Below are 144179 nucleotides of genomic sequence, written 5' to 3'. Positions count from 1 at the left end.
GAAAAGATCTCTGTTGTGCAGCGAATAATGCAATTAGCTAGGACACAGCTAAGTGTACTGTGGTCGTCAACCAGCGCTCGACTGTGTCTGCTGCTTGTCAAGAGGAAAGCGGAGCATACTGCATGCACTGGACATCGCTGTGTTTCAATCTTACACATGCAGTACTAGCTAATTACGTTATCCACTACACAACAGAGACGAAATAATAAAAATAATATTCGTATTGTCTCATTTATTATGTGCAGTTGCAACCGGGGAGATGGTTGGTTCGACCCCTCCAACCCTACTGTCGTTAGCTTCCATTATGTTAGTTTTCCGTGGTTTAACATTTTACACCAGGAAAAATGCTGCGTCGGGTTCGACTCCCAGCCAGGTTAGGGATTTTCCTTTTACCTGCACCTAAGGCTAGTTTGTAGTCTACACAGCCTACATCGGATAGTTCATGGCCGGTTCGATTTCCGATCAGATCAGGGATTTTTCTGAGTAGAGGTGCGTTCGATTCACACATCAGCTAACCGCGAAGTAGATTTCCAGGGTTTACCGCTTCCCGTCTATGCAAATGCCGGATTATACCTAACTTAACGCTGCAGCCTGCTACCTCTAGAGGCCTGGGCCATAGTGGTAGACCAAATAGACTTAACTCCTTAACGAACATGGCTACCATGCAGACATAGATAGTCGGAATCTTAAAGGACGGGGAGATGGAAAGAATCATGGAAAACTCCATATCGTATGATGATGATGATGACATGTAAGAGACCATCGGTAAATCATTTAGTGTTTTCCCGACAACATTAATAAACTCTGTTATAGATCGCCCTTCAGAAAATGAGTTTCTTTCCGAACCGACCACCTCTCTCGGGTGCAAGATCACAGCCGCACGCCCCTAACCGCACGGATACAACTAGAGAGAATGTCAGTACCTCGCACCCTAGGTGGTTCATACCTTTTATGCAGTACAGAGGGTATATAGGGGGATGGGAAACGGAAAACCACGTACCTATCTCCACTCATTAGACTATCCATAGCTGAGTAGTCGACGTCATTTGCAGTCTCTATCATGGCAGACCCTCCGGGCTTCTCCGGAGGTCGCATGGCATTATTATTATTATTATTATTATTATTATTATTATTATTATTTAGGAATTGCTTTACGTCGCACCGACACAGTAAGGTCTTATAGCGACGAAGGGATAGGAAATGACTAGGAGTGGGAAGGAAGAGGCCGTGGCCTTAATTAAGTTACAGCCCCAACATATGCCTTGTGTGAAAATGGGAAACCATAGAAAACCATCTTCAGGGCTGCCGACAGTGGCGTTCGAACTCACCATCTCCCGGAAGCAAGCTCTCAGCTGCACACCCGTATCCGCACGGCCGACTCGCCCGGTCATGTGTCTAACTATACAATCGCCACATAGGGCCAAGTTTTACGGTCAGACGTCCCTCCTGTCGCTATTTTGGAGGGATCTAACTACAAGGATCTAGTTTTATGGTCAGATGCCCCTCCCATCTCCATTTTGGAAGAGCCTAACTACACACTCGCCAACTTTGGCCCAGTTTTAGGGTCAGATGCGCCGCTCGCCACCATTTTAGAGGGGCCTAACTACACAGTCGCAATCTTGGTCCTAGTTTTACAGACAGATGCCCTTCCCATCACCATTTAGAGGGCCTAACTACACAGGGCCTAGTTTTACAAACAGGTGCCCCTCATGTCGCTATTCTGAGGGGCCTTCCTACACAGAGCATAGTTTTACGGTCAGATACCCCTCCCGTCGCCATTTTGAAGCGCCTAACGAAACAGGGCCTAATTCTACGGAAAGATTGCCCTCCCGTCCCCATTTTGGTGGGGCTTAACTACATGGGACCTAGTTTTAGAGATAGATGCGTCTCCCTTCACCGTTTTCACCATAACACTGTTCACTTTTCCCCTTATAGACTTTGTAGTTCTACAAGAAATGGAAATGTGTTATTACTTGCATTAACATGGCAATCAGCTCTACTTATGACAGATGGACAGTTGTTGTTATTGTCTGTTGCAGTGTAAAACTATACATCATATCTACCTAAGTGTGCACTATAGTAGTATAATAGGATGGTTCTGGCGCCACCGCCACCGCGGGCTCCCAGAGGCCACCTCCACCGCCACCGCACTGGGGGGCCTCCCAGATGCCTCCTCCACCGCCACCGCAGCCAGTGCCTCCCAGAGGTCTCCTCCACCACCCGCGGGAAATTTGAATTTGTAAACAAAGCCACGTGCTTTTTGACAGCTATCATAGACAACAACGCATCGATAACCTCAGTACTGCCATCTTGACGGGCCTAAACCTCAATAGTGCCAACTTAACCTAACTAGCGCGAGGTAAACAAAGCCACGTGTTTTTTGACAGCCACGTGCTTTTTGACAGACAACAACGCATCGCTAACCTCAGTACTGCCATCTTGACGGGCCTAAACCTCAGTAGTACCAACTTAACCTAACTTGCGCGAGATAAACAAAGCCACGTGCTTTTTGACAGCCACGTGCTTTTTTGACAGCTGTCATCCGCCATCCTTAAACTACAGAACACCGTGCTGCCCTCTTTATCACAGTAGCTACAAATTCGTCACCTGTCATCCGCATTGCTGCCATCTTAACGGGTCTAAACCTTAGTACTACCAACTTAACCTCACTAGCGTGAGATAAACAAATCTACGTGCAGCTGTCATCCGCCACCTTTAATCTATAGAGCACAGTGCTGCCCTCTTTAGCTACTTACCTTTGAAATGTGGTGGCGGATAATTTGAAAAATGCTTTTTGACAGCAGCCATCTTTAATCTAGAGAGCACCGTGCTGCCCTCTTTAGCTAGATACCTTTGAAATGTGGTGGCAGACAATTCCACGTGACAGCAGCCATCTTTGAGCACCGTGCTGCCCTCTTTGTGGTGGCGGCAATTTGAAAAATTCTACATGCTCTTGTTTGGAAACAAACTCACGCGCTTTTTTGACAGCCGTCATACGCCATCTTTAATCAACAGAGCACAGTGCTGCCCTCTTTAGCTAGATACCTTTGAAATGTGGTGGCAGCAAATTCCACGTGCTCTTGTTTGGAAACAAAGCCATGTGCTTTTTTGACAGCTGTCATCCGCCATCGTTAATCAACAGAGCACCGTGCTGCTATCATGTGGGCAATTTCGTCAGCTGTCATCCGCCATCTTTAATCCACAGAACACCGTGCTGCCCTCTTTATGGCTACTACCTTAAGCACGTAGTAGCGGGCAATTTGAAAAGTTCTGTTAGCTATCATCCGCCATATTTTATCAAGAGAGCACCGTGCTGCCATCTTTAGCTAGATACCTTTGAAATGTGGTGGCGGATAATTTGAAAAATGCTTTTTGACAGCAGCCATCTTTGAGCACCGCGCTACCCTCTATGTGGTGGCGGAAAATTCTACATGCTCTTGTTTGGAAACAAACCCACGCATCTTTAAGCAACAGAGTACAGTGCTGCCCTCTTTGTTGTGGCGGCAAATTCCACGTGCTCTTGTTTGGAAAGAAAGCCACATGCTCTTTTGACAGCTGTCACCGGCCATCTTTAACCAACAGAGCACTATGCTGCTATCATGCGGGCAATTTCGTTAGCTGTCATCCGACATCTTTAATGAACAGAGCACCGTGCTACCCTCATGCGGGGCAATTTCGTTAGCTGTCATCCGCCATCTTTTAATGAACAGAGCACCGTGCTGCCCTCATGCGGGGCAATTTCGTCAGCTGTCATCCGCCATCTTTAATCAAGAGAGCGCAGTGCCGCACTCTTTAGTTGAAATGTGGTGGCAGACAATTTGAAAAGCTGCTAAGAGAGCATCGTGTTAGCATCTTTTGCGGGGCAATTTCGTCAGCTGTCATCCGCCATCTTTAATCAAGAGAGCGCAGTGCCGCACTCTTTAGTTGAAATGTGGTGGCAGACAATTTGAAAAGCTGCTAAGAGAGCATCGTGTTAGCATCTTTATTCTTCGACATTTGGTGGTGGTAAATTCCACATCCGCCATCTGAGAGCACCGTGCTGCGCTCTTGATCGTAGTAGCGGACAATTTAAAAAGAACATGACAAGGAATACCTTTGTTCTAAAAGAAAACAAGACTACAGTTCTGAACGGCTTGCGTAAGATAGCGATTGTTATAACCTCCTTTTCCCTGCACTGTTAAGGCACAGCTTTATCGAATACTTGAAGATTATATTACAAAAGAAGTGATTAAGAATATAATCGATACAACATATGATCAGAACATTGAATGATGTGTTTGGAGTGCACCTTCGTTCTAAGAGAAACGAACCCGAGATTGCCGGGTGAGAGGCAAGCATACTAAACCAAACCGTAGGAGCCGGCAATTCTCTTTCTATATAATAATTTCGTGTGGCTATTTCTAGCTAAGTGCAGTCTAAAAAAATAAATCCTAGTCTTGTTACATCAGGAAGGGTAACTGGCTAAATCCAGGTCTTTCAGCGTCAGGAAGGGCAACCGGTCATACCGTGAAACAATAGTGTATGATGTAAGAGACTAGATACTGCTTTTTAAAATCTAAGAAGAGCATCTAGCTGTAAAACCCCGATTCTCGTGTTAGAAAGGGCAACTAGTTGTAAAACAGATTCGTAATCCCAGTTCTTTGACGTCAGGAAGGGCAACCGGTCGAAAACAATAGTGTATGATGTAAGAGGCTAGATACTGCCAGTTTTGCGTCAGGAAGGGCAACCAGTCGTAAAACATATTCTTGTGATTTAAAATCTCGCGTCAGGAAGGGCAACCGGCCATACCGTGAAACAATAGTGTATGATGTAAGAGGCTAGATACTGCTTTGAGCATCTAGCTGTAAAACCCCGATTCTCATGTTAAAAAGAGCAACTAGTTGTAAAACAGGTTCTTAATCCCAGTTCTTTGACGTCAGGAAGGGCAACCGGTCGAAAACAATAGTGTATGATGTAAGAGGCTAGATACTGCTATTTAAAATCCTAGAAGGGCATTCAGTTGTAAAACAGATTCTTGTGATTTAAAATATCACGTCAGGAAGGGCAATCGACCGTAAAACAATAGTGTATGATGTAAGAGGCTAGATACTGCTTTTTAAAATCCTAGAAGGGCATCCTGTTGTAAAACAGATTCTTGTGATTTAAAATCTCGCGTCAGGAAGGGCAACCGGCCGTAAAACAGATACTTGCGATTTAAAATCTCATGTTATGGAAGGGGGTACTCGGCTGTAAAACATATTTTTAATCCCGGTCCTGTTACGTTAGGAACTACATCTAGCTGTAAAACAGGAGCTCCAAACATTTACAGTGTTAAGCTTTAGAAGCACGCTATGGGTTACATTTTTTGTTCTACCGCATAGAACACTATCTTTGAAGTTGTATCGGCGCAGTCATTCAGAGCGAGGTGCTGAATGCATGTGTTGACTGAAATTGTACACGCATCTTCCGGCTGCACTAACCTTGAACGGGGACACTGCGTGCTGATAAGCCACTTGTAACTCACGGAACGTCTTCTTAGCTGTGTAGCATTTAGCTCGTGTAAGTTCCTAACATAAAATATTATGATTTTACGGAGAGGTTAAAACACAGTACCAGCATATAGCCTACCCCTATCGAAAGAGCCTGCACGGCGCCGGCATGTAGGCTTCTCCTGTTGAAGGAGCCTGTACAAGGTTTAACACCCGCCATCAACAGCCCTTACTTAATACTGGCTTTTTGCACACCCTCGAAACTGCCTAAGAATGTAATATACTACCGTAGGGAGAGGGTAAAACTCGGTGCCAGCACATAGCCTACTCCTACCGAAGAAGCCTGCACAAGGCTTAACGCCTCCATCCGACAGATGAATCTCCATCAACAACTTATACTCACAATCATTTTCGAAGGAGTCTACACAAGGTTTAACGTCCCCATCAACAGCCCTTACTTAATGTTGGCTTTTTTTGCACGCCCTCGAAACTACCTAAGAATGTAATATACTAGAGTAGGGAGAGGGTAAAACCCAGTGCCGGCACATAGCCTACTCCTACCGAAGAAGCGTACACAAGGCTTCTTGCCTCCATCCGACAGATGAATCACCATCAACGTCTTGTACTCACAATCAGTTTCGGGGAAGCCTGCACAAGGTTTAACGCCCCCTATCAACAGCCCTTACTTAATGCTGGCTTTTTTGCACACCCCGACTCTTAGATCATACACCATAGTTTTACGACCGGTCACCCTTCCTGACCAGGATTTTAAATCGCAGTATACGCGATAAATTTGTTATAGCGGGTTTTATAACTAGATATCCCGGTACCGGCACATAGCCTACTCCTACAGAAGAAGCCTACACAAGGCTTATTGCCTCCATCGGACAGATGAATCACCATCAACGTCTTGTACTCACAATCGTTTTCGAAGGAGTCTGCACAATGTTTAACGCCCCCTATCAACAGCCCTTACTTAATGCTGGCTTTTTTGCACACCCCGCCTCTTAGATCATACACCATAGTTTTACGACAGGTTACCCTTCCTGACTAGGATTTTAAATCGCAGTATACGCGACAAATCAGTTGTAGCAGGTTTTATAACTTGATGTCTCGGTACCGGCACATAGCCTACTCCTACCGAAGAAGCCTGCACAAGGCTTATCACCTCCATCCGACAAATGAATCACCCTCAACACTCTTGTACCCGTAATCATTCTCGCTACTTCGGAAGATAGCGGGTTCGAACTCCTACTGTTGGAAGCCGTAAAAAATAGCAAATGCTAGACGAGGGGCCTGCGCGATCGTCATAACGTGTAATTACATGATCTAGCTAAATGTAGTTTTAGCTCAATACTTTTAAGTGCCTACAGGTAAGGAATACCGCGGATGTAGCTTAGTACCCTCCCGTTTAAGTCCAGAGGTCGAGGATCGCGCGCTAACTTTCTAAGGCTCGATCCGCTGCAGAACTCTTAAATTCTGACACCTCGGCATCAACAGCAGGTTCGATTCCTGCTTAAATACGTCAGCCTTCAGAACTCAGCGTAAGACCCTCAGGAGAGCTCTTGTTGCATAAACATTTCGTTCCGACTGTACCGCAAACGTCTGCAATTCTTGATATCCGCTTGGTAACAAGGAGCATATTTATTCACTGCAGTCTGCGTGAAGCGCTCTCAGTTCTCTGTATGCCATTATTACGTACACATCTCCCGTCTAAGTACTGTCTGCTGTGAATATTATTCTTCAGCCTTTATCTTAAGGTAAGCTAGAACTGTTAGTTACTGTTTGCAAAGCAACTTTTACGCTAGGTAATAAACATCTACATTCATATATGTTTGTTCTTTTCTTTTTTAGGTACCGTTCGAGTAACAAGCTTGAAATTACGCATTTTATTCATCCGAGTAACAGTCTGCAGCGCGTGCATTTTTAAGGTATGTTTTCGAACTTTGAGTTGTAAAGATAGCTAGGCTAGCTGATGTACCCTACACTACATTCATATATTTGTTCTTTTCTTTTGAGGTACGACCAGAATATTATCATTCGAGTTACAGGCTTGAAAGTACGCATTTTATTCATCCGAGTAACAGTTTGCAGCGCGAAGATTTTAAGGTATGTCTGACCTCAACAGGCTGAAACTTGGTTTCATCTAAAACATCGCACTTCAGTCTATTGATAAATAGTCGTTCTCTTCAATCCCCATGCTATAGACGAGGTTAATTTTATAATTTCAAACTCACAGCAATGTCCGACCTGTATACGTTGAAACTTGGTTTCTTCCGAATATCGTAACTTTAGTCTATTGATAAATAGTCGTTCTCTTCAATCCTCATGCTATAGACGAGGTTAATTTTATAATTTCAAACACACACATAGCTATCTCTGTCCTCAACAGGCTGAAACTTGGTTTATTCTAAAACTTCGTAACTTTAGTCTATTGAGAAATAGTTATTTTCTTTAATCTGCATGTCATAGAAGAGGTTAATCATATAATTTCAAACTCACAGCAATGTCCGACTTCTATACGTTGAAACTTGGTTCCTTCCGAACATCGTAACTTTAAGCTAATCATAAATAGTTGTTCTCTTCAATCCTCATGCTATTGACGAGGTTAATCATATAATTTCAAACTCACAGCAATGTCCGACCTCTATACGTTGAAACTTGGTTTCTTCCGAACATCGTAACTTTAAGCTAATCATAAATAGTTGTTCTCTTCAATCCTCATGCTATAGACGAGGTTAGTCTTATAATTTCGAACTCACAGCCATGTCCGACCTCTATACGTTGAAACTTGGTTTCTTCCGAACATCGTAACTGTAGTCTATTGATAAATAGTTATTTTCTTTAATCTGCATGCCATAGAAGAGGTTAATCTTATAATTTCAAACTCTCAGCAATGTCTGACCTGTACAGGTTCAAACTTGGTTTCTTCCGAACATGGCAACTTTAGTATATTGATAAATAGTTGTTCTCTTCAATGTCTTATGCTGTAAAAGAGGTTAATCTTATAATTTCAAACTCAGATCAATGTCTGACCTGTACAGGTTCAAACTTGGTTTCTTCCGAACATAGCAACTTTAGTCTATTGTTAAATAGTTGTTCTCTTCAATCTTTCATGCTGTAGAAGAGGTTAATCTTATAATTTCAAACTTTCAGCAATGTCTGACCTCTATAGGTTGAAACTTGGTTTCTTCCGAACATAGCGACATTAGACTATTGATAAATAGTTATTTTCTTTAATCTGCATGCCATAGAAGAGGTTAATCTTATAATTTCAAACTTACACCAATGTCTAACCTCTATAGGTTGAAACTTGGTTTCTTCCGAACGTCCTAACATTAGTCTAATGATAAATAGTTGTTCTCTTCAATCCTCATGCTACAGAAGATGTTAATCTTATAATTTCAAACTTACAGCAATGTCTGACCTGTACTGGTTCAAACATGGTTTCTTCCGAACATCGTAACTTTCGTCTATTGATAAATAGTTATTTTCTTTAATTTGCATACCATAGAAGAGTTTAATCTTATAATTTCAAACTTACAGCAATGTCTAACCTCTATACGTTGAAACTTGGTTTCTTCCGAACGTTGTAACATTAGTCTAATGATAAATAGTTGTTCTCTTCAATCTTTCATGCTATAGAAGAGGTTAATCTTATAATTTCAAACTCACAGCTATGTCCGACCTCTATAGGTTGAAACTTGGTTTCTTCCGAACATCGTAACTTTAGTCTATTGATAAATCGATATTTTCTTTAATCTGTATGTCATAGAAGAGGTTAATCTTATAATTTCAAACTCACAGCAATGTCCGACCTGTACAGGTTCAAACTTGGTTTCTTCCGAGCATCCTAACTTTAGACTATTGATAAATAGTTGTTCTCTTCAATCCTCATGCTATAGACGAGGTTAATCTTATAATTTCAAACTCACAGCAATGTCCGACCTCTATACGTTGAAACTTGGTTCCTTCCGAACATCGTTACTTTATTCTATTGATAAATAGTTGTTCTCTTCAATCCTCATGCTATAGACGAGGTTAATCTTACAATTTCAAACTCACAGCAATGTCTAACCTCTATAGGTTGAAACTTGGTTTCTTCCGAACATTGTAACTTTAGTCTATTGATAAATAGTTATTTTCTTTAATCTGCATGCCATAGAAGAGGTTAATCTTATAATTTCAAACTCACAGCAATGTCTGACCTGTACAGGTTCAAACTTGGTTTCTTCCGAACATAGCAACATTAGTCTATTGATAAATAGTTGTTCTCTTCAATCTTTCATGCTGTAGAAGAGGTTAATCCTATAATTTCAAACTTTCAGCAATGTCTGACCTCTATAGGTTGAAACTTGGTTTCTTCCGAACATCGTAACACTAGGCTAGCACACTTACCCTTTTATATCCTATTATTACTATGTGTGATGCAAGTGCTAACGCTACATTTATGTATTTGTTCTTTTTAGAAAAACCATGGAGAAGATTAACCAGCTAGGTCATATTTCATCTCCAACTACCAAGCCGCTAACAAATCTACCGCTAAATGAGCAATTTAAAGTAATTTCACTACGAAGATTAAAAACGAAATTTGGAGAAAGGATTTTATGTGTCTGCAAAGACTTTCAAGTTTTTTTACCTAGTAGATTTAGCGTGCTAACTGATTTAGGAATAGAAGAACTATATCAATGTTCTATCTTCATTATATATCGCGGCATAGAGAACAAATCTTGTGTTATTAGTTTTACTGACGCGTAAAAGCATGTACATACAAGAATTACATCGAGAAAGCAAAAGTACGCAAACATCACTACAAGTAATATCATTCATGATAAAACTGGTACATACAAGATGTAAATAAATACTGTAGAATTGGCATATTCTTTTATTTTAGATTAGGTATTACCTTCTCCTCCTACTCCTTCCTCTCGAAGAAGAATAAGAGCAAGAAATAAGATGTTGATTAAATTCGTAAGTATGTTATTGTCTAGCACAGTAAGTATGTTGACAAGAGATTTTTTCCTAGACAGTGCTTGATTCTAGTCTTGCAATGTAGTGTACTACAACATCGCACTATAGTATGTGTATATATGTTTTTTTTGAACGGTAGTATGTATTCAAGTCTAAACTTGCACACTCTCGCTTTGCAATGCATGTTCGATAAAGATGTACCTTGGCAGAGTAAGTAAAGGAAGTTATACACATGAATTAATGTTCTGATCACATGTTAAAGTTAACAACATCGAGTGCAGTGTTCGATTCTAGTCTTGTTATGTTTCAATCTGATTTTCTTAGAACAAAGGTATCCCCTAACATGTTCTAAATACATGTTGTATCGAGTACAGTGTTCGAATCTAGTCTTGATCACTTATATAGTGTTTTGAACACATCAATTAATGTTCTGATCACATGTTAAGGTTAACAACATCGAGTGCAGTGTTCGAATCTAGTCTTGATCACTTATCTAGTGTTTTGAGCTCATCAATTAATGTTCTGATTACATGTTAAGGTTAACAACATCGAGTGCAGTGTTCGATTCTAGTCTTGCTATGTTTTAATCTCATTTCATGTTCTAATCACATGTTGAAGTTAACAACATCGAGTGCAGTGTTTGATTCAAGTCTTATTATGTTTTACAATCTTGTTTTTTGCAATGCATGTTCGATAGAGGTGTACCTTGAAAGAGTAGGAAGAGTTCGATTCTAGTCTTGCTATGTTTGAACCTGATTTAATGTTCTAATCACATGTTGAAGTTAACATCAAGTGCAGTGTTCGATTCTAGTCTTGTTATGTTTTACAATCTTGCTTTTGCAATGCACGTTCGATAGAGATATACCTTCACTGAGCAGGAAGAGCAGCTCAGTAAGTATGTTGAGAAGAGAATTTTTTGTTTTTCTAAACAGTGCTTGATTCTAGTCTCGCAATGCTGTGTTCTGCAACATCGAACTATAGTACGCGATTCTAGTTGTAATAGGTTTTTAACAGCAGTATGTGTTCAAGTCTAAAAATGCATCACTCCAGTTACGCGATATGTATAAAGGTATTCTTATACATGTCGTATCGTGTTCTATTCTAGTCTTGATCACTTATCTAGTGTTTTGAACACATGAAGTAATGTTCTGATCACATCTTAAGGTTAACAATATCGAATGCAGTGTTCGATTCCAGTATTGCTATGTTTTAATGTTCTAATCACATGTTGAAGCTAAGCAAACAATAGCTATTTTACGCAAGCTATTCAAAACTGTAGTCTTGTTTTCTCTTAGAAAAATCGATGTTCTGATCATATGTTGTATCGTGTACAGTGTTCGATTATATTCTTAATCGCTTCTTTTTAAATTGTCCGCTACTACGATCAAGAGCGCAGCACGGTGCTCTCAGATGGCGGATGTGGAATTTGCAGCCACCACTTGTCGAAGAATAAAGATGCTAACACGATGCTCTCTTGGCAGCTTTTCAAGTAAATGCTAATCGTTTCTGCAGAAAACACTAATGAATATGCACAGTGAATATGAACTTCCTATCTCTATTCTTTCGATGTGTTCTGTTTTTTTATGAACATAAGTGTATGGCTGAGATTAAATTAACAGAAATGATATCTAATGGTCCGGAAATAGACCGTCAGGGGCGTAGCCAGGGGTGAAGTGGTTACTGGGGGTTTTTAATGTTCTAATCACATGCTGAAGCTAAGCAAACAATAGCTATCTTACGCAAGCTATTCAAAACTGTAGTCTTGTTTTCTCTTAGAAACATCGATGTTCTGATCATATGTTGTATCGAGTATAGTGTTCGATTATATTCTTAATCGCTTCTTTTTATATTGTCCGCTACTACGATCAAGAGCGCAGCACGGTGCTCTCAGATGGCGGATGTGGAATTTGCCGCCACCACATGTCGAAGAATAAAGATGCTAACACGATGCTCTCTTTGCAGCTTTTCAAATTGTCTGCCACCACATTTCAACTAAAGAGTGCGGCACTGCGCTCTCTTGATTAAAGATGGCGGATGACAGCTGACGAAATTGCCCTGCATGAGGGCAGCACGGTGTTCTGTGCATTAAAAGATGGCGGATGACAGCTAACGAAATTGCCCCGCATGAGGGTAGCACGGTGCTTTGTTCATTAAAGATGGTGGATGACAGCTAACGAAATTGCCCCGCATGAGGGCAGCACGGTGCTCTGTTCATTAAAGATGTCGGATGACAGCTGACGAAATTGCCCGCATGATAGCAGCAGAGTGCTCTGTTGGTTAAAGATGGCGGGTGACAGCTGTCAAAAGAGCATGTGGCTTTGTTTCCAAATAAGAGCACGTGGAATTTGCCGCCACAACAAAGAGGGCAGCACTGTACTCTGTTGCTTAAAGATGGCGGATGATGGCTGTCAAAAAAGCGCGTGGGTTTGTTTCCAAACAAGAGCATGTAGAATTTGCCGCCACCACATAGAGGGTAGCAGGGTGCTCAAAGATGGCTGCTGTCAAAAAGCATTTTTCAAATTATCCGCCACCACATTTCAAAGGTATCTAGCTAAAGATGGCAGCACGGTGCTCTCTTGATTAAAGATGGCGGATGATAGCTAACAGAACTTTTCAAGTTGCCCGCTACTACGTGCTTCAGGTAGTAGCCATAAAGAGGGCAGCACGGTGTTCTGTTGATTAAAGATGGCTGCTGTCAAAAAGCATTTTTCAAATTATCCGCCACCACATTTCAAGGGTAAGTAGCTAAAGAGGGCAGCACTGTGCTCTATAGATTAAAGATGGCGGATGACAGCTGCACGTGGATTTGTTTATCTCACGCTAGTGAGGTTAAGTTGGTAGTACTAAGGTTTAGGCCCGTTAAGATGGCAGCAATGCGGATGACAGGTGACGAATTTGCAGCTACTGTGATAAAGAGGCAGCACGGTGCTCTGTAGTTTAAAGATGGCGGATGACAGCTGTCAAAAAAGCACATGGCTGTCAAAAAGCACGTGGCTTTGTTTATCTCGCGCTAGTTAGGTTAAGTTGGTACTACTGAGGTTTAGGCCCGTCAAGATGGCAGTACTGAGGTTAGCGATGCGTTGTTGTCTGTCAAAAAGCACGTGGCTGTCAAAAAACACGTGGCTTTGTTTACCTCGCGCTAGTTACGTTAAGTTGGCACTACTGAGGTTTAGGCCCGTCAAGATGGCAGTACTGATGTTAGCGATGCGTTGTTGTCGATGATAGCTGTCAAATAGCACGTGGCTTTGTTTACAAATTCAAATTTCCCGCGGGTGGTGGAGGAGACCTCTGGGAGGCCTCTGGCTGCGGTGGCGGTGGAGGAGGCATCTGGGAGGCCCCCCAGTGCGGTGGCGGTGGAGGTGGCCTCTGGGAGCCCGCGGTGGCGGTGGCGCCAGAACCATCCAATTATACTACTCACTATAATATTAAAACATCTATTATTTTTACGTATGATTTTTGTAGTGCGACTTTTTAAAGACGAGACAATTTTCAACGACATAAAACTGTAAAGAGTAACTTCGGAATATTTCCATGCAAACGATGTACTGCTACGTACAACAGGCGTGATAATCTCACACGACATGTGAACTCTAAACATATTTGTTTAAGTAATCTACCAGTAGAACGCTTAGAAACTTTGACTAAATGTCGAACGCGCAATAAAAAGAGGCGTGATCCAAACGATACGACATCGTCTCAGCCTACTACAAGTTCTGTAACTAACCTCACACCACCAGAAAGAGAAGCAAGGAGAGGAGATGCATAAGGAGGAAGAGGAAGAAGAACTCAACATTTGAGTCGTATGTGCGAACAAACGTCTATGTTACATTCCCTATATATTGGGAAAAATGGCGATAAAGATAACTGTTGATCGCGGGACATGGCTACGCGAGAGAATATAACATAGAACTTTGTTCCATAAACGAACAGGTTATAAGCGCACGCGCTCACTCATTCGTACATAATGTATGGATGCAGAGGAGAATGGTGTTATTTTAAAGTTTTAGCCTAATTATGATTTGGTACGTACATCTTTTCACTCACAAGAGTCACGTTTCCTTTTCCTGCATCTGTTTTTCGTCAACTTGTGTACACTGCTTGGGGACAATAGTACATCACTATGTTTACTATCGTCTGATTGCATGATTATGGTTTCGATGAGTAACAAACTCAATAATATAAGATTGAACAAACCAGAACAAACTCCGGACAAGAATGTGTTCATTACATTGCATTCAATTCGTGACATTGTCGAGCGCTCGCGCGGGAAGCGATGTAACATAGACTTTTGTTCCATTATTTTTCAAGTGCATTTGTCTTCACAATTTCCGGAATACTATGGCCATCTGTTGGGATATGCTCAAACTACCTGCAAATACATATCCAAGAAACATCATAGATGTTTATTCCGTAAAATCTCAACATACATACATTATCATTATAGACTGTTATTCCTTTCAGCGTTCAGTCTGCAAGCCTCTGTGAATTTACTAAACGTCGCAACAATCCTCGATTTGCAACTAGTGTTGTGGCCTCATTTAGTTCTATACCACTTATCTTTAAATCGTTAGAAACTGAGTCTAACCATCATCGTCTACTTCTCTTACCCTCCATAACAGAGTCCATTATTCTCCTAGGTAACCTATCCTCCTCCATTCGCCTCACATGACCGCACTACCGAACCCGCTTTTTGCGTACAGCTTCATCCATCGAGTTCATTCATAAATTAGCCTTTATCTCCTCATTCCGAGTACCCTCCTGCCATTGTTCCCACCTGTTTGTACCAGCAATAATTCTTGCTACTTTCATGTCTGTTGCTTCTAACTTATGCATAAGATATCCTGAGTCCACCCAGCTTTCGCTCCCGTAAAGCAAAGTTGGTCTGATAACAGACCGATGTAAAGATAGTTTCGTCTGGGAACTTCCTTCTTACAGAATACTGTTGATCGCAACTGCCAGCTCACTGCATTAGCTTCAATACACCTTGATTCAATCTCACTTACTATATTACCATCCTGGGAGAACACACAACCTAAATACTTGAAATTATCGACCTGTTCTAACTTTGTATCATCAATCTGACATTCAATTCTGTTGAATTTCTTACCTACTGACATCAATATAGTCTTTGAGAGGCTAACTTTCATACCATACTCATTGCACCTATTTTCAAGTTCCAAGATATTAGACTGCAGGCTTTCGGCACAATCTGCCATTAGGACCAAGTCGTCAGCATAGGCCACACTGCTTACTACATTTCCACCTAACTGAATCCCTCCCTGCCATTTCATACCTTTCAGCAGATGGTCCATGTAGACTACGAACAGCAAAGGTGAAAGATTACAGCCTTGTCTAACCCCTGTAAGTACTCTGAACCAAGAGCTCATTCTACCATCAATTCTCACTGCAGCCCAATTTTCAATATACATGCCTTTGATTGATTTTAATAATCTACCTTTAATTCCATACTCCCCCTGTATAGTCAACATCTTTTCCCTCGGTACTCTTCCATATGCTTTCTCTAGTTCAACGAAACATAAACACAACTGCCTATTCCTCTCGTAGCATTTTTCAATTACCTCGCACATACTGAAATTCTGATCCTTACAGACTCTCTGTGGAACATAGACGTTTGTTCGCGCATGCAACTCATTTCTTTACCATGTGATCTTCTTCATTCTACATTATTATAAGTCGACTACACGTTCTGTCGCTGTGCAAATATCTCCAGAAGAGAAGCAAGATGTGGTAATAGAAGATAAAGAAAAGGAAGAAGATTTCACCGCTTCGTTACAATCAAGCCATCTTAGGATTTTATCAACAGATGAGATTGCAGAACCACATACTACATCAAAACAAGTTCTTCCGTTCTCTATGCATCAACTGACTGCAGGTATTCTTAATGTTAACAGCATAAAACTCTATTCCCCTATGCAGATGTAAGATACTGTAAAGACCTTAACTTACTCGTTGAACGATTACAACTCCTAAGAGCTTATCAAAATGGTGGTTACAAAGTGTATGGACGAGAGATTCAAGAAACATAGGAAGAAGTACGCCGTAGGGGTATTATTGTGTAATTGCTCTTTAAAGATAAGACGCACATGGGTTACAACAACGAACTCATTGCACGTACCGTTGTAGACGGCGCCATCACTTGTAGAAATGGGATAAAACCGGAAGTAGCTTGTTTAATTTTGTAAATAATTACAATACTATTTTATTAATTAAAATTGTACTTATTGCATTCTCTTTGCCTCCGTTCACCTATCGTAAAGGCTTGAAATTACTAGAGAGTATCCTTTTCAACGAACAAGTCAAATCATGCATAATCATGTCGACGTGATCGCTACATGTTAAAAACAGAATGACTTTAATTTTACACATGCTCTGTCCCGTCGGACAGGGAATCTACCCATAAAACTGGGGGCCAGAAGATGAGAAGGGCATCTATCTCTCGGATTGAGACGTAAAGCCTTAAGCTGACCTCTCGAGAGCGTAGGTGCACAACAAAGTAGTCCATCGGGTGGAGACGTAAATCCTTGATATATGCCATACTGTGATGTCACAGTTCTAAAGGCCTGCACCAGTCCGCATTAAGATCATGTCGCCATGGTTATGCATGTTTGGACTTGTTCATCGCTGTCGAATGGAGAACGTAAAGGCTTGAGCTGACTTGCCAGCAGCTGGGTTCCAAGTTGGCGACTGCATAGTTAGGCCCCACCATAAGGGCGCCTATGAGGAGAGAAGGTTATCTGACCGTAAAACTGGACACAAGATGAAGACTGTGTAGTTATGCCCAACCAAAATAGTGCCTGTGATGAGGGAAGGACATCTAACGGTAAAACTGCGTCCAAGATGGCGACTGTGTTGATAGGCCCCTCTAAAACGGCGTCTGTGATGAGGTAAGTGTATCTGACCGTAAAACCTAGGTCCAAAATAGCAACTGTGCAGTTAGGCCCCAAAATGGTGGCGGGATGGATATCTGACCGTAAGACTGGGCTCAAGCTGGTAAATGTGTAGTTAGGCCCCTACAAATTGGCGCCTGTGGGGAAGGAAGGGTATCTAACTGTATAATTGCGTTCGAGATGGCGACTATGTTGTTAGGCCCCTCCAAAATGCCGCATGTGTGGGGGGGAGGACATCTAACCGTAAAACTGGGCCAAAGATGGCGACTGTGTAGTTAGCACGCTCCAAAATGGCACCTTTGAGGAGGGAAGAGTATCTGACTGTATAACTGGCCCAAGATTGCGACTGCCTAGTTAGGCCCGTCCAAAATGGCGCATGTGCGTAAGGACGGGCATCTAACCGTAAAAATGCACCCAGGATGGCAACTGTGTTGTTAGGCCCCTCCAAAATGACGTCGGGAATGACATCTGTCAAGATGGCCTCGGGAAGAGTATCTGGTCGTAAAACTAGGGCTCTGCGAGGTTAGGCCCCTCCATGATGGCATTGGGAATTGCATCTGGAAGGATGGCATCGGGAAGGGCATCTGTCGGTAAAAATAGGCCCTGCGAGGATAGACCGCACCGAGATGGCATCGGGAATGGCATCTGACAATATAGCGTCGGGAAGGGCAGTAGGCTGTAAAACTAGGCCTTGTGAATTTAGGCCCCTCCAAAATAGCGTCGGGAAGGGCATCTGACAAGATAGTGACGGAAGGGCATCTCACTGTTAAAGCGAGGTTAGTCCTGTCGAACATGGTATCTGTGAGAATAGGTTTGCTATTTTACGCAAAATCCGGCGGGGACAGTATGTATGTATGTATGCTAGAGGCCAATGAACTTCCCAGGGGTCAATGACCTTAGGTGCTGACTCAGCACAAAATATGCTGATGGTTGTTTGTTTTAGAACATACATAGCCCTACTACTACCAACACGAAATAATGATTACATCCCATCACTTAGGTTTGGCGCCGTGATGAGCATCGGATCGTAAAACAGAGTCAAATCAACATGGGAGACACATCTCACACCCACTGCTGTGGGAAAAGCGGTAGAATATAAGCGATCCATGCCATGGCTACACCTGACTGATTTTAAATTGTCGACAAGAAACACCACCAGTCTCAGAAAATTGTAAAGAGAATACACGATTATGTAACATGCGTCGCGCGCAGTTGGTGCGATCTCAAAACTGATCCTCTTCCTCTCTCCTTAGCAGGATGACGACGAAGTGTTGTGACTTTATATATTTTATAATTATTCAAGTTAGTTCACTTACGAAGGTTACTAAGTTAGCTACTGTTCATTGTACATTTGCTAGTTAAATATTTCATGAACTTTACATTTTATCGTTTTATTCAGTGAATTGGACTTAGCTAAGAAGCGTGGTTATGCTCCACCACGCAATCACGAAACACTGCTCTCTTGCATTCCGAGACGGAGCGCTGAGCGTCGATACAGTGCTGTGCCGCATCGAATGTTTCGAAACAGTCTACAAGTTTAACTGAAGGAGGTCACTTATTTATTAGAGCCAGTCCTATAATAGAGTAAGAATTACAAGAACGATGATACATATTACAGTGGTGCTGCCTAGTGCCAGACACTAGCTATAGTATCAGGTGGATATTCTTCTTTAAGTTTTCCTTGGACCTCCCAATTCTGTTTAAAGACTTCATGTCATCTAGGAATTCAAAACTTGACTATGAATAATGAAAGGATGAAAACGAATTTAAAACTGTCAGCAGATCCAGCACACAGTATTAAAATTTACAAATAATTACAAATCAATTCTCCGACTAGAATTTAAAATCACGAGGATGAACAATGATCAGGAACATAAAACAACCAGTGCATCCGATACGCAATGACCCACCTTCCCAGAAGCTAACTAAAAACAATGCTATATATTGACCAAGGGACTGCTTCCAAAGCACATCCCTGAATCGATGATGCGTTTTGTCCAAAGGGGTCCAAAATCCAGGTCAATGGCCCCTCATAAAGGTACACGTCGCTAGTAAAGCAGAAACATGGTATTTATCACGTAGCGGTACTGATCAAAAGTAACGTAGACTCACGGTGTTCCTCACATTGCGGAACTACTCACAGGTAATTTACGACGCACAGGTAACGCAGACCTATGGTGTTCCTCACATAAGGGCGCCACTCATAGGCAGCGCAAAACCATGGTTTTCCTAACGTAATAGATACTAATCAAAAGGACCCGTAATATCCCGTGGTGTAGTCCACATAGTGGGTACTAATCACAGGTAAACACCAGACCCGTGTTGTTCCTCGGAATGCAAACCCATGGTGTTCGTCACATAGTTGTACAAATCTCAGGGAACCGTACTATCCCGCGGTGTTCCTCACATAGTGGGTACTAATCACAGGTAAAAACCAGACCCGCCGTGTTCCTCGGAACGCAAACCCATGGTGTTCGTCACATAGTTGTACAAATCTCACGGACCGGTACATTCTGGTTGTGTTCCTCACATAGTGGGTACAAATGACAGGTAAAGTCCACACCCGTGGTGTTTCTCGCAACGTAAACCCATGGTGTTCCTCACATAGTGGTACTTATCACATGGACCCGTACTATCCCGTGGTGTTCATCACATAGTGGTACCAATGACAGTAAAGCCCAGACCCGTGGTGTTTCTCGGAATGCAAACCCATGGTGTTCTTTACATAGTGGTACTAATCACAGGGACCCGTACTATCCCGTCGTGTTCCTCACATGCCGGTACTAATCTCAGGAACTTACACTATCCCCTGGTGTTCCTCGGAACTCAGACCCGCGACGTCCACTACCGGATGCTGAAACATCCGAGCGAGGTTAGCCTCCTTTTGTCTCCCTGGGATTTTCCAACCGAATATGGGCAAACAGGTTGCGTCCGTCATGCTTCGCGATATTTACAAAATCATCATATGATTCAGGAAAAGGCTCTATATTCGGAATGTTGTCGTCCAGTGAAATGTATATTTCTCTCAATCAGCCTTCTTAAAATGATATTTACTTCTATAAGGAACTCAGATTATAATTATTTAAAGCAAGGACGTATAGAACTAAGACGATGCCGCAGAACTAGTTGCAAATAGAGGATTGTTGTGGCGTTTAGTAAATTCACAGAGGGTCGCAGACTGAACACTGAAAGGCATGAAGGTCTGTAATGAAGATGTATGTATGAAGAGGAACTGTCTTGCGGTGAGCTTGCAGCATATATCTGGCATTTAACAGGACGATGAAGGATTGCTTGCCCCACTGATTTCGATGATAACTGAGATGTGTCACAGATATTGTAAGTTAATATCTAGATTATATCCATGCCTCCAACTCGCATTGTTGAATGATGCTGGACCTTTGTTATCATGCAGTAGAATCAGAACACACGAATCTGCCCATTCTACCCAGCCTGTCCGCTTTTGTCGGCTGGGTAGCCACATGTTTTATTCTGCCTTTTGAAATCACCAACAACACACTTTACATGTTGATGCTGGATGGCTCCTCAAATCTAAATGCAGTGCCTGGTGGCTTATTAATTGAGATCTACTGTGAGAGGTTCAATGTCATCACGGAAAAGGTCCAACTCGTTGACTGAACGGTCAGCGTACTGGCCTTCGGTTCAGAGCGTCCCGGGTTCGATTCACGGCCGGGTCGGGTATTTTAACCTTAATTGGTTAATTCCAAAGGCACGGGGGCTCGGTATATGTGTTGTCTTTATCATCATTTCATTCTAATCACGACGCGCAGGCCGCCTATGGGAGTCAAATAGAAAGACCTGAACCTGGCCAGCAGAACCCGTGTTGGGATATCCCGACACTAAAAGCCATACGACATTTCATTTCATCACGGAAGAGGATCTGGATATTGGATTGAACTGAGGGTGTTGAAGCACTAAACGCATGCCCTTGATTTTTGGTCGGCGAAGATTCTAGTTTCGGTGAGTTTCCTGAATGTATTATATTAGCGTGAGGAGAAAATTGCACGGGTATATATTGTGTTTTCTTTCAGATTCTTAGAATAACGTCAACAATAGAAATAAAATAATCAAAATGCAAAATACTACTTTGCAAACATACATACAGAGTACGACGATGAGCAGAAAATGAGGGCTGATAAGAGATAAATGAAGTCTGTGTATTCCAGTAACTTCTAAAAGGTATTCTGGTGTATATTGCTATGTGTATGGCTGATTTCAACTTGTATTATTACAGTGGTAGTTTATCACATTTCAGCTATTAATTTTTGTGCTGAGAAGACACGAGGCGGAAATTACGGTGCTTGCGTGTGTTAAACGTGCCACTGTGTTATAACAGAAGTTTCGTCGTATTTTTCTTCAGAATAGGACATTCAATTTAGTGCGTTTCTCATCGAATTTGCTCAGATGTAATGAGGAATATGTTTGCAGTAGAACAGTCAAATTTAGAAGAGTTTTCAGTACGTTAATTAGCGAGATTTCATGACCACAGACGTAGAATCAGTTGTGTATTAAAATTGGAAAGTTTCGGTCATCTTGTAGTTTGTAAATGTCAATAATTATTATCTATTCATTTATACATTTTGCATATGGCTACATCACTGAAACAATTAATAATTACAATAATTATGTCATACAAATAACAATATTAACAATAGTAATTGATTTCGTCACGCTATTAAGTTGAAGTCAGCGGATGGTTCGATTATAATCCATCTCAGCAGTATAACTGAGGTATTTAACATTAGAGGTTGCCTCATGACTTTTTCTGGGAAGCTAGTTAATGATAAAATTCATATCAAATGTTTGGCCTTCACAAATGCCCTAGTTGTTCTATTCAACGATAGGTAAGAATGACTTTATTCCCTTAAAAAACTTCATGCAATTGCACCTAAAAGGAATTCAAATCACATACTAGAAAACTTGATAGTTACACAAACAAAATCTGGTAACTCAGTCTGGCAAAATTCCTCAGGTAAGTAATTTTCAATACTTGGAGATTTCATACAACGATCGGCATTAAATCGTGAAGAAAACAGAGAAAGACTTCCATATTAAAAGTGCGCCATAGAATTGCATGGAAAGTGTACAACAAAAATCAATATCCTGGAACGCAAAATTAAAATATTATAACACTGTAATTAAGCCTGAAACAATACACACGTCAAAAAGCTTAATCATTGGAGAAATATCACAATCTAAAATTATGGAAAACAAGAAAGAGAAGTCCTCAGTGAAATCTTTGGCCCACTATGCATAGAAGGAGTGTGGAGGAATAGGAGGTCTCAGGGATTATACCAACATACTGAGAAAATATCGGATACAATTGTGAAAAGGCGATTGAAATTTGCTGGCCACATTCAAAAATGGATAATGAAAAACTCACTAAAAAGATAATTGGATAATCGCGCTCCTCAGTTGCCACAACATTTGGAAATGATAAGAATTAATATTGGAATGAGTAATAGTTTCTATCCGTGTGGTATGCTTTGTTTGTGAAGAGTCAGTCAGCAATACATTTGTCAGGAGGTGATAGCACAGGGTTCGGTCTAATGAGGTTTGGGGTCGATGTGGAAGTCAGTGTCATATGCGTCTGGAGTATTGTATTTCCAAGTGAAGTGAGACACATCGTAACTGTTCATAAATGTCGGTGGTAAATATGTTCTAATTGTCCATGTAATTATGAAACCATGTGTCTCAATTAGTGAGATATGTTCCTAGTAGATACTCCTGAGGTAATAGTGTAGATAATGCCGAGAATTCTTTGTAAAAAAGCCAGAGGGATATCGTCAGGACAGAATGTTTTGGAATATGGTAAGGTCCATGGTTTGAACATTGAATAGGATCCTATATTCAGGGCTGCTGTCAAAAAGCATTTTTCAAATTATCCGCCACCACATTTCAAAGGTAAGTAGCTAAAGAGGGCAGCACTGTGCTCTATAGATTAAAGATGGCGGATGAAAGCTGTCAAAAAAAGCACGTGGATTTGTTTACCGATTCAAATCTCGCGCTAGTGAGGTTAAGTTGGTAGCACTAAGGTTTAGGCCCGCCAAAATGGCAGCACTGCCGATGACAGGTGACGAATTTGCAGCTACTGCGATAAAGAGGGCAGCACGGTGCTCTGTGGTTTAAAGATGGCGGATGACAACTGTCAAAAAGCATGTGGATTTGTTTATCTCGCGCTAGTTAGGTTAAGTTGGTACTACTGAGGTTTAGGCCCGTCAAGATGGCAGTACTGAGGTTAGCGATGCGTTGTTGTTGTCTGTCAAAAAGCACGTGGCTGTCAAGAAACACGTGGATTTGTTTACCTCGCGCTAGTTAGGTTAAGTTGGTACTACTGAGGTTTAGGCCCGTCAAGATGGCAGTACTGAGGTTGGCGATGCGTTGTTGTCGGATAGCTATCAAAAAGCACGTGGCTTTGTTTACAAATTCAAATTTCCCGCGGGTGGTGGAGGAGACCTCTGGGAGGCCTCTGGCTGTGGTGGTGGAGGAGGAGGCCTCTGGCTGTGGTGGTGGTGGAGGTGGCCTCTGGGAGCCTGCGGTGGCGGTGGCGCCCGAACCATCCAATTATACTACTACCCATGATTTACGTCCATGTTGTTCATAAAGGAGTTGTAATATTTTGTGCGTTTATATTTTAGTAGGACTATATAAGTGGATGTAGTTGAACTCCGTGACCAATAATATTTAAGGGTTCCCCATTATTCGAGTTTATTTTGGGGTTTGATTGAACGTTATAACTAAATGTTAACAGGATTTCTTGAATTTATTCCAAACACCGACTTCAACCTATTGTTTTGGTTCATGAATTTTCCTTCATTTAATATAAATGACGCTATGGTATGTTGTGTAATTTTACGCGAATTAACCGGCACTTTAAGTCCTCTTGTTTTGGAGGGCCAGTTTGGTCATCAGGCACGTTTCCTGAACCTCAAACTTTAATATAATGGGTGACCATGATAGCTCAGTGATGTGAATTTGAGGTTACTCAGATTCAATTGAGGGTCAAGGTAACTCGTCCTATGCTAATAGTCAGTTAGTCGACGGCCTAAATTGAAAAAAGTCTGGAGAACACTTCCTGATATATAGACGATCAAGAAATCTGAAGCATAACGCACAGTTGTTTATGGAGCCGAACAGATTGAATCTCATGTTGTTGTTTTCTAGTTAACCACAAAGTGGTTTTCTGTAAATAGCCCTTGAGGCTTTCTTTTGTGGTGATGTTAATTTCAACCTGAAATCGTCCAGCCGCAGCGTTATATTAATGTCACTGATCGCATTCCACTGTTTAGGGCCATAGTTGTAAACACACCCCTCATCACACTTCATTGCTTTTAATGAATACACACAGTCAGATTATGTAAGCTTTTAATTTATGTAGGCCTTCCTTGATACCAGAAAGTGATGCCTGGAGGTGACGAAGAGCCATTAACACCCTTTGAGACACAAGAGTTAACAATTCATGCTGAAGAATTGGAACGGGCAAATATCAGTTTGACATGAGGAAAAGGGTTCAGTACTCAGTATGTCTCTTCAACACATGTAGCGTTGGGATATAAGAGATTTTTAGTGACTTCCTTGTGGCTTCATTAGAGAAAAGAGAGAGACCAATTATCTGCCACCAAGTAAACAAAATGAAGATACTTAAGCGCAAGTATACTGCAGCTGTCGACATACGATTCCTTACCTAGACGCCCCCTCGAGAGCTACGTGAACTTCATGAATAGCAACGGGCACTGAAGTTGAAATTTCATTCTGCACTCAGAACCGGTTGACGGACACAATATTATCGTAGAAGTGCCGAGGGAGCATGTACAGTTTTGACCTACTGGTCTACTCATAATTAAGGGAACACACGGCATGTAGGAAAGCGGAGCACAGGCGTGCTCAGTTTTCAGCAAGAATATCTTCAAGTCATACCCTCTTATTACTTGATTAGGCACTTATGTATCCCTTGAATTGTTTATTCAAAAGATTGAATACTTCTTTCCTGCGCTTCTAGTCCTTTACCACTTGTCTTTGCTGTATGATTCTTCTGTGTTATCAGGATTACTTATCCTCGCATCTCGACAGCTCCCCTATGATTATTAATGAGCACACTTCTACTTTAGTCCGAAAAGACAAAAAGTGTAGTCCATGGTTGAGAACAAGCGGTTGTCATATATCTGTTATTGGTGAGGAGATAACACATTAAATGTCCTTCGCAATTTTCACAAACGGACCTGGCATTATGTTTCTTGAATATTTTCTCCCAGAGAAAATGACACAAAGGGAAGGACTGCTCTCTAGTGTACATCATGAGGTGTGCCGAGAAGGTGCCGTACTGGCTGAAGCACTTGATTACTTCTCTGCTGTATGTGAACGCATGTGCCTGGCTACAACTCCAGAATCAGAGGTCTTGTGGAACTCCGAACTCTTGTGCAGTAGTTAGTGGGACGTAAAGCAAAACAGCATTACTATTAAATCAGGTACGGATTCATCACGGCGGGACGTAACGCTCGTGCGCCGTTTCGCCCGTGTGCACCGACAGCGTGGGGCTGCATGCGAATGATTTTCCACAAAGCACGGAGCAGTGTGGCATCCCTCCAGTGTGGTTCACACGTGCATAGTTAAGTTTCATGATTCTCTGATCATTTTACCGCACTACTGAACATTCGTGTGTGTTTGGATCTGAACTGTTAGAATGAATATCTGGCTGAATATTTGCCACAGACATTACAGTAGTATGGCTTCTCACCTGTGTGAGTCCGCTTGTGAACTGCAAGGCAGGTTTTGATGCTGAAGAATTTTCCACAGATATTCCAGCTATAAGGCCCGTGTGAGTCAGCATTTGAACTGCCAGGCCAGCTTTCTGGATGAATGATTTGCCAAAGACACTCAGCAGTGTGGCTTATCGCTTGTGCGAGTACCCATGTTGTCTGTTAGATGGACTTTATGGCTGAAGGATTAACAACGGACCTTGCAACAATATGGCGTCGCATGGGCATAGCTTGGTAGGTTTTCGTGTTGAAGGATTAGGCATAGGGAGTGCACAAGTGTGGCATAATTCCTGTGTGAGTGAGATTGTGACCTGCTAGATGGACATTCTGGCTGAAGGATTTTCCATAGTCCGTACCTTAGTGCGCCTTTCGCTCGTGTGAATCCGCATGTGACCTACTAGATGGCCTTTCCGGCTGAAGGATTTCCCACAGACGTTGCACCAGTATGGCCTTTCACCCGTGTGAGTGGGCATTGGAACTGCTAAGTCGCATTTGTGAATGAATGATTTGTCACAGAGATTGCATTAGTGCAGCCTATCGCTTGTGTGAGTACGCACGTGATCTATTACACGGCCTTTATGACTGAAGGATTTCCCACAGACGTTACACCAGTATGGCCTCTCACCTATGTGAGTGCGCATGTGAACAGCTAAGTCGCATTTCTGAATAAACGATTTGCCACAGAGATGGCAGCAGTGTGGCTTGCCGTCTGTGTGAATACGCATGTGACTTGCTAGATAGAATTTCCTACCAAAGGATTTCCCACAGACGTTGCACGAGTGCGGCTTATCGCGTGTATGGGTACGCAAGTGATCCGTTACATGGCCTTTCTGACTGAACAATTTCCCACACACATTGCAAGAGAACGGCCTCTCTCCAGTGTGAGTCCGAATGTGATTAGTTAGAGCGCATTTCTGGCTGAATGATTTGCCACAGACATTGCAAAAGTACGGCTTCTCGCCTGTGTGAGTCCGCACATGATTAGTAAGAACGCCTTTACGGCTGAATGATTTGCCACAGATATTGCACCAGTGTGACTTCAAATCTGTATGACACCGCATGGAGTCGTTTAAATACAAGTTCATGGACTTTTTATGACATACTGAGCACTCATTTGCTAAACAATTTGTCTGCAACTGCATGTGCTCTGTCAGCATGTTTCTCTCTGCAAAGCATTTATTGCAAAATCCGCACACTCGAAGCGGATGGATCCTGAGGTATTCCGACAAGCTGCTTCTGCTGTCGAAGAGTTTCCCGCAGTGATCGCACTTGAAGGGACGGTCATCTTTGTCTCTTTTCAGATGTCGCAAGAGGCCCAACTTCCCAGGCAGGACTATACCACACACATTGCACCTATAACAGGGTGATCCACCATCCGGAGGTTGATGACCTCTATAGCTCACCTCGGGTCTCGACCTACAGTAACAAATTAAAACCATGAGACCAATAATTCAACAGCCTACTCCTCTGCATCTCTCACACAAAGGAATTGCTACCGGACATTCCAATCACTGATATACCGTGCAGAGAGCTCATTACTCATAAACATCACATTCCTGAGAGTAAGCATCTTCTGAGGTCAAATTCTGAGCATAGACTTAAATTTCAAAACCTCTTTCTTGATACGAGGATGTGTTGCGTCTTTTCTCTCGAATCACGACACCACGCGCAAGAAACTCGTGACGATTTAGGAATGTACGATTTAATAGACAACCAGAGGTCCAGCCTAAAAGGAGAAATGCAAGTTCTTTAATCCGGTATTGAAAACTGTATATGTCTGTTCTCCTACATAAAGGACGTCATGTGCTTTGCAGTTTTGATCTTGTTCAACCATTCTCCGTTTTGTGGCAGGCAAGTAATAATTTTTGCTAAAGCCCTTGTTGTTGAGGTTGTTTGAGAGAATCCCAGTGTTGTAGATATTAATAAAATGAGAACATCAGTTGCTGACGGTCAGCAGGATATGCTGAACCATGGCTAATCTTTCATGAATGTTATTCTGTCACACAAATATACATACTGTAACTGTACAATGTTATCATCTGAGTGTAGCATCCTATTATGTCACTGTGTGGTTATTCCTAAATATGTAGCTTTGATGAGCTATCAAACAGAGCCAACTTACATATAGAACGGTAAGCTTATACAAGGGCGTTCACACTTTCTACCATGTATTACATCAGTCTACGTCTTAATTGATGTCTTTAACACAAGCCGTATGTAACATGGAAACCACTCATCCTGATGAAATCGTGGAAAAGCTGAAATATAACAATTATATGACGGCTCTCTCCCTAACACTGATGCTGTCTTTCCTCCTCCAGTTACTGCTCTTATATACATTATAAAGGCAAGACAGATTATGGCTTTGGTGGTAGTGTTTTATTACAATGCTCTGATTTCCTGAATTTGAACCCAAACGCAAGCTATCATCCCCTTGAATATTCTTACAGGTATTCCTTTAACAATACGGCTAGAAGGAGCATGAAAATCAAGGCTTGAGCCAAAATTCGAGAAGACAAGACGTTGAATTGCACCGTAGTGGATATTGATGCTATGTAAAGGAAGGAATGAGATTCCATTTATTACAAAAGATCACGGAAAACGTGATTATTTTAGTGGATTGATAACATAAATGGATAGCATCAAATTCTGTGCCTGTGTCCCCATCGCAGATGGTTCTACATATTCTGGGAGAGAAGGGCGAGAAATACAATACGTGAGATCCGCTTACAACTGGCACATGGGAAAAGTCGATCACGCAGGCCAAAGTATACCGTAACATGACCTGGTACTTCTCAATTCATGCTGTGTGCACTGGATTCATATGGCCCAGTCGAATGCATGACTTCCTCACAAGGAAAGTAATGGAAGGCTCGACCACGTGTTATTAGTGCGCTCTTAGGAGAAAATAAGTGGACAAATGAAAGAGGGAGATTGATCCTAGATATGACAGACTCGACCTCTTGATCATCTCACATGATATTGATGTTGATACCACTAGGCAACAGGGGGCAGAAAATACGACACTGGATTGTATGTCATACGTTTTGTGGTATATCACACCAAGCAAACCGTGCAACAGTCTGTAACGGATCTTCTTTTACGTGATTGCGTGATTTTTGTGACAAGTGATTTATCAGGTTCACAATTCGTTTTTCAGTAAAATGGTATTTCATTTTGCATTGATAAATATTCTCCACGAACCAGCTATATTGTTGTAACACGTGGCACGTCTCAGGTGAAGGATACGGGTTCCCCACGGGCCTGCCGACGATCTTGAGCAAAATATAAAAGCTGTCGCGTACCAAACACGTACAAAATCTTTAATGGCAATTTTGGCGGAGATGGTGACGTTCGGTACGGAGCTGTTGACAGAAGACGTTTTCTACCAATCTGGAAGTTAATGCAGAAAAGAGCGTAGCGTTTCTTCTCTAGAGGAGCGGTTGCAAAAGGCGTCTGTTCCCCATGTCCTGAGCGGCGTAACTACCTGCTGTCAAGAGCTCTAAAATGCTTCAATACAAGTCGGCCGTAAATTAATACCGTCACATAATTACCGAAATATGCCTCATGGTATCGGAACCAAGGTTAGTGCGGCATTTGGAAGGAACGCGCGTTGGCAGGGCCAGTCAGCATGAAAGGTATGCAAGGGTTACCGTCGCACGGGCTGTGACGGCTAGGCAAGCAAGTACCCCCATTCTGAATCCCATCATAGAACTATGCCTGGATGAAGTAGCAAATAAGCCAAAGCACTTGAGAGAAGGCATATAAGAATCTGTGAGGTGCAGGAAAAAGAATGCAGTGGAGAAAAGTCATGGGAAAAAGGGTGCGGTTCCTAACTGATGTACAACGGAAGCCGAAGAACAGCTCGTGGTGTTGACATTGTCATATCAGCAAAATTTGACGGTGCAGCCTCCGAGGTGCAAAAAGTATGACAATCGCTTGATGTAACTCGTCCGCACTGGGGAGAGAAAGAACTACAAATTTTTCAGTGCAATGCTCCACAAACTGGCGTGCGCACCGAAACTAAAGATGCGTCCTTGGGCATTGCCTGACAAGAAGACCGCTGACTATCTCATCGCTGCCTATGATCTGAAAGGACGTGATGGACGGAGGAAAGAAGAACACACAGTCCATGGCGTTCATGGATATGGACAAAAGAACAACGACAGCCAACAAATTCCCGATAATGCAGAAACTGTTCAACGTGAATACACGGTTCAAAAAGAGTGATATTCATCTAGTCACGTACTACATGGCTCCCATCCAACTCACATTGACTACATCCTTGTGAGAGGAAGAAATCTCGAAGATGTTCTACAGACAATTGTACCTTATTAAATCGATGCGATGCAACACCTACCAGTCATCTGTAAGCTGCTGACAGTAAACAAGAGCCCAATACTTCGCAGGAAATGGACCAATTGGTATCAAAAGGTGGCGCCTGAAGAAGGAGACTAAGGTGGTTGCAAAAGTAACATAGCCACAAATCACCATCTTTGAATTGAGCCGGACTAAACTGAAGGACGCCGTACGCTCTATTCTTGGAACTAATCAGGGCGACGACAACGAACGATTAACCATGGCATATGGCTAAGGAATGAAGATGTTACATATGCAGTACGGTCGAAGAAACAACTGTACCACGAGGTTCTTGTTTGTTAGAATGCTTACAAAGCAGCCACTAGTAAAGCGAAAGAGGTCATTTCTGTACGAAAAGCAAACCGGTAGGCAGGTCTATATATTAAACTTGCGCGCGCGAAAACGAGTGGAATATTTAATGGCTAGTCAAATCGAGGCATCGCAAAACGGAACATGTCCAACGTTTTTACGGCATCAATGAGGAAAGAGATGATCTGTTACTCTACTGGCGGGAAGCGCGAGTACACTGGCGGAACCATCTTGACAAAATTTCAATCACGGAATTTCCGTATCTACCAATCCTAATCACCTCCGCTGTTGAAGGTCCACTATAGGAAAATGACGTCACCAAAGTCCAGGCCATGCATAAGGAAAAACCACGGAAAGCCATTTGTCATGATTATCTTCCGGCAGAGATTTTTCTCTAAATGGGGGGATGCAGCAGTGTGGCTAAAGCAAGTTTTAAACCAGTTCAGCAATGCAGGTCAAAAACAAACGGACTGGCGACGGAGTATCCATTAAAAAATAAGGGAAGCCCTGCCGATTTCCCTTATTAGCGCCCGATAGTACTGTACTTCTCAGCCACGCAATGACAGACTTAGAACAAATCTTCGACAAGAGGATTAGCGATTTAGCCAAACAAACAACAAGCCAATCTGGATTTGTGTAAGATTGTGGCGCAATGTCCGGCTCCATGGCTAAATGGTTAGCGTGCTGGCCTTTGGTCACAGGGGTCCCGGGTCCGATTCCCAGCAGGGTCGAGAATTTTAACCATCTTTGGTTAATTTCGCCGGCATGGGGACTGGGTGTATGTGTCACCTTCATCATCATTTCATCCTCATCACGACGCGCAGGTCGTCTAGGGCGTCAAATCAAAAGACCTGCACCTGGCGAGCCGAACATGTCATCGGACACTCCCGGCACTAAAAGCCATACGCCATTTCATTTTCATTTGTGGCGCAATGGGAGAAACCCACGCTGCAGGGCTGTTATTTGAGAGACAATCTGAACAGAATAAGAGGGTTCATCACGAAATTTTGGACCCTGAGAAGGCGTTTTATCGTGTACCTCATAACCCAATCAGCCAGCGCTACAAGTTCCTGGCATTCTAGAGCACATTGTTGAGAGGGTATAATTGCTCTACAAAGAACAAAGGAGTTATGTTCAACCTGCCGCAGGAGCGTCTGATGACTTCCGCATAACTGTAGGAGTCCACAAGGCCCTGCCTTATAAACACTGCTGTTCATTCTTGTAATGGACACCATTACATCAAACTTGCACAGTCCAATACCATGGACACTTCTCTAAGCAAATGATATCATTTTGGCTGAAGAGAATGAGCTTGACCTCCAGCGTCAAACAGAAGACTGGAACAATCGACTAGCGCAATAAGCCCCACGCCTCAACAAAAGCAAGACAGAATACATTGCATTACATCGTCGAGAAGTTGGAACCATGCATGTTGACGTTGAAGATATAGCACGAGCAGGGAAATTTAAGGATGTTGGCTCCACAATCCCTGATGATGGCAAACTTACTGATGAAGTCATTTTAAGGATATACAAAGCCTGGCTGAAGTTGAGAATAACAACAGGCGCCCTAATGACCATCGGATGAAGGACTACCTGAAATCTAAGATCTACCGAAGTGATAACTGTCCTGTCGTTTTCTACGGCAACGAATGCTGGCCAGCTCTAGAGGTAGAACGCCAACTAAGCATCATGGATACAAAGATGCTTAGGTTAGGTGCAAGGCCGGCATAACTAGACTAGATCTCATTTCAAATGATGTTATTAGAAAACGTTTTGGCATTGCACCGATCCAGAATTTTTTTAGGAAAGGCGTGTGCGCTGGTTTGGGCAAGTGCTGGGTGCAGACGACGATATATTGGGAAAGTCAGTGTATACACAGAAAGTCGGTGAAAAGAGGCGCAAGGGACGAACAAAACATCAGAGGACAGATAAAGTGCACAACAAACTGAAAGCAGTGAGACTACATATAGAAATGGCCCGAGACCGAACTAAGTGGAGACAATGAATCACAACACCGGACCCTGCCTCCAGGCAGAACTAACACTAAAGAAGCAGAATAACAAGAAGCAGACTGATGAATGTACTGTTACAAAAATGGGATGCAATGGATACTTTACACATCCTATCATTCAACTTAGTATGCTGTACGTTCAAATTCTCTCCCCTAAAGCCTATGTCCGATAGCTATAAAGACTAATTTTCACAAGATGGTGTTTGAATGGCAGAACGCTTTTGGATTTCGTGTTTGAGTTACTCCTATAAAGGCATTATAAAGAAAAATATATAACTCAACAAAATATTTTTTTAGGAGTATCTGTGTTAAATGGGAGGGACGGTTTGAATATCCGGTGAAATTCTATGAGTATCAACATGAGGGGAGTCCGTCGGTTCATTCTAGCCTGAGTGGAATTTTGCAATTCATATTTTTGCATACATACGTCATAGATAGCAGACGATCATAATAATCAGTTTGTTACCTTCACCCGTCTATAAATATGAAGACTATGGAGGAGTGGCACAAAGTGGTCATCTCAGGGCCATGTGACATTCGACACTCTAAAACTGAAAGGAAACCACATCACTAAGTGATTAGTTCAGGACCATGTGTCTCTACAAAAACGGAAGTTATTCTCATCACTAATTATTTAGCTCAGGACGATGTGTCTCTCCACAAATGGAAGGTAATCTCATCACAAATTGGTAAGCTCAGAAATACGTGTATTTCCACAAGTCAGCAATTAGGAAATTTTATGAATTTTAAAACCTGTTCTTATGTAATTCAGTACAAAACTGGCATGGGAAATATTTTTGAAATTTTAAAAGAAGTCATTTAAGTTGCTCCATGATATTTGTAGACTGCTGAAATGAGAGTCAGGATAAAATAGCGCCTGACACGAGACATAAAACAAAGTGGGAAGCAGTAGATAAGATCCGGTCGACTGAATCTTTCAGAAGCATTTAAAATCTATGATATACAATTGACTAAGCTATGTAGACAATGGACTGTCCCCTGCCCTATATACCAAAGAAAAAAGACACATCAGGTGCATGTCGCTTTGCTGGTCCGAGAGTGCCTCTGCACAAAATATGTTTAGGAAGTAGAAAGCTAATTTAGACTCCATCAAAAATAGAAATATGCATTTTGTGTGTGAACAGCATTCATAAGCAGCATTTTTACTGGTGGTCATCATACAAGATTGTTCTCTAACATAGCGCATTGTGTAAAATACACATGAATTACGAAGAAACAGCAGGAATTGAACCTCAAAGAGTTGACGTATTTGGGTGATCTTCAGTTGTGTCCATGGTTCTACTCAGACTAATGAGAGAGTGTAAGCTGGTTAGTGGGTAGTTAGAAGGAATAACATGAATATTTCTTGCCACTAGATGTGAATATACAGTAGGAACAAGTCAATGCATCGCATAAGAGTCAAGAAGACTCTAACCACCCACAAAATCAAATAAACCATTCAGAATTTGTAGTTTCCATCACTAACCTGGTTTGAAGTCAAACCTTAGGCTGTGACTAGCCATTGCATGACCTGCCAATACAAGGGCTTAGTTAAGAGCACCAATCCGAGACTATACAATTATTTCACATGGATTATCAAAGATCACTTCACACAGCAACCAACAAAGGTGTGACAGCAAAGAATTAATTACCAATGGCATACCTACAGTTCAAAAAACACTATGGGATTAAATGTTTGAAAACAGAATATTCATGTGTGCTACTTGGTAAGGTCGGTGACAATAATTACAATTCTGAAATAATATTATATCATTACATTGCTTACCTACATTTATGAGATAATAAATTCACTTGAATAATTCTGAATTTTTTGGTAACCTGCACAAATTTAAAACTCCACTTGTACCTGTCCATTTTATTAGTTTATACTAATTGTGTATGTTTGCAATCAACACACTAAAGGCACTTGACTGACAATGAACACTAAAATGGTTCAGCAATTGTGACCACAACACTGGAACAAACATAAATTCAATACCACAATTTTTTATACACTTACAACAACACAGAACTTTTATTTGAAAACTATGATATAGAAGATGTAGAACTACTGATCTGAATGTTTCATTTCTACAACACATAATCTGCTTTGGAATCCATAAAAGGAGGAATCTGACTTAACACACAAGAGAACAGAAATGATCATTTTAAAAGATCCAACCAAATAATTTTAAAATGACACACTTTGAGTTATTACATTATTGAACTCAGCCATTTTTAAACCGATTAATGAAACTGATTATGTTAGTCGAAATAATTGTATTGTTTACAATGTACATAAAACATAACAATGTTGAATTTGTAGGTTCAATTTATAATCTACAAACATCGCTTTTCTGGGTGTCACTGTTGGTATAAACGTACAAGAACGTACTAAGAATATCTGGAGGCAACAGTTCCAGATGGCATTTCAGACGATAAGAATGTGATGAACAAATGATGCAGAGAGAGTAAAAGAAAGAACACTTTTTCCATAGTTGCTTAAAGGTATTGTAAACAAATACACTTCAAAATATCCAGCTTTGCCAGAGATTCTTTTTGTAGTTATGTATTCAATAAAACTACATGATGGAACATTAAATATGAACTTAAAGTTCCTGAATATTTTAGGTAATTGTAACCAATATAATTTTAAGGTATTTGCGTTTAAATGTAACCTTGTAAAGACAGGATTAAACTGATGAAAATGGCCAGTTTTTGGAGATAAACCAACCACTACTGAACACATATTGCATAATGTGTAGGATTTGTAGTGTACGTACTTAGTTTCTTCTTTGATGTACGGCAAGAGCTGATCATCAGTATGTTCTTCTATGAATATTTCCTCCTTAAAATCTTCGGAAGGCTATAAGTAAGAAACAAGAAAATTAAATCAAAGAATAAAAATATATCGGGCTAAACAAGGAACAGCTGAGAAAATAAATTTCATAGTGGCACAATAAGAGTGTAATTAATTTATTTCCCATTTAAAAAATATATAATGGAAAGGAACAATCAAATCAAAATCGCTTTAAATGCAAGAGAAGTGTCTACCTTGTTGGCAAATGGTACACAAAAATACATTAACATCATGCATTAATTTTAAGAGAACAGATAAGACAATTTCCTAAAATACAGTATTATACAATTTAAGCTATTTTTTCTATTAAGCACACAGCTCATCCTTAGTAAATATATATAATTTACAAAATTTTACTCATAATATCTTCTGAATTTACAGACATAATCAACTCACATACAACTTGTGCAACTACTTCAAATAATACTATACAACTTCTACATTGCATTTATTTATTATATTTTTTACCACTTTTTGGAACCTAACTTGCATAATGACCTCCTGCGTTTTAACCCGAGTCCCTTTTCCCATTGCTTTTCTGACAACTGGTAAGATAGATTAGATTATGAAAAGGAACACGCTGTTGGAAGACAAGAGTACGGAGGGGAGATAATGCTACGCGCGTATGCAAAAATTCCTCGTACGACTTGAAGAGGATTGTCTCTAACAGGCAATATCCACAGTCCATTTGTTAAATAGCCGTAACTGCACACACGGTTAAAGAACACACTGTATTTAAGACACACATATTAATCAAGGAAAGCACTAAATTGTTTCTCTTCTCATCTGTTTGTCGCAGTAATATTCTATAATAATAAACTTTCTCGAAGATGCAAAGCTGCCACACCGCAATTGTGTATTCCTTTACTCACAACATTGTAAATTCAATGAAATAATACAGGAAGGAATCAATACGCCCAACGGTTTCATTACGGTAGATGTTCTATACGGCCCCCGCCTATTTTGGTGCATAGTTCACAATGGTGTAGTTGTGAGTGACCTTTTGACTCTGTCCGGGATGTGTAGTGTGTGGCGAACGAAAGCCTGAATTCTCGGCACAAGTATGTCTTCTCTTTCTATGGGGATCACATAGTAGTCAATTTGTGTAGAACTGTACACCGCCTACCGGAGCTCGGAGGCGACAATGCGAAATGAACGAGAAAATTGTGCATTCGCACCCAGCATTACCCATGCCTCCCATTTTTCACTTCCCATCCCTTCCCTATTCTGACGCACAGCAACGGGCAGCGGCTGACTCTCTGGTATAGCAAATACAGCAAATACTTCATTTCCTCAAAAAGAAACATTTCCCTGGCAATCCAACTGCACCATCATCCTCAACATTACACGAAGAGCATCCCTGTTTTCTGTGTCACTATAGCTTTGATACACCTTGTAAACAGGTAATTACAGTAAGTGCGCCTCGATTCAGCGACAGATTTCTTAGCCACACGTTCGGCAAAGACAATTCTTTCCCTGTGTCTGGAGTCTTTTTTGAAAGCCAATTTATATCAGCATGCCTTTGTCTTTTGCTACACCTCTTCTTGGGCTGGAATCATCCATAAGAACGTTTGATTTTCAATACAGTAGGGTCTAGGTTATGTCGTACCCGAGTTTACTGTGACGGTTGCAGTGAAAGATCTTTAGAATGTGTCCACATGTCAATTGAATTCAGATAAACGAGAGGAAAATTTATGCTGTCTGCCAGGCTCTGCTTCTAGTCTTCAAGCTTCCACCACTTGATCTTCTCGGGATCATTTCTCCCACCACCACTACGATGCATAGAGGCCCTTAAATCCGCTAAGCCTACCTTATGCAGTGGTGGCACTCAGTCAAATGACATGACATTCACATTCTTCGTTAGTCGGAGATCTCGGTGCTGAACAACGATAAGGTCAATTGGTTGCTGCAGTCACCACAAGTGAAACCTAAAATATGAGTTCCAACATCATATCAAATACCGAAGGTATTACCACAATGGAAGCTATGAAAAGTCTCAGTGTGACCAACATGCGCATTAAGATCACAGAGAAGTGGAAACTCATCTTCCGGACATGCTGCAACATGATCTCGTAGCTCCTGCCAATGCTATTCCTTATTCAGGTCATCACAGCCAGATTGTGACAGAGAAAACACAAGTTCGAGAGAATGCAATGTTGAGTGTCAATGACATAAGGCTGTCTGAATAGCGCTGAACCTCAGCAACTCAATCTTGCAGGCTTGCGCACACAATGAAGTAAACACCATTCCTGCTGGATGTAACCTGGTAGATAAGTTCACAGACATCTCTGATGTCATGAGATTTCTGGCCTTTCAAAAGCAAACAACTGACTATCTAATTAACATAGCTGCTCTTCAATTCTAAACCAGACTTTGAACCATGCTAATATAGCATGTTCATTGAGACATTGCATTGGCCTCGCCTCAATTCACTTAAGTGTTTCCATGTTTTTATCAGAGAGGGCAGCTCCCTCGGTCGTGAGCACGGGAGATCATTCTTTCGGCGAGAGAGTAGTTTTATCTCTTTGCAGCTCTTCGTTGCATTGTTACGTGTGTGAAATGTAAACATGGACCCCATGCACATTGGAGTGGCTTTTTTTGCCACAAATGGATCTTTAACAGATTTAAACTTGATCCGTACAACCTTTCTTCTTGATGTCTTGAGTACTGATATGGCAGGTACGGTAAATCTTGTATTTATATTATTATTTTGCATAAATTGTGCCCTTCGCCTTTTAGTAATGATGGCCGGTTGATATGCATCCTTGTGCTCTACTGTGGTTGATGTGATTGCGATGTATTAATAACTGGGTCTCTGATTGATTATTTTCGTGCAATTCATGGTATGCGTCTAGCCGTCAATGAATGCACACCCTGTGTGTCGACGCGAGATCCATTCCTTTTGTACGCAGCGCGTCAGATGATGCTTTTATGTGTGACTACTGAGTCTGTATTATCCTGCTGGTAATTGTGCGCGCCATTTACGCTGCTCTGTCTTACGCGAGACCCTGGTTTGTGACTGTGTGAGTCATACTACTAGTGATTGAGTTCGACTTATTTGTGAGAGCTAAAGCTCAGATTTTTTGCCGTTCCGGCGATGTCTGAATGTTTGGGAGTGTGCTTGTGAGTAGACGGGGAGAAGGGATGATATATCGATCTGCTTATTTTACATTTTGACCTTGTTTCTGTGCCTCATGTCTGTTTCCGGCACGATAATATTTCTTTTGCCTTGGTATTTATCGCGGCCATTGTTTGCCTAGGAGGCCGCAATTTTCTTTTCTTATTGAGACCATTCGCATGCCTGTGATGCTCTTTGAGCTTAAACTTTACTTCCGTGGTCCAGAGATTTTTGTCTATTGTTATGTCGCGATCTCTCGATTTTTTTCTGTACTCTTGCCCTCCATGCTGCGCGGAAGCTTTGATCTGTGTTGTAATTGTTGTGGATGTGGAAGTTAAATACATGGGTTCATAATGAATTTTATCAATCTCGCAGAAAGAATGACCGAAATAAGCCCTACGTATTGTATTTGCATTACCAGATTGTGCTGTGAGATTGAGAATATAATGGCGAACCCGTGTTATGAATAATTTGAGGTAGGTATTTGATAAGTTTGTGCTCACGCATTAGAGTCAGGACTTCAATTGGATGGGCTGTGTACATGTACGTATCATTTATTTATTTTATTTAATTGCTGGCTTCATTTCTTGTTTCCTCTTGATTTTTATTATTATAATAAACCCTACATTTTCTTGGTAGTTTATTGCTAGCAGCTTTGTGTTTTTCCTGTTATGATTTTGATATGAGCACCGTTTCCAGTTCAGGGCTGTGTTTGGCCTTTCCTAGTCGAGGTCCACGCCTCAAATCTCCGACGTGTGCGTTTTATGTGTAGGTGTGTTGTCGGTAAGGGTTGGGGTGTGGCTCAACTTACATTATCCTAATTACAACAGGTTAACAGAAAGAATAGAATTCTAGTAAGAACTAAATTTCGAAGGAGATATCTCCCCTACAATGAAAATATTAAGTAATAATAAAGCAAAAATGATATTTACTAATAAAATAACTATTCTACAATAATTCTAAGCCACATTTATATATATATATATATATATATATATATATATATATCCTAATTACAATAGTTTAACTGAAACAACAAATATTCCTAAACTATGGAACTTATGGGAAAGTAAAACTTCATTGACTATGTACATAACATTTAGTTTCCTTGGTTTATGAAAGAGACACAAAGGCGAAAAATTTGAATGTAATTATCAGTCAAAGAACAGTGGCCAGTTATAATCATAAATGTATGCCTTATTAATGAAAGTTAATTAAACATAACCTACGGCATATTGTTTATTTGATGGTTTCTACCACATCTCTTTCACACTGACACAGATAGGTCGTATGGCCATGATGAGCTACAAAATGGCTACGAGTGGGAAGGAAGCAACTGTGGCCTTAATTAAGGTACAGTCACAGCATTTGTTTGTTGTGAAAATGTGAAACCATTGAAAACATGCACTTCAGGGCTGTCGACAGTGGGTTCGAGCCCAGCATCTCCCAAAAGCAGGCCGATTGCTATACGGCCAGTGGCCCAGAAGCAATTGCTTGAATTCATCCTCTTCCAATACTTATTGTGAGAGTATCCTAATATGTACTTTCAAACAATACGTTAAAGAGTAAGTTTTCATTTTAAAACTCGGTGTTCAGAGTTCCCCAGATTTACATTCAAATTTGGACATAAGTTTTCTTATACATATCCAAAATTTTACGATACATGGGGTTACTTTGGAAAAGAAAAGGTAAAATAGAACCCAAAATGCACATCTTTCAAAATTCAATGCAGAGCATGCTTTCCCCCCTTGAAGTCAAGATGGGCTGCCTACCTACGCTCTTCGGGTATAGGATCGAGGTAGAACTTACTTCTTCGCAGATTCTCCGTATGTCTTTCACCAAGAATATTTTAAGAGATTTATCAAGCATATCGGCATTGTAATTACGATATACCGTGATTCCAAGTTTATGCTTGTATTCTTGCAGCACAGCCCGAAGTAAACCCACGAAAGCACCCTACTCAGAAAAACTGCCAAAGACATGATTCTTCAGGTGATCAAGCTAACGCAAGTTGATCCTAACAGAACTTCAGTTGGTGTAGAACACTCAAAAACAATTCACTTCAACTACCATTTGTTGACAATATGAACATTCAGTACAACATGATGAAACAAACGAATTCGCCCAAGGGACAGAGAAAAAGAAACAACAATTGAGAAATAGGTTTATCACTAGTCCTATGAAATGTACTGTCCTATATCAACACAGATCTATCCATTTTAAGAAACAAAGTGTACACTTGTTTGAAGACAAACTGACATCGAGAATTATCCCATGGAATATATGGAAGCTAATACTCAGAGAAATGTAAGAAAACACTAGTAAATTGCAGGGTAAATGCTGTAAAAGGGAATCATGGGTCAAGGTATCTGGGCATAGAGAAAAGCTCATGGGTCAATTTATCTCCAAAGGGAAGAGATTGGATTGGATGAAACACATTTCAATGACACTTGGGTTAATTATCAATTAACAAATAGTAAATTTAATGATTATCATTATTTTACTGTAAAACCAATTACAGTATTAAAATTAACAGCTAAAAGATAGCTGGGCATCTCATATTTGTTAACTACTAATAATGTAGGACGACACTGCATAAGCACTGTGCACTGTACAAGTCTATAGATAGCTTCACTCTAACGTTCTGTACAACAATTTATACTGAAAATGAGATGTTCACACCATATACAGGACTAGCAAATGTACCCGTGCTTCGCTACGGTACTCTACATTGTATACGGATATCGTAGTAAATTACTGCACATGAAGTGAATAAGATTTCTTAAATTGCATGTGTCTTGGCATTATCCGAGAAACAAAATTGTGAAATCCACAGACGTTGTTTCCAATGCAAGTGCGATTTGCGGAATTGCGATGATAACGGCAAGTCCACTTGTCTACTGCAATTCACAAAGAAGTTAGTAATTTTCATTTAACGGCAGGCCCCATTGCCTAGTGCGCGGCCAAACTGCCTGCCAAGTCGATGTGGGGAGGATTGGTTTCAATAGCAGTATTTAATAACAATGGCACACAAACCCTTTCTAGATCGCTACAAATCGACTTCAATGAATGAATATATATCGTCATATGGATGTTGACCTTCATTTACAGAATAACTGCTACTAAACGGTACATCATATCGAAAAACGAATTGTACGATCAGACGCGACTGGCCACATTTAGCGATCTAAATGGTTGGTCCTATGATATGTTCAAGTATCTCAACTATCTAAAGGTAAGATAGCTTTAGAAAAGTTGAACAGGGTGAAACTGGCGTAAGCTTTACACATATAGAATTACTTTTCAGATACTTATGTGACAGCTTAAAAGATAGAATACCGAGCTCGATAGTTGCAGTCGCTTAAGTGCGGCCAGTATCCAGTATTCGGGAGATAGTAGGTTCGAACCCCACTGTCAGCAGCCCTGAAGATGGTTTTCCGTGGTTTCTCACTTTCACACCAGGCAAATGCTGGGGCTGTACCTTAATTCAGGCCACGGCCGCTTCCTTCCCACTCCTAGCCCTTCCCTGTCCCATCGTCGCCATAAGACCTATCTGTGTCGGTGCGACGTAAAGCAACTAGCAAAAAAAACATAGAATTTGGCACTCGGTGGGCTAATATTCGTGTAGAATTTGATGATCCTATTTTTCCCATAATTGATTCAAACCATCAATTGCAAGGTGCAAAATTCAGGTACAATAAAGAAATAGACCTCAATAGAACGTGTAAGGGAGAGATATACGACAAAAAGTCATAGGACCAAAGTTGTAGAACACTAAAAATCGAACCAAGATTGTGCCATCCGTTTCGTGATACGACTTACCATTTAGCCAACAAATACCTCAAAAGGAATGTCTGCACAGTCATTAAAATTGCCTTCATATTTCGATATCTTTGCGGGTAAAAAATGAACTTTTCCCGTCGGATAGGAACTAAAAGCTATAATTTCTCCAAATTTCAATTTTCTACTTCGTTGGGCAGGTTGTGCCACCATCTTGATTTGGGGGGACGGGGATTAAAAATTGGGAAATTCCTGAACATTTTTAAGCCCACGAAACCTATAGGTTGTCGCTTTGGATAAATTATACGACTGCGTTCTTTTGCTGAGCCCAAAATTTGAGATCCCACAGCGTGCCTCCTTCAGGGAATTTAGGGAATTTTCGATTTTTCCAGGGATCCTGAGGTCATCAGCTTCTCCCGTACCAAGTTTCGAATTTCTGAGATTTCTGGAAGTGCCTCATTAATTCACGTCTATTTTCATTTTCAAATATTTATATATACAGACCGACTTGCTCTTATATATATTGATGACGGATAAGAATGAGCACGTTTAAAAGTGCAGACCTCCACTTCAAGATTCATAACTCCTAAACGGTGCACGATATTATTAAACGGTTTGCGCCGTCAGACGCCCCCTTTCATCGCTCTATATATTTATTTATTTCTAACCCATTTCCTCGTATCTCCCATATTTAGGTAGTAAATTGAGTGAAAAAATTGGAATGTGGTTAAATTTGGCTACATTTGTAACGCTTAACATTACTTTTTGCATACTAATGTATAAGCTAGAAGCATGAAATTTGGTCCACATATGGTCATTGATCGTGCCAATGTGCGCACCTAACTTGATGATCCTATCATTCCTATAAGTGTGTCAAACAATGAAATATACTGGTAAATATCACCAAAATTACGAACAATCCAGAAATACGGCCAAATCTAAAGTATTATTATTAAATCTCACTCTCCCCTCCCCCACCCTAAAGGGGACTAAACTTTGAGTTTCAAAAAATCGGAATGTTACTATTCATCTCAGCGACCCCGAAAATTATGGATTGGACATTGCTTTCGATGATTTGTATATCTCAGTCCCCTTGCCCCCCTCCGGCCCCTAAGGGTTCCTGGGGTGTTTTACCCCATTTGGTAAAACATTCGGAGTGTCACTATTCATCTCAGCGACCCCGAAAACTATGTATTCGACACTATTTTCTATTATTTCTATATATCACTCTCCCATCGCCCCCCCACCACGAAACGGGCTGAACTTGGAATTTAAAAAATTCCGGAGTGTCACTGTTCATCTCAGCGACCCCGAAAAGTATGGATTCGACGCTATTTTCGATGATTTTTATATCTCAGCCCCCTCGCCCCCCTGCCCCTAAGGGTTCCTGGACTGTCTTACCCCACGTGGTTTGTCTCCTGATACTAAAAATCCGGAGTGTACAATTCACCTCGGCGACCCCGAAAACTATGTATTCGACTCTATTTTCGTTTAATTTTATACATCACTCCCCCTCGCCCCCAGCCCACAGGGGGCTGAACTTGAACTTTTAAAAAATCCGGAGTGTCACTATTCATCTCGGCGACCCCAAAAAGTATGGATTCGACACTATTTTCGTTAATTTGTTTATCTGACCCACCTCGCCCCCCATGAGAAAGGGAGCTAAACTTTGACTTTTGAAAAATCGGGAGTGTCACTGTTCATCTCAGCGACCCCGAAAACTGTGGATTCGGCACTTTTTCGATTATTTTATACCCTGCCCCCCCTCCCTAAGGGAGCTACGGATGGCTTACCCCCACAGTGCTCGTTTCCAGATAGTAAGTCATAAGTGTACCAAGTTTGGATGAAATTGCTCCAGTGGTTTAGGAAGACATGTGTCATTTACACACACACATACATGCATACAACATCCATTTTTATATATAGTAAGAAGAAGGAGGAGATTATGCTTGCTTTATTATTACATGGAGAAATTTTATTTTGAACACTGCAGACATGTAAACTTAAACTGTATATCCGAAGAAATTATTCGAATCCGAGGAATGAATATTACTTCGCTCGCGACATGCCCAATCAGGAGAATGGCTTCAATAATATTAGTCATCAGTTTCAGAGTCGTGTTCACTGCAGAGGGCAGTATTCTTATTCTTAAGAAGGATAATTGGTGCCACAATCGTCCGCTCTAAGATGTTCGAGGGAACTCCAGGTGACTCCAAGTCTTTCGAAGCTCTGCCTTGTAGTCGATAGACTTGTAACTGTGTAGAACATCGGGTAATTCTTGTAAAAGTTGCTTGTTGAAAGAAATGAATGACATGATATATGATAGCAAGAATGAAGAGGATGAAACCCGCCGCCGGCGCATAGCCCACTGCTCTCGAATAGCTCAAGACTTAACGTCCCGAACCGACGAACGAATCATCATCAACACCGTCATATGCCCTCACATCATATAAGACCAAAAACAGCTTCCTACGTCCTGGACGTAAAATGGCTCCTTGAATATTGTGCTCTCTACCTATCTTATGTACGTTGCCTAGCGACAGCGACTCTATGCATTTAATCTTGGTGACAGCACGTTGGATTGTCATATCCCAATGCACGTTTTCCGATGGTTTTTCGTTCATAACTCACCAACGAAAGCGAAAATGAAAATTCCGGGTTCGAGGTGCATTCGGACCCCCTCCCATCTACCTCTGTTCAAAATTTCAGATCTCTGTGTGCTGTATAGTTTGCTGGGCATCGCGCGCAGACACACACACAGACAGACAAACACTTCCTTTTATAATTACAGAGATGACGGATAAGCATGAGCACGTTTAAAAGTGCAGACCTCCACTTCGAGATTCATAACTCCTGAAAGGTGCATGATATTAACAAACGGTTTGCACCGTCAGACGCCGCTTTTATCGCTCTATATATTTGCTTTTAATCCATTTCCTCGTATCTCCCATATTTAGGGGGTAAATTGAGTTTAAACATTTGAATGTGGTGATATTTGGCCACATTTGTAACGCTTAACATTGCTTTTTGCATACTTATGTATAAGCTAGAATAATGAAATTTGGTCCACATATGGCCTTTGATCGTGCCAATGTACGCACCTAACTTGATGATCCTATCATTCCTATAAGTGTGTCAAACAATGAAATATACTTGTAAAAATCACCAAAATTACGAACAATCCAGAAATACGGCCAAATCTAACGTATAAGGGAGAGAGATACGACAAAAAATCATAGGACCAAAACTGTAGATCACTCCAAATTGGACGGAGATTGTGCCAACCGTTTTGTGATACGACTTACCGTTTAGCCAACAAATACCTCAAAAGGAATGTCTGCACAGTCATTAACTGCCTTCATATTTCGATATATCTTTGCGGGTAAAAAGTGAAAAATTTGAACGTCCTGGAATTTTTCAGTCGGTTAGGGACTAAAAGCTATAAATTCTCCAAATTTTAATTTTCTACTTCGTCTGGAAGGTTGTGCCGCCATCTTGATTTGAGGGGACGGGGGATAAAAATTAGGAAATTCCTGTACATTTTTAAGCCCACGAAACCTATAGGTTGTCGCTTTGGATAAATTATACGACTGCGTTCTTTTGCTGAGCCCAAAATTTGAGATCCCACAGCGTGCCTCCTTCAGGGAATTTAGGGAATTTTCGATTTTTCCAGGGATCCTGAGGTCATCAGCTTCTTCCGTACCAAGTTTCAAATTTCTGAGATTTCTGGAAGTGCCTCATTAATTCACATCTATTTTCATATATATATATGCACGCTGGCAACAGGACGGCGATCAATTCTTGTCACGAATAATCGAAATCGATGAATTTTGGGCCAGGGCATACGAACCAGAACTGAAACGTCAGTCCGCGGAGTGGCGACATGCTGGATCACCAAGGAGGTAGAAGGTCTGTCAGAATCCTTTCCCAGTCAAACTGATGGTGATCACCGCGTATGACGTCAGGGGTGTCATTGTTTGCCACTTTGTTCCACATGGCAGAACAGTGACCGCACAGTACTACAGGGACTTCCAGGTGCGGCAGGTACGACGTGGCGTTCGAAAAAAACGTCCGGATCTTGTAGACAGTGCAATAATCCTGCACGACAATGCAAAACCACATAAAGCAGAGTGTGTATGGCAGCTACTGCAACGTTGGGGATGGGAAGAATTGGAGCACCCACCGTACTCACCCGACATTTCGCCCTGTGGCTTTGATTTCATTCGAAAGATTAAGGAACCACTACGTGGTAGGCAGTTTGCAACACGAGAGGACATTGCTAATGCTGTGCGCCAACAGGTGACCCGATTCACACACGGTGCGGCAAATGCTGAGGCAGATGGTATTCAGCGCCTCCCACATCGTTGGCAGCGTGTGGTGTCAGTAGCAGGGTCTTTAGGCCTAGGTTTGTCATGTCAACTTCATGTGTACTGTGTTGTCATACATTTGCACCGGGCAAGCCATACTGCCCTGTATACTACCGTAATAAATTAGTGTGTTACGATATTTCAGTGGTATTCCTTGTTCACACATGTAGTTAACACCCTGTTCTTTCGTCTGTATATGTCACATTTTCCAACCGGACTGGTATCTTCAAGGAAAAAACAAATTGCCATGACTTTTACTCCCACCCTCGGATTTCCCATTACTTTGTGTTGTTACAGATTCTTATCGCTTCTGATCTACTTATTGGTGTTGGTAAATTTTGTGAATGATTGAAATACACTTATGTTCATAAAACCTAGAACACCTTGAAAGACTAGAGATAAGATGTTCATATACACAGGACATGTGCACTAGTATGTTCTGAAGAAATGATTAGCATTTGAACCATATCGACTCTCAGGTTAAAGGTCCACATCGATATCTCTGCGCACCACCACCGACTGGTAAATTGTGCCTGCGGCTCCTGTTGTCGCTCTAAAGCGAAGGTAATGGATCAGTGTGACTTGAGCAGACGTGCAGGACGCCTCACAGACATACGTAAGAAAAGAACTGTCAAATGAGTGAGTTTGAAAGTGGGCGCATTATTGGCATGACAGAACGTGATGCACCCATCCGGGAAATTGCTGCTTGTGTGCGAAGAAGTGTGTCGGCAGTGCAAGGGGTGTGTAGAGAACATTCACAGAAGGCCGTGGAACACGACGAGATGGCTCTGGTCACACCACCCACACCACCCCACACCCCACCACACCCCGAGATAATCGACACCTCATCCGAATGGCATTGCAGCACAGATTTGACTCCTGCTCGGCTCTGGCATAACAGTGAAACAGTGTAACACATCGTACACTATAGGGAGCGTGCAGGGCCACTCTCAGCGCCTCTCGCGGAAGAAATCGGTAACGTTTCGGTGATCGTGTCTTGAGCGGTCAGTCCAGACTGTGTAACTGTGGGTGTGAAATTGTAGTAGTAGTTGTGGTGTATCAAAATGCCTAAATAAAATAGAAACCGTTGTGCAGTGAACTGCCACAGCACATAAAGAAACACGCATGGAAAAGGAATTACATTTCACACATTCCCTGGTCGTCCATGGGAATCGGACAGACGCAGGAAGTAGATTTCGGCTTGGGAAGAATCAAGTAAGTACAGTACCTTATATCATTTGTGATTTAAATCACACATTTCATATCGCACGTTTCAAACATACCAGGTATGCCAAGTCAAGAACACGTTCATTTAAGTACACTTTGAAAGAGTACATTTTATTTCAAGTATGCATTTCAGCAGGTTCGTATGTTTACAGTCATGTCCTTCCATGTGCACGTGTCTTGACTAGGCCGAATAATAATAATAATAATAATAATAATAATAATAATAATAATAATAATAATAATAATAATAATAATAATAATAATAACAATAATAAAAATAATAATAATAATAAATGTTTTCCAGCATTTCAGTGCAGATGGAACTCCATGGGAACCCACCAAATGCTCCGTCATTTGCAGTGAACATTTTGCTGGAGGAAAGACAAGTAATATTGAAAATCATCCATCATATATACTATCTGTGTTTCATGAGAGCTATAAGAAGAAACTGAAAAGAGAATGTGATGTATAGCGGTTTGAAAGAGCGAATAAACGAATGAAATGCTCAAATATACATACGTCTTCTAATCAGAAAACTCATGAATTTATTGTGAAAAATGAGTGTGAGAAACTACATCAGTCGGTGAAGCAGCATTTCAGATTGAAGCAACAACTTTCGAATTCACTTTTGTTTTTAGTGGGAATGATGTAGGCACACAGTGCAACCCAAACACAGTACATTCAAGTATTTCGGAGAAGGTGGATAAAAGTTATGGTTCCAACACCGCCCCCCCCCCCTGAACATATGCAGAGGATTTCATGGATACCAGATACAGTGAGGCACAGTTGAAGGATTTAACAAGTGTTTCATTTAAAACATTCAATTTTTTACTTTCTTTCTTTCTTTGTTTCTGAAGTGTCTATAAATATAAGTAATAACGATGTTTGTTTACTCTTTTTAATGAAAATGAAATTGGGTATAACTTTTGCTGCCTTGGCAGTCATATTTGGTGTACATCGGACTACTGCTGCGCGAATATTTTTACTGCTCTCGGAGTAGTCAAGAAACGCATTTCTAATTTTATTTTTTGGCCCAGCAAACTATCCGTGCAAAATACTTTGCCTTGCGCTTTTAAAACATTTTATTCTGACGCACGAGTTATAATAGATTGCACAGAAATGAAATCAGAAACGCCAGCAAATATAGATGAGAGATGTTACATGTATTCTTCGTACAAGTCAAGTTATACATTTAAATTTTTATTAGCTGTGGCCCCAAACGGAACTATTGTTTTTGTTTCCCCTTGTTATGGTGGAAGAACTACTGATACTTTTATTGTTAACAATTCAGGCTTCCTAAATCTTTTGAGTGAAGAGGACGTTATATTAGGCGACAAAGGATTGCCAGGCATTAAAACACAGTCACCTCATTCTTTACTTGTTATGCCGCCTTTTCTTCACAATGGGAGATTTACAGAAGATGAAGTGTTACAAACTCAGAGTGTAGCAAGTGTGCGAATTCATGCTGAAAGATGCATACTGAGGGTGAAAATTTTCAAAATCTTGAAAAATATTTCTAAAGACCTGTTTGCGTATATCAGCGACATTGTTTACGTAGCTTGTGTGCTAGCAAATTCCTTGCCACCAATAATAAAGAACGTAGAACTGTAACCCCTTCACATAATCCACTCGTATAAATCTCTCTTGTCAGAACTTCGCTCAGGAACATGATGTGTTATCTACTTATTCCAACTAAATTCCTGTTTATTTGCTTACTGGATGCTGCCTGTCAATAGCTTGTCAAGAGCACAGTCAATTTCACCGGAAATCTCACTCGCGAAATTTGAGTTTTCGCAGATTCATAGGTAGTTACAATAGGTAGTTACAATTGTTATTAATTTCGCCTATGACAATAATATCAGGTTTAAATGTACTTTTATATCTACGGTACCTGTTTAGGAACCTAAGTTATATTTAAAAAGTATGCATAGTATTTCCAATATGGTAGTAGGTCTACAGCAGGAACATGCTGACAGATAAGACATGATTTACAGGAGATTAACGCTTGTACATTTTAATCATAATTCACTATTTAATAAAAAGAGCATATAATAACTCTGTATGACTTTAATTCTTCACGTTTGATGTACTGATAATTCAACCATCATTTACTAACCTTAGGCTTTCATCTTCTGCTGCAATAAAGAGAGGAAGTGGCCAAAATAAAACCTTTCCAACAATGGAATGGATGTTTCAAGAAAGGAATAATCATACTTCACAGGGACAATAACAGAACCCAGAGGTGTATATGCATAACAATCCAGCTCCTGAATGTTTGTACAATATAACAATATCTGACACTGGCTGTAATAGATATGGCTCTTTTTCAGTCTCAAATTACCACCTGAGTCTCTTTGCAAGTACTTAACATTTATAGTGTCAGGAGGTTCAATTATTGGTCTATCATTGCACGAAATCGGACATTTAATTTCTAGAACCTTGGAAATATGTCCATCCTTTCCTAGAACCAACCCGTCCGGTGTAGAACAAAGCCAGGGTTGTTTACTGGGTATTACTACTCCCGAGGTTACACATTCCAATCCTGTTAAAGGGGAACACTCTTTCAGGGCAATGCCCTCAGCAGCCTTGCCATAAATAAGATTTCTATGAGAGACGGGAGTTTCCTCAAGGAATTGTTTTGCTAATTCATGAGGGTTTCGCGTCCTACAGGCCCGGTGGGCTCGACTTGAAAGGGAAATGCGTAGTGCCCGCACCTTCAACCATTCATCACCTGAACATGGAAACTGAGTTTTAAATGCTATATCAATTATTTTTTCTGTTGTTACCGTAATATGGGAAGTATAAAAATCGTCACTTAAAACAAACTCTCCGGAAGTGAACACAGTGGAATCGTCTTGAAGTTGAAGCAACTCGTTCATGAGTTTATTAAAATTTGTTCTTATGCCAATACTGACGCTATTGTTGCAAAACTCTTCACACAAACTTTTAGCTACTGATTAAGACTGTTTTCATCTCCGCTCTAATCATTTCAGTCCAAGGCGAATTATCTAGATCTGTTTTTCCTACTTCATCGATGGTAATAACAGCACCCTTGTCAGTTCTCGCCCTCTTCTTGAGAAATAGATCTTCAGCCTTCTTCCCTTTCGCATGTTTTACGGACCATAGAAGATATAAAATCTACACTGTATTAATCATATTGTGAGCACTTAAATTTATTACATAATTAACAGCGATAATACTACATACCAGCTGTTTTCAAATTTGGTTTCCCCCATTCTTGCGACAAATTTGTCTCACTAAATCCTGAATCAGAATTGCAGTACTGTATAATGGCACATACTTGTTTACAGCGCCCTCTGGCACCAGCCACACAGTCACAGTTTGATTCAACACAGTTTCGTTGAATGTCAAGCTGTAATAGAAATTCGAAGTATTACAAACTTCACTGAATCACATAAAATTAAAATATAATACTGTATGTTTAAAAATAATGAGCTAACGTAATTACCTCAATTGTAACCTTGTACGGGCTTTTGCTAACACTCGCCTGTCTTATGACAAAGCCAGTAAGTGTACAACTGGAAACAGTTCGTCTTTCTTCAACTTGTAACACACGACCACTGTCAACTAGTTTCTGCGCGTTATTCACTGTTGACTTGCGACTATTTTGGAAGTGTATGTACTCAAACCCATATTGTACTGTGATGCTTGTTGTTTAAAGCGGCCTAACATCGAAGGTTATCGGCCCCCATATTGAATTATAACATCCATAGCATTAGCTCATATCTTGACGACAAGATGCAAAGATAATTTTTACCGTAACTATGACGCAAGTCTTCACTTCAGCGGAACGCACTCTCACCGTATTAATTCTCGGAACTCCGCCAGAGCGCTCTGTTACTAGTACCGTGCACGCTCCCTATAAGGAATGACAGTCCATCCCTGTTTATTACGATCTGGTTAGCGGCGCATCGTCCACTTCTCCGCCTACGTTTGACTAACGTACATAAATATGCTAGACAGCAATGGTGTATGGAACGACGTCACTGGGGACAGGATTGTCAGCAGATAGTGTTTTCGGACGAAACCATGTTCTGTTTGCTTGAAAACGATGGCCGCATTTTGGTTCGCCGCAGGCATGGGGGGGGGGGGGGGCAGGGCACTGACTACATTTCGCACAAGACATACAGCGCCAACTCAAGCCTTTATGGTGTGGTGTGCTATTGAGTACAACCACACATCACAGTTGGTACATGCCCAGGTCACTGTTAGCAGTTTGACCTACATGAATGATATCCTGCGACCCGTTGCCATACCCTTTCTGCACGACACCCCAGACGACATATTTAAACACGACTGTACCGGGAGGTACACCTCAACCCCGCACATTTAAAAGAAGCGCCTTAAGGAACGCTATCTATCGAACAAATCTTGAAACGGCTAATGCTTAAAGTTGGGACATTAATCAGAAGATGTCACTACTAAATAACTGAGTAATACGTTATTTCGAAGTTTCCTAAACTGACTGGATGTCCTTGTATTGTTTTGGTGTACATCAAGAAGTTTGAAATTTTCTCCATAGATGCCTCAACAAAAAACTGAGGTCATGCACTGTGGTGCAAGGTGAAAGAATGAGTGGCTTAAAGAAGTTTTGTGTTTATAGGTTACCTCAACTAAATTAACTTTAATTTATTTTCGTACTTCAAGGTTTGCAACACTTCCTTCTCATCCCACCAGCCTTTGAATCTGGCCAATAACAAATTTTCTGTACTTATTTTTAGCCAATCATAGGCTTACTGTAGGTTTCTGGTTTAACCAATAAAAATTAGAGGTTGTGTCCGGATTTAGTCCAGAGCCTTCTCGAACCCTCCTCTCGGGTATATAAGCTGCGGCTTTTTCAAGTTATCTTGTCTTATTGATCGTCGAATTACTGAGTGTGTGTGTTAAGACAGGAGGCGGGCGCCTCATTCTTCGGCAGGCAGAACATCAGCCCAGGTCATGGCCACCAGTTTTATATCTCTGTAGCTATCTCCGAAAATTTACCCGAGTGGATGGTTCTAATTTTAACTACGTAACCTGCCGCTTCCTAAAAATGTAAACTACTTCTTGCTAATCTAGAATTTCATAAAGCCTTAAACTCTAAATCGGGGATAGAGATTTCGTTACCCTCTCGAGTTCCCCTTCAATTTATCTTGAGGTGACTACGATTTTGTAACCGTTTTTCTCCTGTAAATTAAAAGGCAACTTGTTCTTCTAGTCACCTTAGCAGTGTGGGATTAGCTACTATTTTTTTGCTATTTGCTTTACGTCGCACCGACACAGATAGGTCTTATGGCGACGCTGGGACAGGGAAGGGATAGGAGTGGGAAGGAAGCGGCCATGGTATTAATTAAGGTACAGCCCCAGCATTTGCCTGGTGTGAAAATGGGAAACCACGGAAAACCATCTTCAGAGCTGCCGACAGTGGGATTCGAACCTACTATCTCCCGAGTACTGGATACTGGCCGCACTTAAGCGACTGCAGCTATCGAGCTCGGTGTGGGATTACCCTCTGCATCATCGGGCCACTAGCCCAAGTAGGGTTTTTAAACTTGGTTTTCAAGGAGCGCAACTGTACGCCTCCATACATTTTTGAGTTGGGGCCAGTAATTTAACGTGATCTTTACTTCACGAAGGCCCAGTAGTATGGGTACTAGATACCCCTGTATTAAGTAGATTGTAAATTGTATTAATTAATTATTAATTCTCGCAACTCCGCCAGAGCGCTCTGTTACTAGTACCGTGCACGCTCCCTATAAGGAATGACAGTCCATCCCTGTTTATTACGATCTGGTTACCGGCTCATCGTCCACTTCTCCACCTACCTTTGACTAACGTGCATAAATATGCTAGACAGCAATGGTGTATGGAACGACGTCACTGGGGACAGGATTGGCAGCAGATAGTGTTTTGGAACGAAACCAGGTTGTGTTTGCTTGAAAACACTGGCCGCATTTTGGTTCGCCGCAGGCAGGGGGGGGGGGGACACTGACTACATTTCGCACAAGACATACAGCGCTAACTCAAGGCTTTATGGTTTGGTGTGCTATTGAGTACAACCACATATCACAGTTGGTGCATATCCAGGTCGCTGTTAACAATATGACCTACGTGAATGATATCCAGTGATCCGTACTCATACCTTTTCTGCACGATTCCCCAGACGACATATTTAAACATGACAATGCGCGATCACATGTTCCTTCTTGTTGTCACAGGATGTTAGAATGTTACACTGGCCCATCTGATCACCGGACTTGTCGCTAATAGAAAATGTCTGGGACATGGTGAAAGGATGGGTGCGGCGCTGTGATCCAATGCCAACCACCAAAGAGGAACTGTGGAACCAGGTGAATGAAGCAGGATGCCTTTCGCGCCTTATACGTGTCGATACCATCACACATGGAATAAGTAATCAGTGCCCCACGAGGACCCAGTGCCTACTAGGCAATAGGGCACATGCTGAAACTGGGTGATATAAATGCTAATTGTTTCTGCAGAACATACTAATGAACATGTCCTGTGAATATGAACTTCCTATCTCTAGTCTGTCATGTTGTTCTATTTTTTTGAATATGAAATTACATCTATCAGTTGAAATGTGCTCATATTATAAGTCTTCAATTATTTTAATTTCATTAACAGCGTAGTGCACTAACAATCAAGTGTTAAAAGTCATAGAACAATCTGTTTAACTTAGAACCTAAAACACTAACTGGGTTGGATATGATGCATTCCTCTGTGAATTTTTTATATACTATTATTATTATTATTATAATACTATGACACCTCAACTTGCATAATTTCACCAATGAAGTATAAATTGTCACCCAAATGTTTTTCATGTACATTAGGGTCTAAACTTTTGATATAAAATATGTTACGTTAAAATTAATGAACGCGGATGTAAGCCTTGTTAAGTGACAGAATGGGATGATAGCTCATATTTATGAAGAGCGAGGAAGTAGCAACTAATATTGCATTATGGAGAGTATATTATTGAGCACATGAGGCGACCAGCTCAGTTTAAGATGATCACTCTCTGTGCTCACTCAACAACACCAACCTTGTCTAATTAATGAAAGGTGTCTAATTAATGCAAAATTTAAACCATTATTAGGCAGTCTTCTATAATGTGTGTAGACAGATTGACAAATCGTCTTAATGTGCTAAAGTGATCATTCTTCTAGTTATTCGATCATGATTCTTACTAGAATGTTCATGAAGTTAAGGTTTTCAATAAATGATGAACATACGTAATGTAATAATCATGCCTAAAGAAAATGATTAACCTCACATGACCTAACTTTGGAGGGAGGAGGGATTTGAAAAGTAGGGCTTGGCCAAGAGTGTAAACTTAACCTAACATGCATGTATTCGACTCGAGGCCTTAAATCACAGGCCATGAATTCAACCCTAGGCTTACACTTACAAGGTCATTAGCTTTACAGACTCAAGTTTGATGTCCAAGAGTGCTGACTTAAGCTAACAGGCACGGATTTCCTGCCCGGCTTAACCTTACAAGGGCGTTACAGACTCGAGTTTGAGATTCAATCCCTGGTTTAACCTAACTAGACAAAATGAGACATGGTGCATGGGCTTTAGGAGCTGAGCCTGGAGATGGATGGCGGCCATACACATAATGTTAATAGGACTAGGGAGACGGTGTAAAGCTTAATACATGTGCTTTATTCATACGGGCATAACGCTGAAAGGTGACATGAGGTCATGGAGTTGAGTGACCGCAAAAGGCCAAAAGCGCAAAAGGCTAAAAATTAACACGGTAAATGGACAAATGTGCAAAAGTGTTAAATGGCTAAAGGACAAAATGAAAAAAGGCCAATTGGCAAAAGGGCTAAAAACTAAAGGGCAATAGAGAATGAGGTATGATGCAGGGATCAGAGCTGAACGTGGAACAATATGGTGGTATGGGACTATGGAGATCGTGAAAGGTTTAACACATGTGCATTGAGAATTACGCTAAATAAATGACTGCACGCTGAAAGTTTCCATTTAATTCAACACACCTGACGTTTGAGCTGCGAGAAATTAAAAATTCCCACACCGACTGGGAATATATCCCGGAAATCTTTCACTGATTTTGTGTTAAATTGAAAAACACCTAACCTTTGTGATACAAGAAATTAAAAAATCGCCGACCCAACTAGGATTCGAAACCGGGACTCATTTACTTGGGAAACAAAAATCATGCTAACTAAATGACTGTACATTAACAGCTTATGTGTTTCACTAAAACACCTGGCTTAGCGCTACAAGATTCAAAGGAAAAAATCACCAACAGAACTAGGATTTGAACACGGAGCTCGCTTGGATCCAAAGCTGAAGTGGTATTCAAATATCTAACACCAAAAATTCAAACTTCTAATTCTGAGTAAAGAAAATAATCGCTGTTTTGGGTTCGCAGACCTGGAGCTAACTTCAGCTCAAAACTGAACGTCTTATGTTCATAAGAATAAACAAATGTTAATAGTCCTCAACCCGACACGGAATCGATGACGAGCTTTTCTTTCACTGACGACTAAGTGTGAACGAGTAGCACAAACTATGTTAACTGAATGTGGAAAGAGAATGCAACAAATTTAGTATAGTGAGGTCGTGACATTTGTGCGTCTCAGCAAAAAAAGTGATTGTAGGAACATGCTGTTTAGACTTGGAAATATTTGCTGAGACATCAAATACAAAGTTCATTGTATTAGCAATTAGCCTAGTGTGCACATCTCAGCAAAAGAACATCGGCGGTACGAGCAAGTTGACTAGCTTATTTGCTAAGACAGGGAATACAAAGTTTATTGTTCGCGCATTGAGCTCAGGGCCGCATATTTGAACCCTGGAGACGTGTAATTGCCTTCTGTAATATTTATATAACTTGGTGACTAACATTAGAGCAGCGAGCAATTAAAAAAAAAAATCCCCAGGCCGCCTGGGAATCAAACTCGGCGCACTTCCCTTGGACTGCTATCATAATAGCTAAAGGATTCAAAACACACAACCTTCGAGCTAAAAGAAATTAAAAAATCACCGACCAGACCAGGAATCGAACCAGTGGCTTTTTACATGGGCAAGAAACGAGGAAGCTAACTAAATGACTGTACATTGAAAGCTTCTGTGTTTAATTGCAACACATCAAGTTCGACTTCCTTTCACGGGGGGAAATATAATAATTTCGCTTTACGACTTACTAACTACACTCGAACGTTTTAGAAGTTTACAATCATAATTTTGAAGATCCAAGCGGCTTTCATACTGAATACTCAACATTCATGCACAATAAGAAAGAAAAGGCCAGCACTTTAACCGCCTGAGCTACTCAGCTCGGCAATTAAACTATTAAGTACCAAAAAACACACTCTAATAATGATGATAACTGTACCGGGAGGTTCACCTCAACCCCGTGCATTTAAATGAAGCGCCCTGAAGAACGCTATCTATCACATAAAAATTAAAACAACTAGTGCAAGTTGGGACGTTGGTCAACAGATATCACTACTAAAGTTATAGAGTAATGTGTTTCTTTTAGGTATCCTAAACTGACTGGAATTTTTTTGGTGCATCACAGTTGGTAACAACTATTTCAAAAAGTTCGGACTTATCTCCATACATGTCTCTATAAAAAAACTGATGTCATGCACTCTGGTGCAAAGTGGAACTAGAAAATGTGTGTTTATTGGTTTTATGAACTGAACGGACTTTCTTTGTTTTTGATACTTCTAGGTTTTCAACACTTCTTACTCATCCCGCCAACTTTGGAGTCCGGCCAATCAAAAATGTTGTGTATTTATTTTTCTTCCAATCATAGGCTTCTTGTAACTTTTCGAACGTCCAATAAAAATGAGGGGGTGTGTCTGGTCTTAGTCGTGAGCCTTCTCGAAACTTCCTCTCGGGTATAAAAGCTGACCCTTTTCCGAATTAACTTGTCTTACTGATCATCGTGCTACTGAGTGTGTGCTAAGAGAGGAGGCGTGGCCTCATCCATCGGCGGGCAGAACATCACCTAAGGTAATGGCCACCATTTCTCTATCTCAGTAGTTATCCCCGCAAGCTGATTCGAGGGGAGGATTCCAATCTTTAACTATGTAACAGTCCATTTCCTAAAATGTAAACTTCTCTTTCTTCTCATGTAAAAGTTCGAGTAAATAAGTGTATTTAACTGAAATTCAGGAATAGAGAGTCTGACACCCTCTCGAGTTCCCTATCAACTTGTTTCTGAGGTGACTATGGTTTTGTGACCGTTTTCTATCTGTAGCCTTGTAATTTAAATTTCCTCCATCTAGTCACCTCAGTAGTGTGGGATTAGCCTCTGCATCGTCGGGCCAATACACCAAGTAGGGTTTCAATATTTCATTTCAAGGAGCGCAAGATTCTGCTTCCATTCTTTTGATTTTTGGGCCAGTAATTGATCCTGTAATTTTAAAAGAAGGTCTGGCAGAATGAGTACTCGATACACCTGTATACACTTAAAAATCAATTGATATGGCCTTGTTAAATTGTTGTGCCTACAGAGGCCAGAAAGTGTAAATTTGATTAAGCAACACGGTCTAATCACTAGTGTAAAAGTTAAAGGCTGTTAGGGTTTAGAAGCGTAGTCTCCTTGGTAGAATTGTAGAGCACTGAGGCTCATTTATTCAAATGTAAAATATATTTCTGTGATACTGAATGGTGCCTTTGGAGGGCCATAACTTGTAAACTTTGGAGAAAAATGCTCTTGAATATTGTGATTTTAAATTTCCTGCAAAACGAAGTGGGAGATTCGTCTCTTTGCCTATCTAACTAAACGCAACGGTAGTGACGTAGGGACCTTGTAAATAGGGAGCTGGAAGCTCGAATTTTGTAATTAATATTTTCTAGGCTTTCTGTTTTTTATTTTGTAAATAAACTACCTCTGTACCTGATATATTATTGTTTGTTAAAATTTAACATCTCAAAAGAAATATAAACTTTATTTTATAGTTTTAATTTAATCTTTGACTATCGTAGCACCTTCTTTCACCTCTCTGTGATCCATGAAAACTCGGTAACTGGCAGCAGAGCGTGGTTGAATAGGTCTAGATAAAGCCCCTTTTGACGGCTAAACGTAGAAATCGCTCCGAACTCTAAGAATGTCCTCGGTTGCTGGAAATTTTCTAAATTGTTTCATTCTTCTGTCAACATGTCGGGTCCTCGCGAAGTCCTCGCTCCCGGGTACTTGCACAAGGAGGAATTAATCTATGAGCTCCTAATTAAGAAGGTCCAATCTGGAGGCACGGTTGTGGTAGATATTGCCAAACTTAAGGAATCTCCAGAACTTCCTATTTGTATCTCGGTATTTTGGAGAAAAGGACATTGGTGAGGCTCTATCCACTATCACTGATAATACGACAGAACTAGCATTTGTAGTTAGTTTTTTTAATGAGTGACCCTTCTGCCAACCGAATTAAGAGAGTTCAAGCTAGACTGTTCCATTTTTACAATAGAGCTAGGGACCTATTGTCTCTAAAATTGAAGGACGATCATGCTAAGGAAGCCAGTAATCTATTAGAACACCTCTCTGATATGTCGAATAGGGTTAGTCAACTGTTGTCCGGGGTCGCTACTCCTAAAAGCGACCAATTCCCTACGATAAACTTGTCTACTGAGGAGGAATCTAGTATAGTGATTGAGAGTAGAACATATGTGGATACTCAAAAACATCTGCCCCATCGGAAACAGGGTCTGCTCATCCAAGACAACTTCCAACGTTATTTATGACTAATGCTGTGGTCGAACCTTCTTCACCTTCAATGCAGTCCCCTATTATATTGCCCGGTTTCAGCAGCTTACCATTTTCCGTTAATTCAACTAATAAAGTCATTTCTTTCTTAAGATTTTTAGTGGAATTTCAGGACCATGGTTTAGTGTCTGCTCTCTCTCACTCCCAAATATTTCAAATGATTTACCCTTATTCTGTAGACGTCCTCTCGGACAAAATAGTTAAAGTAATAGCTGATCGATCATCTACAGAAGACTTCCACGCCCACCTACTGGCTAACTTCATTCCGGCTAGAGCCATGTCTTCGTTAATCCAAAAGTACTACTTTAGAGTCTAGAGGTTGGATGAGAACCTGGCAGACTTTATTCAGGATATTAAGTTTTACACCAGGGTATTCGTTCTTCATTTCAATGAAGACCAAATTGTGCAGGCGATCGTTGATGGTATCTCTCCGCCCTGTAAGTAGTACATATGTTTTGCATATGGACCTAAAACCGTCCCTGAATTAGAGGCAATGGCTCTGTCGGCCGAAGGAGTAAGGTACACCGATACGTTACGAGTCTCCAAGGAGCCCCCTCCGTCTTCTAACATTTCTCAGCCACCACATCGCCGAACTTTTCCCACTCGCAAGTGTTAGCCATGTGGATCAAATGAACATCTTCGAAACAAATGCCCCTCGATAAAAGCTAGTGCGACTAGGAACGGAGCAGATCCATCTCAAGGTTGCTTTAAATGCGGCTCATTTGTTCACCTTGACGAGAATCGCACCAAGATTAACAGCACACCATCTTGTTCGACTTCTGGTGCCGCCTCCAAAAATCCAAGTGATGGGAAGTGACTAGCGTCCTTGGCGGTGTCACAATGTTCACCTTCTCGAGGCTCTGGCCCCGTGAAATCAAGTAATAATTCAGTTACGTGTGAAATTTCTTTTAATTTATCATTTGAAAGCCCTAGGGAATGCCTCAGAATTGCGGCAGAGATCCCAAGACTCGTGCCATTTCCAAATATTGAAGTAAATAATGAACCAGTCACGACTCTGTTAGACTCAGAAAGTGTGAGTTCATAAATTTCTGAAGAGTGGGATTCTAAATTAGAAACATGAATATTGTTCCAACTTCTGTTAAGTGTGTTTCCGCTAACTCCTCTCCATTAGAAATTTAAGGTTTCATTTTTGCTAAAGTTCGTATTCCAAAGTTTACCTGGAAAGTTAAGCTGTTTGTAGCTAAATAATTGTCTTGTCCTCTAATATTAGGGGCCGACTTCATGTCTAATACTTGTCTCGTGCTCGAGATTCAGAGTAAAGCGTGCATCTTCAAACTAGCTAGTAACTGCTATATTCCCCTATTGAAATATAATTCTGTATCATGTTCACCTATTCCGCCTATCTAGAGTGAGATGTCATTAGATCTTAGGAAGCTACCTGAGGAGCAGGCTGAAAGTATTAGAAGGTTGTGTCAGTCCTTTCCTGGTGTATTTTCTGATATCCATGGCGTTAGTGACCTTATTGAATATAAGACTGATCTAACAGATTCTGTTCCAGTTAGGTTTCCGCTTTATAGGCTGTCCCCACTCATCAGGAAATCATCGATCAGATGTTAAGGGACGGTATTATCAGACCTTCAAAGTCGGCGTATTCATTGCCCATTTTTCTTGAGCCGAAACCCCAAGCAAGCTTCAGGCCTCTTATTGATTACAGGATTTTTGAACCGTAAGGTGGTTTTACAATCTGTGCTCCTTCCTGATCTTCACTCTTGTTTTCCTGGTTTCGAAAGGCCACGTTCTTTACCATCCTTGATCTTAATCAGGTATATAACTAGATACATCCAGCAGAAAAATCAGAACATCTAACGGCTTTCGCTACGGATTGGAACTTGTATGAATATAACCGCGTGCCCTTCGGGCTCCACACGGATGCAGCTGTCCTTACTATACTGCTAGATAGGGTCTTCTCTGATACAAAATTCGAATATCTGTACCACTACCTCGATTATGTCGTCGTGTTTTCAGAGACCTTCGAAGAATAGTTAGATCATCTGAAGCAAGTCCTCAATCGCCTTCGGAAGGCTGAGTTGACTGTTAAACTATCTTAGGTAGCTTTTGCTAAGCCTTTGTATTGTTCTTAGGGCATATTGTGTCGCCCGATGGTGTTTCTATGGATCATTCCAGAACACACGCTATCGGTGATGTCAAGCCTCCTAAGGACATCAAAGGCATTGCCAGGTTCATAGGCAAGGTGAATTTTTTCAGAATGTTCAGTCCTAACTTCGCTAATAGGGCGGCGCCCCTGAAACTACTACGGAGGAAAGGCGTCAAATATGAATGGGGGCCGTCACAGCAAGCCGCTCTTGAAGACCTGATATTAGCTCCTTGTAACGCCCCTGTATTAGCCATGCCAGATTTCTCTAAGAAATTCATAGTCCAAACAGATGTCCCTTCATCTGCTGTTCCCGCTGTCCTTCTTCAGGAAGCGGAATTCGGAAGGCGGCCCATCGCCTATACGTCTAGGACCTTATCGGCTCCAGAAGCTAAATATTTTATCTATGAACTTGAGTGTTTGGCAGTATTGTTTGCCCTGGAGAAGTTCCGCCTTTATCTGGAACATGTCAGATTTGAATTACAGGCGGACAATCAAGCATAAAAATGCGTATTAGCTAGGTCTCGTCATACAGGACGTATTACCCGTTGGGCTATCAGGATTTCTGCATTCCAATTTGATGTAAGATACATTAGGGGGTCAGAGAATACAGATGCTGATGGACTAAGCCACATGTTTTCCAATGAGGTTGGAAGGGGTGAACGGGAAGATAGCTCTAGTCTTCCCACGCCCATACCTTCATGTATTAGTGCTATTCTGACTGATGCCCGTATGTTATTTCGGGATATTGAGAAGTATCAACGTGGAGATACAGTGCTGTCTCCCATTATGGAAACACTTTCTTCTGGGTAACAGGTTTGTCCCTTACATATTGAGGAACGGGCTTTTGTGTTGCCCTTCGAGGCACGATCACAAGATGAAAGTAGTATTTCCAGCCGTGCTTGTACCATGGTCTTCAAATATTATCATGAGACATTTAGGCTCCTTCAAAACTCGGGAAAAGATCAGAGAGATGTTTATTTGTAAGAGTATGGGCGGTGAAATTAGGGTAATGGTTAATGCTTGTAAATCTTGCTTGCTTAGCCAATAAGCTAGGGCTATTGTCATCGCATCAAGCAGCTCACCCCATAGAGCGTCTATATATAGACTACGTCGGAACGGAAGGGGAACGGAAATAAATTCGTTCTGGTGTGCGTAGATGGCTTCACTAGATTTTCATGGTTGTTTTCGACTATGATGGCAACCGCTCAGTCAACTATTTCTTGTCATAATATTATCTTTGCTTCTTTTGGTCCCTGTCAATATACTTTTTCCGATAATGCTAAGGCATTCACATCTAACTTATTCCAAAAAGTCTGTTTCGACCTGTCTATTTCACATGTAACAACTTCTGCTTTTTACCCTTAACCATCTCTGGCTGAGCGGGTCAATCGTAACCTTCGATCGGCATTGATCCCTTTTCATCATGAAGATCATTCCAGGTGGGACATTTTTCTGCATTGGTTAGCTTTTGCTTTAAATTCGGCTGTTCATGAGTCACACAAGTTTACCCCTGCCTCACACATGTTTCAATTTTTTCCCAACACGCCGCTTCAGGCAGCTTGTATACAGCACCTACTAAGCATTTCACAGTAGAGACTTGTACGTCTATGAACATGTACTCAGGTTTTTGCTCATACTGTTGAGGCGACTGACAGATAAATTGAGGTTACTAGCGCAAAGGGACAAAAGCACAGACCCCAACTCCCCCCTTTGCCAAGTCTGTCATTCCTCAGAAGACAGTAGCCAGATAATTCCAGATTTTTAGCCTGATGTTTGAATTTCCATCAACTTTCACTTCATAAGATTATATCAAAGGACAGTGGTATGAAAATTGCTTTTAGTTCATCTATACAAGTTTGAGAAACTAAACTCTTGGCACTAAGGTGACATAAGTGAAGTGTGCTTTTATGTCTACTTAGGGCTGACTGGAGAATGTGTGTTGTAGCTTCAAGGAGGGGGAGATTAGGGTGAATGGACTAGCAGGTAGACAGGTTGATGTGATGGGTGGGGAAGGGGAAGTGTAGCAAAGGAAAATATTACTAGGGTCAGAGGGATTACGGCTGTTTGTGGTATGCATTGCCAATTGCTAAATTGAAACTAACTAAAACACACCATGTGACTACATCCTATTAATGGTCAGCAATTAACATATTTTAGGTAATTAAATTGTCAGTAATAATAGTGATAACATGCAACAGCAGATTAGGCACACAGAATACTCAAGTAGGAGCTTATTCTATGTAGTGTTGACGTTAGAGCTATGTACACATAATATGGAGGCCTGACTTAAAAGAGAACCAGTTAGGAAAATTTCATTAAAGCGTAAGTACATCGACAGGTGGTAGGATAAGAAGACAGATTAAGTGAATAGATATTTAGATAGATAGATAAATAAATACGGTAAATGAATAGGTAGATAGATAGATAGACAAATTTACTTGAAAAAAAAAACGCTAGCTCCTCAGCTGTGACTTACAGTAAAGGATGGGAGTGGACTCACATTGTCGAGTGATCAAATAGCACTGCAAGAGAAGCTTATGCCATAGGAAGTTCCTTTAACTGGAACACTTTTAATTTCATCCCGTCAGCCTTCTTGATTATGATGCCTCCTGAGTCAATCCAAGTGTTTCTAAAACCAAAACACTGGATTGCTGTCATCATGATGGACATTCTGGTAGCTGTAAGATCTTCACAGATTGTTGTGGATGAGCCTTTCAGTTTCTTTTTCCTAGTGAAGACATTCTGCCGTGAGCAATAAGACACAAATTTGAATAGGATAGGTCTTGTTTTCCATGGTGATCAAGGAGCTAGTCTGTGACACCTCTCAATATCATTAAGTGTAACATATGCACCTATTGCTTTGCACATGCTGAGCACTAGTTCATCTCAGTTTTCATTCAAACATTCGGGGATACCAAAAATTCTTACATTATTTCTCCTGCTGTATTGCTCAAATGAATCACATTTTGAGTCCATATCCTCCTTCAGTTTGTGGATTTCCACCTCCTTCTTATCAAGTTTTTCAGTTAACTCTGAAAATGCTTTGATATTAAATTTTAAACGTTTTTCAAGTTCTCTTATAACCACTTCTGTTATGCAGGTCAAAATGGCCTGCACAATTTTTGCAAGGAAGCTGTCCGAGTAATAGAAGTCGTCCAGCGCGCACTTCACGAGGTGGTCTATGTTGGCATTAATGGTAGAGGCTGGGCTTCCAAGTCTGTAGTTTCGGCGGCCCATTTTCTTTACAATGCAAATTTGGAAGAAAAAGAACATCAATACCGACAAAATGTGTTGGTATATCGATTCATAAATACAAACGTAACACTTCCGCAAGTTTTTATCACTTCCACTGCTGTATAACACCCTCAAATCACTTGATTACTGAGGAGCCTCATTCATATCCATCACAAAACATTTCATCAGATAGGGTAGAAACGCAACATGGCGTGGTCCAAACGGTGTCACGATGCATTACACATTTTCACAAGGTTTACCTACAACAGCACATTTAATAATTGTAATAATAATAATAATCATCATAATAATAATAATCATAATAATAATAATAATAATAATAATAATAATAATAATAATAATAATAATAATAATAGCAATGAGCACTCGAATGAGTATTAAGTTCAAGTGATTTTCACACTTACCTGCATTCAGTCAGTGTTTTTTGTCCCTTTTTACATTTTACGAGGTAATGACACGTCATTACATAGTAAACAAACAGAGCCATCTGTTGGGTTGTGGAATTTTGTCTATATGCATATTTCATTGCAGAAACCATATATTTAAGCGATTAGAAAGCTGAAAACACAATATAGGCCTCTCCATTCACCAACAACACAGAATGTGCAATAGTAAGCAAATCAAAACATTGAAAATTGGATCAACTGATCATAGTGCTATAGGCTATCCATATAGCTACTGAAGCTATTGGTTACTTCACATTCAAGATCACACTTGGTTTTGTTAATGTTTATTCAGTTTTCTTTACAATTTATTCCTGGCATAAAAGACATACCCAAGATCAGTGTTATAAAAATTAAAATATGTGCTTCTATTAAGGGATAAATAAGGTATGTCCATTTTATCTGGCCGAAGAACGAATTTCCAGATTTTTTCTCAATTCCCTGACATTTCCCACTATTAATCGAATTCTCTGACATTCCCTGATTTGCGGTTTTCCATACAGGTGGACACCCTGTTAAAGCCATATTTGTACGGGGAGGCCACTCTCTTCTTATTTTTGTTGAAGTGAAAAAAGATTCATGACTGTGTGTTGCTGTGTATGTTTTTACTACGTGATGTGATAGCCTCCATTTTTCCAATTAGTCACATGGAGACGCTCGTGCTTGAAGTTGGCTACAGCTTCATTGTTGAAATCGACTATTGAGGGATGTGTAGTGAACAATCAGTAATGAGAGGAGGGTAGAACGATATTTAAGATCAGAGAAAAAGGGTTAAATTTTGTGAAAAACACTGTGTATACATTTACCTACACCGTCGACCATTCAGGTGTGAACTAGTTGCCTATGCAGCATCAGAACTAATGACACTTGCACTTCTTGTATTGTATCTGTGTGGTACTGAGGGAAGGAGGTGTGGTGGAGGAGAGGAGAAGGGCAGAGCATTGAGCTTATGCGCTGTTGGCTGTAGGCTGAACATTTACAGCGATATTGGCACAAACTTCTTTGGAGTAGGTAAAGAAATCAAGGCCTCTCTGTAAAACAACCCTCAGAAAACCAACTCTTCACACAACTGCAGGCATGGGACTAAGTTTCCTCCTTTTTTAACACGTGGTACTCTACGTAACACTTTGACTAGAGTAATCAGGATCGTGATTTTAATCCCTTAGGCATGAGATCACCGCTGAAAATGCACATGCAATGGATGAAAGATGTCCCCTTAAATTAGTATGATAAGATGAAATTCTTAATTTTAAGAACCCAATGTGTATTGAATACGAGTATTGCAATAAACTTTTGTAACCTCGTTGAATTAATGTACATTTCAATATGGACCAGTCATGAGATTTGTAACATATAATTATCAGAGAATGTTGTAAACAACCCACGGAGTGAAAATTAAAGTCCACCGTTTGTATCGGAGTTGAACCCTTTATACAAATATTATATTAATATTGTGCAGGAAACTAACAACTCATATAAAGACTATTAATCCAATCATAGATCAAGAAGGCCATCTTCTTGTCAGTGGATGACTGCGCAATACTCCAATACTAGTGGCTGGAAACATTAGAAATTCTGTATCACCTCACAAATATAATTATGATGGCAGAACACCTTGGACTACTTCATCCTGGCACTCAACACTCTGAGAGATAAGTTTAGGATCTCTTCAGAAAGGGGAACAGAAAGAAGCCACACTCATACACATCTCAGGTGTTACATCGTGTCATACTAATTTATGTTTCGCCCATTGCATACGCATCATCAGCCGTGATCTCACGCCTGGCGGAATAAAAATCAGGACAGTGATTACTCTAATCTAAGTGTTACACAGAGGAATAATTAATGAGAAATACACAAATGGTGCCTTTAAACCCGACATACCCATTCCTTAAAACTAGAACAGACTATGCTGGCCCAATTCTGATAAAAAAATTGTGTGAAATCGAACAAGACCAGACTGCTAGTTACCAAGGCTCTCTAATTAGACATGATATCTGATCTCACCACAACAACATTTCTCTCCGCACTTTATCAACTTAGTTCTCATAAAGGTCAACCCCTGAACATTTACAGCAATAATGGCACAAACTTCTACGGAGCAGCTACAGAAATGAAGGTCTTCCTGTAAAATAACTCTCAGAAAACCAACTCTTCGCACAACAGCAGGCATGGGACTGATGTGGCATTTCATCCCTCCTGCAACACCACACTTTGGTGGAATCTAGGAAGCAGCTGTCAAGAGTCTGATTTAACGCCCCAGACAAGTGATGAATTCTTATCACTTCACCAACAAAGAATGTACCATTCTTGAAACACATACATCCTCTCACCAAAGCTAAATGATGAACCTTTTGACACTTCTTACCTACCTACAACCTATTGCCTTAAAGGAGAGCCAATTACTACACTCTCTGCTCATGATTAAACTTCCTCTCTCATCAAAACCTTGCCCAAAGGGCTATATTTTCAGCAGCTAACCCAGAACTCCTGGATGAGATGGTGAAATGAATATCTCAATAAATGGGCAATGAAATACCCCATAGCAACATAGTCGTAGTGAAAGAAGATGACACGCATGCTGTGAAGTGGACAATGACAGTGATCATATGTGCATCCTGGTAATGATGAATTCATTCATGTAACGAATGTTCCGGTGAGTAATGATGAACTTACAAGGCCAATTCACAAACACTATCCCTTACGAAGTATGAAACAGATAGGCAAGATAACTCTTTAATGACTTATTTACTCATTGCATGTTTAAGTAATATTGTTCCGAGATTATCTGTGGAACTCAGAGAGGTGAAAGAAGGTGTCAGCATGAATGGGTCTATCTACGATATCAAATATTAATTTAAACTTTAAAACAAAGGTTATATTTCTTTTCAGATCTCAAATTTAACAAAATTCTTCACTAGGTCAAAGAACAAAATGTCTGGTACAAAATGGCAAACAAGAATAGAAATCCAAGGGTTGGAAATTACAAGTTTTGAGCTTCCAACTCCAATTTACAAGTTTACAACGTCACAAATGTTGTGTTTGTTTAGATAACGAGAGATATCTCCCAAGACACAGTTCAAGAGCACCTTGCTCCAAAGGTTACACATATGGCCTTCCAAAGGCCCCACTCAAAATTGCACCAATACCAGGCAAGAGTTTACATGCTCTTTAAATTCAACCAAGGAGGCTGTGCTCCCAGTTCCTTACAGTCTACTCAAGGAAACATTACACAAAACCTTACAATTTCTGGCATCTCTAGGCACAACCTACAATTCCTTTACACAGCGGAATCTAGTACCCATACTACTGGGCCTTCATGGACGAGAACAACAGGTTATGATACTGGTCCAAACTCAAAATGTATGCAATCGTAAACATGCAATCCTTGAAAATCAAGTTTTGAAACCCTACTTGGGCTTGTGGCCCGATGATGCAGAGGCTAATTCTACACAACTGAGGTGACTCGAAAGAGAAGTTAATGAGTGATTTACAGGAGAAAAAGATTACAAAATTGTAGTCAGCTCAAGATAAACTGAAGGGAAATTCGAAAGGGTAACACACTCTCTATCCCCAATTTACAGTTTAAGTCTGTATGAAATTTTACATTACCAGAATGAAAGCTTACATTTTGAAAACAGATGGTTGCATAGTTAAACATTAGAAGCTTCCCCTCCTGTAAGTTTGCGGGGATAGCTAGTGGCCATTACCTGGGCTAACGTTCAGCCTGCCAAAGAATTAGCCACCCCGCCTCCTGTCATAACACACACACTCAGAAATTTGATGAGAACAAGACAAGGTAACTAGAAAAATCCGTGGCTTTCATACTCTAGGGGAGGGTTCGAGAAGGCTCTGGGCAAACTCCGACCACACCCTCTCATTTTATTTGATACTCAAAAAGTTACAAGAAGCTTATGATTGCCTGAAAAATAAATACAGAAAATTTGTGATTGGCCAGACTTCATTTATTTTTTTTATTTTTTTTGCTATTTGCTTTACGTCGCACCGACACAGATAGGTCTTATGGCGATGATGGGACGGGAAAGGGCTAGGAGTGGGAAGGAAGCGGCCGTGGCCTTAATTAAGGTACAGCCCCAGCATTTGCCTGGTGTGAAAATGGGAAACCACGGAAAACCATTTTCAGGGCAGCCGACAGTGGGGTTCGAACCTACTATCTCCCGAATACTGGATACTGCCCGCACTTAAGCGACTGCAGCTATCGAGCTCGGTAGGCCAGACTTCAAAGCTGGCAGGATGAGAAGGAAGTGTTGCAAAACACTGAAGTATCAAAATAAATGAAAGTAAATTTAGTTGAAAACACTTAGAAACCCAAAACTTCTTTAAATCAGTAATTATTCCACCTTGCACCAGAGTGCATGACCGTAGCTTTTTGTGGGGACATCTATGGAGAAAAATTCAACCTTTTTGATGTACACCAAAACAAAACAAAGGAATCCAGTCAGTTTAGGAAACGTTAAAATAACATATTACTCAGTTATTCAGTAGTGACATCTTCTGATCAATGACCCAACTTTATGCATTAGCAGTTTCAAGTTTTGTTCGACAGATAGTGTTCCCTATGGCGTTTCTTTTCAATGCGCGGGTTGAGGTGCACCTCCCGGTACAAATATTATAAGTCACAATGGACTAGTACCATCACAGACCACATTAGGGAGAAAAAGAATATTTTTCACTTGTCACGAGATGGCTACAATGTGTGTAGTATACAAGTGAACAAACACAGTAAACAAGCATATCACCTGCAATTTGTATCAATAAATTACTGTATTATTTAGAAAACAATAATTAATATAATCAATAACATAACAAAGGTGTTTCATTTGGAAACAACTAGTAAAATATCCTGTAACAGTAACAAAAGAATGTATCTTTCAGCTACTTTTTGTTCAAACCTAATTAACGAATTGAAAAGTATTAGTAGGAATGATACCAGCCACCAAATGACATAGAGTAGAGGTCTTTGGAATAATCCTAACTGCTGCACAATTCATAACACAAGATAGTGGAAAAACTTGAAAGAAAAGTGAAAACTAGGTATGTAAACAGTCATCTCATAAGAAAGTATATTATCAGTAGGACTATCAATCATGTGCACTAAAAAGATGTAACAAACCCCGGTATCTGTTGAGCCATTAACGACCCATTTCCATTATCAGATGATGACTTATCAAATTATGTACATTACCTCAAGAGAGTTTTCCTGCGATGACTCTGGCTCGGTTAACTCTGATTTAACTTCTTCTTTCAGAGCTATCACTTCTGATACATGTTCAAAATTTTCCTGTGGAAAATAAGATATATTAGGTATGCTCATAACACACATCTACAATTAGTCACTAACAAATGAGCATGTTAATTCATTAATTTCCAGTATTACAGTTACTTTCAGAATTTCACTAATGTTTAAGGAAGATTTCTACCAGCAGAGGACTGTTATAACCAAAGGCTGTACTGAGAATGGTGTTACTATTCTTGCTCACTCCTTATGTCAGAGAAAGGATGAGACTGAGAACAAAATATAAAATGTGAAACATTATCTAGCCATACCAGAAGATATAATACCAGAGATGGAATTGGGGCTATCTCACACAGAATTTTGCAAGGAAGCAGCCATAGGCATAAACACTAAATTGTATGAACTGTTTTCATATGTTCAATCATATCAATCAAATCATAAAAGTTGTCTGAACCAATTAGAAGCGTTACATTTCTAAATGATTTTTTGTTCTCGGCATAGGGTTTGTTTATAGACAGATCAAAATTACTTGAAATAATGGAATCACATTCTCTACTATGGTTTTGCCGAGATCACAGGGGCTACATAAAACATTAATACAGTTCTGTTTCAAACAGCATTTTTCAATGCTTCCAAGTGTAAAATAAAAAACATATACATGAAAGAAGCAGACTTATCACAGTCATATAAAAGTGAAAGATGTGATGTAGCCCAAGGTCAAAGCAGCTAGAAATGAAATACTTTACTACTATAAGCATGTTATGTAGTGTTCTGTGAGGAGCTAAGGGGATGAGGACACCGTCAGTGGAAAATCAGCAATGTTGGAGTGTACATCTGCAGTTTCAGAAGATCTTTTATGATCTACTACGAGACATTTAAATTTCACTCTTGGATTCATAAAACCTTGTCAGCATTAAAGGGGGGAGGGACTGTGATTAAAAGCTTATATTCTAATGTAACTTAAGTAACTAATAAAAGTGAATTAAAGTATCAAGTTCTAGAATATACCAAATTATTACATTCAATACAGAAGAGAACAGTAGCTGAACTAAGGAATGGACGAAAAGGATGCACAAAATGGACAAGGAAATAATGACAAAGAGGAAAGAAAAAAATCTGTTTAATGTGCCTTAAGTCCTTAAAGTGTCAGAGCCCACTAAGAAAGGGCACAGAAAAGAAATTATTCTCAGAATTCATACATTCTAGAGCCCTTAGACATGGTTCTCTACTGTATATATCATAGAATCTGACCTGTATTTGAGGAATAAAATGAGCTAATCACTATTCTGTCTTTCTAGAATAATTCAACATCTGAGCATATTACTCATTTTGGGAGAACGTACATTCAGATTTTGAGCTATTTCATCCCTCGTATGCCATAGGCAAATCTGCTCGTTCCTTAAAAAACATAATATCTTTCAGCACATTGTGGATGTGAGGGTAAACCAGAATAAACACACCAGCGTTAACATTTCGTTTAGCAGACTGGTGTATCCAGGCTCAAAAACAGTACTGAAAATTAGTGTTTTAACTTCTACACTAATTATGGTAGGAGTAATAATTTTCAACATGTGATGCTAATGATGGTGCAGTAGTAGGGGGATATTAGTTTTTAAAAAGTAAGATCAGCCAACCATCATCTATTATAATCAAAGGGGAAAAATAAGGAAGGTGCAACACCTAAACCAAAGTAATTACAATACTGACAGTAAAAAGTACAGACTAATCCAAGCCTAACCTTAAGTTCCTAAGAGTTGGCAGCTTTGTGTAGCGCGTAGTGGTGTATTCCCAGACAAATAAGCAAAACAAAGTTGTACTACGCATAGATGCTCATTCAGCAATTGGTGACTGCTGGTGTTAATACTGAGGAAGCACATAGAAAATTATGCCCCTGCCAAACTTATTCAGCTATTAAGGGTTAATTCCTGACCTCTATAAAGTTATCTGGAATGAAACTTACAAGTGATGCAGTTGATTTTCCTTCAAACCAGGCTGGTTCCTCTTTGATCTTTGCTTCTAGGTCCATTTTGCACCGCAAACTGAAGTAGTTAGATGGTACTGCGAAGGTTGATTACTTCCACTGACCTTACACTGAAATATAAGCCAGAAAAATATATTACCTATGTCATTGATACTTATGGGGTTTGTTAACAGACTAAGCAACAAGCTTGTAATTTTACATGACCATCAATATTATGATAATACCAAAAAACCCAAAATTTTACATGACTGTTGATATTGTGATCATACCTATAGGACCTCAAGTTTTCTATGACTAATACTTCGATCATAGCGAAGGACCTGCAGTTTTGCATGATTTCTAAAACAGTGATCACTTCCATAATATAATTTAACTTATCTGTCGATATCAAGATCATAGTCATAGGACTCCTAGTATTACATGACACCTTATCCCATATTAATAGCTATACAGTTTTATATGGAACTGAAACCACAAGGTGACCTTTCTTGAAACTTCAGTGACTGTACGGTTTGCATACCACTCTGATCACCCAGTTCCATATACCGGAATCTTCCTACCACTTTTATCCTTTGCAATCAGCTTCAAAACTAACTGAACAAGTTCACAGTTCTTTGAGATATGTTCTATCAAAATTTTCCTTCCCAGGATCAAATTCTCTCAAATCATTCTTCTCTCATTAAGCTTATTCACTATCTCTTTATTTGAGACATGTTCTATCAATCTGATCTTCAAGAACTTTTGATAACACGGCATTTCAAAAGCTTCAACTCTGTTTCACTTGGCACCAGTTATTATCAGTGTTTAACTTCCATATGGTGTCATACTCCTTACTCAGTGTAAAGAATTTTAAAAGTTTTCAATCTGTTGAACCTAAAGAACATGATGGAGAACAGATGGGAATTTAAGCTGGATTCAGTGATGATATTTATCGATATTGAGAAGGCATATATCAGTGTACCATGGCAAGTGGTCTCAGACGCATTGATAAAAAAGAAGGCAGGGAGAGGTGAAGAACCAATTATAAAAGCCATGAACGAAAAGTGAGTAAGTAGTATGAATACTATGAAAGGACAAACAAACTGGTTCAAAGTAGAAACAGGACTTCAAAAAGGATGTGTTTTATCCCCTCCAATCTTCATTACAATCGTGGATGAAATCCATAAGAGTATACTACAAAAATGGGAACCAAGGAGGCAAAGGCCTCACTCTTTGCAGATAAGACAGTAATACGTGGAGAAGATGAAATGGAAGCACAAGAACAAGATAATGCAAGGAATCAGGAGATGGAGGAATATGGAATGAAAATACCTGTGGAAAAGGGTACGATAATAGTGGTGACAAGAGCTAATAGAGAAGGAAGTGGGAATATTGAAGTAATTGGAAGACCATTAGAAGTTGTGGAAAGCTTCAAGTATTCGGGGAGAATAATTGAAGATGATGGATAAATAAAATAAGAAATTGGATAGAGATTTGAACAAGCCAATGAGTTTTAACAATGTGTGAGATGTATAGTCTGTAACCGGGACGTCCAACGAATGCAAGAAAATTTTGCAACCAATGTATTACACACCAATTTTGACATATGAACCAGGCACATGGACAACAAAAAAGCATGATGAACACAGAATGCAAGAGGCCAAGATGAAATTCCTTAGAGAAATAATAGGGAGGGCATAAAGGGATAAAGTCAGAAACATAGAAATGAGGTAGTGAATTTGATTCCCTGAACTGAAAGGCAAGATAAAGACACATAAGCTGAAATGGTATGGACAAATGATGAGAATGGAAGAGGATAGAGTTCCACAGTAAGTATTTACAGAGAAAGTCATAGGAGAAAGACATCGGGGAATGCCCAGAAAGGGGTGAATGGCTACGGTAAGGAGAGTACAGAGAAGAGTGGAGTAAAGGTAGAAAAAAAAAATTGAGGACGGAAAGGAGTGGTGGAGAGAGTAAAACTGAGGAGGTTCTTGATTCACATTTCTACCCAGAAGACTGGAAATGGAAAACGAAGAAAATTCTCTTGAAATAAAGACAAAAATGTATACAACACTGCTATCAGCTCATTTCATTGAACAATGCCACCGACCTTTACTTAAGTGCCTTTTCTTTATTTTTCTATGCATGTCTTGTCTAATGACACAACCGAGTGATGTTTACCAGAGTGCCCCTTGTAGGGAGTTCCATGTCAAATGAGTGGTTTAAATGTTTAGCAGTTTTTATTGTTCCCCAGGTGGCACAAAAATTATCTATGTTGAATACCTCGAGTAGTGCCTATAGCAGTGTTCGCTGGTCACTTTGTTATATTTTACTCTAAATGTAAACATACTGCGCTAACAATGAATACAGTACTAAAATTTCTCCTACAGGTAATTTAAGCTTTGTTCCTGTAGCTAATTGAGTTGATTCTTATGCTTTGCCAGGGAACAGATTTCTATGTAAACACATATCTATTCACAAAACTATGATCAATTGTATTTTGTATATTTCACCGGAGGGGACAATACTTAAGAGTGCCGTGTTTACTTCTTCTGGCCATCACAGGTTATTCTAATAATATGTTACTGAATTTACTTTCAAGCAACTACCTTTTACAGTTTCCACAGCCAGAATTTATTCCTGAAGATTGTTCTTCCATTCCTGCTAGCAGTCTCATGTTGCACTAACAACTCCAAGGGAAAGGGATAAGATTAGGTATACAGCAGCGTTAATTAAGGTTAATTAATGATAAAATGGGGAAATCACGGAAACGTATTTCACGACTGCCGATCCTAGGACTCGACCCCATGCAAACTCACCGTCACTCACCCCTGAAAATCCTTTACACACTAATAAATCAGAGAGGAAGCCAACTGTTACCTAAATCATCACGAATAAATACCGGATATAGCTGCTGTGGGGTAACGATGTGATACAGAAGAATCTCCGTAACAACACTGATATAACAAGATACAGATAACCTAAATGGAAACCTTTCAAGGTTTTGAACCCTACTACCATATATCGTGGCATACAAAGTAAAGAACAACTCAACATTCATAGCATCACTATAAAATTGTACACAAAGGTAAATAACAGAGCAAAATAATAATTAAAATTACACCCTACATATCGCAGTTTCTTAATGAAACTACCATCTGCATTTCTTCATCTGCGTTGTTCTCCAGAAAAAATTCCTCATTCCACAAAATTTAGATATACGATATATTGCCACTACCAGAGTGCGAAATCTGAAAGAAGTGGTGTGGGGGGAGAAGGAACATAGGGCTTAAGTACCGGTACTAATTTTTCAGGCAGTACCTGGTGGGGAGGGGGGTTACAATTCCCCTGTATTTTAATTACCCTCTCCACCCAGAAAAATGTAAATTTGATATCTTTTTGTTTGAATTTTGGTGTTATAACGGGAATGATAAATATTAGAACGTTATTCCAATCAATTGAGAAGTTTAAGAGAGACTGTCGCTATCTTAGGAAAGGCCAGATGAGGTGCGAGTTTCCATGGTTTATTGCTTTTTTAATGGATCTTTCCTCTACCAGGGCTATGTGTTGACTGAACAAGTTTGTCAGTCTGTACCCTGCTCAAGTGAATATTGGCCTATTGATACCTATAGGAAACACACCCAATCCAAGAAGTACAGGAGTGGTGTAAACTCGAGCTACTTATAGCAATGACAAGGGAGGATGGACTTGCCAGCGTAAAACATCAACAATAGGCTGTAGGTGCGGAGTTGTCACTGCTGCGTTGTGTAACTGCTGAAGGTCTGGCAGTCATTTGAATTATTTCTGATGTTTTCATGAATATATGCCCAGTGAAAATCATTAATTTCAGTACTGGTAATAAATTATCAGTTCTACATTTGCCTGTTTATTTTATAATGAAAGGAACCCCCGGACAATTATACTGGGGGGGGGGACATCTAAGATAAAATCATCGGTGGGGGAGACATCCTTCTTCCCCCACCCCCCCCACGGATTTCGCACCCTGGCTAATAGCCTACACACAACTTGCAGGCACTTGCAACGCAAAGGCTGGGAGTTTTCTAAAAAACAAGCTAGTTATATGCGTATTCATTTTTCATGCTTAATTAGAAATAAAATTAAAGAAAATTGATAATATTAAATATTAAAAATATGTAGAATGCTGAAACTGAGAAAGATTAGTATTAACTTCTAATATTCCGAACTCACTTTATAAGCTGTAGAATTGGCTAACACGCGCCTTATATAACAACATACCAGCCACTTCGAAACACAACCAGGTAGAGATGGGGAATCTGATTCTTTTAGAAGAACCGATTCACTAAAATGATTCGTTCATTTGATTCGTTCATTTAATTCGTTCATTCCAATACCGCGTGACGGAGAGCCGAAAGCGAAACCATGGACTCAGATGAACCATTCCGTTATGTTCTTTATAACTGCTACTGCTTTACATGTTTACAGGTTACAAGAAGTGAAATGTTCAAGGTATAATAATAATAATTGATAGCATTTTAACAAGAGTAATATCCTTTTTAGAGGTTGCAGTTGAGAAATGCTACACAACTGTCTGACTAATCCTTTCCAAACTTAAGTAGCTACCATTCGAAACTATACGAGAATCGAATTTGAAATTTATAGTAGATATGAACATTTTTGTGGCCATGTTTCATACGTTACTTCACAAGAACAAGAACGTGAGCGGGAACCTTGAAGTAAACTTAACCTAACATTTCGCAACGAGCTGAAAGTTGAGTGTAGCTTAAAGTTCCGAGAAGTGTGTGACTTGAAACTACGTGATAATTTCTTATTTAAAAAAGTATATTTTTTCCTGTAAGGTTAGGTTAGAGTATTTGACTTGTGGACAGGACTTTTAGTTCAGGTTAAATAAAAAATAACAGAGTCGTTCTTCACAAGTAGTCATTGATTCAAAAATGGTGGATACCCGATTTGGCGATATGAATCAGAACGAACGAGGAACCAAGGAACGAGTTGCGGCTGCCATCTCTCGATTCAGATTTCGATTCACAAACGAGTCGATTCATTTCGCTCACTGAATCATGATTCAATCGTTCAGTGCAATGATTCGTTCATTTTGAATCACTCGTTCAGAATCTCCCCATCTCTACAACCAGGTATTGGAATGTTGTTTAATCACTTAAAACAAACTCTTGAAGAACAAATTTGATTTGTAACAGTCAGTAAAACAGGCTGAATTTAGGAAAGGATGTATTACTAGTGATAACTGCACAGTATGCGACACTTCTTTTCTTGAAATGTGAATGGGCTTGTAATATCACCCAGTTCCAATAATTGTAATAAATCACACTGTAACACGCATATACCGGTACACTAAAATACACAACTGTGGGGAGAGTTGTAGTTTAACATTCCCTATTGTCTTCAACTGTAGGATGGGACACTTACTGGAAAGAGCACTGGCAACACTGGGTGCAATGTTACGCTATGTCTGGCTCGAAGAGGATCTATAAGAGAGGAGTCTGCACGGGTGAAAAAAAAAAACAACAAAAAAAAAACTCGAAAGCAAGGCCATAGGTCTTAACGTACCGTGGACAGTCATGGAAGGAGGGGTCAACTGACTGAACTTTACGATCCAATTCTTCGTACACTAACGGAAATAAAATCTTACTGTTTTTATACATATATATATATGCATTATCATTATAGTGCGCTATGCCTTTCAGCGTTCAATCTGCAAGCCTCTGTGAGTTTACCAAAACGGCCCGTCGCGACAATCCTCTATTTGCAACTAGTGCCGTGGCCTCATTTAGTTCTATACCTCTTATCTTTAAATCGTTAGAATCTCAGTCAACCCACTGTCATCTTGGTCTCCATCTACTGCTCTTACCCTCCATAATATAGACTATTATTCTCCTAGGTAACCTATCCTCCTCCATTCGTCGCATATGTACCCACCACCGAAGATGGTTTACGCGTTCAGCTTCATCCCTCGAGTTCATTCTTAACTTAGAATTTATCTGCTTGTTCCGAGTACTCTCCTGCCATTGTTCTCACCTATTTGTAAAAGTAATGATTCTCGGTATTTTCATGTCTGTTACTTCTAACTCATGAATAAGTTATCCTGAGTCCACCCGGCTCCCGCTCTCGTGAAGAAAATATGGTCTGGAAATACACCGATGTAAAGGCAGTTTCGTCCGGGAGCTGACTTCCTTCTTCCAGAACACTCTTTATCGCAACTGCGAGCTCACTGCATTAGTTTTAATACACAAAATACAGTGGAGACGATACGCAACACTCTGCGAGATATCGAGGGACAGCGATTTGAGCTTCCTCTAGCGGGGTGACCTGAGAGTTACTGATTCTGTCATTAGAGCACGTGTATATGTTTCCGAAGTTTTTTGGCGTTATTTATGCGTTTGCATTAAGTTGACAACCCATATATGCACAACTTTTTTTTCCGTTTTGAATATCTTCCATCTTCACACCAAATGGTCAAATGGATGCAATGATGTTGTAAAAAATGAAAAATAAGTTGTTTCCTATTCCAGTCGTGAGGAAAGTGCCGCCCCATAAATGGGGCGGTGGACATGGGAGGGTACATATAAAGCAAATTACTTTCCCTTTCGACTAGAAGTTTACTACGTTCACACATTCAATTATATCACAAGAAATACAAATACAAAATATAAAACTCGTCAAATAAACAAACAATAGTGTTTCAAGTTAGAGAGATTGTTAAATTATTTCTATTTGTCACCATTATAAACGTAGACACAGAAGAACGTTTGATAGATGTCACTTGCTTTATGTCACTTTACAATGGAACTTCTCAAAGCAATTAGCATGGCAGCCCACATCACATTTTCTACATTTCTTAGTAGTGTTCTTATGGCATTCTGGGTTGGGTTTGATATTATTATATGTCCAACACCATCCAACCGCACTTCATCCTGCACGCGCCGTTTCACAGGTTTCAGAGGTCTACCAATTGCAGGACGATTGGTGTATTTTCCTAGGTTTCTAGTGTTCAGGTTTAGTGGGTATATCAACATGTTGGTGGCAATGTTTTCTTTTTTCGGGGAGGTGATAACATGTAGTTATCACTAGAAATAGCTCAAGATGCAGTCTGTTCATTGTGACTACCTGATGATGTTATTTGGTCAGCACGGCTAGTTGTATCATCCCGAATCTCAGGTACTCCCAATACCACTTCTTCAAATCCATTTTCAGTAACGAGAGTAGCTCGCAGCTCTCCCTCAGCTCAAAGTTTGTTCCCAGATAGATGATTGATGTTTCCATCTTCGTCACCACTTTCTTCATCACTATGAAGATGATTTTACGGGGGACAAGAGTGTATTGTAGCACTTGTAAATTTTTGGTCGTCACTCTCAAAAATCGCCAAGACTTCATCGATGGTCGACCTAAAATATTATAAGAAACACGTGAAAATATTTTAACGATATATCTACAGTAGGTAACAATACTGATATAATGCAGATGGTAGCCTACAATAATTTGTTCCGTTATTTTTACAACATTTTTGCTGGATTACTCGATGCATATTGTGTTTTATAACCAGTTAAGGCGTAGGATAGGGAATCTGTAACTCGTGTATATCTACATATCATACCACAAGGTATTTTGGTCAGTAGAACATATGCAGCCGTAAAGATTGTATCATAAAATACGGTGTACCCGCCCATGCCCATTGCCCCATTTTTGGGGCATTGAAAGAAATGACTAGAAACAGTACTCAAATTACAAATAACCAGGTAGGCTATATTCTATTACAGCAACATTAGGCAGGTTATATACCATAAGGAATCACACAAACATATTAATAATTATCAATAATAATTAAAATACTTACTTGCTCTGAGAGGTCATGTTGCATGTTCACAATGAGCCGTAGTCAACACCGAATAACTGTTCTGTTGAAGCAGTTGTGTGTTGGCAGGGACACAGGTCTTATCCACCAATGCCAACCCTCTTGAAATATAACAACAAACTTACCTCAAGAAGAAATTCCTTGAAATATAAAAATAAAATTCTAGCTGCCCCAAAAATGGGGCCGTGGGCATATATGGGATACGTAAATAGTAGCGTGTGTCATTCCTTTATATCTCCTCTCAATATGAGTGGAAAGATACAGTATCTGCAGTGTTTTGCTGCAATAACTATGAAGTGCAGAAGGATTCGCGGTCTTTCTTCCGTTTCCCTCGTGACAAGAAAATGTAAGTAAATATTGTGTTTGGATATATATTCTTCCAGTTACAAAGAGATTTTTATAGTACTTCCTAAACTTGTGACCTGCGTGACCCACATTTGAACTGGCTAAAAATATAATAAGCTTATTTTATTGTATAGTGTAGCAGTTAACCTTCAACACCGATGTGTTGTTGTAGGTGTGATCTGTGGGTTTGATTTAATCCAGGAAAATACATATGCATATGTGTGTGGCTAGTTGTGTTCCAAGTTACCCCATTTGGATGCCGTAATGCGTTGTTAAGCACTGAAGAAAATAGGGGTGATTTAAGAAATGTACATATTTTGTTGAAACAATACGATGACGCAAATTTGCTTTACCTTAATGAAATGGCATTGTGCCAAGTATTGCTTATGGGGAAAATTTGAATGTTTTTGAGGCTAAATTTATTGATTTTCTTTCTGTTACAAGGCTTCAAGTTAAAAGGAAAATTGTCCAGCTCTGAAATGTAAATTCAATGAATCATGTGTAAGGAATGTGCCGATATTTTTGATGACAAGCGTTTTAATGTGAACATACTATGCTTTTAAATGAGAAAAAAGACAAATCTAGCCGTGAACCTTCAGGCAAGAATGCTAAAGCTAAAAAAGTAATGCATAAATGAAAGATCAAGCCCTTTCATAGCAGTGCATTTCACATCTTGATTATATGTCTAATTTCAGTATTTAAATAATAACTTATTAAATAATTCTTCATTCATTTATCCAGAATTGCTTTAGCAACTTTGAAGTTAATATCTTAGTAACACTTTCTGTCAGGACGTAATTTATTTGTCCATTTCCGTTTATACATTTCCATTGATATTTGAATTCAGCGCGAATTTTCAGGTCACGCCACTAGGAGCGCCACTTGCGACTTGTCTCCCATTTAAACAAGGCTAAATCTGGAAGTGTCGCATATTGCCTCTGCTGTATTTGACTACTGCTTGATTCAATCTCACTTACTATATTACCATCCTGGGGAAATAATAATAACAATAAGTTAATTTATTAATATGACCATCTAATCAATACAATATGTCTTGTCTTTGTTGATATTCATTGACATGTAATCCTGGGAGAACACATAACAAAAATACTTAAACTTATCTACCTGTTCTAGCTTTGTATCACCAATCTGTCATTCAATTCTGTTGACTTTCTTACCTACTGACATCAATTTAATCTTGGATAGGCTAATTGTTATTCCATACTCATTGCACCTATTTTCAAGTTCCAAGACATTAGACTGCATGCTTTCGGCACAATCTGCCATTAAGATGAAGTCGTCAGCAGAGGCCAGACTGCTTACTACATTTCCACCTCACTGAATCACTTCTTGCCAAATTATACCTTTCATCAGATGATCCACGTAAACGACGAAGAGCATAGGTGAATGATTACAGCCTTGTCTAATCCATGTTAAGTATCCTGAACCAAGAACTAATTCTACCATCAATTCTCACTGCAGCCAAATTGTCATCATGAATGCCTTTGATTGATTTTAATAATCTACCCCAGTATGGTGAACATCATTTCCCTCGGTACTCTCTCATATGCTTTCTCTAGATCTACGAAACATAAACACAACTATCTATTCATATCGTAGCATTTTACATTTACCTGGTGCGTACTGAACATCGGATCTTGACAGCCCCTCCGGGCTCTGTAATCACACTGTTTTTCATTAAACTTCCTCTCAACCACTGATCGCACCCTCCCTTCCAAGATGCCAGTGAATATTTTGCTTGCTATGCTAGTGAATGAGATACCTCGATAGTCGTTGCAATCCTTCCTGTTCCCTTCTTTATAGATAGGTGCAATTACTGCTTTTATTCACTCTGAAGGTACCTTACCAACACGCCATTGTAATCTTACTATACTCTATGAAGCCATTTCTTCCCTGCCTTCCCACTATACTTCACCACTTTGGGTCTAATTTCATCTATTCCTGCTGCTTTATTTCAATGGAGTTTATTTACCATCCTTTCAACTTCCTCAAGCATAATGTCACCAACATCACTTTCTGCCTGCCCATTAGCTTGGTTGTGCGCGACACCACCAGGAAGATTTCCTTTTACGGTGAGAAGGTTTTCAAAATATTCCCTGCACCTCTCCAGTGATACCCTTGGATTTATTATGAGTTGACCTGAATTATCCTAAACACAGCCCATTTCCTTTTTCCTTTACTTCCTAAGATTCCTTTTTACTGCCCGTAAGGGTTTTAGCTGCTGTTTGGCATAGCCTTTCCAGGTTATTACCCAAATCTTCCCATGGTTTGTTCCATCAACTACGTAAAATTCCCTGTCTGCATCGGCCCTTGTTTAGAGCTATTTCTGATAAGCCTCCTTTTTACGTTAACAAGCTGCTGCCACTTAATCATTCCACCAAGATGTTCGCTTTTCCCCACCTTTACACACACCGTAGCCGTTCCTAGGCCTTCCCTTGCTCTTCCTACTACAGCATCCCTGTATGCCACCTATTCTCTTTCTATATCCTGAACCTGCTTACTGCCCACTGTCAAAACTTCTCACTATTCATATCCATGTACTTCTGTCTAATTTCATCGTTCTGGATATTTTCTACTCTTATCCTAGTCCTAGAGATACTTTGTTCACTACAGATAAGATAGTGGTTTGGATCTCCGAAAAATTCCCCGAAAAACTCATACATTCCTACCAGGCTTCCTGAATTTAAAGTCGGTTAAGTCATAGTCTATTTTATGGATCTGGTACCCCTAGCCCCCAATGTGAATAGAATGTATTCGTAACTGCGAAACACAAACCAGCACGGAAGTCCAACAAACGCTTCCCATTCCCCTTAGCTTACATGTATACCCCACATTTACCAATCACTTCAGTTCTATTTCCAACTCTCGCATTGATATCGCCCATTAGCACCCCCCTCATCCTTGCTGTTGACGCTGACTACGGTGTCACTCGATGTTTCATAAAACTTGTCAACTTCATCCTCATCTGCAACCCTCACATGGTGAATATATAGACAATTTTCGTCGTAATTCCTCCAACTGCCATATATACCCACTGCGTTCACTCATGTACGTCCCTAAAAGAAGCTATGCTGCGTACAGTAGTTTTCCACATAAAGAGTCATTCCACATACTCTGCCCTTCCCCTTCTAACACCCATCAAGTACCTTTTATCGTCTCCTGTCCCTTCGCCGTTATCTCTTCTTACCCGAATACCACTTACGGTACCTCCAGTACATCCGGATTTGTCCCGTTTGCTAAATCAGCCAGTTTTACATTCTTTCTTCCAGTAGCCCCATTAATACTGATAGTTCCCGATCGAATTCCATTTCGTTCGGCAGTTGTTTCAAAGGAGTCCTTCCCCTGTCAAATGAGAGTGGGACTCCATTACTCCCATAGGTCCGAGCTTTCCTTAAAACATTATGAACTCGGTAAATTCATGAAGCAGGATGCTATCCTACTTACACATAGTCACAGTGAGGATCTCTTCTTTAACGGGTTAGGGACAACCGGTGGAATTTTAGTCCTAGCCTCCTGAGCACAAGAAGGGTCATTGCACAGATTATGTCCCAGAACCCAATCCCGTTCCATAGCAATTGGTATCCCGACTCTCAGGACCACTTACTAGGCCACTCAGCCGTTGCCCATGGTCACGAACTAGAACGTGACTACACTAACACACACCATGAACCATTCATTATTATTATTATTATTATTATTATTATTATTATTATTATTATTATTATTATTATTATTATTATTCCGGAAATATCGTGTATCACAGAGGTGTAAGAAGGTGCTGGGCTGAATGGATGGACAAAAATTTGACAAGAGCACTAAATTTTGAAATAATATTCCTTCCTCCTTGTTTCTCTTATTAAAAAGTTGGTAAATAGAATAAACAATAACAATATAATAATGAGCTTGTTAGCTCCAACAACAACGACATAAAGTCCGAAATCAGGTAAAAAGTAGAGAGAATTATCAGCATGATAATATACGAGGGATGAGTATTTTTAGGTCTGAAACAAGTATACTATTTTATAAGAGCAGGTTTGGTCCATTAACTTCCATAGCCTAGGTGTCTGAGCTCCAAACTCTAATAGAGTCCAGTTCCTCAGAGTCATAAATTTCTTATAGCGCAGAAGGTTATAAAATGCTAATCTTCAAAATGAGGATTTTACAGTCACTTCTTGTCAGTTATTTTCATATTACTTTCCGGGAACATAAAGAGGGTTAATGAGTGCCCGTATTAAATGGCCATAATGTAAAATGGAAAAGTTTGATAATCATCGGCTAAAAAACAAACGCAGGTAGGCGAAAATCCTGCACATCTTCTAGAAAACTCTTAAAACATTAAGTGGGCTCATGGCTCCAAGGTACAGAGGTTGAGGTATTCCACGCTAGAGCGACTAAATGATAAACATTAAATACCAAAAACTGTTGATAATTTTGGACGCTAAGAAACTTTAGTCATCCCGTACCGAGTGGAATGGAAGTCAACAGAGGGTAATCATTCTTGTCCCCTTACATTACATATTTCCGAATAGGGAATAAAACAGAGCCCTTGGACTGGAGAAAATTTTACATTTAAACCACGGGGTTTAGAAATGAACACGAAATAAAAGCGTTTTGAAATATTCCCCTCATGCTATCTCCGAGAGCTATCACATGTTAAGAAATATGTGTCATTACCTTGAGTTGCTGGGCCTTCGGAACGCAAATCTGCGACCTCTGCCACTTTAGTTTGCGCCGCACATAATAAACTGGAGCAATGACAGTGACAATACCAGCCTTTATAGTATCTCAAGAGGAAGTTAGTGAACTCTTTACAGATAGGCTGGATGCTTGTACACACGCCAAATGTTATTTGGCTGGAGAAAATATTCACAAAACTTCGAATTGTTTGATAGATGCAAGAGATTGAGGGGGGAGGCAGATGTGTTGACAACCTTGCCACAAGAACAAAATAATTTTCAAAACTAAAATAAGCCACCTCTAAAATCTAGCTTTCTCTTAAGAATTAATTGTCCTTAATCCCGCCAGAGGGGGAAATTTGGCCGATGGTAGAGGCATCTGACAGTTGAAAATCCTAGTGCCTTGCATAATATTATGTCAAGTACAATTTCATAGACGGCCTTATAGAAGGTACGCAGTTCGACCGGACGGGGGAGGTGCACCCTCAGTACAGACCGCCACCCCCTAAGCTCTTACCACGGTATGAGCAGCCTTGAAATCTTGAATCTTGCCATGCATAATTTTTTAGAAAAATCACTTGATAGAGAGTCCTTTCTTGGATGTTTGTTTAAGTAGGGTAGTTCAGATAGTGTTTGCGAGGTAATAGAACTTCGGACTGTTGCGCCCAGAGTCTATGGCAAGAGCGGCTGCCACTGACGATGACTGGATGGGGCCGCGCGGACTCCCAAGGTATCTTGAGGTAACATTTTCCCGTATACCGTGGAGATCAACCAAGGCGATGGTCACAAAGTACCAAATAGCATTGTTGGGGCCAAGGATAGAGTGGGCTTTTGGAATCCAGCTTAAAAGGATTTCCCAAGGATGATAGTCCCAAAGAAGGCAGTTTAGACGGGGGTCTCGGAACAAGGCGGGCCCACACCCCGCGCCGGCATCTCTGGCAGGTTGACACGATGTGGCCTCAAGTGAATGTTGGGCACAGTAAAACTGAACTTTGGGGCAACAGTAACTCACAGACATTGTAACGTGTTGCGCAGGTAAGGTTGGCGACTTTGGACGACGAGTGTACGAATTTTCTGACACACGTTTGGAGGCACGGTCCTTAAGGGCAGAATGGTAATGAAATAATATTGAAGGGAAGATTTTCAAAAAAAGTATTTAAACAAAACATAATAAAAGTTAACTTAGGATATAACTTAAATACATAGATTATTTTACAACCCTCAGGGGCAGAAGGCCTCCTAATTCTAACTTGTGTGTATAAAACTTAAACTAATAAGATACTAAGGGAAGAAATATAATTAAATCAGTAACATCATCACTTGGAGGCATATACTCTAATGAGAAAGCGAAGGCCTTCACACAGGTTTTACATGAGACAGGTGGACCCCTACAATTCTTTCGTTTCTCGGGTTACTCACCAAAAGGGTGACAGGAGTAAGGAAAACCAAGTATAATGCAAGTTTCATGAAATCTTGGGGCGAGTTTGACCGCGGGATCTACATTTTTAACCATGACCTGATCTCCAATTTTCTAAATTGGTTGGTCTTTATCCACGGTCATATCCAATTTTTACTCTCTTATGAGAGGCCTTAAGGTTATTTCTAGCTTTTCTCAATAAATCCCGGATATTCTCTGGATCTATTGACTTTGGCAATAGCTCATTGATCGACTAAATATTTGACAAAGGCATATTTGGGGCAAACTTGACATAAGAGAAAGTGGAGAAAACTCGTGGGACTCATGAACGGCCCAGTTAAAGGCTTATGATAACCAGTGTAAGGAAGTGTCCTAACGAGAATGGTATTCGTGGTGGAAATCAGTGACGACAGTTCGGGGATTATGAATAACCCGCTGAGCTAGAGATGGCTGCGGGTGGTACGCAGACGTCGTGACATGTGAATAGAAAGATCGAAACAGAACTTACGAAATAAATTTGAGGGGAACTCATTAGCGTTATCAGAAACAATATATTGACAGAGTCCAAAAGATGGAAAAATAGTGTTTAGACAAGGAACTGTGGACTGATCAGTGTCAATCCTAGTCGCAAACAGCAATGAGAATCCACTGAAACCATCTACGCACACAAGAATGAATTTATTCTCATTCCCTTTAGACTGAGGGAAGGGTCCGATGTAATCGATGTACAATCGCTAATTAAACAAGACTTACATCCTTTAACCAGTTCACTAATCTCGCCATCCATACTCCTCCAGATAAACATATCCCATATCTTTTCTCTAATTTTGAAGACGCCTAGATGTCCATCTAATGGGGCCTCATGGTAATACTTGAAAATCATAGGCGCTAGAACAGCTGGAACAACAATTTGCATCTTCTGATCTTGCCTTGAAGGGCAACACAGAACCCCATTCATCAAAACATAATAGACAACATGTTTCCCAGAACGGAGGGTTTCCGTAATAGGAGCCAGCACTGGTCTTCAGGTTGGTATTTCGCTATATCATGAAATATCAAAGGGGCGTCAGTTAGAATGGCACCTATAATAGGAGGTGTTGAAATAGAACGCAAAGGGCTTTTCTTTGAGTCAACAACATCAGAATCGCCGGGAAACATTCGGCTTAATCCATCTGAGACAATGTCAAACTGAAACGCTCACATCCGATTCTCCCGGTAAGACGCGGCTAGCAAGAACTCACCTCAGAGAATGATTGTCAGTCTCTAATTGAAGTTGAACATTCTCAAGGTAAAGACGGAATATTTCTAAGGCGAATGGGACGGCCAGTCCTTCTAACTCGTACGTAGAGTGCTTGGCATCTTGGGGTGACAAGGTTCAGGACGCATGGGCGATTGGCCGCCATTCCAGTTCAGATTACTGAAGAAGAACCGCAGTGACCGCGGATGGAGAGGCGTCTGTGTGTACAATTAACTCCTTGGAGAAATCTGGCATAGCCAAGACCGGGGCGTTTCACAGAGCTATTCCTAAAGAAATCTAGCAACCCCCTTAGCATCCTTGCCAGGCCTGAAGTTACGGATTGCATGCGTTCTGGAATGATCGACTGAAACTCCATCAGGTGAAACTATATGCCAAAGTAGGTCATAGATGGTTAATCAAAAGATACATTTTACAACTTGAGCGTCAATCCAGTTTTACGAAGGCGTTTTAGAGCGTCATCTAGATGAGCAAAGTGTTCTTCAAAGGTTTCAATAAAATTAACATCATCATCTAGATAATGGTACAGATATTAAAATTTAATATAGCAGCCTAGTAAGAATAGCCGTGCCCGTGGGGAGGCCGAAAGGTAAGCGGTTGTATTCATACAGATTCCATTCTGTAGCCAAGGTAGTCCGATGTTTTGATTCTTCCACCAGACGTATCTCATTACAGACTTGGTTGAGATTCACGATGGTGAAGAACTTAGACTCCCGAAACTAAGAGAAACATGAATGCAAGTCAGGAAGGGGTACTGGTTGTAGAATAATCTTACGCCCAATAATCAATTACCGACCTGAAGCCACCTCGAGGTTTCGACACCAGAAAAAGGGTTAAGAATACGCCGTCTTCGAGGCTCGAATGATACCATCCCTCAGCATTTGGTCGATGATGTCATTGAGGGCCTTCATTTTCGGCGGAGATAACCTGTAGGGGGGGGAGGAATATTACGGGGTTCGAATCCGTAACCTCAATTTTGTATTCAGTTAAGTCAGTCACACTTAGATTTTCCGAAAACACGTCGGGAAATGACTGACATAGAGTTAGCCGAAACACATTTTATAGAAGAAGAAACATATTCAGGATATTTACATCAGTACTTCAGGTTGTAATACCATTCTACCGAAATGGTGGACACAATACTTCCTGAATCTAAAAGGGCCGTGACCAGTGCGATATCTCAATTTTGAGGAAGGGCACGAAGCCTGGAGTATACGAGGCACATTTGAGGCCGAAGATGGTCTTCCTTCTTGGTTATGTGACGTAGTACCCTCAGGTAATGAGCCTTCAGATGCAGATATGGGTGAGGACGCAGCGAAGCACACTAGTTATAGTAATCGCCAATTTAGGCCCTACACTAAAAGGTATATATCACCACCCTGTTCTCTTTTCTTAAGGCGCATCGTTCCTGCCAACATGACTAGTTACATATTAAAATCACCAGACATAACAATATCAAACTATCCTCAATATATACATCCATAATGAACGTTCTCTTACAGCAGTAAATGATACAATTTATGATGAAATAAATCAAGATATTAATAATTAAGCCCGTTCCCATGCTCAATGAGGAATTAAGAAAATAAACTCACTTTCTCACTCAAATTAATGTTAAATATTTCTGCCTTTAATTTGAGACGCATTACAATAACCATATCCTTGAAAAGAGGGGTATCTTAAACGATTTAATAAGTCTTTGCAGTGTGATTTTCGAAAGTTCCAGAAATTACTCAGTACCTTTGCTTTCTTTTGCACGTACGTCAATCAATCACTACTGATCTGCATTAAGGCAGTCGCCCAGGTGGCAAATTCCCTACCTGTTATTCTCCTTGTTTTCTTAAATGATTATTAAGCAATTGGAAATATATTGAACATCTCCCTTGGTAAGTTATTCCAATCCCTGACTCCCCTACCTATAAGCGAAAATTTGCTCCAATTTGTCCTCTTGAATTCCAGCCTTATCTCCATATTTTAATCTTTCCTACTTTTTAGAGACACCACTCAAACTTGTTTGTCTATTGATGTCACTCCACGCCATCTCCCCACTGACAGCTCGGAACATACCACTTAGTCGAGCGGCTCGTCTCCTTTATCCCAAGTCTTCCCAGCCCAAACTTTGCCACATTCTTGTAACGCTATTCTTTTGCCGGATATCACGAAGAACAATTCAAGCTGCTTTTCTTTCGACATTTTCAGTTTCTTTCTCCCTTCAAATACAAGTAAAGGAGAGAGATTATTGAACATATTATCAGTTTGATTATATCTGGTTATAACTTCAAGCTTATCCAGGAAACATAGAGGAGAACTAATGTGCTCAGCTATGTGAACAGAAATGAGGTCGCTTTCAAGCTCACTGCTGAATTGAGAATAATAATGTTATTATTTATACTAACTACTTCTATGGCTTCCATAATCGCCGAGGAGCGAGAATTTCGTCCCGCAAGAATTCTTTTACGTACCGGTAGGTCTGCGGACATGAGACTGGCGTATTTGAGCACCCTCAAAAACCGCCGGACTCGAACCCGCCAACCCGAGCTAGTCATACATTCTCTCCTTCACCAGCTTAAATTAAATTTAAATGCCTTTATTTTGGTGTAACCGTATTCTCAAAGGGAGGGCGGAGGAAGGAGAAAGAGAGAGAGATCTAGTTTGTATATTTTATTGCAATTTCCGTAAGTTCAAGGGCATACCACGTAGGACTTATCTGTCCTTCCTTTTGCTTGGATGCTACTTTAGTCTTCTTCTTTCTTCAATAAGCAGTACGGGACGGGGGATCATTTTAAACATATTTTTAGCTTGCAAGTTGGTGTATCTCAAGCTTTCCACATTAGGGAAACCCAGAAAATCTACAGGGGCACTACTGAGTCAATCAAAATTACCAGATTTTTATATATATTGGCTTAAATCACACTGATTGAAGACAGGTTGTAAGGCAAGAATGGCATAGGAAAGAGGGCCGGGACTTAAATGAAAGAAAGCGGTCTTTGCCTTAATAAAGGTACAGCCACAGAATTTGCCAATAGTGATAGCGGGGGAACCACAAAGAAACAAAAAGAACTTCAGATCTACCGACTGAGGGTTTCGAATCAACCACCCGCCGAAAGCAATCTCACATCAATGTGTTCGAACTGCAGAGCCAATTCACTCAGTTTCTTGTGACGCGCAATACCGCATGGGCTTACTCTCTCCCAAATTACCATTTATACCTGTATATGGATCTTCAGTTCTTCAATTATACATGTAAGTAAGAACATATCGTACTGTAATGAAAGATACTTCCCTTGTCTGTAGTCGGATTGGTGCAGGTATAATAAACCTGATGATGCTTTTTGTTTTAAGCGGCTTAATATCTAGGTCATCAGTCCCTAATGTTATGAAATTAGACGAAATGTAATGACAATTCAAAAGTTCAAAATCATCCACTGACCAGAATAAAAAGCGTGATGATGAAGAATAAATGGGTGGATATGCATTTAAATCAATCGGTGGATCCGACCCAGAAACTATTATAAACGATAATATTACTGACCAAGGGACTGCTTCTAAAGTACAATTCTGAATCGAGGATGCTTGTTGTCTAAAGGGGTCCAATAATCTGGTCAACGACCCCTATTAAGTACACTTATGGCTAGTAAAGTAGAATCATAGTACTTGTCATCTTGCTGTACTAATCAAAAATAGCGTAGACTCACGGTGTTCCACACATTATGGTACTACACACAAGTATTTTAATAATAATAAAATTGAAACCAAATGAAGGCGTTTCTTAACTTACGCAAGTCCGATAAACAATACTAAAATGAATGTCTAACATGTGATAATCTCAATTTGGGTGTATAATCGCGTGCATTTAAATCTAAGAAGGTTTATTATTCTACCAGTGAACATTTAGGAAATTGTTCAGTTGTGTGTGTGTGTGTACTACAAAGTAACGAAATCTTTGAACAGTTGATACATATGAACTTGCGAGACTTGTTTATTGGAATTATACTTAGCAAATGATCTGGAGCATGAGTGTCCCCATTTACCTAGAACATTAACAGATTTACCTGCGACTTGCGTGTAGCACCCCTTTAATGCATGGGACTTCTTAATGATTGAAAGTAACTGGACAGCTAGTGTCATTTAAATGCACTCAATTGTTTTTTACTCAATTCATATATGTTTTGGTTCCTAATTGACTATTGGATTCATCTTGCTGGTGGTGCATAAACTGGGACATGTGATCGGTGGTCATTTTCTTATTCGGACTATTCCATCAAAACTCAGCTTGTATCCAGACCACTACCTTATGAAAGTCATTATATGTTGTATATGTGGAGCTTCGGGGAGGGAGACTATTACCGGATTAAGAATTTATACCTCTCTGTGAATACTTTAGTGCTGGCTGCATGGCCATTGAAATTCGTGTCCTTAATGTGGTTTGCCGCTGCGTTATTCATCAAGTGATTCATGGTCACAGATACCATGGTTTTCAATATTTATAAACATTAACTTCCACCGGCTTTAAAGTTATTAATGTGCCCATCTGTGGTGTATGGCCAGACAGTGACTTTTCCAGTATTCTCCTGCATTCTAGTGTCGTCGGTATGAACCATCTCGCCACTCTCCCCCTCCACCGAGCGAGTATGCGCACGAAAACATTGCGACTGTGGTCTGACATGTAGGCTTCTGGCCAGTCGCCATTAAGGATTTGCTAGTGCGCTGTGATGGAAGGACGGCGTGCTTCTCCGCTTGGCGGGATGGATAGAGCGATTATCATGGACCCAGGGTGACGTTCGCTTGATACGGCTTATGCACTCTTGAACTGTGAAAGTTAATTTTAAATTCTATTACCATTTAATGTACCTCGCCTGGAATTTTGGAGTGCACTCTAAGGATTACCTTTACCATACGTAAGTAAGGATATGACGCTGAAGCGAACTCACGACTATGGCAAGATACACTGTAAGTGCTTTTTCAACTCATCTTTAATATGTTCCAACTGGTGAACTGAATATTTCAAAATGTGAAGTGCGTACCACGACAGGATGTAACTTTGCATCAACTTAACTCTACGTTTTAGCCCTGCGGTGTTTGAACATTATTCGAGTCAAAAAACTTATATGTAAACTACTTTTGTTTACCAGGGACTTGCACCTGCTGTGAATTAATATTAATTCTCATTCTTGGAAATTGTAAATTTAATACTCAATGTTTCGTAGCGGCTTTCTAGCCCTAATAAGTAGGGGTTAATGCAATGTTTTGGCAGGGTTATTAACCAAGCGAGTTGCTGCAAGGATGTGGAACAAACGTTCGTTTTCCATCTTAATTTTCCTACTTCTGGGTTATATTATTAAATTAATTTGTTTGGTATTTTCGTGATTTTTCGACGTCCTGTTTTTCTTTTATCTCTTAATATGTACATGCCTATTGTTTGGTGGCCTATGATTGGCCATTTTCCTTAACTACCTAGCGTGTTTTCGTTGCCATGGGAATATTATGTTAATAGATGGTGATGCTGATTGTTGTTGGATGCTGGTGGAAATGAATTGATTTCCCTGTTATGAATTTAGTATTATGAGTTGTTTAACCTGTTTTTCTTTTATTCAATTTTGGCATTTTTGTCTCCCTGTTGGCATATTTTCCTACCCTGTTTCGTGGACGTTATTATTATTATTTTGGGGTAAACTAATTGTTGGAAAATTGATCGTAATATTCCACCCTTCCTTGTGGGAGCTCCTTGGAATATACCCCGAATAACGTTTCAGTATCAAGAAAATCACTATTTAAGTACAACTATATTACCATTCTCTAAAAGAGGGGGTGTTTCACTGACATGGACATGACATATATGAAAAAGATTTCAAAGTCTTTTACGACTTACTGGAATCAAAAATGATAACCTCCCTAAAACCAGTAGCTAATAATAATGAAACTGAAGCAATGATTTATTTAAATCAAGAGAATTGGTCAGACAGGCAAAGATCTGCCTTCCAAAAATTAAAATTACCAAGTTTCAACAGAGACATAATGTTGTGACTATACTTCAAGGGCAATTTTTGAAATAAGATCACTAGAAATTAAGGCCTAACTGGAATCAAAAGTTTCAAAATATCACCTTGTCCCTGAAAGTTTAGACAAAGAAAACCCTAGAAAAACATTGCCATGATTGAACCAAATATAATCATACTGTAGAACTTAATTCATAACCACTATCACTGCCCTAAGCTGATTGCATTGGAGTATGCGAAGCACATCTTTGAATGTATAAATAAGCTCTAGCCCACTTGTAGCATTATAATGAAGTTAGACATTATTATCAGCATCCTGACATGTTCATTAAGGCTCGTCTCTACCCCCATTTAATCCTTCTAATCTGAATGTGTTGCATCGACCCAGATTTAATATTCAATTGCTTGTAACTGACAAAATATGAACTGTATATGCCAAAAAACTTGTGTATTTGTTCATCTCCTTTAGTAGGTATTGACATGATTTAAAAATATTTTTCAGTTGCTGACTACTCTACCAGTTCAAAAAACTACATATATGATGAATGGATCAAATGGACATATCCATTAATATCAATGCTGCCCTACCTGCTGGTCACTACACAAACATTGTTGGACTACCTCCACGACTAGGGAGTGCTGCATTGTTTCTGTGATCAAATATGGCTGGTCATCAGCGGTTAATGAGAAATCTATATGAAATATATTTTACGAAATTAGTGAGAGTATACATGAAGAGGAAGCTGATGATGCATTGGCTGATCCTGAATTTGTGTTTTCCAAAAAACTGATGACGATCACGTTTCTCTGGAGGGAGAAGAAAATGACGAGCTCCAAGTATCTGGTTATAAACTACAAGATGAGACTGACTCTGTACAAAAAGAAGTGTACATATCTCGAAATGGGGCAGAATGGAGAAAACAACCATATTGACAATCAGGTGTAAGGTACGTTCCACATTCAGCAGAACCCCTATTTAACGTTTTTACAGGGACCTGAATTTTTATTGTTAAATGGGGGTTAACATATATTGTGCCATCATATGTTATTTACACAATGACAGCAATAAAAGATGGAGATATCTACATTATACACTGTACTGAAGTTACAGTTTGTGCTTCATTTTGACAATTTTCTGTTGGTGAATGCAAATCTCTTCAGTTTAAGGTTTTTTCTTATAAGGTTATGCATGATTTTTCATAAAAGGCAGGAAAGATACTGAACTCACACAAACCCATTAAAATTACTACAGAACAGCAATCAGTTTGTTTAAACATTATTGCGGATGTTTTCCAAGCAGCAGCCGACTCATTAGCATGTATTTTCTAATTCCAATAGACTGAACACCCATATTACATTTCCTTCTTAAGAATTGCAATAGCATCAGTCCAGAGGATTGTCGCAAACATTGCTAGTTTCCCATTTCAAGCGGCATCACCTAACCTAGGTTTCAATTGCAAGAAATCAGCTTCATTTCCCGTATCAAATCCTATTTACAAAGAAACAGTAACAGTAAAAATGTCCACCTATTTGATACTTATATTTGCATTAAGCAAATCAATTAATCACACACAGTACATGTTTCATTCCATTTTGAAACATCTTCAGCTGTATTACATTGCTTAGGTGAAAACATTAAGTATTTATCAGTTTAAGAACATCTCAAACAGGTACCTTGTTTTTCTTAAAATCTACATAAATTTAAAATTTGAAATAAATTAAAATCAATGTGGATGGTTGAATGGGGTGGTGAAATGAGAGGGAAATGGATCTGCTTATGGTTAGCCTATTTTAAAAACCTATTCACTTGAACAGATGTTGTAAAAAATGTTTCCAGCACTTTAATCACCAAAATATTCTGCTTGTCTTCTAATAAAAAGTTTTTTTGAAAATATAACTTTCCTTTGTCACCGCCCTGAATATTACAAGGTGTTCTCTTCATTTGCTCCTTCAAAGTTGATTGCTATTTGTTTTAAATTTACAAAAATATCTATTGAATTTGGTTAGTTCAAAATCCCTGAAGCTGATTGCTGTTTTACTATTAATAAAAGAGCTTCCCCATAGTCTTGTTGCTAAAATCTACTATGTCCTTGGAGGAGCACAGCTAATGCAGCCTTCGACCCCATTCAACCATCCACATTCATTTTAATTTATTGCAAATTTTAAATTTACGTAGATTTTAAGAAAAACAAGGTACCTGTTTGAGATATTCTTCAAAAGATAAATACTTAGTGTTTTCACCTAAGCAATGTAATACAGCTGAAGATGTTCCAAAATGGAATGAAACATGTACTGTGTATGATTAATTGATTTGCTTAATGCAAATATACACATCAAATAGGTGGAAATTTTTACTGTTATTGTTTCTTTGTAACATAGGTTTACCGTGCACATTTTATAAAAATAAATTTCAAGCTCCCTGTAGAATAATAACAATTTTACTATAAACATACAAGGGAACAGCCATTCTGAAATTTAACAAGATGCGCAAGTACATAACCTAACCTCTGAAATTAGTTATGCACACCACTGTATCTTGAGAAGTATCACATTCTTATTTAATTTCAGAACATAGTAAATTAAGGAATCTTTTACTTCAGCTTTTATTTCTAAGAGTTAACAAGTACTGTCATTGCACTTATTGCAAAAATATGTTATCCCGATGTTTAATACACCAGTCTGTGTTGTGAGAAGACCTCAGACTCACTCAAGATCAATTCACTCATGCGTAGCAATGAATCAACACAGAAGACAATTGATCACATTCAATATAAACCCTGGAGTAGAGTGTATGAATATTGGTAATGGATGAAAACTAACATGCCTGAATTTGCCTGTGATAATGGATGAAACGGTAAAAGGATTCTCATTGTATTGTAACTAAAGGATATTGCACAGATTAATACAGGAATTTTCATAGATTATAAAAACATTGTCATTAAAACGGGGGTTTTGTTCTACTACATCGGCCGCGAACAGATGTCAATCAGAGTCAGACATCTCATTTTATCTCTAAGTGCCCATACTCCAAATTCCTCTTCTGCCTTGAATCATCCTTAGCAAGCTTATGATGTCTTTTGCAGTGGTTCTTAATGTCCCATAACCAAAATATGGGAAAATTTTAACATTTCCTTAACGCTAAATGCGAGTTTTGCCCTACAGTATTTTGAATTTTGATTTATGTAAAATTGAATATGGTGCTAAATCGAGGTCACACAAAACTGGGGTTGCACTTTAATATGAACAATGCTATTGCTTCATTTACATCATGGACCTATAACTATAGGCCTATATGCTCTTCAGTATTTTAGTTGTTTATATTAATAATACTTCAGAGAAACGTAAATTTCAATTATGCGTATTCCAAATTGAGTAACATAATGAGAATTTCACCTGGACCCACGAGATATGCTCTTCAGAGGACAGGTGATCCCAGATGTTGGCAATGAAGTTATTCATCATTTATAAAATTTTGGAAACCACTTTATGGGAAACAAATTTTGAAATGAAGAGGGTTTTTGCAGATAAAAGGAAAGCTACAAGCCCATTTCTTTGATAGAGTTTGAAACATTTCTAGATATGTACGGTTTACACAATTTGGAAACAATAGCAGTTTCTGTCTTTTGTTAACTGCTAATAATCACAATCAACAATAACATGCAGTTATCTATATTTGCAGGCTTGATTTTGCTGGAGTCTACAAATTAGTGGGCAAATCACTTCGAGAAGTATGGAATGAAGCAGACGGTCACCCTATCCTTCGAGCTACAATATCTCTTCAATGGTCCCAAATGATAACCCAGTTTTGAGCTTCGATAATAAGGAAGAGAGACCAGCCCATAGATGTAATGGCAAGTTAACAGCAAGAAGAGATGTTCATGACATGTTCGTTTCACAACTACCTAAAGTGTTTGTTCCATTTGAAAATAATACTGTGGATGAACATCTGGCTTCCTTCAGGGAAAATGCCCCTTTAAGCAGTATTTATCTACCAAACCAAGAGGAAAATATGGAACAAAATTATGCCTCCTCTCGGATTTGGACACGGTTTATGTGTGCGCCTCTGCAGTTGACAATGCTACATCAGTAAACAGAGAGAGAGAAGTGAACAATGGAAGGAATGTGGTATTGAGACTTGTCAAAGATATTGATAGATAGATAGATAGATATGATTTATTTTAACTGGCAAAGTTAGGGACACGTGTCCCTGTCTTACACTTAACCAGTGAAATACATAATTAACATAAAAATATATAACATACTGAATAAATGAAAAAAAAGAGACTGAAACAAATTACTACGGTACTGTGCTATCCTGCTGTACATAAAAATAACTATTATAATACACAATATAAATTAACATTTTGCTTCGTACGAAGAAATTAACATACAACAAAGAACGAATTACAATTTCAATAATAATAATAATAATAATAATAATAATAATAATAATAATAATAATAATAATAATAATAATAATAATATTAATAATAATATAGATAAACCTACTAATATTTACAATTAATTTGTCCAATTCCAGAAGTATATCACATTGACGAATGTTCAGTTTTCATGTGTTTACTGTGGGTGAAAAACATTGCCAAATGGGGATAGGGATAAGGATAACTATGCAGGAAACCACAGCTGAGTACTTTCTAACACTATTGATGAATAATAATAATAATAATAATAATAATAATAATAATAATAGTCTAATAATGATAATAAGAAGAGGAAGAAAAAGGACCATGGAGAGAAGAATGACCATGAGAAGAAGAAGAAGAAGAAGAATGACCATAAGAAGAAGAAGAAGATGAAGAATGACCATGATAAGAAGAAGGAAAATAATAATAAGAAGAAGACTGTCGCACTACGAGCTCGTTTCATAGAGACATTTTGAACACATACTTTTAAATCTTCCGTGGTTTGATATCCCTCTGACCTCCTGCGGAAGGAAGTTCCATTCACGGCTGGCCACAACAGTGAAGGAATTGTTGTAGATTGAGGATTTATGCTTAGGAATAGCGAGCAATGTCGAGTTCAGCGCTCTGGTGTTTTTATCATGGTGTTCAGAAAGGCTATGAAATCGTTCATACAGGTAAGATGGGGATTGTAAGGTAAGGATTCGGTGCAATGAAGTCAGGGTATGCAGCTTGCGTCTGTCTTCAAGGCGTAGCCATCCGAGGTCGACGTAAGACTGGGTAACATGATCTGAAAATTTCAGATTACATATAAATCTTACACAGGCATTCTGTGCACGTTGTAGTTTATCTCGAAGCTCGGTTTTCACATCTTTGTAAACTACGTCACAATAATCGAATATTGGAAGAACGAGGGTTTCAACTAGTTTCTTCTTTAAACTGAACGGAAAAGTAAATTTGAAATTGTTTAATGTGTGCAACGTAGCAAAAACTCGTCTACTCACAGATATTATCTGATCCGTCCACGAGAGGTGCTGGTCAATGGTTACTCCGAGATTTTTTACGCTCTTGCAAAAGGGCAACACTTGATTTTGAAGTTGTACGTCGGGGATGGACATGCGGAAATTGTCGGAAATAAGTCTTGGGTGGGCAATTACTATAGTTTGGGTCTTTTTCGGGTTCAAAATAGGTCCATGCTGGTAAGACCATTTACTTATGGCCTCTAGATCCATGTTAATTTTCTCGATTGCTGTCAAAACGTCTGTTGGTTTTGCATGGATGTAAAATTGTACGTCGTCAGCATAGATGTGACGTTTACAATGCGTCAGCTGTTTAGCTAGGTCGTTGATATAGACAGAAAATAGCAAAGGAGCAAGGGTTGACCCTTGTGGGACACCTCTTTTTACATATTGCCATGAAGAAAATGCACCTTGATTGGTGACACGTTGTTGACGTTCGTGTAAATAAGCTCCCAACCATCTCAGAGTACTGTAGGAGAACCCTAGGTGATAAAGTTTGGATAGGAGCAACTCATGGTCTACAGAGTCAAATGCTTTGCTGAAGTCCAATAATACTAGGATAGTCAGTTTTTGCTCATCAATAGCCTGTCTTATATCGTCAGTCACGCTTAGTAAGGCAGTACATGTACTGTGGTTGCGTCGGAAACCTGACTGGTGTGGGTCTAATATGTCGTGGTCGTTCAGATAGTCGGTGATTTGATTATGCACAATGTATTCGAGTCCCTTGGCTACTATTGACAGTATGTTTATAGGTCTGTAGTCACTTTTTAGTCTAGGAGATTTTATCTTTGGTAAAGGATGCACCAGGGCCTTTTTCCAGACAGTTGGAAATACACTATTTTGAAGGGAGAAATTGTATATGAATGTCAATACTGGAATAATAGCGTCGATAATTTTCTTTAGCATTATAATACATATATTGTCCACCCCTGTGGATTTGGTTTTGATTCGCATGATAGCCGCTTTCACTTCAAGGGGTGAGACATAACTAAAATAAAATTTGTCTCTGCCTACGGGTGGTGTGTTGTAATTTGCACACAAAAGGTTTTCTTTTGCTTCTTCGTTTAATTGTATATGGGAGGATACGAAGTGATTATTCAATTCATCAAGAGAAACTTCCAAATCGTCAACCTTGTCCGGTTTATTTAGTCCAAAATGGCGGATTGACTTCCATAAAGTAGCGGGTCTTACGTCAGGTTTTATAAGGTCATGGGCGTACCGTAGTCGAGCGTTTCTTACTGTCTGAGTCGTTTTATTACGTAGTCGTTTGTAATAGATAAAGTTTTCCTCTGTCGGGTAATGTTTATATTTCCTATGAGCTGCATCACGCTTAGCCATCATTGCTCTAATATCATCATTTAGCCACGGGGAGAGTCTTTTACAGACGCGTGCTGTTCGTATAGGGGCATGTTTGTCAAAAATATGTATTATCATGTTATTGAAAGTGGTGATCATGTCGTCAATATTAGTTTTATGAGTTATCTCCTGCCACGGCGTCGAAAAAGCGTCTTCTAATAATTTTTCGTTGTTAATACGGCTATAGTCTCGGTAAGTCACGTACTTAGGTTTATGTTTAGGGCATTGCAGTGCGTAAGACATAAAGATGATGTCATGGGCTGACAGTCCGGGAGCAGATGTCTGGCCGTGATGTAATACTCTGTCAGGGTTGTTCGTTACTATTAGGTCCAGTAGTGTGTGTGAAGTTTTAGTGTGGTGAGTGGGAGAAAGTGGGAGGACCGCCAAGCTGCATGCCTGAAACGTATTCAATAGATGGGTGGCTTCGAAAGTATCTGGATTTAGAAGGTTTGTATTAAAATCTCCCATCATTATAAAATGTTCGTACATAGGTAACAGTCTGTTAATATCAGTCTCTAAGTCATTCAGACGGCGAGCTTTAGGCGGTTTGTATACTACACCTACCAAGCATTTAACAGTAGCGACCTGTATCTCTATGAACATGTACTCAGGTTTACGCTCGTACTGTTGAGGCGACTGACAGATAATTTGAGGTTTCAAGCGCGAAGAGACAAAAGCACAGACCCCACCTCCCCCTTTGCCAAGTCTGTCATTCCTCAGAAGGCAGTAGCCAGGTAATTCCAGATTCTTAGCTTGATGTTTGACTTTCAACCAACTTTCACTGCATAAGATGATATCAAAGGACAGGGGAATGAAAATCGCTTTGAGTTCATCTATACGAGTTTAAGAAACTAAACTCTGGGCATTAAGGTGACATATGTGAAGTGCGCTTTTATGTCTATTTAGGGCTGACTGGAGAATGTGTGTTGTAGCTTCAAGGGGTGGGGTTCGGGTCAATGGACTAGCAGGTAGACAGGTTGAAGGGATGGGTGGGGAAGGGGAAGTGTGACAAGGAAAAGTATTGCTATGGTCAGAAGGATTACTGCTGTTAGTGGTATGCATTGCCAATTGCTAAAATGAAAACTAACTAGAAGTAGAACACAGCATGCGAATACATCCAATGAATAATCAGCAATTTACGTATTTTAGATAGCTAAATTGTCTATAATAATAATAATAATAATAATAATAATAATAATAATAATAATAACGTGCAACAGCAGATTACGCGTACAGAATAACTCGAGTAGGAGCTTATTCTCCGTAGTGTAGATGTTAGATCTATGTAGACGTAAATACGGGGACCTGATTTAAATTAGAACCAGTTAGGAAAGTGATTAAAGAGTAAGTCAATCGACAGATGGTAGGATAATAAGACAGATAAGCTAATCGATATTTAGATCAATTAATACGGTAAATGGATAGATAGGTAGATAGATTTTCTTAAACTAAATTGAAAGATAGCTTCTCGGCTGTGACTTACGGTAAAGGATGGGAAGTAGACTCACATTATCAAGTGATAAAGCAGCACTGCAACAGAACCTTATGCCATAGGAAGTTCCTTTAACTGGCAAACTCTTAATTTCATCCCGTCCGCCTTCTTGATTATGATGTCTCCTGAATCAGTCCAAGTGTTTGTAAGCCCAAAACGCTGGATTGCTGTCTTCAAGATGGACATTCTGACAGCCGTAAGGTCTTCACGGATTGTTGTAGATGATTCTTTCAGTTTCCTTTTCTTCGTGAAGACGTCCTGCCGTGAGCGATAAGACACAAATTTCACTAGGATAGGTCGTGCTTTTCCTGGAGATCGAGGTCCTACTCTGTGACACCTATCGATGTCATTAAGTCTCACATCTGCCCCTACTGCTTTGCACACGTTGAGCACTAGTTCATCGCAGTTTTCGTTCGAACTTTCAGGAATGCCGAAAATTCTTACATTATTTCTCCGGCTATATTGCTCCAATGAATCACACTTAGCGTCCATATCCTCCTTCAGTTTGCGAATTTCCGCCTCCTTCTTATCAAGTTTTTCAGTTAACTCTGACAACGCTTCGATATTAAATTTTAAACTTTTTTCAAGTTCTTTTATGACCACTTCTGTTATGCGGGTCGAAATGGCCTGCACAATTTTTTCAAGGAAGCTGTCCGAGTTAATGAAGTCGTCCAGCGCGCACTTCACGAGGCGGTCTACGTTGGCAGCACTGGTAATGGCTGGGCTTCCAACTTCGTTGTTTCGGCGACCCATTTTCTTTACAATGCTAATTTGGAATTAAAAGAAGATCAATACCAACAAAACGTGTGTGTATATTGATTGGTAAATACAAATGTAACACTTCCGCAAATTTTTGTCACTTTCACTGCTGTATAACACCTTCAAATCACTTGATTACTGTGGAGCCTCACTCACTCACGTCCGTCACCAAGCATTCAACAGAGGGAACAGGGAGACACGTCACTACAGACAATTTCATCACCGACTTTACCCTGGCTAGTGAGCTTCTGAAAAAGAACCACAATTTCAACAATGCCAATTTCCTACTGGAACATTCCTAGAGACTTAACACTTGCTGATCCCATTTTGCATACTCCTCAAATGGACCTATTCATAAGAACTCAAATTTTCATACACCATTTAATAATGTATCAGCAAACTCATAAAAACTAACCAGTTCTCCAAAACACAAAATTGAGATGAATCTCTGATGGACAGGTTAGTACAATTACTTACGAAAGATAAAAGGTGAACATCAAAGAGACATATGCACGTGTTGGCCAAGAAAGGTTATACTATGGATTGTACACAGGGGTAAGATATAAATAATGCACAAGCAGTCAGGAAAATACAAGGACACTAGTGCATGAACAAGAACTGGCTACTTCAGATATACTGCCACGTGCCGTCCAAAGAGAAACCCGCTGACTTAGTGTCTCTATAGAAAAAATATAAGAACAGGTGACTGAATAAAAGATCAGCATTTTCAATTACAAAATCTGGGCATACAGTAAGAATTGAAATGACTAGAAAATATGAGCAAAGCAAGTTCAAGATAAGACTATTATGCAGTTCAGGAATGTAAACAAATTTTTAATTCCAGGATTTTTGAGAGAATTGACACACAGAAAGTTCATTTTCACATAAATTCCAAAAGCATTCCAAATAAAGGAATTACACATGCAGCTGCACCTTTATGGATATGGGACTAATGACCTGTTATGTTCACAATAAATAAATAAATAAATAAATAAATAAATAAATAAATAAATAAATAAATAAATAATCAATGATTACCACTCAAGTGTCTTGATGATGATGATGATGATGATGATGACGATGCTTGTTGTTTAAAGGGGCCTAACATCTACGGTCATCGGCTCACTCGAGAATCAAGAGCAGTTTACAATACCTTATGGTCAAGAATAAGTCCCATACCAGTGTGAAAATTTACACCAGCATAAGACTAAGATTTTGCCCTCTGTCCAACAGCCAAGGAGTGCATCAAGGTAACAGGTAAAGACGACATGAAAAGGGGAGGTAGAGGAAAAGCAATGACACATGGCACTAGAAACGCAGAAAAGATCCATAAAGAGTGTAGAGTGTACAATCTAAAACCGATGATGCCATCCATGTTTGATGCAGGTAATCGGCTGACTGCAGTCCCGTAACTGCAGCAGTGTGCACATGTCAAATGCCAGGAAGAAAGCAGTGGTAAATGACGAATGCGGCCGAGGTGAGTTGACAAGATAAAACCTATGCCTCATCAATCTCTACTCGTATGCAACCTACAAAACAAAATTCACTATTTTGGATAACATAAGAGAACAACACCAATGGAAAAACAGCATGAAGCAAACTTCCAGCAACACATGATGACAGACACGTCAGTTAGATACACTGGATAACTCCCTGTGAAGAAATGCTTTAAAACTTGGTTGATCTAAACAAATGGAAATTAAGCATGTCCTGTCCCTGGAAAGAAACGTCTGAAAAATAAGAAGTTTTGCCAGGAATATATTAAATTCATGATAGAATTCAAATCACTTGATAACATGAGAGGAATGTAAAAACTTGCAGGAAGAAAACACTATTAAATTCCACATTACCCTGTCATAAATCATTCAAGTAAAACAGCAAAAACACTTGTTAATATCAACGCTTCAGTCAAGACTGACAATGGCATTAGTCTCAACTACATACACCATTAAGGGTCATCCACTCAAGAACATCTCTTCTCTATAATAATCTGACTGCGGGCTCAACAAATAGCATTTACGTGTGAATGTCAGATTGTTTAGCAATCAAATGTTGCTCTGTGTAAAATGCAAGGCAGCAAAGCTTTAAAAAAATTGTTTTTCATAACTCTCCCTTCAAAGTCTGAGATTTGCGGAGCCTTTCTCTTGACAAGACTATTCAAAGAAAACATTAAAGGCTCCCAGTTTGAAGTAGCTAAAGATACAAATGAGTGGCACCATGTGCCGTCCAAAGAGAAAACCGCTGACTTAGTGTCCAGACGACCACAAATGAAAACAATTGTCAAGAATACAGTTTGTTGGCATAGTTCTGGATGGATGAATCAAGATCCTATGAGTAGGAATAAATGAAAACGTGATGTTCGAATTAATCTCCCAGTTCAAAAACTGAAGATTAAAAGTTTCAAGATTAAAAAATGTACAGAGAGTAGCTGCATATTGTTTTTGATTTATCTCAGATTGTTATAAACAAGAGTGAAATTCATGTCCACTGTTCATATCGGAGTTGAACCTTCCACTCAAATGTTGCATTAATGTTCTGTAGAATATATTAAATCATATTGATTATAACCATAATCATAGATAAAGAAGCCATCTCCTTGTTGGCAGAAGACTGCACAATACCTTAATTCTAGTGGGGAGGAAATATTAGATCATTCTGTATATATATCATCATCTCACTAATCTAATTATCATTGCGGAACAACTTCGACTACTTCTTCATGGCACTCAACCCTTAATCACATCTCTGAGAGGCAAGTTTCGGATCCCATCAGCAAGGGGGGCGGTAAAGAAGCAACATTTATGCACGTCTCAAGGGTCGTAAGTTGAATGCAGATACTTCTGAACAATTAACGCGAAATACACAAAGTGTGCGTGTACCCATTTCTTAACACTAGAATAGACTATGCTGGCTCAATTCTCATAAACATTGGCGTGAGATGGAACAAGACCAGACTGCCTAGCTACCAAGCCTCTCTACATAGACATGATACCTGATCTCACAACAACTACATTGCTCGCCTCTCTTTGTTCACTTATTTTCACAGAGGTCACCCCCTGAACATTTACAGTGATAATGGCACAAACTTCTTCAGAGCAGCTGAGGAAATCAAGGCCTTTCTGAAAAACGATCCTGAGAAAAACCAGCTCTTCCCTGCAACTGCAGGCATGGGACTGATACAGCATTCCATCCCTCCTGCAGCACTACACTTTGATAGAAAACGAGAAGCAGCTGTCAACAGTCTGATATATCACCTTAGAAGAGTGATGAATTCTTATTTCTTGACCAACAAAGAATGGACCACTCTTACAACACATACTCACATCTCCTCACTAAAGTTAAATGACGACCCTTTTGACACTTCTTACCTAACTACATCCAATTTCCTTTGTAGGAGAGAAAAATACTACACTCCCTGATCATGATTATACTTCCTCTCTCATTATCCAGATGGCTGTATATTGAGCAGCCAACCCAGAATTCCTGAAAGAGATTGTCAATTAAATATCCCAATAAATAGCCCATAACAACACAGTGGACAATGGCAGTGATCCTAATGTTCAGGTGAGTAATGGGAAACATACAAAGCCTGTCCTTTACCACACATGAAACAGAAAGGCAAGATCACTCTTGGAGGGCTCATTTATTCATTGAAAGTTTAAGTAATATTATAAGTCACCATAGACTAGTATCATCACAGACCACATTAGGAAGGATAAGAATGTTTTCTACTTGTAAGTGAATTCTGACAGTAAGCAAGCAATCACCTGCAACTTGTATCTACAAATAATTGTATTATCTAGAAGTCAATATAATCAACAAGATTACAACGGTGTTTCATTTGGGACAACTAGTAAAATACCCAGGAACAGTAACAAAAAAGTGCTCCTTATAGCAACTCCGTGTTTGAAAATATTCACTAAGTCAAAAATATTAGTAGCAATGATACCACCTCCCAAATGATATACAGTAGAGGTCTTTGGATCTATCCCAACTGCTGCATGATACATAATGCAAGATCTTAAACAACATGAAGGAAACGTGAAAATTAGGTAAGTAAACAGTCAATCTCATAAAAAAGTGTATCAATCATATGTATTGAAATGAAGGGTTAACCACTGATATCTGTTCAGCAATTTTCTATTTTCAGTACCTAACAATGGCTTATCAAATTATGTACATTACCTCAAGTGGGTTTTCCTGCATTGGCCTTGGCTCTGTTAACTCTGATTTGGCTTCTTTTTTCAGTGGTATAATTCCTGATACATTTTCAATATTTTCCTGTGGAAAATATGATACATAAGTTATGCACGTAACACACATTTTCAAATACTGTCACCAACAAGTGAGCATGATAATTTACTACTTCCAAGTATTACAGTTACTTTCAAAATTTTACTACTGTTTAAGAGAGATTTCTACCAGGAGAGGATTTCAAAACCTAAGGCTGCACTGAGAATGGTGTTATCATCCTTGTTCAAACCTAATGTCAGAGAAAGCATGAGACTGAGAACCAAATATAAAGTGAGAAGCATTTTCTAGCCATATCAGAAGATATCCTACCAGAGATGGAATTGGGACCATCTCGCACAAAATTTTGGAAGGAATCTGCCACAGACATAAACACTAAATTATATTAATTGATTTTATGTATCCAATTACGTCTATCAAATCACTGAGGTTGTTTGAATCACATCCATGTATTAAAACTGTCCTAAATCTTTTGCCATACAGTGAGAAATATTAATACTATGCTCTTAACATACATTTTGTTTAGACAGACAGATCAAAATCCCTTGAAACATTTTAATCACTTTCTATAATCTGGTTTTGCCAAGCTCACAGGGGATAAACACTGCATTGAGACAGTTCTGTTCATCCAAGTGTAAAAATAAAAAACAAACATGAAAGAAGCAGCCTCATCACAGTCATGGACCAGGGAAAGATGTGATGCAGGTCAAACATAAAGCAACTACAAATGAAATGTTTTACTACTACAAGGATGTTATGCAGTGTTCTGTGAAGAACTGTGCGGATGAGAACACCATCAGTGTTGGAGTGTACATCTGCAGTTTCAGAAGCTCTTTCATGATCTACGAAGGTCATCCAATAAATAAGTTTCCCAATTTTTTCTCTGCAAACCACATGTTTTAGAATTAAATTGGTACTGTAGGAACTTCCACTGGCGTATGGCTGGGGTAAGGTGATCTTCAACTGCACGTGCTTGCTCTGTGTTCACCAGTATGGCGCTACCTGCCATGGAGCTACCAATGGAAAGCGTGTCCACTTGTGAACTCTGTTCTGTTATTCGCTTTTCCACGGCAAAAAATGAAGTGGCTACCAATATTCATTGTCATTTGGTTTGAGTTTATAGTGAAAAATGCATGCTGGCATTCATGGTTCCTGGAACGACAGCACGATGTACATGATGACAAGCGCAGCGCCAGCCCCAATATAGCCACTGTTGCAGGTCGGAATGTGGTGGACGAAGATTAACGCGTCAGCACTGATGAGTTGATGAATCTACTGCCTCCCGGCACGGAAACTGGGCAGTCCTTTATTGCAATGATATTGTTGAATGTCTTGCAGTATTGAAAGGTCTGTGCAAGATGGGTCCCAAGTTTTCTTACTGACGCTCACAAGCAATAACAGAACGAGGTAGCCTGAGCTTTCCTGCAAATGCTTCAAAGAGAGGGAGATCAAATGTCTTCCCGCATTGTTACTGGAGATGAAAGCAGGGAGCATTATTCAACTCTAAAAACAAAACCACAAAGCATGCTATGGAAGAAACTTGGCAAACATGCTCATAAAAGGGGCCAAGACCTCAGACTCTTTTTTACAATTTACTTTACATCGCACTTACAAAAATAGGTCTTATGTTGACGATTGGAGAGGAAGAGCCTACGAGTGGGAAGGAAGCAGCTGTGGCGTTAATTAACGTACATCCCCAATACTTACCTGGTATGAAAATGGGAAACCACGGAAATCCATCTTCAGGGCTGCCGACAGTGGGGTTCGAACACACTATCTCCCAGATGCAAGCTCACAGCTGCGCGGCCTTAACCGCATGGCCAACTTGCCCGGTTAGACCTCAGCCTCTGTAGGCATAGTTTTGGCTACTGCCTTTTGGGACTGTAATGATGTTGTATTGGTTGACTGACTGCCCCAATGCACTGTGGTCACACATGAGAGGTCCTGCACGGTCCTTACGAAGCTCAGAGTTGAAATCCAACGAAAACGTTCTGGTCTTGTCTCAGAAAATATTGCCCATTCAGCTCAAAGGACGCAGGATTTGCTGCAGAACTTCAAAAGGGACCTTTTTCCCCATCCACCTTATTCTGCGGAACTTGCCCCGAGTGATTTCCATCTCTATCCACAACTCAAGTTGCACCTTGGAGGTAAGCGGTTTGCAACTGATGAAGAGGTGGAAGAGGAAGTGCACCGCTGTCTACAGAGATGGGACCCGACCCGGTATGATGAAGGTATCAAGAAACTGCTGCCAAGATAACAAAATGTTTGGACTGAAATAGTGACTCTGTGGAAAAGTAGTGTACGAGTTGTAGAATGAAAATTAAATATTTCTCAAAGGTAAATAAAACCAAGCACCATGGGGCAACAGCCCCCGTAGGGCCATGGCTTACCAAGTGACCACTGCTCAGCCCAAAGGCCTACAGATTACGAGGTGTCATGTGGTGAGCACGAACAATCCTCTCCGTCGTTATTCTAGACTTCCTAGAACAGGGCCACCATCTCACTGTCAGATAGCTCCTCAATTTTAATCACATAGGCTGAGTAGACCTCCAACCAGCTCACAGATGCAGGTAAAAGTCCCTGACCTGAACAGGAATTGAACCCAGGGCCTCTGGGTAAGAGGCAGGCATGCTACCCCGACACTGCAGGGCCAGCACAAGTGTAAATAGCCTGCTTGTATTTTTTTGTAAAATAGGGAAACCTATTTATCGGATGGCCCTCGTATACTACGAGACCTTTAAATCTTTCACTTGGATTCATGAAACATTTTGACACTACAGGGGTGCAGGAGGGACTGTGATCAAAAGCTTACATTCTATTACAAGTTAGTTTACTAATAAAAGCGTATTAAAGTATAAAATTCCAGAATATACTCACTTATCCCTTTTAATACAGAAGAAATCGAACAGTAGCTGAACTAATGAAAGGAAGATAAAATAACGCACAAAATGGAGAGTTTGTTAAAGATGAAGCCATACTTTCCACTGTAGACTTAGTTAAATGTAACAAAAAAACTTTCTCGTTTGTCAAACATACAATTTTAACATAAATTATAACACTATAAATATACCCGTAAAAAATAAACACTCTATTATACAAAGAATGACATGTTTCATTCTGCAAGAACATCCTCAGATTCTATGAAATCACACAAAATATGCATATATGTACAGCATTGTTTACGTTGCATAAACCTGTCAATGATAGAGAGTTCAGTGATAATATGAGCCAGTACTGACAAATAAGAAATTTACAAGTATTAATATATCAAGAAAACTCCTGAACTTATCTAGACTGCGAATGCCAACTTTGTTGTCACCAAATACTATTTCGGGACTGTGGTCATGGAGAGGTAAATGGAAAGTTTTGAGTATAGCACAAACCTTACGGAGAGGGGAAGGGAAGCATGAGAGGGGAGTGCCGAACATTGTGGGTCCCTCCTACTGGATGTTAAAATCTAGTACACTGTACCATGGAGAGGAGAGGGGGAAGTAGGATGGAACGAGTGGAGCACTGTGGAATACTCTTTCCACACTGGAGAGGGGAGAGAAGGTTATTAACCTACTTCATGTTATAATGCACTTTTATGTAAGATGGATGTATGCAACTGAATGATTTTAGATGAATAATGTATGGAATTGAAATAGAGAATATCTATAGGATATTATTGTGATAAATGCCAATTTAATGAGTAAGTATGGTCCAGATCGAGTAGAGCGATGTGCGGGGAATTTTTTAAGTGTGTATGGTCATTTAAGTTGGTTACGTTAGCACTTTTTGCGATTTAGTTCTCGATTGCTTCCCTCATATTCGAAGATTTGATTTTATTTTCAATGTGTAAAATTTTTAGATCTGTGTTGATGTCTGTGAAATAGTGTGAACTGTCGTACATGTGCTCCCCAAAGGCTGAATGCTGATTATATCTGATCGTTTTTGTGTTCTTTGAATCTTGTGTGGAAATTTTGTTTTGTCTGACCTATATAGGTGGCATTGCAGTTAAGTTCTTGGCACTTGAGTTCATAGACTCGTGACTTTGAGAAAGGGTCTTTTTTGTTTAGGTGCACTTGTTGATGTGTCTCTGCAGTGTGTTGTTCATCCTAAAGGTTAATTAAAACCCTGTTTCCAAAAGATATAACCTACTTTTTATGTGTTATATTCAATGTAGTTGAGAACCAAGTGTGGTGGTTTTCCAGGGACTTTTCTTTTGTTTGTTTAATATTTTATCTACTGTGCCTGGAGGGTGGTTGTCTTCTTTCATGATTTGTTTAACAATTCGTGCCTCTTCATTGAAATCCATTGTGCTCATTGGTATGGAAACAACTCTGTGTATCATTGTATTCAATCCTGCTATTTTTAGTGTGTATGCATGGTTAGACTTGTCAATAGCATGCAACACCTGATTGGGCTTGCTGTACACTTTGTAAGACAGGTTGCCATTATTCCTGCTGATTGTGGTGTTATTTTCTTATCAGATTCTTGCTCCATTGTGAAGCTGGTGGAATTTTGTAAATAATTTAGTGTGTTTAATAACAGGTGTGCATTAGTGAAGTCATTATCATATGCACATGATGTCACCTACATACCTGCTCCAGTATAATATTCCTTTTGAATGCTGATACGTTCAGAAGATGTTTTCAAAGTTATTCAAAAGAATGTTTGCTATTATACCTTATAATGGTGAGCCCACGGCTAACCCTTCTTTGTGGCAATACATCTTGTCAGTGAATGCAAAGCTATTTTGGTGTAGCATTGTTCTAATAAGGCTAATTATTTCTTTGGTTTCCTGCAGTGAAGTATTTTCTTTATGAAGATTTTCGATAATTTTAATGGATTCATCTACTGTTACGTTGGTGTACATGTTAGTGATGTCAAAGGGTATCTTTAACCCTTTACCACCCACATTTTTTCTCCGCTTATCCCCAGGTTTCAACCTATTAATTAGGAAACATTCAAACAGAGCACACCGTTTCAGAAAAGGTTAAATATTATAAAAAATATTGATCACAATGTATTCACATTTTCAATAATATTAGAAAATATGCCATCATTTACAACATTTAACATACCATCATGTCCATTTCTCTATTCATTGAGTCATAAGTTTGTCGGTTTAAACCCCCACCCATGCTGGAGATACTCAGCACTGAGGTAGGCTGTATTTGTCACATTCACACGTTGTCTAAATCCCCCTAAGAAAATAAAGATGAGATTCTGGAAGTGTAATGGTGACCTTGTATATCAACTTTCATTTCCTCTAGCAAGTGTCTTCCCATTCTGTTTCTATTTTACTGAAATGCACCTGTTTGATTGCTGCATTAATATATACGCAATCAGTAATGTCAATGAATAGATTGTCTCCGCCTAACATATGTAAAAATATAACCTATTTCTCATTACTCTCTTTTGAAATTATTGATAGGTTCAACATCATCCGTATAATCGTTGAATAATGAAACAAAATATTTGTGTTATCTGAATTGCAGCCGCATCATCATCAGGTCCGAATTCTAGATATCAGTTTTCACTTATACCACAGTTATCAGTAAAATTATCTTTGTTGATATGTTATTTACTCACTAAAAATTTACCTCAACCCCTGCTCAACAATTCTGTGTCATTTCTTATGCCGTTATTCAGCTCAGTCTCAATACCCGCAGTATTCAATCCCGTCATATTTACGAACTAAACAGCTGACCAGCACTCGCGGAAGTTCAAGACCGTTGCCTAGACAACTTCAAGACAAATTCTCACTCTTCTTTTATTTCCTACGGCTAGTATATTGTACTGCATGTTCATCAATGCCTAATAAACAATTCACCACCAAAAAATACAAAACTATTGCATAGATTGCACACGTATGCAGATAATGCAGCTGGGTGTTTTCGGGCAATAAGGACCGTAAGGCAAAGTGAACAGTCGGGCGCTTTCGGGCGGGAAGGGGTTGATTAGTTCTAGGCTGCTTTTAATTTATCTGTCTTCTTAATGTGAGACTTTCTCTTTTAGGATTTTTTCAGTTGTTAGCTTAAATTGTAACTTGGCACATCATAATTTACTATTGGTCTAATGGGACATGAGCTTTTGTGTATTTTGGGGATGGCTCTTACTGTGGGGAGTTTGGGATGTTTTGATGGTGAGGCTTTCTTTTTCTTGTTCTGTGAGAATGAAGTCTGTTTGCTGGATAGCTTGTTTTATTTTGTTTTGAAATTTATTTGTAGGATCACATTGTAGTTCTTGAATTCCGTTGTTGTTGATGACAGCTATTGTTTTTTTTCTATATACCCAAGAATAGAACATAACAAGAAGTGTCAAGAGTATAGATCTTGAATAGCAGTGCACTCCCATCTCAGATATGTTCAGACACCGTTCTCTTCTGTAGTGTCTGTAATTTAGAACTCAACCAGCACACATTTATTCAGAGAACAGTGTGCATAAGCTGCATAATTTCACCTTTGAGCAACTCCTGGATAATATCACATCTATAAATTAGCAGTTCACAGTGTTGGGAGTAGATTTTTGCTGTCGAGTCACAATTATTCATTGAATATCCCTCTTCCAACTCTCAAGGTTTTCAAAGACTCTGACGTGCAAGAATGATGTGCAGGAATTCACTTTTATGCCAGTATAACTACAGACGTGTGCTGGGATATTCAGCTTCATAAAATACCTCTAGAATGGACCCAAATTACACTCGCCAACATGAAAGTAGAATGTTATCACATCACCATGTAAGCTATCAGATGAAGAGAGACTGAACTGTAAGCCACATATTCAGAAGATTACAATTTACTGTGTTTACAGTAGCAACAGACAGAGCAAGGAAAGATGATGATAATAAGTCGCATCTTCTCCAAAATTATTTCACAGCTTCTCCGCCTAGGCAGAGTTTTACTATGAGATCACCCAACATTAGTAACATTGTAAAGAAGTTTAAATGATGCAAATCTTACCTGGAATTTCTTTTGGAGGAAAAATATGTTCACTATGAGATTCAAAGACCTACTGGCCACAACCGAATTAAATCCATCACCCACAATTGTCCTTCAGTTTAGCAGCTACTAGCACTAAAATTGGATAATGTATGATAGGAGATGATGTCAATCCCACAACGATACCATTACCAAACTATGGAGAATAAAAACATAACCATACAACCTACAGAAATCCATGTCAATAAATGCCAGAGGTAATCAATAAACAATAAACAGTCATTTGATGGGTACTTAACTCATGAAATGTCCTGATGCCTTGATCTTGAAACGCTGCCTGTCACAACTTCATTGGTAGCTGGACATAACCAAGGTTCCTTCACTATCAAGTCCACAACTTTAATTCAGCTTTTTGCCACTATCAAACATAGCATGCACTGCCATCTCCCTAGTAAATGCTAGAGGCCAATTGTCCACTTGGCGACCATAATCTGGGGGCATGTGCCACCAGAATCCCTTTCCTTGCCCCATGAACAAATTTTCTGTCACTAGTTGGACCTATAGATGTATATAAATACTGTTGTTTGTACTTCCTAAGAGTTGGCTGCCTTGCGTAGCACATTATCACATACTCCCAGACAAAGAAACAAAAGAGAGACATACTTTTCCTAGATGACCATGTAGAAAATGGCGACTGCTGGGGTTAATATTTGGGAAGCACATAGTAAATTATGCCCCTGCCAAACTTATTCAGCTACTAAGGGTTAAATTCTGATCTCTATAAAGTTATTTGCCATGAGATTCACATGTGATGCACTTGTTGTTCTTTCAAGCCAGGCTGGTTCCTCTTTGATTTTTACTTGCAGGTCCATTTCACACTGCAACTGAAGTAGTTAGAAGGTACTGGGGTTCTTGATTACTTCCAATGATTTTACACTGAAACATAGCCCAGAGAAATATATTACCTTATTGCAGTCATTGCTACTTAGGTTATCTGTCAACAGACTAAGCATTATGCTTGAAATTTTACATGACCGTCAATATTATGAACATACCAAAAAGACTCAAAATTTTACATGACTGTTAATATTGTGATCATACCTATTGGACCTCAAGTTTTCTATGACTGATACTATGCAGAAGAATCTCCATAACAACACTGATAACCATAACAAGAATTCTACATATGATATCCTAAACGGAAACTTCTCAAAATTTCGAACCCTACTACCATATGTCGCAGCCTACAATGTAAAGAACAACTCAACATTCACAGCGTCACTATTAAATTGCAAACATAGGTAAATAACACAGCAACACAATAATTAAAATTATGCACTACATATTGTAATTTCTTTCTGAAACTAATATCCGCAATTCTTCACCTGCGTAGCCCTTCAGAAAAATTCTTCACTCCAAAAAATTTTGATAGGTAAGGTAAGTTACGTTATATTGCTACAACACACGAGGAACAGATTTGCCGGCACTTGTGACACAAAGGCCAGGAGTTTTCAAAAAGAATGCCAGTTATATGTGTATACAGTTTTAATGCTTAAGTAGAAATAAAATTTAAGAAAATTAAAAATATTTTCGCAAAATTAAATTATAGAACTTGAACCTTACCGACAATAGAGATTGTGGACACAGTGTAAATGATGGAAATCACAATTTCTCAATGAAGAAAATCTGTAGCACAATAAATTACGGAATAGGCTGTACAAATGGCTAATACGCGTCTTATGTAACACATACCTCACACCTAGAGACAAAACCTGATATTTTAATTCTGTGTAATCACTTAAAACAAACACTTAAATAACGGATTTGATTTGTATCAGTCAGTAGAACGGGCTGAATTTAGGAAAGGATGAATTACCAGTGAGAACTCCAGAGTACACGACACTTCTTGAAAACAGCACTGGGTGCAATGTCCCGTTATATTTGTAACTATCAACTATCAATACAGTCCTGTTCTAGTTGGCTTTACACGTGGTCGAAGAGAATGAGTAAGGGATGACTCTCAACGTTATTTTTCACTTCTGAATGCAACGGCTGCGCAAGGATCGCTAGAAATTGCACACCAGCGCCTCTAGTGTAAACAGGGCGGAACTAAAATTACCGGGCGGGTGATTTAAATCGTTTAGCGTGCGGAGGGTCCCCAGGTTCTCGTCCCCCCTCCACTCTTAAATATTATATTAAATATTTTTTTCTTTCTCTTCTATTTTTCTTTCATTTGCTTTTCTTTCTTTCCTTCTTTCTTTTACCTTTTTCTGAAATACTGCATTCTGAACAACAATACACCTGGAGGTGGGGCTGTGCTTTATTATTATTAATAATATTTTTTTGCTGGAGAAAAGAAGCTTACCAGCTTGTGCTGCTTATTATAATAATTTCAATTATGGAGCTATATTTTATTTTTACTCAGTCACAAAGCCTTGAAGGATCGGAGTGACTGGCCTTGCCTGTGCTGCTTTTGTTTGTTTCTGCTGAGGAAAAAGGAAGCTAACTCACAAAGGGAGGAAGGAAGTGACCTGAAGGTGAGTGGGATTGGCAATCCTTATCTCAGATTAAGACCTATGACAGAAATAGACACTAACATCCCCTCGTACATCAGTCCTCTTTAACACTACTTAAGCCAACTGTAACAGTCAATAGTATCAAGATATGCCACTTATGCAGGAAATAAAATATAAATACAATGTAAGAAAGAAAACCATATACAGGAACCAAAATGATGAAAGGAAACTCATATGCTAAGGAGGGAGTTTGTAGGATTCAAAGGTAAATTGAAATGAAACATGATCTTTTGATTTATGGAGCTATATTCTACCTCCTATCCACAGTGTTACAGGTATAAAATTGTGTAGAAATTATATTCAGCAGTGTTAATCATCAATTAATATTCATCAGCCAGAAAACTATTCAATACAACACAAATACAAGATCATTCATTTATGAAAGAAAGACTGGAACTGACAAGGTACAACATAATACTTTTCTCTCTTATTGCAGTTTAACGTTGCACTGACATTGCAAAAGTTTTCAGCAACACCATTTGTATTTTCCCAAGGAACTTACTATATGATACATCTTTCAGTCTGTCAAAAGAGGCACCTTGGGTCACACACTGAAAAATATTGAGATTTGTACTTCTTTTGCATCTACTAGAGGATGCCAAATCTCTGGCAGAGTAGTGTTTGAAGAAACCAAGATATGATAGCACATACTCTGTTCCTACATACTGCACCAAACACAACATATCATTCAGTCAGTCATCTGCACTTAGATGATAAACAATGTCAAGCTACAAAATTGTATGCATCCCTTGTATTCATTGATCTACACTATTTACAATAAAAAATGTTCTATTTTATGTGACAATAGGATATATCAAAAATTTTCTGCTACATGGAAAAGGATGGAATCATGAATATATTTGAGGGTTTAAAAGACAAGAGAGAGCTTACAGATTCTGTGATTGCTCACTCTTACAACATGCAGGAGGTACAAATAATGCGTCCTTTCAGTCCATCCGCAGGAGAGGAGTTCTAATAAATTTACAGAAATATGTAGCATCAGGATCTACATACAATAATATGGCAGCTGATCCAGCACAAAACGATCCCATGCCAAGCCACAACATAGCTCCACCTATTAAGAGCTATGTCCAAGGAATTGCTTGCTAATTTAGTACAGTATTATGAACAATATGCTGCTACTTCCACAACATTACGGTGTGCAAGGGACTTTGCACTGACCTAGACGAAATGCCAGTTGAGGACAGATGAAACTCACTTCAGACAGTGCCATTTGTACCTACTGTATATCGAAAGCAGAAATCTATGTTGGTGGTTGCAGAGTAGGCTGATCTGTGGTCTGACAGCATGCACTCCAACTGGCCAACCAAGCAGAGGAGGGGTGGCTATGTTTCCACCGTGTTTCTACACCTCTGCATTTGGGACACAGAAACGGGCTGTTCCCCTACCACTGGCTGTCCTGAGATTGGTTTTTCCTTTCGCCTGCAGTAAGGCGAATGATGGGACAGTTCCTAGTAGATGTCATGGCCAACAAATATCTTGCCCTCACCATAAATCTCCTTGCTTAAGTTGATGATGCCTGTTGATTAAAACGGCCTAAAATCTAGTTCATTGTTTTAAGAGAAAGTACAACTAGGCAACCACCCCCTATATATATTAGTAATCGGAGAGAAGAAAAGGAAGGGGGCTGACACTAGGAAAAATGATGGTATCAGCTAAGAAGGACCATGCGCTTTGAGGAAAATAAGACTCCCTAGGCCTCCATACATAATACAATCGGGGACAAAAAAGAACAGGTCGTGATCGAGGTAGATCAGATAGGATAGATGAAAGTGGGGAGCCTGGCACAAGTAAGCGGAAGCAGTGCCAAAATTCAATTAAGGGCTCCGCGGTCGCCTACCCAAGCTCCCAAGTACAGAGCCCACATGGGACCCCTTTTAGTCGTCTCTTACAGCAGGCAGAGGATGTTGTGGCTGTTATTCTACTGCCCCTACCCACAGGGGGACAACTATGATAAGGCTAGTTGCTTTACGTTGCACCGACACAGATAGGTCTTATGACGATGATGGGACAGGAAAGGCCTAGGAATGGGAAGGAAGCAGCCGTGGCCTTAATTAAGGTACAGCACCAGCCAGCATTTGCCTTCTGTGAAAATGGGAAACCACAGAAAACCATTTTCCGGGCTGCCGATAGTGGGGTTCGAACCTATCTCCCGAATACTGGATACTGGCCGCACTTATGTTTCAAATTATCCGAAATTAATTTGCCTTGGTGTGGTATGTTTTCATGTTCTGGCCTCAGGAGATTAGTAAAACAAGAACAGTAATGATGCTTACCTCAAATATCTTGTACTTTTTCTTCAAACACGCAAACGAATATAACAGATATACGCATACAAATCAAAGTAAAGCAAAATGTCACAAACGTCAAAAACGTGGTCGTCCCACGTGGTTAGAGTTGTCAAACTCAAATCGACCAAAAGCAATCGGGAGATGTTTCTACCAATAGGAGTTGCCGTATTCGTCACGTGGGCTTAGGGTGAGTGACGTGGTGTACAACAGCGCGCCCACGCGAGTGGAGGGCAAAAGTATTCAGTCTGAGCCGGGCCCTCGCAAGGGTAGGACCTATGCCGCTGTCAAACCCTTGCACGTGGTAGTGGTGGGGGTAAGGTTCGGCAGTACGGTTCACTGCCGTCTTAATCCTACATATATAGATTGAGACGGCGGTGGTTCGGTTATTGATGGGGAGGAAGGGGCGTTATAGTTGAAGGAGGGATTGGATATGGGTGAGTTATAGTAGCCATTACTGAATGAAAACAGATCATTTGCGAGCTTTAATCTGAAAATGCAACAACCCGACAACATTATCGAGATCATTTTGCAGTTGCTCACAATCTTGTAACTTATTTATTACTCTGTACAGAATAACATCATCTGCGAAAAGCCTTATCTCTGATTCCACTTCTTTACACATATCATTGATATATATAAGAAAACTTAAAGGTCCAATAATACTGCCTTGAGGAATTCCCCTCTTAATTTTTACTGGGCCAGATAAAGCTTCACCTACTATAATTCTCTGAGTTCTATATTCTAAAAACAGAGCCACCCATTCAGTCACTCTTTTATCTAGTCCAATTGCACTCATTTTTGCCAGTAGTCTCCCATGATCAACCCTATCAAATGCCTTAGACAGGTCAGTCGCGATACAGTCAAATTGACCTCCTGAATATAGGATATCTGCTATATCTTGCTGGAATCCTACAAGTTGTGCTTCAGTGGAATAAACTTTGTAACAGTATGGCTTCACTTCTGTGTGTGTCCGCATATGAACAGTTAGGGCAGACTGCCTTTCTTTGTGAATGATTTGCCACAGACATTGCGGCTGTTTGGCTTCTCGCCTGTATGGGTCCGCATATGTTCGGTTAGTTTACCTCTCTGTGTGAATGATTTGCCACAGACATTGCATTTGTAAGGCTTCTCGCCTGTATGGATTGGCATATGTTCGGCTAGTTTACCTCTCTGTATGAATGATTTGCCACAGACACTAGAGCTGTAAGGCTTCTCGCGTGTATGGGTCCGCATATGACGTGTTAGAATGCCTTTCTTAATGAATGATTTGCTACAGACATTGCAGCTGTAAGGCTTCTCGCCTGTATGGGTCCGCATATGATTGGACAGATCACCTCTCCGTATGAATGATATGCCACAGATATTGCACCTGTATGGCTTCTCGCCTGTATGGGTCCACATATGATAAGTCAGACTGCCTTTCGTTGTGGATGATTTGCCACAAACATTGCACGTGTAAGGCTTCTCGCCTGTATGGGTCCGCATATGTTCGGTTACATTACCTCTCCGTGTGAATGATTTGCCACAGACATTGCATATGTAAGGCTTCACGCCTGTATGGGTCCGCATATGTTCGGTTAGTTTACCTTTCTGTGTGAATGATTTGCCACAGTCACTACAGCTGTAAGGCTTCTCGCCTGTATGGGTCCGCATATGACGGGTTAGAATGCCTTTATTAATGAATGATTTGCTACAGACGTTGCAGCTGTAAGGCTTCTCGCCTGTATGGGTCCGCATATGTTCGGTTAGTTTAGATCTCTGTGTGAATGATTTGCCACAGACATTGCAGATGTTAGGCTTCTCGCCTGTATGGGTCGGCATATGTTCGGTTAGTTTACCTTTCTGTGTGAATGATTTGCCACAGTCACTACAGCTGTAAGGCTTCTCGCCTGTATGGGTCCGCATATGACGGGTTAATTTGCCTTTGTTAATGAATGATTTGCTACAGACATTGCAAATGTGAGGATTCTCGCCTGTATGCGTCCGCAAATGTTCGGTTATTTTACCTCTCTGTATGAATGATTTGCCACAGACATTACAGCTGTAAGGTTTCTCGCCCGTATGGGTCCGCATATGATTGGACAGATCACCTCTCTGTATGAATGATATGCCACAGATATTGCACCTGTATGGCTTCTCGCCTGTATGGGTCCGCATATGATAAGTCAGACTGCCTTTCGTAGTGGATGATTTGCCACAAACATTGCACGTGTAAGGCTTCACGCCTGTATGGGTCCGCATATGTTCGGTTAGTGTACCTCTCCGTATGAATGATTTGCCACAGACATTGCACCTGTTTTGCTTCTCTCCTGTGTGAGTCAGCTTGTGATAAGATAAACTGCTTTTCTTGACAAATGATTTGCAGCATACAGTGCAAAAGTAAGGCTTGTTGCCTGTGTGAATACACACGTGACTTGCTAGTTTTTTCCAGCTGAAGGAGTTTCCACAGACGTTGCAGCAGTATCGGTTCTCGCCCGTGTGAGACGGCATAACGTCCGGCCTTTTCCTGAAATTTTTATGAGATACTGAGCATTCGATTATAATCCCACTTTTATGCAATCGCGTGTCACCAGTCAGCATTTTCCTCTTTGTAAAGCATTTATCAGAAAATCCGCACACTTGGAGCCGGTGGATCCTGAGGTGCTTCGACAAGCTGCTTCGGCTACATAACACCTTTCCGCAGTGATCGCACTTGAAGGGTCGATCTTCCTTGTGTCTCTTCAGATGTCGCAAGAGGTCCAACTTCCTAGCCAGGACTTCACTGCACACACTACACCTAAAACTAGATGATCCGCCGTCCGGAGGTTGATGATCTCTATAGCTCACCTCGGGTCTCGATCTACAGTGACAAATTAAAACCATGTGACCAATAGATCAACAGCCAAATCCACTACAACTCTCACACAGAGGATTTGCTACTGGACATTCCAATCACTAATATCCAATGTAGAGAGCTCGTTACTCATAAACATTACATTCCTGAGAGTAAACATCATCTGAGATTAAATTTCAAAAGCTCTCACTTGTTACGAGAATATGTTGCGTCTTTTCTTAATCACGATATCAGGCGCAAGAAACTTGTCACGGTTGAGAAATGTACGAGTTAATAGACAACCTCATTTGAAGAAAGCATGAGAAGTGTTACAGCCTAAAAGGGTAAATACTCATACAAGCTCTTTAATCCAGCACATATTATTCTATCGAAATCCGTAGTCTGTTCTCCTACATAAAGAACGGCATAAGCTTTGGAGTTTTGATCTTGTTGAAGCACTCTGCGCTTTGTTGCAGGGAAGTAATAATTTTTGTAAAGGACCTTGTTCTTGAGGTTGTTTGAGAGAATGTCTGTGCTGTAGATATTAATAAAGTTGAGAACGTTTGCCGACATTCAGCAAGATCTGTTGAAACACGGCTAATCTTTTATGAATGTTATTTTGTCACACAAATATACATATTGTATTTGTGCATTGTTATATCACTATAGAATTTTATTATGTCACTGTGTCGCTTTTCCGAAATATGTATCTTTGATGTGCAATCAAACATAGCCAACCTATATATAGGACGGTAGGTTTGTACAAGGACGTTCATACTTACTACCATGTACTACATCAGTCTACGTCTTAATTCCTGTATTTAACACGGTAGCCACTAATCCTGATGAAATCCTGGCAAAGCTGAAATATAACAAGTATACGACGGCTCTCTCCCTAGCATTGATACTGTCTTTTCTCCTCAAGACACTGCTGTTAAAGACATTATGAAGGCAACACAGAATATGGCATTGGAGGTAGCGTTTTATTACAATGTCCTAGTATCCTAATTTTGAAACCAAACGCAACCTATCATGCCCTTGAATATTCTTACAAGTATTACTTTAACAATACGGATAGAAGGAGCTTAAAAATCAAGGCTTGAGCCAAAATTCGAGATGACAAGACGTTGAATTGCACCGTAGTGGATATTGCTGCTATGTAAAAGAAGGAAAATTATTCTATTTATTTCAAAAGATCACGGGCAACGTGATTATTTTTAGTGGATTCATAACATAGTTGGATAGCATCCAATTCTGAGCCTGTCTCCCCACCACAGTGTAGTTCTACATATTCTACAGAAGAAGGGCGGGAAATGCAAATTTCTTGGTTAAAGGTGAGATCCACTTACAACTGCGACATGGGAAAATGGATCACGCAGGCTAAAATATATCGTAACATGGACTGATACATTCCAATTCATGCTGTATGAACAGAATTCTGAATTCACATGGCCCAGTCGAATGCATGACTGGCTCACAAGCAAAGTAATGGGAGGCTCGACCATGTATTGTTACTGCACTCTTTGGAGAAAATAAGTGGACAAATGAAAGGGGGACATTGATTCCAGATATGACAGACTAAATCTCTTGATCATCAAACAAGATATTGATGTTGACACCACTAGACAACAGGGGACAGAAAATACGACTCTGGATTGTATGTCATGCATTCTGTGGCATATCACACCAAGCAAAGGTGCAAAAGTCTGTAACCCTTCTTCTTTACGTGAATACTTGATTCCTGTGACAAGTAATTTATCAGGTTCACAATTAGTTTTCAGTAAAATAATGTTTCATTTAGCATTGATAAATATTCTACACCAACCAGCTATATTGCTGTAACACGTGGCGCTTCCCAGGTGACGGATACGGGTTCCCCGCTGGCCTGCCGATGAACTTGAAGAAAATATAAAAGCTCTCGCGTACCAAACATGTACAAAGTCTTTAATGGCAACTTTGGCGGAGATGCAGACGTTCACTAGGGACCAGATGGCGGAAGAGGTACACTAAATTTCTGGAAGTTAATGCAGAAAAGAGGGTAGCGTTTCTTCTCTAGAGGAGTGGCTGCAAAAGGCATCTGTTCTCCATGTCCGCAGCTGCGTCACTACCTTCCGTCATGAGCACTTCAATGCTTCAAGTGCCATATCTTGCCTGCTATATTCGTGTGTTATCTTTCGTGTATATCTATTAGACCGTAATACTAATAATAATTTGTCTAAGCATTTAGCTTCGTTGGTAATCTTTGAGTACAGTAGTTCTTACAAATTTCATTTCTGTTGTGCTTAGTAGTGACATACGGTACGGTACCGGTATCGTAATTAGGATACGTCTGAAAGTAGTTTAAAAATTACTGTAGTGTACTGTACAGTAGTATACGAGTAATATCCTATTAGAATTTAGTGTGCTTATTTTATTACTGTAAAATATTTGTGTAGTACTGGTGTAGTAGAGGTATCCGTAGAAACTCTTACTAAAAAATTGGTGAAATTAGGATAGGCTTAATTGCAGTTTGGAATTGTGTAGTTCTTGTGCATTACTTTCGATATTCAGTAATTAACAGCAGTTTTTATCCTGTTAGGGGTTGTAGGATAAAAAATAGAGCACGACTAAGTAGTATTGTAGTGTAGTCGTATATTAATTACCTTATTGTTGTGTACTATCCCAGACAATATATCCCTCCGTTCATTTATTATTTTTTTTTTGCAAATAAGTTATTTTATTTTTTAATTTAAAAGTTTCCCCCCCGTAAACAATGGCTAAGGAGCGCGAGTGTACTTATTGTGGGTGTGGTGAGGCATTAAGGGGTATGAGGGAGGAGTTGGACAGTTTGAGGGAGATAATTAGGATTCTCACAGAAGACGGGAAGGAAGATAGGACTCCCTCAAATAATGTACAGGTTACAGTAGGTGTACAAGAGGGAGGGGAAGGAAAGGGAGGAGTTGTAGAAGACAGGTGGTCTAATGTTCTAAGGGGAAGGAGATTGCAGGCCAAGGGCTCTATTCAGGATCAGAATTCAGGACAGGTGTCTGTGCGAAATCGGTACGAGTCACTCCAGGTAGAACAACAGAGGGAAGATGAGGGACAGGGAACTGTCGCTGAGATGCGTGGAAGTAGGAGGAAGGGAAAAGGTAGGAAAGGGAAATGTAGAGTAGAGGATAGGAAAAGACAGGTGGAACAGGGTCATGGGAAGGAGAAAAGGGAGGAGAAAGTAGCTTCTGCAGCTATCAGGAAAGATAGGGCTGACCAGGAGGAGAGGGGATCAAATGAGCTGGGTAGGGTTGAGGCTCTGGTCATGGGGGATTCCATTGTTAGACACGTGGGGAAAGTGTGTGGAGGAAAGGGAACCAGGGTAGAATGTTATCCAGGAATTAGGTTGAGGCAGATGTTGAGGAAAGTAGAAGAGAGGGAGGAGGGGAAAGAGAAGGTGGTAGTGTTTCACATTGGTACCAACAACGTAAGGCAAGCTGATATAAGTACCAACATAGTTGGAGATGTGTGAGACCTGGTAAATGCAGCACGGGTGAAGTTTAAGAAAGCGGAGATTGTTATTAGTGGAATACTGTGTAGGAGGGATACTGACTGGAGGGTGATTGGGGATTTAAATGAGACTATGGAGTGGGTATGTGGGAAACTGGGAGTGAAATTTCTAGATCCTAATGGGTGGGTAGGAGAAAGGGATCTGCGCTCGGTTGGCCTTCATTTAAACCGCAGTGGTACGTATAAATTAGGAAATTTGTTTGGAAGGGTAATAGGGAGGTACATTCAGGGAAACGGGATGGCCTAGGAAGCGGTGATAAGGGAACGGGGAACTGGAAATCAAGTAGGGATGACATAAAATTGTTAGTGTTGAACTGTAGAAGTATTGTAAAGAAAGGAATAGAATTAAGTAATTTAATAGATATATATTTACCAGATATTGTAATAGGAGTTGAACCATGGCTGAGAAATGATATAATGGATGCAGAAATATTCTCACGGCACTGGAGTGTGTATCGTAGAGATAGGATAGGAAAGGTGGGAGGGGGAGTTTTCATTCTTGTGAAAGAAGAATTTGTAAGCTACGAAAAAGTTCAAGATGAGACACATGAAATTCTAGGTGTAAGGCTCATTTCTAAAGATAATAGGCAACTTGATATATTTGGAGTGTACAGATCGGGAAAGGGTAGCACTGATGCGGATTCGGAATTATTTGATAGGATAGTCAGCTATGTGGGAAATGACATGGAAAGAAATGTGATTGTAGCGGGAGATCTGAATTTGCCAGATTTCAATTGGGAAGGAAATGCGAACAACAGGAAGCATGACCAACAAATGGCAATTAAGTTAATATGGGAAGGACAGCTGATTCAGAAAGTGATGGAACCAACCAGAGGGAAAAATATTTTGGATGTGGTGCTGATAAAACCAGATGAGCTCTATAGGGAAACTGAAGTAATAGATGGCATTAGTGATCATGAAGCTGTTTTTGTGGTAGTTAAAAATAAATGTGATAGAAAGGAAGGTCTTAAAAGTAGGACTGTTAGGCAGTACCATATGGCTGATAAAGCAGGCATGAGGCAGTTTCTAAAAAGTAACTATGATCGGTGGAAAACGGTAAATAAAAATGTAAACAGACTCTGGGATGGGTTTAAAGAAATTGTTGAGGAATGCGAAAACAGGTTTGTACCTTTAAGGGTGGTAAGGAATGGTAAAGACCCACCTTATAATAATAGAGAAATAAAGAGACTAAGAAGGAGGTGCAGACTGGAAAGAAATAGAGTTAGAAATGGCTGTGAAAGTAAGGAGAAATTGAAGGAACTTACTAGAAAATTGAATCTAGCAAAGAAGGCAGCTAAGGATAACATGATGGCAAGCATAATTGGCAGTCATACAAATTTTAGTGAAAAATGGAAGGGTATGTATAGGTATTTTAAGGCAGAAACAGGTTCCAAGAAGGACATTCCAGGAATAATTAATGAACAAGGGGAGTGTGTATGTGAGGATCTTCAAAAGGCAGAAGTATTCAGTCAGCAGTATGTAAAGATTGTTGGTTACAAGGATAATGTCGAGATAGAGGAAGAGACTAATGCCAAATAAGTAATAAAATTTACGTATGATAACAATGACATTTACATTAAGATACAAAAGTTGAAAACTAGAAAAGCGGCTGGAATTGATCAGATTTCTGGCGATATACTAAAGACAATGGGTTGCGATATAGTACCATATCTGAAGTACTTATTTGATTATTGTTTGGCCGAAGGAGCTATACCAGATGAATGGAGAGTTGCTATAGTAGCCCCTGTGTATAAAGGAAAGGGTGATAGACATAAAGCTGAAAATTACAGGCCAGTAAGTTTGACATGCATTGTATGTAAGCTTTGGGAAGGCATTCTTTCTGATTATATTAGACATGTTTGTGAAATTAATAACTGGTTCGATAGAAGGCAATTCGGTTTTAGGAAAGGTTATTCCACTGAAGCTCAACTTGTAGGATTCCAGCAAGATATAGCAGATATCTTGGATTCTGGAGGTCAAATGGACTGTATCGCGATTGACATGTCTAAAGCATTTGATAGGGTGGATCATGGGAGACTACTGGCAAAAATGAGTGCAATTGGACTAGACAAAAGAGTGACTGAATGGGTTGCTATATTTCTAGAAAATAGATCTCAGAGAGTTAGAGTAGGTGAAGCTTTGTCTGACCCTGTAATAGTTGAGAGGGGAGTTCCTCAGGGCAGTGTTATCGGACCTTTATGTTTTCTTATATATATAAATGATATGAGTAAAGGAGTGGAATTGGAGGTAAGGCTATTTGCGGATGATGTTATTCTCTATAGAGTGATAAATAAGTTACAAGATTGTGAGCAACTGCAACGTGACCTCGAAAATATTGTGAGATGGACAGCAGGCAATGGTATGTTGATAAACGGGGCTAAAAGTCAGGTTGTGAGTTTCACAAATAGGAAAAGTCCTCTCAGTTTTAATTACTGCGTTGATGGGGTGAAAGTTCCTTTTGGGGATCATTGTAAGTATCTAGGTGTTAATATAAGGAAAGATCTTCACTGGGGTAATCACATAAATGGGATTGTAAATAAAGGGTACCGATCTCTGCACATGGTTATGAGGGTGTTTAGGGGTTGTAGTAAGGATGTAAAGGAGAGTGCATATAAGTCTCTGGTAAGACCCCAACTAGAGTATGGTTCCAGTGTATGGAACCCTCACCAGGATTACCTGATTCAAGAACTGGAAAAAATCCAAAGAAAAGCAGCTCGATTTGTTCTGGGTGATTTCCGACAAAAGAGTAGCGTTACAAAAATGTTGCAATGTTTGGGTTGGGAAGAATTGAGAGAAAGAAGAAGAGCTGCTCGACTAAGTGGTATGTTCCGAGCTGTCAGCGGAGAGATGGCGTGGAATGACATTAGTAGACGAATAGGTTTGAATGGCGTTTATAAAAGTAGGAAAGATCACAATATGAAGATAAAGTTGGAATTCAAGAGGACAAACTGGGGCAAATATTCATTTATAGGAAGGGGAGTTAGGGATTGGAATAACTTACCAAGGGAGATGTTCAATAAATTTCCAATTTCTTTGAAATCATTTCGAAAAAGGCTAGGAAAGCAACAGATAGGGAATCTGCCACCTGGACGACTGCCCTAAATGCAGATCAGTGTTGATTGATATATGATATATTGGAAGCCGGCCGTAAAATAATGCCGTTACATCATTACAGAAATATGTCTCATGGTATCGGAGCCAAGGTTAGTGCAGCCCCTGGAAGGGACGCGCATTGGCAGTGCCCAGTCAGCATGAAAAGTATGCTAGGGTTACCGTCGCACGGGCTGTGACGGCTAACCATGCTAGTACCCCCATTTTGTATCCCATCATTGAATTATGCCTGGGTGAAGTAGCGAATACGCCACTGCACTTGAGAGAAGGCTTGTAGGCATCTGAGAGGTGCGGAAAAAAAGATGGAATGGAGAAAAGTCATGTGAAAAGAGGTGTGGTTACTAACTGGTGTACAACAGAAGCCGAAGAACAGCTCATGGTGTTGACATTGTCATATCAGCTAAATTTGACGGTTCAGTCTCCGAGGTGCAAAAGTTTGACAATCGCTTGATGTAACTCGTCCACATTGGGGAGAGAAGGAAATTCCAATTATTCAGCGCAACGCTCCACAAACTGACGTGCGCATGGAAACCAAAGATGCGTTCTGGGCACTGCCTGACAAGAAGACCGCTGACTATCTTATCGCTGCCGCTGAACTGAATGCACGTGTCGGACCGAGGAAAGAAGAACAAACAGTCCATGGCGTTCATGGATAAGGAGAAAAGAACGACGATGCCCAACAAATTCGCGATTATGCAGAAACTGATCACCGCAAACACACGGTTCAAAAAGAGTGATATTCATCTACTCTGTACTACAGTGGCTCCCTTCCAATTCGCATTGACTACATCCTTGTGAGAGGGTGAAATCTCGAAGATGTTCTAGAGATAACAGTTGTCCCTTATTAAATCCTTGCGATGCAACAACGACCAGTCATCTAAGCTGTGGATAAAGTCACCAAGAGCCCAATACTAAACAGGAAATAGACAAATTGGGATCAAATGGCTGCCCCTGAAGAAGGAGACTAACGTCGTTGCAAAAGTTACAGAGTCACAAATCACCATAGTTGAAGTGAGCCGGACTAAACTGAAAGACGCCTTTCGCTCTATTCCTGGAACAATTAAGTCAGGGCGACGACAACGAAGGATTAAACATGATATATGGCCAAGGAATGAAGATGTTAAATATGCAGTACGGTTGAAGAAGCAGCTGTACCACGAGTTTCTTGCTCGTTGGAATGCCTACAAGGCAGCCACTCGTAAAATGAAGGAGGTATTTGCCGTAACAAAATCAAACCGGTAGGCAGGTCTATATGTGAAACATGACATGCGCGATTTGGAGCGGAATTTTTAACGGCTAGTCCAATCGAGCCATCGCAAAACGTCAGAAGTCCAACGTTTTTACGGCATCAATGAGGAAACAGACGATTTGCTACTGGACAGGCGGGAAGCGCGAGTACACTGGTGGAACTATTTTGACAACATTTCAATCATGTAATTTCCGTATCTACCAATCCTAATCACCTCTGCTGTTGAAGGTCCAACGTAGGAAAATGACTTCACTAAAGTCCAGACTATGCTGAAGGAAATGAAACCAGGGAAAGCCATCTGTCCCGATTATCTTCCAGCAGAGTTTTGTTTCTCTCAATGGGGGGATGCAGCAGTGTGGCTAAAGCAAGCTTTTCAACCATATCATCAAAGAAGGTCAAAAACAAACAGACTAGCGACGGATTATCAATTCAGAAATAGGGGAAGCCCAGCCAATTTTTCTAATCACGGCCTGAACATACTTCTGAGCCTCGCAATGAGAGACTTAGAACAAATCTTCGACAAAAGGATTAGCGAGTTAGACAAACATACAACAAGCCAAGCTGGATTTGTGTAAAATTGTGGCGCAATAGGAGAAACCCATGCTGCCGGACTATTACTTGAGAAACACTGTGAAAAGAATAAGAGGCTTCATCACAAATATCTGGACCCTTAGAAGCCCTTCCATCAGGTACTTCATGACCTAATCAGTCAGCCCTACAAGTACATGGCATTCCAGAGCACCTTGCTGAGAGGGTATAATTGCTCTACAAAGAACAAATGAGTTGTGTTCAAGCTGCCGCAGGAGCGTCTGATGACTTCCGCATAACTGTAGGAGTCCATCAAGGCCCCGGGTTATCACTACTGCAGCTCGTTCTTGTGATGGACGTAATTACCGCAAACCTGCGCAGTCCAATACCATGGACACTTCTCTAAGCAAATGATATCATTTGGCTGAAGAGAATAAGCTAGACCTGCAGCATCAAACAGAAGACTGGAACAATCAACTAGCGCAATAAGCCCCGCGCCCAAACAAGAAAAAGACAGAATACATTGCATTACATCGTCGAGAAGTTGGAACCATGCATGTTGACGTTGAAGATATTGCACGAGTAGAGATATTTAAGTATATTGGCTCCACAATCTATGATTATGGCCGACTTACTGATGAAATCAACTTAAGGATATACAAAACCTGAGTGAAGTGGAGAATGACAACAGGCGCCCTTCCGAACTTTGGACGAAGGGCCATCTCTAAACCAAGTTCTACCGAACTGATATCTGTCCTATCGATATCCATCCTGTTGTTTTCTATGGCAACGAATGCTGACCAGCTCTAGAGGTAGAACGCCAACTAAGCATCATGGATACAAAGTTGCTTAGGTGGAAGGCTGGCATAATTAGACTAGATCACATTTCAAATGATGTTATTAGAAAACGTTTTGGCATTGCAGCGATCCAGAAGAATATTGGGGAAAGGCGTGTGCGCTGGTTTGGTCATGTGTTGCGTGTAGAGGATGATACATTGGGAAAGTCAGAGTATTACACAGAAAGTCGGTGAAAAGAGGCGCTAGGGACAAACCAGACAGCATAGACTGATAAAGTGCATAACGGCCTGAAAGTTGGAAGACTACATGCAGACACGGCCCGAGACCGAACTAACTGTTGTCAATGAACCACAACACCGGACCCTGCCACCAGATGCAGACTGATGAATATTCTGTTACAAAAATGGAATGCAATGGATATTTTACACATCCTAACATTAAAATTAGTTTATTGTATGTTCAATTTTTCTCCCATAATGCCTATGTCCGATATCTATAAAAACTTATTTTCACAAAATAGTGTTTGAATGTCTGAACGCTTCTGGATTTCGTGTTTAAGTAACTCCTATAAATGCATTGTGAAGAAAAACTTATAACTCAAAAAAATAAAAAATGTGTATATCTGTGTTAAATGTGAAGGACAGTTTGAATATCCGGTGAAATTCTACGAGTACCTACAAGAGGGGAGTCCGTCAGTGTATTCTAGCCTGAATAGAATTTTGCAATTCATATTTCTGCTTACATACGTCATAGACAGCAGACAGCAGACGATCATATTAATCAGTTTGTTATTTTCACTCCGATCACGCCTATAAATATGAAGACCATGGAGGAGTGGCACAAAGTGGTCAGCTCAGGGCCATGCGACACTCAACGCTTTAAACCCAGAAGGAAGCCACATAACTAAGTGGTTAGTTCAGGACCATGTGTCTCTACACAAACGGAAGTAAGCCTCATCACTATTTAGCTCAGGACGATGTGTCTCTCCACAAATGGAAGGTAATCTCATCACTAATTGGTAATCTCAGAAATATGTGTATTTCCACAAGTCAGCAATTAGGAAATTTTATGAATCTTAAAATCTTTTCTTATGTAATTCAATACCCAACTGGCATGGCAAATAGTTTAGACATTTTAAAGGAAGTCATTTAAGTTGCGGCATGATATTTGTAGACTGCTGAAATGAGAGTGAGGAAACAATAGCGCCTGAGGCGAGATATAAAACACAGTGGGAAGTAGCAGATAAGATCCGGTCGACTGAATCCTTCAGAAGCATCTAAAATCTATGGTGTAAAATGGACTAAGCTACGTAGACAATGGACTGTCCTCTGACATATATGCCAAGAAAAAAGAAGACACATAAAATGCATGTCGCTTTGCTGGTCTCTGCACAAAATATGTTTAGAACGTAGAAAGCTAATTTAGACTCCATCAAAAATAAAAATATGATTTTGTGTGTGAAAAGGATTCATAAGCAACATTTTGACTGGTGGTCATAATACAAGATTGTTCTCTAACGTAGCCTATTGTGTCCTGTTACACATGAATTACAAAGAAACAGAGAGTGTGAGCTGGTACTGGGTAGTTCTGAGGACCGACATGAATATTTCTTGCCACTAGTTGTGAAAGTACAGTAGGAACAAGTCAGTGCATCACATAAGAGCCGAGAAGACTCTAACCACTCACAAAATCAAATAAACCATTCAGAATTCATAGTTTCCATCACAAGTCTGGTTTGAAGTCAAACCTTAGGCTATGACTAGCCATCGCATGACCTGCTGATACAAGGGCTTGGTTAAGAGCACCAATCCGAGACTATACAATCATTTCCCACGGATTATCAAAGATCATTTCACACAGTAACCAACAAAGGTGTGACAGCAAAAAATTAATTAGCAATGTCACAATTACAGTTCAAAAACACTACTGCATTAAATGTTTTAAAACAGGACATACACTTGTGGTACTTTGTAAGGTCAGTGACAATAATTACAATTTTGAAAGAATATTATATCACTACGTTATTTACCTATTATTATTATTATTATTAGCATAGGGCAACAAGTTAGATACATATATACAAATATATAGTATTTACAAATGTACACAGACAAGAAACATGTTTTATAGCAGAATGTCCAGTTAAGTGATCCTCTGTATGGCTTCCTCTGTTGGTTCCAGAAAGTCACTCGGGCTACCTGTGTAGGAACGTCGTGTACATTCACTTACAATATGGGGATCATCTGTCGAGATGCACCACAGTCTCACTCTGGTGATGAGATATATTTCCACTTATAAAGGGCATCCCTGCGTCATCCATGATTTGTTCTCACCCAATTCAGAGTGGTCCAAATCTTACGCGGTAGATGATGTTCACCAGAAAAGATGTTGTGTAAGGAACTGTCTGTGGCAACTTTCCAGCGACTTCTCCATTCTTCTAAAGGGTGAAAATTCCCATCAGCCAATGCGACAGCATCATGCAAAGATGGATGTCGTGACTCCAACCCTTTTACCTTGAAAACAGGAATATCATACAAAACAGGCAGTTGAGGCTTCATTTCTATCTTCTTGAACTCACGGATTGGAGCATTTTATCTTTCTAAAACAGGTGGCATTATACCTGACAGAATTGGAAGCCAATAAAGGGATGTCGACTGGACAGTACCAGATATTAACCGCAAGCTAACATTCAGTTAAGTACCAATTAGTCTTGTATATGGGCTATCCAGCCAAACTGGTGCACAGTACTCACCACACGAGAATACCAGTCCCAAAGCAGATCATAAAGTCTTTGCTGATGAACCCGAACTTGAGCCATACAATTTCTGAAGGATAATATTACGAGTTTTTAGCTTTTTTGACAGATTCATAAGATGTTGTTTGTAAGATAGTGTGCGAAAAGGTGTAATCCACAAATCCTTGGGATAGCTGCTGTGCCGAAGTTCTTGGTGACAAAAACGTATGTGAAGTTTAATGCCAGCTTGGCGATTATTCAGGTGAAAACATGACACTTCTGTTTTGTTAGAGTTAGGACACAGTTGCCATTTCTTGAAGTACGTTTCAAGTGAAATCAGGTCTCTCTGTAGCACTTCTTCTGTCACACTAAGGTATTGATTTTGAGTGGCTAGTGTTATGATATCAGCATATAAAATGTTTGCGATGATGTTTCTGGGAGATCGGAGATATACAAATTGAACAGTAGGGGAGACAGTACCGATCCTTGAGGTAATCCATTTTTGAGCTTCCTTTCTCTACTCATACTATTTCCCATACACACTCAAAATCTTCTGTCATTGAGCATATTGCTTATAACCTGCACGATGGTCCTACGGGGTGCAATTCGGAGAAGCTTGTAAATTAATCCTTCCCCCAGACTGCGTCAAATGCTGCTGTAAGATCAATGAATACAGCTGAGGTCTTGAGTTGTTTCTGGAAACCTGCTTCCATGTGGAATGTCAGTGAAAGCACTTGTTTGCAGCAGCTGCGATTTGGCCTGAATCCAGCTTGATCAACTGTAATATGCTGAAAAATAGTTGCGTTGATTCTGTTGTGGAATAGCCTCTCAAAAAGAAGGGCAACTGGTCTATAACTGCTTGTGTCATTGGCAGGCTTACCTGGTTTCAAGATGGAAATCACTTTCGTTCGTTTGAATTCTGCCGGGAGTTGTCTGTTCTGTAGAAGGTCGGTAAAAAACCTTAACAGCCAACTTCTTGCATTCTTCCCTAAATGAATGCGAAATTCTGGATGAATGTCGTCAAAATCTGGAGCTGTACTTGGTTTAACGTCTTTGAGAGCAGCATTGATGTCTTGCACCATAAGCGGTTGTGAATACCTTGATGTGCGTGGTGTTCTTGATTCCAGAGTTTGGAGCTGGCGCCGTATGTATTTGGTATGTTTCTTATCTGATGGAGTTTGGGAAGTTGTGACGATGTGAGATGCTGTTGCTTCACCAAAGGTGTCCTTCCTCCAAGTTTTCTGCGGTGCCCCCAAGATCTTCTACTGGAATGAGTTAGGTCGATATTCTCCACTGTCTTAATCCACCGTTCTCTCCGGGTAGTATCCATGCTGGAAAGAAGTTCATCAGCTATGTCTTCATCACCAGTATGCCGAATTTCTTTATAGAGTGCATCAGTCTCTACAGTCCAACCAGGGATGTATTCTTTTCTATGGCATACTCTTCTTAGCCCCCATCATAATTGCATCTACGAAACGCTTGTAATTGTGCTTGGGAGCAATCCACCGAACACATTTATCCAGTTCAGTGGTGAATGTTGACGAATTTGCTTTTCTGAAGTTCCTCCGCGCATGTGGTATTGACCGTACAACAGGAATTTTGATGCCAATGTCCACTACAATGGGGCCATGTTGACTGTGGGGAAAATGTCTTAACACTTTACGACTGGTATGTAAGGGCTGTCCTGCATCAATGCAGCTAACAAATCACAATTCAGGATTGAAATTCCTATTTCATGCAGCTGACTGGAAAGTACCAAGATCTTTTGGGTCAAAAATCAGATGGAGATTGTTCATTTCTGTCTATTCTACGAGTTTCTTTCCACATTCATTGTCATCCGAGTACTTCCATAGTTCGTGATGGCTGTTGAAGTCGCCTATATAAACTGCAGGGTGTTGAGCAGTCAGGAGTATGGTACCTGACCACTGTGCGTTTGGGGGTTTATAAATGTTAAAAATAGTAACATGTGCCACTCGCAAAGCAACACAATGGATGTCTTCGTCTTCGTTTTGAAAGGGCAGTGAGGCATCTTGGATATTATTACGAACATAAGTAGCTATACCATGTGCACTGTGATATGTTGCACCAAGAGCTGTGAAACCATTAATGAGGCCCCTTTTCTGAAACTCTTCTTCATTGGCTGTATGGATTTCATGTATACCCACAACAACTATATTATTATTCAGGATAACTTTGGACAGGTAGTCACATTTTGCTCTGCTGATGCTTTCTACGTTAAGCTCAAAAACATGGATGAAAGGTCCGATGTTTCTTGTCTGGTAGCTCTGAGAAGAGCCATTTCCATGAAATACTTCTGCCATTGCTGGAGGATCTTTAAAAGATAGGTCCAGCAGCCACAGTTATTGCTTTCTTAGCACCACCCGGGGGTCACGTGTAGGGCACTTTGAGGGTAAACCTACGGACGTGAAGCAATAATGTACCGCCTATTTATCTACTTTTATGAGAATAAATTCACTTACTTGAAGAATTCTGAATTTTTTTAGGCAACCTGCACAAATTTAAAACTCCACTTGTACCTGTACATTTTATTGGTTAATACTAATTGTGTAAGTATGTTTGCAATTAACACACTAGAAGCACCTGACTGACAATGAGCACTAAAATGAAATAGAAAGTGTGACCACATCACTGGAATGAACATAAATTCAATAACACAATTTTTTTTTGCTTACAACAATGCACAAGTTTTATTTGAAAACTATGATACCGAAGATGTAGCATAACTGACCTCAAAGTTTCATTTCTACAACACATTATCTGCTTTGGCGTCCACAAATGGAGGAATCTGACTTTACACATAAGAGAACAGAAATGATCAGAAAAAAGGAATCTAACCAAATAATTTCAAAATGACATTCTTCGAGTCATCACATTATTGAACTCAGCCATCATTATATTGATTAATGAAACTGATTATGTTAGTTTTAAATATTTATTGTTTACAATGTACATAAAACTTAACAATTTCGAATTTGTAGATTTAATTTTTAATCTACAAATACCGCTTTTTCTGTGTGTCACTGTTGGCATGAACGTATAAAAATATTACTCAGAATATCTGGAAGCAATAGTTTCATATAGCATTTCAGATGATACAAATGTGATGAACAAATGATGCAGAGAAAGCGAAAGAAAGAACACTTTTTCATGGTTGCTTAAAGGTATTGTAAACAAATACACTTCAAAAATATCTAGCCTTACCAGAGATTCTTTTTGTAGATATATATTGAATAAAACTACGAGTACATGATGGAACATTAAAAATGATCTTAAAGTTCCTGAATATTTTAGATCATTTTAACCAATAGAATTTTCAGATATTAGTGTTTAAATGTAACCTTGTAGAGACAGGATTGAACTGATGAAAATGGCCACTTTTGGAGATAAACCAACCACTACTGAACACAACAGTGAATAGGTACAACATATTCCATATTGTATAAGACTTGTAGTATACGTACTTTGTTTCTTCTTTGATGTATGGCAACAGCTGATCATCAGTTTGTTCCTCTATGAATATTTCCTCCTTAGTATCTTCGGAAGGCTGTCAGTAAGAAATAAGAAAAGTAGAATAAAGAATTAAGGAAATAAAAATATATAGGCCTAAAATAGAAACAGCTGAAAAAATAAATTTCATAGTGGCACAATAAGAGTATAATTAATTTATCTCCCATTCAAAAATATATATAATGGAAATGAACAATAAAATGAAAATCCCATTAAATGCAAGAGAGGTGTCTACCTTGGTGGCAAATGGTACCCAAAAATACATTATTATCAAGCACTAAATTTTAAAAGAACAGAGAAGAAGACAATTTCCTAAAAACAGTATTATACAATTTTTGCTATTTTTTTCTATTAAGCACACAGCTCATCCTTAATAAATGTATAGAATTTACAAACTCTTACTCATAATATTTTCTGTTTCACAAACATAGTCAACACACATACCACTTGTGCAACTACTTCAAATAATACTATACAAATTCTATTAGGTTAAAATTTACATTGCATTTACTTATTTATTTTATTTTTTACCCTTTTTGGAACCTAACGTGCACAATGACCTGCTGTGTTTTAACCTGAGTCCCTTTTGCCAATGCTTTTCAAACAATTGATGAGATATAAGAAAATGAAAGGAACACACTGTTGGACAGCAGTAGACACAGTAGCATAGAAAGGGAGGAACATTGCAAATTTGTAAATTTAAAATCACGTACATATTTCTGTACCTGAGAACCAGACTATCTTAAGTCCAAATGGTAAATTTAACAGTAGAACCAGAAAACGAAATTTTACTCGCAAATTTCCCTACAAGGTCATAACAAGAGACTGAAATAACATTTATCTTACATTTATATAATCATAAGCACTTGTACCTCATACTGTGATGACGGGTTTTTGTTCTCTCATTCTTTTAAATACTTTTGTGGACTTAAGATATCTGTTTGTCAGGATGTGGAGAGGACTTAGGATAGGAAAAAGACATGTTAAAATATATAATTATAGCACTAACTCCTTTCAAATCGACTTTATTATAAACATATAAAAATCACATGGAAGAAAACATCAATAAAATTCAGTACAGCATTGAGCGCTACTGCGCTTATGTTAAACTGCTAACCAGGCAATTTTTATTCCGAGTCAGGGTAGTCTCCTGTGACGGATTCTTCAGTCTTGATATTCCTGAAGTACAAGTGATATTCTTCTGGAACCCACTTCAAGATGGTGCACAAATCCTTATACTTTTCTTTACTAATTGACTTCTTAACAGTTCTAATCACAGGAAGAGTTTGTGGGAAAGATGTCCTGGCACTTCTGGTATTCCTTCTCAAATCGACTTATTTGAACATTTCATCCAGGAACGAGGTTTTGTACTGATAGGTGTATGGTTTGTCTTTTCTCACCTGGATCCAAACCATTTCAGAAATATTTGCGTTTTCTCCCAGGGTGTTTTTCTTCCTCAGAACAATCATGTTGTTGACATTGCTTGAAAAACCCAAGAAATCTTTGAAATCTGCCAAACACATTCTTTCAACTTTCATTTTTTCCACTTTCTTCTACTAAGTTTATCCAATCATTACAAGTAAAGATGTTTTGTGTCTCGATCCTTTTCTTCTTCCTTTCAATAATAGTGTGTACAGTATCCACTTCCATGTGGGTGTGCCCACGCAACAAGTACTTGTGGTTAATAACTTGTAATTTTTTCCATTTTGAAATAAGCCAGAAGTACATGATAATCATTTGATGATTTCTGTTCTGACCAGACAGTGAGGACGTGTGTTTCATCAGTTAGATGATTATTTGCCCATTTCAAGAAACATGAAGCCATCTCATTTCCTCACGGCCTCCATAGGTTTCATCGTACATCATGCACTAGGACTGTCTTAGTGTGGAATCTTATAGAGTACAGTTTAGTGTCCATAACTTCCTGAGGTAGTAGCACTCTGAATTTGTTTAGATATGGTGTCAGTAAACATTTTTGTAGGTCCACCATTATGATTTTCTCATTTTCGGCGCAAGTTTCCTTGTCATTTGCTTTCATCTTGTAGCGTCGGGTGGCTTCTTCCAAGTGCTCTCTCTTCCTTTTCATAATTTCAGATATTTCATGTTGTGTGGACGATTGTTGGTTTATCTGGATATTACATTCATCGCACTTGTCACACGTATCATTATCTGGCAACTTAAAAGCGATGTTGTACGCTTCATTGAATATTTTTCGAAACAACCATTCTTTGCTGCTATTTTTCCTTCCTTGGTACATTCTTGGCAGTATAAAGAATACATTTTTGATAGATTCAGCTGACTTTCTATGTACTTCCTTTTCGTTCGTTCGCTTCTGTAATGACTCTTATAAACTGGATATCTGTCAATATGTGCTCTAATGTCACGACAAAGCTCTTCTGAGATTTTATTTGATGGCGTGTGTTTACCTCTTCCATCAACTTCAATCATAGCACATCCACTGGCCTTTTTCAAGGCAGTTTTCACCATTTGAATACTTATCCCCAGTGTATTTAAAAACATTCCTTGACAAACGGGGATTTTATTGTTTGACACGTTTAAATGATAAATATATGTTGCTGTTCTTTGCCGTTGTGTCTCATGACATCGTGGTCTATGCCTTATAACTGCAAATAATGTACTGTCTTTTAAGGTCCCAACTCTTCTCTGCGCTCCAAAATTCATTAAATATTTGCTGTCTTTCAACCTCAGTTACCTTTGTTGAACATTTCATTCTGTAGTTTCTACATTCAGAACGAAGAACACGCTTACCAACGAACTAACCAGCTGAAGAGACACATTCTTCTCCACCTAATAACTTTACTTTCCTCACATTCTTCTTCCACAAAAGAGTATTCCTTTTCCTTTTCCTACAAAAATTCTTATTATTTTCAAAATCTTCAACTTAATCTTCAGAATCTGAGTACGGAACCAATCTAGCACCAGTTGTACGAGAGGGGAGCAAACATGTTCCGCGCTCTGTTTGCTTGATGTCACGAACAGAAGAAAGGGCACTGGATGGGGTATCATTAGAGTCACTCTCCAACGAAAGCTCTTGTGGGGGCTGTGATCTCTTACCAGAACTACCCACAAGCCCTTGAAAATTGGCACTGCATTCTATTTTAATCTCTTCAGAAACAAGCGGCGGGTAAATAGGCATGGAGACTTGATCATTGTAACCTACGTCAGTGTAGTGCAAATTCACTTTAACACATTCTAATTGAGTGTACACCTTTTCTCCACTATCTTCTTCGTCCTGTTCTTCTTCTTCACAAAATCGGGCATCGTAACAGTAGGGGCCTGCGGACAAAAATATTTTAAAGCTACTATCCAACAGATAAGAGCACACGCTTGAATAATGGTTCTTGAACACATTGCATTGGCTCTTAAAAACAAATACAGTATAACCTTTCATGATTATAAAGTGCGGTGAACTTAATACTTACTTCCACTTTTTTAATCTACTTGTAGATTCATAGAAGGAAAGGCAGTTTCTGTTCCCTTAAGCTCATTGTCATTGTCATTAAATCCTGTAAAGAAATTGATTAACAAGAGGAAGACTCTTTCCTAAAACGTCAAAAAATTACTTTTCAATATCTGTAGAGCACAAAAATATATTGTACTAATCAATATTATTCTTACCTCCTGGACACTGGTTTAACTGCAGTGCAAGATCAACCAACATCCGTCCACGGTTCATTGCTCCTTATGAATGAAACCGAGCAGAACATGGAAAACAATTGTAATATTCCCGCCTAAGTCAACAAAATCCTTGTCAATAATGTGACTTAAACTACAATGGTAACACAAAATCTCAATGCCAAACTATCTTAAACAGACTTAGGCTATCGCAAGTTATGATTTGCTTAGAACCAAAGTATCGTAAGTGGACTTAGGATAAGTTAGCTCACAGGATTCTCAGGACTAAAGATTATATTGACGCTGCTAATTCGTAAAATTATTGTTTTACAGGACTTAACATAGTCTGGCTCAATAAAGCGCTCTTTCATCATCTACAATCCGTATTATCTCAAAAAGGCAAAAAATGGACTTAAGATTGTCTGGTTCTCAGGTGCAGATTTGTGAATATTCAGCAGAGTATATGTATACATACGTGTATGCGAACATGTACAATTTTAGGAAAATAAATAATAGTAAGCAGTATCTCCAAATCATTGCCCAATACCATTCCTTGCTTCTGTTTCCCTTTCTGTTGATCTATAATTCCACAATGACTAGCCATTTTCTTCATCCTCTTATATTCATATTCCCCTGTTCCCATCTTCCTACATATGACTTGACTTGTCACCTCTTTGTTCATTTCCATGTTCCTATATACTTTCTTTCCAAAAACACTTCACTGTAATATCACATAATCCCACAGTACTCCCACCACTTTCCCAACAAGTGGACAATGCTTATAACAGAAGCATAGAAATATCCATCAACCCCCTCTGTACATCACATTAAGACCAAAAGCATAAATGAGTTAATGTCCCAATCAATGAATGAATCAATCAAACCACAGCAATTAGGGCTGTTGGTTGTTTAAATGGAAAAAGATTGTGGAAATATATGAAACAAATTCTTTCAATCACTAAATCATCTTCCTATAAATGAACATTTGCCAAAATTTGTCCGCTTGAATTCAAACTTATCTTCATGTTGTGACCTTTCCTAGACTTAAAGAACATGATTTAAATGTATTCATCAACTAATGTCATTCCAAGACATCTCTCCAATGACATCTCAGGATATACTGCTTAATCAAACAACTTGTCTCCTTTCTCCAAGTCTCCCCAGCTGAAACTTTGCAACATCTCTGTAACGCAACTCTTTTGTCAGAAATCACCCGCAAGAAATGGAGCTACTCCTGTGGATCATTTCCTGTTCTCTACTCAAGTAATACTGGTGATGGTCTCACACTCTCATTGTGGCTTTGCTGGAGATTTATATGCCCTCTCCTTTACAACCCCTAAGAAAACTCATAATCATATTAAGAAATCTGTAAATTTTATTTTCAATATGTTTAAATGATTACCATAATGAAGCTATATCCTTATTATGAATAGCTAGGTACTTACAGAGATCCCCATGAAGAAATTTCACCCATCAATACAATAATAAAACCGGAGAGGACTCTTTCTATTTGTGAAACAAAGAAACTGACTTTTCACCACGTTTACAAATATAGCATTGCCCGATGTCCATCTTACAATATTGTAAAGGTCTTTTTCAGTTACTCATAATCCTGAAACTTATTTACTACAAAGAGCCTCATCACTTATTTCAGTTCATTATTCATATTGTTTATATATATGAGAGAATAAAGGTCTCATAATAATGCCCTGTGGGACCCAATCCCATAATTGTTATAGGATCAAATAAAGCATCACCTACTCTTATGCTCTGAGTTCTATTTTGTAGAAATACACTAGACGTGGCCAAATTTTAATGGTAAAAGGTATATTTCTACCTTTATGTATACTACCGACCTTTATAGCCTAATCCTTGAACTTGTTTGGAGGCAAAGTTTCCACTTGGGATATCCTGGTCCACACTATTGTATTTTTTCATACAGTGGCTACCGTGAGAACCACAATGTAATTTCATTATTCACATGGTTTTGTGTCATTTTTGTTAGTGAGCATTTTCTGTTGTTTATCTTTATTAACTGCATATTGTTGCTGTTTGGAAGTAAATAATGTGACCTATTGTTAAGACTGTGCATTCTGTAAATTACATGTAATATTGATACTATTCAGGAGTTCAGTTGTATTTCTTAAGTGTGGTTCTAGAGAACTGTCAAATTTTGAGGTTATGGGAAGACAAAGAGACCTTTCCCCAAGAAAGGCACTGTCAGAGAGCTACTTCTTGAGAAACGTCATTCACAACAAGAAATAGATTCTAGATTGCAAATACCACAGCAATCTGTAAGTAGAGTTTTAAAATGTGAAGATAACGGGAAGACAAAATGTGATGATGATGATGATGATTGTTGTTTTAAGGGGCCTAACATCGAAGGTTATCGGCCCAAGACAAAATGTCAACAACATGTTGGAAACTGTGGGCAAAAGAAGAAACCAACCCAAGGAGGAAGCAAAACTGATTAATTTGTCAGTAAACAACCGCAAGGTTACTAGTTTGGATTTACGTAAGAAATTAGAAGAGTATGGGTCATTTGTATTAGCCAGGACTCTGAGGCGAGAGCTGTTTAATGCTGGAATGAAAGCAAGATGAC

General features: G+C 39.7%; 1 protein-coding gene across 1 annotated transcript; it reads right to left on the bottom strand.

Moving 5' to 3' along the window:
* Positions 1-64572: 64572 nt before the first annotated feature.
* LOC137503147 (zinc finger protein ZFP2-like) lies at positions 64573-121801 on the bottom strand. The gene is made up of 3 exons (XM_068230621.1): positions 121651-121801; positions 120923-121566; positions 64573-64779 (listed from the first exon to the last, which is right to left on the bottom strand). Exons 1-3 carry the CDS (start codon positions 121799-121801, stop codon positions 64573-64575), a joined length of 1002 nt encoding a protein of 333 aa, XP_068086722.1.
* Between the last annotated feature and the right edge of the window lie 22378 nt (positions 121802-144179).

Source organism: Anabrus simplex, chromosome X (genome assembly GCF_040414725.1).
Source record: "Anabrus simplex isolate iqAnaSimp1 chromosome X, ASM4041472v1, whole genome shotgun sequence".
In the NCBI taxonomy this organism is placed as follows: Eukaryota; Metazoa; Arthropoda; class Insecta; order Orthoptera; family Tettigoniidae; genus Anabrus; species Anabrus simplex.
The sequence above is the reverse complement of the archived record's forward strand: the minus strand, read 5'-3'. Positions and strand labels throughout refer to the sequence as shown.

Excerpts from the sequence above, each read along its gene's own strand:
- LOC137503147 (XM_068230621.1), bottom strand. The coding sequence starts at position 121,801 with ATGCGGACCCATACAGGCGAGAAGCCATACAGGTGCAATATCTGTGGC. Across the intron at positions 121,567-121,650 it reads CAAATCATTCATACAGAGAG|GCAAATTAACCCGTCATATG; the intron begins GTAAAATAACCG and ends TCATTAACAAAG. Across the intron at positions 64,780-120,922 it reads AGAAGCCTTACAGCTGCAAT|AATGTCTTCACTAGGAAAAA; the intron begins GTCTGTAGCAAA and ends TGCTCACGGCAG.